General features: G+C 36.9%; 1 pseudogene; it reads left to right on the top strand.

Moving 5' to 3' along the window:
- The first annotated feature begins 7,831 nt into the window (after window positions 1-7,831).
- Window positions 7,832-111,903, top strand: LOC116904481 (annotated as a pseudogene).
- Window positions 111,904-144,179: the final 32,276 nt, after the last annotated feature.

Below are 144,179 nucleotides of genomic sequence, written 5' to 3' on the forward strand. Positions count from 1 at the left end.
TTTGGTTCTGTTGATGCTTTGTATAGTCCTTTTTGTTTCTCCTTGGTTGATTTCAGCTCTGAGTTTGATTATTTCCTGCCTTCTACTCCTCCTGGGTGTGTTTGCTTCTTTTTGTTTTAGAGCGTCCAGGTATGCTGTCAAGCTGCTGACATATGTTCTCTCCTGTTTCTTTCTGCAGGCACTCATAGCTGTAAGTTTTCTTCTTAGCACAGCTTTTATTTTGTCCCATAAGTTTGGATATGTTGTACCTTCATTTTCATTAAATTCTAAGTCTTTAATTTATTTCTTTGTTTCTTCCTTGACAATGTTATCATTGAGTAAAGCATTATTTAACTTCCATGTATATGTGGGCATTCTTTCCTTACTGTTATTGAAGACCAGCTTTAGCCTGTGGTTTGTTAGGATGCATGGGATTATTTCTATCTTTCTATATCTGTTGCAGCCTGTTTTATTACCGATTATATGGTCAATTTTGGAGAAAGTACCATGAGGTGGTGAGAAGATATATCCTTTTGTTTTAGGATAGAATGTTCTATAAATATCTCTTAAATCCATTTGGTTCATGACTTCCTTAGTCTGTCTATGTCTCTGTTCAATTTCTGTGTCCATGATCTGTCCATTGATGAGAGTGGGGTGTTGAAATCTCCTACTATTTGTGTGAGGTGCAATATGCGCTTTGAACTTTAGTAACGTTTCTATTATGTATGTAGGTGCCCTTGCATTTGGAGCATAGATATTTAGGCTTGAGAGTTCATCTTGGTGGATTTTTACTTTTATGAATATTAAATGTCCTTCCTTATCTTTTTTTGATGACTTTTGTTTGAAAATCGATTTTATTCAATATTAGAATGGCTACTGCAGCTTGCTTCCAGCCTTTTACTCTGAGGTAATGACTGTCTTTGTCTTTGAGGTTTGTTTCCTATAGGCAGCAAAATGTTGAGTCCTCATTGCTATACAGTGTCTTTTTATTGGAGAACTGAGTCCACTGATGTTGACAAATATTAAGGAATTGTGATTGTCGTTTCCTGTTATATTCGTGTTTGGATGTGAGATTATGTTTGTGCCTGTCTTCTCTTGGTTTTGTTGCAAAATGATTAGTTTCTTGTTTTTTCTACAGCGCAGCTTGCTTCCTTGTGTTGGGCTTTACCCTTTATTATCCTTTGTAGGGCTGGATTTATAGAAAAATATGGTGTAAATTTCATCTTGTCATGGAATATCTTGGTTTTTCAATCTATGTTAATTGAGAATTTTTCTGGATACAGTAACCTGGGCTGGCATTTGCGTTCTCTTAGGGTATGTATGACATCTGTACAGGATCTTCTGGCTTTCATAGTCTCTGGTGAGAAGTCTGGTGTAATTCTGATAGGTCCGCCTTTATATGTTACTTGACCTTTTTCCCTTACTGCTTTTAATATTCTTTCTTTCTTTCTTCTTCTTCTTCTTCTTTTTTTTTTTGTTTGTTTGTTTGTGCATTTGGTGTTTTGACTATTATGTGACTGGTGAATTTTCTTTTCTGGTCCAATCTATTTGGAGTTCTGTAGGTTTCTTGTATGCTTATGGGTATCTCTTTCTTTAGTTTAGAGAAGTTTTCTTCTATGATTTTGTTGAAGATATTTACTGGTTCTTTGAGTTGGGAGTCTTCACTCTCTTCTATACTTATTATCCTTAGCTTTGATCTTCTCTTTGTGTCCTGGATTTCCTGTATGATTTGGGCCAGTAGCTTTTTCCGTTTTACATTATCTTTGGCCGTTGTGTTGATGATTTCTATGGAATATTCTGCTCCTGAGATTCTCTCTATCTCTTGAATTCTGTTGGTGATGCTTGTATCTACCGCTCCTCATCTCTCCTTTGGTTTTCTATATCCAGGGTTGTCTCCCTTTTTGCTTTCTTTATTGCTTATATTTCCATTTTTAATTACTTCACTGGTTTGATTGTGTTTTCCTCTAATTCTTTCAGGGATTTTTGCATTTCCTCTCTATAGGCTTCTGATTGTTTATTTGTGTTTTCCCGCATTTCTCTAAGGGAGTTCTTTATGTCTTTCTTGAAGTCCTCAATCATCACGATCAAATGTGATTTTATATCTAGATCTTGCTTTTCAGGTGTGTTTGGCTATTCAGTGTTTGTTTTGGTGGGAGAATTGGGCTCCGATGATGCCATGTAGTCTTGGCTTCTGTTGCTTGGGTTCCTGTGCTGGCCTCTTGCCATCACATTTGTCCATGGTGTTACTTGTTCTGCTATTTCTGACGGTGGTTAGACCGTCCTATAGGCCTGTGTGTCAGAAGTGCTGTAGACCTGTTCTCCTGTTCTCTTTCAGCCAGTTATAGGAACTGAGTGTTCTTCTTTCAGGCGTGTAATTGTTCCTGCCTACAGGTCTTCAGGTGTTCCTGTGGGTGTGTGTCCTGAGTCCACCAGGCAGGTCACTTGGAACAGAGGAGTTGGTCTTACCTCTGGTCTCAGGCCTGGAGTAGCTTACCAGAGCCAGGTTTCAGCTCTCCGTGAGGGCAGCAACCAGAAGTGCCTACCCTGCCTTCACTTAGGACCCTGTGCACAGGGGGCCGAGATGGTGCTAGGCATTTTCCTGTAGAGTCAGAAATGTGGGCAGAGAGTAGTCTCCTCTGGCTTCCCAGGTGTGTCTGCCTCTCTGAAGGTCTAGCTCTCCCTCCCACAGTATTTGGGTACAGGGAGCTATTTGACCGGGTCCCTTTGGATCTGGGCTGTGTTTGGACCACAGCTTTGAGTGCTCATATCTTTCTATTCCTAGAAGATCTATACAGTTTCCTCTTGGGCCAGGGATGTGGGCAAGCCTGGGCAGTATTGGCGGTTCTCCTGCCCTGCAGTCTCAGGAGTGCCCATCTGTCTGGGTGGTGAACTCTCTCTCCCACGGGGTTTGGGAGCAGGGAGCTGTGGGCCAGGATCAGTGAGGTTCCAGCCCCAGCTAGAAACCAGAAGTGTCCATTCCCGAGGAATTTTGCCTTTGTGAATCCTGAGTCCACCAGGCAGGTCACTTGGAGCATAAAAGTTGGTCTTACTTCTGGTCTTGAGCCTGGAGTCGCTGGGTTTCAGCTCTCTGTGAGGACAGCGACTGGAAGTGTCTGCCCCACCTTCACTCGGGACCTTGTGTACAGGGGACCCAGATGGTGCTAGGCATTTTCCTGTAGAGTCAGAAATGTGTGCAGAAGAGTAGTCTCCTCTGGCTTCCCAGGCGTGTCTGCCCCTCTGAAGGTCTAGCTCTCCCTCCCATGGGATTTGGGTACAGGGAGCTGTTTGACCGGGTCCCTTCAGATCCCGGCGGTGTCTGGACCACAGCATTGAGTGCCCCTCATAATTATTATTTCTTGATGGCTCATTTTCTTTTCAGAAAATAAGAATTTTTTCATATTCATGTAAAAATGTATATAATTTTAAAGTTCTAAATTTTTTTCTGTTATTTTGCATTTTTCTTATTTCAATAGCATAGTAGAATAGGACAATATTAAGTTTTTATTTATTAATATAGTGTGACAGTATATTTTCAATTATCCACATAATCTAGAAAATAAAAGAAATATGACATAGAAGGAGGATATTCAGAGAAAAGAAAGATGGGGAAAGGGTGAAGAAAATAGAGTGAAAGAGTGCACTTATCACTGAAGACTGGTGTACACATGTGTGAACATAGCACACAACCTATTAACATAGTATAAATATCATAAATATGGAAAATGGTACATATCTCATATAAGTGAGAAAGAAATATCAATTTATAAGTCATTAAATTTTACGAGAAAATACTTGATTTTTAAAAAGTCAATAAATCTGATTTCTGTTCTGCTTCCACAAAAATATTGGTATTAGTTCTAAAGAATTTGGAAAATTAATGGGAACATCTATAAATTTTGAAAAAAAAACATAGTATTGTCAGTCTTGTATTAAAGAGAACAATAGCCCTATTAGTCATGGATAATTTTTAGCCACCTGCCATTCTGGGATCAAGTTCAGTATCATGCAAACACTTCTCTTCCAAATGATAATTGAATAAAGAAGCCAAATGTAATGAAAAGAACAGTATTCAAAGGCATGGCAAAGGAAATGAGATGTCTGAATAAAACATCACTTCTATTAGAAACTGCAAGATATTGTTTCACATATGCTTTTCATCTTTATTTCAAAACAAGAGGAATCACTTAAATTACAGTTTGCTTGATAGTACTGTCATATCTGTGTTTCACAAATCAATACTTGGTCTATGTGAAAGGAATCAGAGCTTTGTCATAATATTTAATGCATGTTGTAGTCTCATCATGGTAAAGTTTAAAAATTACATTTCTTGTCTTAATAAGACCTATTTTCTATACTTACACATAATTAGTTTTTAATAATACATGTTTTAAAGACCTCCAATTATAATGAACAGATTTTTCCCTTTTAAAAACAATGTAGTCACACTAATTATAAACTATGGGAGGTATTAAGAAGATATGATTCTATAATAAAATATAAATAGCAAGTTAGAAAAATGTTTTGTGGTTTTAAGGTAGGAAAGAATACAAAAAATTAAATATGTTTCAAAACAAGTCACATAAAATTTAAGTATCTTGCAAATGACATTTTAAAAACTGTCTCAAATAGAATCATGGCAAAAACTTATTCCTTTTAACATCGATGACCTCTAAATACTTAAGAATCTGTAGCTGACATTCAAAACATCAAATGAGAGACTAATACTTAACAATTTAATATATATTCAAATTGACATGAAAATAGGAGAGAAATGTGTGAAAGGGCACATTTAACAGTCCACTAAATGTTAGTGGATTATTTGGAAAACTTCAGTTGTCATTATAAAAGACTAATGGGGTCACCTAGGTGGGTCCAGGTTATGTTCTTGTTTTTTAAATGACTTTCCAGTGGAGCTCAGGGACTTTCAGAGGATAGCTATTTCAGCATTTTGAGGTTTTTGAACCACTGAGCTGATTTTTAAAAAACTTTCAAATCATGCCGGCAGTTTAATTTTAACATAAATATTTATATGCATCTTTATCTCACTATATCTCCATTTGGTTTTTCTCTCCAATTAATTAATAATACATGGCATTTTGTCATTTTTATTTATTATGTGTTTTGTGAGCTTCAGTGACACATATTAAAAGAAATATTTCTAGGTAGAATTAAAGTAAAGCAATATGTTTATGTCTTATAGATTATCAATCTACACATTATATGTTATTAAATACATAATACCTTTAATCCTATATTTCTAGTCCTATTGTTTTATACAATTATAAAACTTAAAAAGTAAATTATGTAAATCATTAAATTAATCTAACAGACATTTATAGACTTTGTTCTAAAAATTTTAAAATATATTTGAAGGCATTAATGAAGCTTTTTCACCGAGATATGGTCTAGGTCATAATTTAGACCAAAACAAGAAATGTTGAAAAACACATACAATTTATGTTCAAGACCATATCAGTAGTCATAAATTGAGAGATTCATTAACATTAACTTTTTTGGTTTTCCTATCTTGATCTATGGATTCAGTAAAATCCATCAGATATTTTATTAAGCCAGGTAAGCAGTTTTGCCAGCATCTAGAGACAAAAGGCAATAAACTTGGAGAAAGTTTTATCTAATTTGAAGGGTTATTATTAGGATACAGGATGTAAGTGGATAGTATTAACAAAAGTACATAAAGTACTAAAAAGTATACAAGGAACAGGCACATTAAAAATGAATGAAATGAAGGACCATATGTAGACTCATACAAAGGTTAAAAAAATTGATATTGAGCAAAGGAGTCCAGGCTTAACCTGGATTTTAAACAAATTGTAAGAAAAAGTGACACAGACATTCTTAAGAAAATAATAAGTCATATTAGGAGAAAATATTTGAATACAATTTTCTGATAAAGGGCCTGGATCCAAAACACACAAATACTTCTTGTGTCTCAATATTAGAAAAGCAATTTGGTGAAACAATGGTCAGCATACTGTAATGGACAATTCATCTAAAGTACGTGTACATCACAAATAAACACAAAGACAGCCACACAACTCACTAAATACCAGTAAACCCAAATATCCAGAAATCATAATAGAAAAAATAGAATGTGGAATAATTAAAATTCTCAAACTTCAAAGTCAACTACTCTGTAATTTTGATTGGAATACCACAGAGAATTAATAATTATCATTTCAGATTACGTTATTAGTGTCTTTCAAAATGAAATTATCTTTTATTTCTATTCAGTTTCATAACACTTTTGATCTGAGATCACTTGGACAAAGATCAAAGATTTTGTTCTTTTATTTCAAAAGCTCATAGAAATCCATTTTCACAATTGTCAGGTTTTCTACTGCTTTATCAAGAAAAATTATGTTTTCACAAACTTGAGAATCCAAATTTCAAGTCAGATATGAATTGTTTTATGTAACAGTAAACACCATAGACAACTATTTATATATACATTCTCAAGAATGGACGAGGCATTCTGTGTATATGTTGTAGCTGTAAGTTTTGTGTTTTGTGGGACTCAGGAGAGTGGGAGCACATCTGTCTTTTAGTCTTTGGCCTACTCTGGGGACTCCTTTCTTCCAAATGTTTTGCTTTGTTCTGCCTCTATATAAGGGCTTTTGCCTTTTCTTACTGTATTCTGTTTTGCCTGATGTGGTTCCTGTCTCTTGGAGGCCTACTCCTTTTTGAAGGAAAATAAAAAGGAGTGGATCAGGAAAAAGAGAGGGCATGAGGGAGGATTGGAGGAGTAGAGGGTACGGCAAAAGTTAATAGGATATATTGTATGAGAGAAAAACATGTTTTCATTAAAGAAGAATATCTCCATGTATTTAATTATGGATAAGTTCCTGTCACTTTTACTAAAGGCAGTCTTGATGTCAAAAAAATATAGTTTGCAGATTATCTTCTGTTCATTTGTATTCAATAAGAGAGTAAATAGAAATAGTATGTTGCTTTTTAAATTATTTTTTGAGGGTTGGGGATTTAGCTCAGTGGTAGAGTGCTTGCCTAGGAAGCGCAAGGCCCTGGGTTCGGTCCCCAGCTCCGAAAAAAAGAACCGGAAAAAAAATTATTTTTTGAGTTCACATTTTGAAAAGTGGCTTTTCATCATAGAAAAAGTAAAAATATAATTTCTTTCAGATGTATCTATTAAAAGGTCCTGTAGATATTTAAGATTTTCTGAGGATTTGGAAAGAATAATACATTACCATAGCAATTTAGCAATCACTCTAACAATATATTGGTAAGACCTTAATGAAAACATTAATGACCAATACATTCATAATAAAAATTTTAATGGTCTAATGTTATTCTGGGTTAAATACTTTTTCATTAATGAGAAAGTATCATCTGTTTTCCACTTATAATTTAATATAATACAAGAATACATACCATAGGCAACAATGAATCTATGAAGTAAGAGAAATACTGTTGGATATTACATTAAATACCCATTGTCTTTAAACAACACATAGTTATAAAAGAGTTGTTTCTATTTTCAAGATCTTTCTCAGAAAGTTAAATATTGTCTTTCTTGTTTCTTAAGAGTCTGCAGAACATCTCTCCAGGCTCTTCTAGCTTTCAGATTCTCCATTGAGAAACCTTATGTATGTATGTTGTGGTTATTGGCTTAGTGTTTTGCCGGAACTCCTACACTGTGAAAAGGGGTGTTTGTTTCTCTATTACCTACTCCTGGGACTTCTTTCCTCATAGTAGGTTGCTGTAAAAATGAGCTAATTTGTGTGTGTCTTTTATCTGCAGATCTGATATAGCTCCTGGACAGGTATGCACCTGTGCCAGGAACTCAAAGCAGAGTATCCAGGACAACCCCGTACTAATGGCACCCAATGTGGAAGGTGAGAGTCCACTAATAATTTAATTCTCAGATGAATTATCTACACACATTGCAGTACCATAATAGGGGGCAAGGACTGATTTCTCAGCAGAGAGCAGTGGTATCTCCAGAGTGTGAAACTGGAACAAAGAAACACAGCTGCCAACAGAAATTTACCCCAGGCTGCCTCCTTGGAGGAGACAGTGAGAAACAATCAATAAATCTGCCTGCTTACAGCTACCAGACAAATAAAGGATAGAGATTTGTAAATCTGACTTGGTTGTTTTTTAAGGATAGAAGAGAATATACAGATTTTGTCCGAGCCACATGGGAATTTCTTCCCATGATTCAAAACTGATAAAAAGAGCTTAAGATGAGAGGTAGAGAGCCAGATGGTGGATGCAGCAAACATTAAACTCCACAGAAGAGAGAAGTTAGGATGAAGGAATGAGTGAAGCTCTAAAGATATGTAAAATTCTTGCCAGGACAATTTCTCAGTATCGTTGAGCATGGTTGACATGGGATTTCTAGAATTGTCAACGTAGTATGATAAAAACTGGAGCCTGTAAATAGGCTTATAAAGAAAATAGAAGGGTATTTAATTAAAGTTAAATCAGAGATTATATAAATACTGAGGGTTTCAATTTAAAAAAATAGGTCAAAAGCAGGAGTTAGAGAACCTAGCTTATGTCAGACAGTAGAAACTTAGGCCTTAATAATTCTATATCAAGAACAGGACATACTATAATATGTATCTACAGTGATATCAATGTTAATTGTATTAAGAAACAAGCTTAGACCGATATAAAAAATAACTTAAGCCTTGAACTCATGTAGGTTGGGCCAGGAGACAGGAGAAACACAGTCTCAACAGATAACATTTACTTGCATTGTTCATTGTTTGAATGGATTTGATTACAAAAAATGAGTGTAGATATGAGTTTGGTGGTTGTGGTAAGGTTCCTCTAGAAGAGAGGTCGTTATACCCTAAATGAATTCCTGTTACTGGACCATGGACATGCTATTTTGTGAGAGAGGCTCTGTATTTGTGTTCACAGGAAAGGAATGAAAGCTATGGACCCCTTCCAGAGTGATATGGATCAGGTATGACAAAGAAAGGTCACCTGAACATCTTAAAAAATTCAAGAAAACAAAGGAGGACAGGTAACTGAATCTGCTGATCTCTATACATGGGAACAGCCCCATAACCAACTTAGACAGAAAAATGTCTCTAGCCAAAACTCGATTTAAAGTGAAGCAATAAATATTATTTATAGAATCGCTAAGATTCATTGTGCCCTCCATCATATGGCATGAATGAAGACTTTTACATTTGGTTATTGATAAAACTAACCCAGAAAAAAAGACAATTGTGTCTATCACTTGCTCACGCAATTAGCAAACTTTCATCCTTAACTGATCTGGGCACCTGACATAATCCAAACAAATATCTTAACGGTACTGAGATTTTGGTTGTGAGATTCATATATTATAGAATGTATAGTTTTGACAAGATTCATCCTCACAGACAGGAGCCTGACCAGCTGACCCACTCCCTGTTTCCTGATTCTTTACAAAGATTTGCTTCCAGAAGAGCTTCAGGAAATGCTACTGATTCGAGATGATCTTCCCTCATCCAACCTTTCAGATGGATCCAGTCATAACTTTGGTCAAAAACAGACTCAGAGCTACAGGAGAAATCTTCAAAATATAGGCGGAAAGGGAATTCAACCCATGGGTTTCACAGAAGGTAACTGAGCAACTAATCTGAGGGCAGATTTAGAGATGTTGAGGCAATAGTAAAGATAAGGTCAAGCTAGACACGGGAGACTTAGAAGGACTTAGCCATTGAGCAAGTAAAGCAGGTTAAAAATTAGATAATGTGGGTATAACTTTCACCCATGGATCTAAGATAGCTCCTGTGTGGGTGTACTCAACCTTGGTGTAAGGGGTTTGCCTTGTATTAATGTATCTTTTCAAGCCATGTTTAGTTGCCGTGCATGAAAGTCAGCTTTTGCTTTAAGGGAGTAGTAGATCTTGGGAAGAAGAAAGGTAAGAAGAAACCTTAGCATTTCTTCATGTTGCAGACAGAATATGCTGTATAAGTTGAAAATAATTAATACATAATTTAATATTACAGTTCTCTTAAGTAAATTAATTAAAAGTGATTTCATATATACAAGTAATATCCTATTTTCGAATCCTACATTAATAGATGGAGAGTCAGAAACGGAGAGTAAGAATGACAGAAAAAAGAAAGAGATGAAGAGAGAGAAAAATAAATACAATGATTGTAAATGTTATAGTATAAATAATGCATGAAATAAAAATTTTAAATCTAGTAAGCTCATTTATGTAGTCGATAAAAGCAGACTTGTATAAATAAATCCTAACAAAGAATAAATACCTTTATGTGTTCATTTTGAAGAGGCAACTGATCATGACTGACAATACAACATATGGTTAATTTGTATATTTAGGAAAACTAATTTTATCAATGATGTTTTATGACTTGCTGTTTGCCAGGGTACACAACTGTGATGGCTAATTGTGGTTGTCAACTAGCTTCATATGAGATTCACTGAGGCCAACAAACTAGCACATCTCTGAGGGATTTTTCTTTTTCCTTTAAAAAAATTATAAATACATTTTGGTCATGTTTACTCTCTTCCCAATTTCTCCCAATATCTATCTATCTATCTATCTATCTATCTATCTATCTATCTATCTATCCTTTATCTATCACCTTTCTCTCAAAATGAAACAAAAAAAATGCTCACAGAAACAAAAGCAAGTCCACAAAATCAAAAATAACAAAATCAAAATAAATGAGCAAAGGAAAAATAAGACAACAAATGCCCAAACACAGAATTATGAGACATAAATTCACAAGAATATCATCAATTTTGTTTTCTGTTGTCCACATTCTCCTAGAGATGGGGTTTGAGCTGAAGTGTGGCTACTATGTCTTGTGAGACTCCATGGTAGAAAACTGATTTTCTGTTTGTCAATAGTAAACTATTGCAGATATCTCTTTTATTGGGAGTGGGGAACTATTTCCACTTCCCATCTTATTGTTGACACCTCATATTCCATCACACTCTTACAATCTTTCCATCTCCCTCTTACAGATCTCCGACCCTTGAATGAAAACTTGGATGAAGACATGCCATTTCGGACTGAGTTCTCCCAATTCTCTTGTACTTTTGATAATGTTCTGTTGTGGGTCTTTGTGCTAATTCCTAGCCACTGAAAGAAGAAACTTCTTTGGTGATGGCTGAGTTAGATCTGTGGATAGAGCAGTATGTCATTAGGAATCAATTTATTGCTCTTTTTTAGGAGAATGTTATTATTCAGATCTGCCCCCCCCCTTTGGCCAGCTTTTTGGCCAGTTTGGAATCTATCTTATAAGCTAAGTTATAAATCCAATTAAACAAATTATGGGTTACTCCTTTAGCACTTGTACCAATATTGTAGCAAATTATCTCAAGGGCAGGTCACCATTATAAGATATAGAGTTTGTAGCTAGGGTAGTTTTATAGTTACCTTTCTCCTTTAGTAGTGTTGATGGTTCCTTCTAGTACCAGGAATGCTAGCCTCTAGTTAAGTAATATCTCAACTTCTCTGTGTTAATCTTCTTGATTTTCTCTTTTGATATAGGAGAACCCCATGGAAGAAGGAAGCTTTTTTTTCCTGGTTGACTTCATTGTTACTGGCCAGTTCATCTGCCTTGCTTTTGAGGTCTTCCTTCACTGGCATTCAAAGTTACTATCTTTTCAAGACCCACATATACTAAACACCAGCTAAGACCTATAAACTTGTGATGTGTAACAGTGAGTTAGGAGAAGATGAAGAACAAAATAATTTAAAATACAAAATTCATAAACATCTCCGCATTTTAGAGAGTTAAAATAGTAAAATATGAGAGTTCTTGGGACCACAGAAGGGAAAATATAAAAAAAAAAGTTAAAAGTTATTGTAAAGTGTTGTCAATATCTGCACATTTGTTTATCTAAAAACTTTAGCAATCTTTTAATAGAAACTTTACAAAGAGAGCTGCATAGATAAAACATAAATATATGTTTAATATATTTACTTAGGTAGGAAATGCAAGTTAAATTGCACAAGATGATGTCACTATGCTTCTACTAGTACAGTGAATTATTGAAGTTTTAGCCATCTGAAGATACCAAGTGTTGAAAAGAATGTAGCACTAATTGGAATTATCATATATCTGTGGTAGAAATGCACAGTGAGTTATCTTCTCTGTAGATGGTTTATCTGTCACATGTATTTTAAAAGTAATTTCCCTTGTGACCATCTAACTCAAATGTGCATTCTGAGGAGAAATCAAGTTATCAACTACACAAGTTTGTATTCTATTACAACATTTTTCATATCTGTTGAAAATTTGAAACAACCTAGCCAGCATCTACTATCACCCAAGTTTTTGATCTTACCCATGCTGACTGGTATGATGTAGAATCTCAGTGTTGTTTGGATTTGTATTGCCCTGATGACTAAAGATGTTGAACATTTCTTTAGGGGATTGCTGGCCATTTGAGAATCCATAGTTGAAAATTCTTTTTGTTAGTTCTGGTCACCATTTTTAATAGAATTATTTGGTTCTCTGGAGTCTCATTTCTTGAGTTCTTTGTATATACTGGATATTAGCCCTCTATCAAATGAAGAATTGGTAAAGATCATTACCCAATCTGTAGAATGCCATTTTATCCTAATGATAGTGTCCTTAACCTTACAGAAGTTTCTTAATTTTATGAGATCTTATTTGTCAATAGTTGATCTTAGAACCTGAGCCTTCGGTGTTCTGCTCAGGAAATTTTCCCCTATGCTGGCCTGTTTGAGACTCTTTCCTACTTTCTCTTCTATTAGATTTAGGGTAACTGGTTTTATGTGGAGGATCTTGATCCTCTTGGACTTGAACTTTATATGAGGAGACAAAAATGGATCAATTTGCATTTTTCTACATGCAGACCACCAGTTGAACCAACATCATATGTTGAATATGCCATATTTTCCCCCCACTGGATGGTTTTGGCTTCTTTGTCAAAGATCAGGTGACCAAAGGTGGGTGGGCTTATTTCTGTGTCTTTAATTCTATTCCATTGATATACCTTTCTGTCTCTATACCAATACCATACTGTTTTTATCACTATTGCTCTGTATTAGAGCTTGAGGTCAAGAATGATGATTGTCCCAGAAGTTCTTTTATTTTTGAGTATAGTTTTTGCTATCCTGGGTTTTTTGTTATTTCAGTTGAATTTAAGAATTGTTCTTTCTATCTCTGTGAAATTCTACCTTGAAACCAGCTATAATACTCCTGGTCATATACCCAAAATATGGGCCAACATTTAAAAAGGACACAAACTCCTCTATGTTCATAGCAGCCTTATTTATATTAGCCAGAATATGTTATTTATATATATTGTTTATAATAGTAGAATTACTCTACTATTAAAATCAATGACTTCATGAAATTTTCAGGAAAATGGATGGAACTAGAAATTATCATCCTGAGTGAAATAACCCCATCACAAAAGAACACACATGGTATGTACTCCCTGATAAGTAGATATTAGTCCAAAATCCCTTGGAATACCCATGATGCATCTCACAGAGCATATGAAGCTCAAGAAGGTGGAAGACGAAAGTATGGATGTTTTCAACCTATTTAGAAGGGAAAACAAAATAATTATGGAAGGTAGAAGGAGTCAAGGGCCTGGAAGGGAGTTTTGAGGGTGAAAAAAAAGGCATACAGGATCAGGAATGGGAGGAAACAGGGGAGAAGTATGGAGGGTCAGGAGGTTGAACAGAGGTACGTAGGAGTACAGGATGGAGACCTGGTGGTAGGCCCTAGAAAGTCCCAGATGTCAGGGAAGCAAGAAGTACCCAGTACCCATCAGAGATGACATTAGCCGAAATACCCAACAAAGGGCAGAGAGAACCTTTAGAGACCATATCCAGTAGGTAGGCATGACCCTAGGTTGAAAGATGGAGCTATCCACCTAACTCAAAAATTTAAACTAGAATTAATTCTGTCTAAAGGAAATACAGGAACAAAATGTGGAGCAGAGACTGAAGGAAAGGCTTTCCAAAGTCTGCCCCAGATAGGGATCTTTCCCATCTGCAGACACAAAACCCTTACATTATTGCTGTTTTCAAGAAGCACTTGCTGACAAGAGCCTGGTACAACTGTTCCCCGAGAGACTCTGGCAGAGCCTGACCAATACAGATGTAGATGCTCGCAGCCAACCATCAGACTGAACCCAGGGACCCCAATGGAAAAATTAGGGGAAGGACTGAAGGAGCTGAAGGGAATTACAGCCATATAGGAAGAAGAAAAATATCAACTAACTGGATAACCCAGAGATCCCAGGAACTAAACCACAAGACAAAGAATACACATTGAGGGACCCATGGCTCCAGCTGCATATGTAGCAGAGAATTGTCTCTTTTGACATCAGGAGCCCCTTGGTCCTCTTGAGGCTCCATGACCCATGGTAGGGGAATGCTAGGACGCTGAGGCAGGGGGAGGAAGAGAGGATGGGGGTTTGTGGAGGGGAAACTGGGAAGCACGATAACATTTGAAATGTCAATAAAAATAATCAATAAAGATGAAAAAAGAAAACCTTATAGATGTTGTTCCAATAGAGTGGACATTTAAATCATCATTAATTTACATTCTAAAATTTCATTACCTGGAAGGTTGTTATGATAACCCAATGAGTAAAAGCACCTGCTATGCAAGCAGGAGGAAATTAATTAAATCCCACTATACATTTATCAAGACAGTCATGAAAGCAGATATGTGGGACTGGGAAGCAGAATCAAGCAGATAAACAATAAGCTGTATATCTGTATATCTGTATGTCTCTCATTGGCCTGTATGAACTTGTCTGTTTCAGGTTCAGTGCGAGATAATGCCTAAGGTTGTGAAACATAGACCAACAGAAGAATATATCTAATGTCTTCCCTATATACCCATATGAAAATTGACAAGAATACATACCTACAGATACATATTCATGGAACACAGACATATACTGAAGACACCAACATAAGCAAACAGGTCTCACCATACAAATGCACACAAGTAAACTTATATTTCAAAAGTTTGCCTCCAAAACTTAATATTTAAAATCATAAACCATTTATATCAAGCAATAAAGATCTCCTAAACAGCAGTTTTATGATGGTTGTGGGGTTGAGTTTATACTAATTGATAGATTTGTCCAATAAGAAATATAGAGCCCAAAATAGATTTAGGAAACAGATTGCCTACAATACTAAGAAATTTTGCACAGGGCATCAAAGCAACAGCTAAAACTGTCAGTTTTTACTATGGGTGCATCACAGGAGAGAAAGTGACTACATTTTGGAGTTTTTGGTAGCCTCATCTCTCATCCCCTTTGGGGGAGAAACATTACTTTTATCTCTGGGAAGATTAGTGAATATTTCATGGAAAAAAAATGATTCTGCTGTCACGGCTGACTTTTTTATACAGAGGCCCATCTTTGCAGGCTCTCCTAGAGTATTAAAATATCTGAAAATTTGATTAATGCCCAGATATTAAGAAATGTGGCACAGAGAAACTGTCTCAAAATAACAAAAATTGGAAATTATAGGAAAATTGCTTCCCACATATTTCTAAGTTTGCCATTGATTTTTCTATCTTTCTGTAATCACATTATAGATATTAAACTTCATATTTATATTCCTGTGATGTTCTTTGTTTGGATATTACAAATGATGTTAATGATGAGGTTTATTAGAATTGGAGTGGACTAATATGCATTGTATTTTTCTGTCTTAAGAAGATCTTCCACTAAATGTGATAGTGGCCAACAGCAACAGCTGCATCTGCAGAACTGTAACAAAACAGGTCTGCTTTATAATTTTCTAAACACAGGGATCCCTTCCTATGTGAGCCACTATTGCAAAATTCTTGTGACTAAACAGAACTTTATTCAGTAATATTTGCTGTTTATGTTTGTTAAATTACTTATAAAGAAAAATAAATTTGTCTCTGAAAAAAAATCATTGAAATTCAGATATGCTTCTCTTAAACATTTGCTACTTGTTCTTTCACAACCCTACCTGTGTTTGCTACCACAGTCTTGCATGCATGAGCTAAGGAGCATGAAACAGAGCAGGTGATATATACAAATATCATTTCAGCTGTAATTTGATAAACATGCTCTTTGCTTCTGCATAGTTAATGAGAAAAAAAATGACATGACAGTGATAAATTAGCAGATCAGTAACCTAACTAATTGAAACACAATAGGGGGTAAGGATTTAGCTGTGAGTTTGTTTATGTTTCTTAATTTTGTTATTAAACTTTCTTTTCTAGTTGCTTTGAAAATAGTTTAATAGTTAAAAGTGATCAATTCTTTATGATATAAACATTTCTAGAATTCCGTGATTTTTTTCAACCTCAAACATTAACCCTGTCTGTCTTTAAATTTCTGTATTTCCTTTTTCTTCCACAATTCTGTATGAATTTGCATTTGTATTTGTTACATAGACAAAGACAATGAAGCATGTATTGAGCTAACATCTTACATATATCAACTATAGCTTTTAAAATTATAGTCTAAATAAGAACTGTAATTTCCTGACTTTCATGCTTGAAAATTACACAGTGGGTACAAATTAATCATTTGGATTATTTTATTTAAATAATTTTTATAATGAAATCAATTAATGTTTCATTTTCCAAATGTATTTATTTTTTCATTTTAGTAATATCAATGGAGTTGGTTGCTTTTAATGATGTTCAGCAAATTAATTAAATAATTTATGCTAATATGACAGAGAATATAACGTCATTACAAAAATTCCATAGGCAAAACATGGCAAAATATGAAGAGCTTTACAGAATGGAAACGCTGATTAACACACCTTTTAAAGTCAATTTAAGCCACACAAAGCTTGACATGACAGTACCCCACTCAAGAAGGCATCAATGTTATGTTTAAAAATACATGGAAGCAATGACATAAATCAGAGGATTTATATAACCAGGGGACCTCAAAACAGTCCAGCTTCTTAACATTCTGCTGTGTGTCTGATAAGCTCTGAATATGGCAAGTGTTAGGATTCCCGGCAAACAGACTAGACAGAGAAGAAAACCATTTGGTTAATGACAGAAAATATTAGAAGAACTCAAGGTAGACGCAGAGAACCAAATTGCCCTATTAAAAAATAGAGTACATGTAGGGTTATAGTCAGGTCCACCTCTAACTGCTCTTACCCCCCCAAACACACACACCATTTTCAATGGTTAAGTGTTGGTTGTATGAAAGCCACAGGACACCTCTCGGGGGGGGGGGGGCAGTCTGAGGCACAAGACAGCCAGAGCTGGCTTGGGTGTCCCAGGGACTGTGACAAGGCCAGGGACGTTTGGTTCTCGGGTTCATAGGCATCTGGGTGCTGCTGGAAGCCACAGTAGAGCTGAGAATGGGTGGGGGCCCTGTCAACTGGACCTAGCTCAGGGCTGAGGGTGGAGAGGGAGCACTGGCTGGTTCTTGGGGGGTAAGTATTTGGCTTGATGGTGGTAGGCTGCAGGCTTGAGCTTGGCTTGGTGGTGGCCGCAGCTGGGAGCACAGGGATGCCTTGTATGGGAGATTAGATGGCAACTCTGTAGGTGCAGGCTTTTTCTGTGGCCCCTCACAGAAAATCCCCTTGAAAAGAGGTAGCCCATAGCTTTAAGACATTTGTTGTCATGGCACGCAAAATAGAGGAGGAAAACAATACCCAGCTTCTCAGGGTGGGCCTGAGATTAAATATGTTTTGCAGGGAAGAGTGTCTAGGAATGAAAAGTTTATTGACCAAGCTTGCAGGCCTTTATGTACCTTATTAAAATGGAGATCTGTCTTCAGCCTACTTGTGGTCATATTCTCTACCTGTGAAGAGGTTTGGGGCATAAACCTTACATGACTGATAGCCACAAATATATGCAGGGCTGTGGCTAGTGATGGTTACATGGTTTCTGGGGAGTCAGGCAAAACACCTACTGTCCCAGGACTTCTAGCCTTAGCTCAACTGGGAACCAGGCTGTGTTTCATGGTTCAACGGGTACAGAGCTAAACAAAGAATTCTCAACTGAGGAATCTCAGTTTAGCTAAGACTCACCTAAAGAAATGTTAAACATCCTTAATCATCAGTGGTCAGGTATGCCTGCATAGCTAACCTGTTACCCCACATCGGCAAGGGCCTGCAGACTAAAAAGAAAACATGTACACGGGTCACCCATTTCCAGCAAGTGTCACTAAGGCTTTACTGAGATCTCCTTTTATATCCAAGGCAAGAGTCCCAATCTTTAAGTTTCCCTTGTAACACCAAAGCACAACCATAACTCTGGAAAGCAAAACTCAACCTCCAACAAACCATCTATTCTCCAAAATCCAGTCTCTCCAAAACACCAAGTCCATTCCCCATGTTTTAAAGTTTGACGACCAATTCTTGCAAATGAACAAAAGATGGTGCGGGCTCTAATTTCTCAACAAAGAGACATTGCCCTAAATTCTTTTATAAGTGTGGTTTCTAGGATAACAATTATATTAAAATATTATTCCAATTTAGACCTGTTTTCTTGGGTTGGCTCATGCCACATGTTGTCTAAAAATTACTCCATGCGAATTATGAGGTTTAAGCCAACTTTGTATGTTACCAATGTTACAAATTTTTAACCATACCCAATAACTTAAAAGCCAGTAAACTATAATCAAGACATATAAACCGTATTATACATTTAAAACTAATCAGAAGCAAAAATGGAGTGACTACACATATTAATATTTAGATCAAACACCATTTTTACCTTTTCTAACGGTGATTTTAAGAGAAGCACCTTGTCACCTGTTGAATCCAATTAATCAGTCAAAGATTTTTCTAAGAGAAACGGCCATCACTGTTCCATTACCATAAGAGAAAGTTCCATTACCATAGAAGCTGTGAAGCTCCTGGTGCCTTTAAGATCTGCTAGTGTAAAAGTTTAGCCAGCCCTCTGGGGAGCTTCCCAGTGGACTTAGGCTCCTAGCTACAGATGCAGAGCTCCAAAAGCCAAGTGAAACTGCTTTTTATTTATTTGCTCCTTTCTTGAAAGGAGTTAAAACTGCATCAATGGGTGGATCAACCAGCATTTAAAGTTTTAACCATTTTTCTTAAACATGAAACACAAAACATGCAAGCAATGAGAAGCAAAACCCAGACATAAATTGACATAGATGGACAGCTTGGTACACCGAGGACAGACAACAGACATAGAGGAAAAGAACTATATGGTGTCCCAACTGTGTGCTGCTCCCATGGCGGTCCCTGAAACACTTACTTTCAGTTTGCTCGATCAATTCGCTCCTTTTCTTTTGTGCACTCTGGAGCGGTCCTTCAGCTTCGCCCTTCTTTCCGATCTTGGTGGGACCTCCACTTGTCAGCTATGCCTGCATAGCTAACCTGTAACCCCGAGCTGGTGTGGGCCTGCAGATTAAAAAGAAAACATGTACATGGGTCACCCATTTCCAGTGAGTGCCACTAAGGCTTTACTGAGATCTCCTTATATATCCAAGTCAAAAGCAGTGGAAAACAACAAAGCAAGTGAAAATCCCCAACCAGGAAAACAGGAAAAGTCTGTGTGTTGGAAAGTTCAGGGCCCAATCAGGGACATAAAAAACTTCTTAACAACAATAAGCTGGAAAGCTTGGTAGGAAGGAAGGGTGCCATGCCATGGAAAATTTGAGCCCCAAATCAGGGGCTAAGAGAAGCTGCCAAGGGTGTAAACAACTTCTTGCTATAGCAGGCTAAAAGGCTCAGCGAGGGGGAAGGGAAACACCAAGGTAGGGCCAAACAATTAGGGAAATACAAATGAAAACAACCTGAGATTCTGCCTCAGACCAGTCAGAATGACTAAGATCAAAAACTCAGGTGAAAGCAAATGCTGATGAAAATATGGAGAAAGAGTAACACTCTTCCATTGCTGGTGGGATTGCAAGCTGGTACAAACACTTTGGAAATCAACCTCAAGCTTCCTCAGAAAATTGAACACAGCTATACCACTCCTGGGCATATACCCAAAAGATGCTCCAACACATAATACGGAAACATGCACCACTATGCTCATAGTAGCCCTATTTATAATAGCCAGAAGCTAGAAACAACCTAGATGCACCTCAACAGAAGAAATGATACAGAAAATGTGATACACAGTGGAGTACTACTCAGCTATTAAAAACAATTTCAGGAAATTCTTAGGCAAATGGATAGAACTAGAAAATATCATCCTGAGTGAGGTAAACCAGTCACAAAAGAAGACACATGGTATATACTCACTGATAAATGGTTATTAAGCAAAAATCTCAGAACACCCATAAACAACTCACAGACCATATGAAACTCAGGTAGAAGGAAAACCAAAGTGTGGATGCTTTGTTCCTAATTAGAAGTAGGAAAAATATAATCATGGGAGGTAGAAGGAGGGAGGGAGGAACCTGGAAGGAAGAGGAATGACTTGGAAAAATGGGGGGAAGGATTAAATGTGGGAGGAGACTAGGAAGAAGTAGAGAGGATAAGGAAATTGAATAAAGATGTGCAGCAGTGGGGTTTGGGGTACTGGGGGTAACCACTAGAAAGTTCCTGATGTCAGGAAAGTAAGAAGCTCCCAGGCCACAGCAGGGACAGCATTAGCTGAAATAACCAACAAAGGGGGAGAAAGAATTTATACAGACCTTATCCAGAGGTTAGGCAGGGCTCCTGGTCGAGGTATGGGTCCTCAAAAATCAAAAATATTAACACAGAATTGTTCCTGTGTAAAAGAAATGCAGGTACATAGAATGCAACAGAGGCAGAAGGAAAGGCCATTCAGAAACTACCCTACCATCGCTTCTCGGCCTTTTGGCTAAGATCAAGTGCAGAAACTACCCTACCTTGGGAGTCAATCCATCTAAAGATACAGCAACATGAAATGAGAAACACAGGTTCCATATCCTCTAAGCCAGGTTTTTCTGCTTTTCTCATTATATGTATTTATAGACATAAAAAATACTTCATTATCTCTGAGCTGCTGTATCCCTAAGAAAGTTGTTCTTTTAAATTAATTAATTTTGATAAACTTAGCCTTCTATTCTGCAAAATAATAAATGCAGATACTACTTACTAGTATACATGATGGAGATTTTCAAAGAAGTCAGCAGAAAAAAATGTTCTGGGATAAAAATAAACATATCTATTATCTATCACACACACACACACACAAACACACACACACACAAATGTTCCATATATATGTTCCATGTATGTTCTCTTTTTTTTTCATAAAAATCTAAGGTAGGAGGAATTACACTCAGTAAAGAACATTTACACAATTGAGTAAATGTTAAAAATAATGACTTCATGAAACTCATAGGCAAATCGATAGAACTAGGAAATATCTTGAGTGAGGTAACCCAATCACAAAAGTACACACATGGTATGCTCTCACTGATAAGTGGATATTAGCCCAAATCTTGCAATGCCCAAAATACAATTCACAGGCCATATGAAGCTCAAGAAGGAAAAATAAAAATAAAAATAAAAAGAAATAAAAAAATACTATTACCTTTTTCTACTTTAGAAATTCACACACATGGTTTTTAGATTTTTTAAATTATTTCTCTTACTTTTTTCAAATTTTAACATAGTTACAACATTCTTCCATCCCCTTTCTTTCTTCAAACCCTGCTGTATAACAATTCTTGTTCTCTTTTAAATTCAAGGTATCCATCTTATATTATGTTACATACATACATACATACATACATACGCGCGCACACACACACACACACACACACACACATATATATATATATATGGAATATATATTCCTAAATACATAAATATAAACAACTTCATTTGTATACTGCTTCTTGCATGTTTTCATGATTGACTGTCTTTCCTTTTAAGGCAATAATTTTCAACCTTCCTAATTCTGTGACCCTTGTAATACATTTTCTCATGTTGTGGACAACCCAATCATAAAATTATTACATTGCTACTTCATAACTGTAATTTTACTATTGTACATTGAAATGTAAATAATTTTGAAGTTAGAGATTTGCCAAAGGGATCGAGACCCACAGGGTAAGAATTCTTTTAATGTGGAAGCACTCTTTGCTGGAATAGTAAGCAGAGTTATTTTTGGTGGCTTGGTGGAATAGATAAATGACACACAATGTACACTGTGTGCAATGTATAGGTTTTGTTTTACACTCTGAGCTTTGAGCTTTGATTTTTTTCTTCAGTAGAAGGAGGGTTATCTGTAAGAGCATTTGTTTTAAAATCTGAGCAAATACTAGTCAAAGAACAGATACATCTCACATCTGTACAATATAAAATGCTGTAATACAATACAGTTTATCTTCACTATGGATGATTTTACAACTAAAACAGAAATTAAGAAGCTCTGTGTGATGCTTTAATTACATAACACAGAAAAACATATCCACGTGTATGTTTATATATTATATATATAAGGAAATGCAAATATTATCAGTTAATGACACATTGAAAACACCTGTGCACATATTCATATAAGAATATTCATGAAGATATTAAGGAATAATAACTAAGTTTGGATAGAAACAATGAGTAATGTCAAGTATTTATTTAAAAATTGAATTTATTGATACTAAGATTTATATATAAAATCTCAAGTCTTTAGTGTATGTCTCAATGTATATATGAATTCTCTCAGTGGAGGCAATTTTCTTATTTATTTATTTATTTATTTATTTATTTATTTACATCCAGACTGCAATTTTTCTTCCCTCTTCTTATCCTGGTCTGAAAGGACAGGCCTCCCTGTATATCAACCAGCCATGGCACATCAAGTTTCAGTAATACTAGACACCTCCTTCACTATTAAGACTAGAGAAAGCAACTCAGTGGAAAGAAAGGTTTCAAAAGGCAGGCAACATAGTATAAGACAGCTCCTGCTCCCCCTGTTAGATATAGACAAGAAGACCAAGCTGCACAATTGTAAAACATATGCAGTGGGTCCAGTTCAGATCTATGCAGCCTCCCTTGTTGGTTGTTTAGTCTCAATGAGCACTATGAGACCAGGTTTTGATTCTGTGGGTTTTCTGTGGTGTTCTTAATCCCTCTGGTTCTTACGATTCTTCATCCTCTTCTTCCAAATGATTCCCCAAGTTCTACCTAATGTTTGGCTCTGGGACTCTGCATCTGTTCCTATCAGTTGCTGAATGAAGCCTCCATCATTACATTTGGGCGCTGATCTATGTGTATAGTAGAATATCATTAGATCATTTGGAATCATTTCATTGACTATATTTTTCTTTTTCTGTTAGTAGTGTTTGCTTCTATCCTAGGTCTCTGGGCAATTCAGCCTTTAGATCATAGAATTCCAGGCAATGTCAGGGGTTGATCCCTCTCACAGCATGTTTATTTAACTGGACCAACAATTAGTTGGCCACTCCCACAATTTCTGCCCCATTCTTGCCCCAGCGCATCTTGTAGGAAGAGTAAGTTGTAGGTCAAAGTTTTGTGGCTGGACTGAGGGTCCTGATCACCCACAGGAAGTCTCCTCATGTTACAGGTAATGGCAAGTTCAAACTATATATTCCTCATTACTAAAAATCCTAGCGAGGCACACCCTCGTAGATTACTCGGAGATCTCATCGTACTAGGTTCTAGCTCAAATTATAGATGTCCCCAGTTTCACTTGTCTCTTCCAGTACTCTCTGCCTCTGTTCTCTCCCCATCTGATACTTCTTGTTTCCCTATCGCCATCTTTATCCCTCATCCAGACATTCCCCAACCTTTTGCCCTTCCTTTCCACACACATGTCCATTCTTGCCTTTCCACTCACATGTCTATTATATATTCCCTTCACAGTACAAACATCTTCTAGCACCACTCAAATCAAACAATAGACTATTAGTGTAATAGAAAATGCAAGCATGACATGGAAGCTAGCCTACCTGGAACACTGTATTTCTAAGTAAGAAACATAGTATACCATGCTCTTGATTAGTCAGAGAAGTCAGAACCCTGAATTCTGAAGTCATATGAGTAGGCAATAGAGGGCTTGCTGACATGTATGGTCTCTCCATGTCTCCTTTAATGTGTTTATTCCACATAAAGAGTCTGGTGGTAAGACTACTCACTGTCCAATATGAGGTAATGTACTAACCAATCACAAGCAACAGGCTTCTGTCATATGAGTAGTTGTTTCCATGCAATAAAGCCGAGGCTGTTCCCTGAAACTGACTCTATGGTGGTTTTTTTTCTGTGCCTTTTATTGAACCACTGATATTGCCAAGGTCAACAAGGCAAAATTAGCAGAGGTCACCAAATGGGCTTTAGTGAAGAAAGAAAAGCCAACTGAATGACACAGCTCATTGACAATATAAAAGCATCTGAGCTCAATTTAATCTTTGTAAGTTAGTGAGTCATTGGTATAGGAGAGAAAATGAAAAACTCAAATTTAACTATCAGTAAGATAACTGTGAAGTATATGCTCTATAAAATGGTGCACAATTACAGGTCTCGAGAACAATTTCATTAGTATGTGAGAGACACTATGAAGGCAGCCTAAACTACCAAACTCTAAGTGAACCTTGTATATACTTATTCATGAGAGGTTTCTCATGAACATATTCAAAATTTTCATTGAAAGGTGTACATATTTGAAGTTAGGCAGAAGACTGTATCTAAAATATCATGAATATAAGAGGAACTTCAGAATGTGGGACATAAATAATTTTAGGGAAATAAATAAAAAGGAATATTAATATAGTTAGAATTTATAAAAAGAAAAATCTTGGAGTGCTGGAGAGATGGCTCGGAGCTTAAGAGCACTGGCTGCTTTTGCAGACGTCCCGAGTTCAATTCCAAGCAACTGAATCGTGGCTCACAACCCTCTATAGTGAGTTCTGATACCCACTTCTGGCATGTAAAATATGCTTTTCTCTCTTTCTATTCTACTTTTACAATAATCCATGGTAAAGTAAACAGTAGTGTGGTTGGTGGTCCTAAGAAACTTTCTAGACCATGAAGCATACAGGAAATTTATGTGACTGAAGTATTTCCACCATCAGGACAGGAGGGTCAGAAGTGCAGATATTTTCAGAACTAGATGATAATAGGCATTAACTATAACAAATGCCCCATGGTTGAGTTTATTATGAAGATCAGCATTTGAAATTCAGAGACAGCAATAATGATGAATGGTTTTACAAAAGGAAAAATTTGTCTCCTATTGTAGGCAGACTCATTTAATTCATTTTATACAGTGATGCCCTCAGTTACCATATCTTTTAGCATTTCTAGAACTTTCTTGGGTCTTAACAATTATCTGTTTATTTAGTTTTAGCTAACAATAACTATAGAACCATTGGACATTTGCCAACTTATCATTTGTCCTAATTTCATCAACATTCTTTAAATTCTTGCAGTCAGTAGAATGATGAAGACTAAGATACTTTTCAAGTGCTCTCCTTCATAATAAAGTTGCTAATGGTATGCAAATTCAATACCCTCATTCATATTTAGGGCTTCATCAATAGTAAAAATGGAATTTTTTCAGGATTGAAAGGACATTGGCTTAATAGGAGAGAAGGGTCCACATAACTGAAAAAAATCATATTTTAAATGACATTATTAGTGTTTCCTGTCCATAATGAATTTCATCCTATTAAAACTAAAAGTAATAAAAATCACTAGTCATTCCAATAAATTAATGTTAAAGCCAGTATGCCCATGTTTTATGCAACCTTACTTTTCAGAGGTTCTTAAAAAAGATGTAATTGCCACACTAAAATTCATTTCTTTCTCCCAGAGGAAAAGATAAGAAGTAGAAATGATAAGTGGGATACTTATGGCCAATTTCAAAGCACTCCTTCAGAATAAAATATTTGGTTCTCTTTCAAATATTAAGCTCCCTGAGCATTGTTAGATGGCTCAAACAGGGATACCACTGGAATGCCATTGCTTGTAACAAAGGTTTCACAGATTGTATATCCAGTATGAGAAGGTAGTGCTTGAGAGAAGTTTACATGTTGACATTTACTTTAAGGAAAATTAAAACAAAGGTTCAAGGCCAAGGTTTGTTTGCTCAAGAACATTTCAGAGTTGTGTGTGGTAAAAGTAGAAGGGTGAGCATACTGACTTCAGCCCATTCCCCATTACAAAACTGCCAGGCTGTGAGGAGAGGCATATCTGTCAGAAAGATATCTGAACACAGTCCTGGGAGCAATTTATTTTCTCTATTTCAAATGATAAACTATGTGATAGCTATATTACTGAAACTAGTAATTCAAAGCTCATGATCAAATCAGACACTTTTTACTTTGGACACCCAAGAGTTACATTTATTTATTGTCTATTACCAGAGGTAGAAAGTCGGAAATATTTTCATTACATTTCTCTCCAGTGGCATATTTTATTGTATAATAGATAACGATGTTGTCAATTTAAACTAGACAAAGTATAGACAGAATAACCAACTCATTATAAACAAGCCATCATTTCTACATATAATTACATTTTACTTCATGTAAATCAGTCTTGTGATTAATTATGTTTTTAGTACCTATGTTTTTCAAAGCAACTCTGTTAATACATTTTCATTTTGTCAAAACTATTAATAACCAAGAATAGCTTTGCTATATTATTTAATTTACATATATTATATACACATCACATTTTATTTAAGTTTTAGAAATATGAAAATAAATTAGAATTGACCTTTTAGAAATGTCAGCTGCAGTGATATAATTTTAAATAAGCAATTTAAAAACTTCCACTAAACCTCTTATGATAACATCATACAAAATCAGAGATAGATAATTTCATCCCAGAGAATTTAAAAAATCAGAAACAATCAAATAAAAAGCTGACCTTTCTGCCTGTATGTCTGAAAAGAGAGTAAAAGCACTGTAAAAATAGACTATATATATATATATATTTATATATATATATATGACATTTTAGAATTGAATAATGAACTAAACAAATTTTGAAGAATTAACAGATAACTTAAAAACACCAAACCTTACAGTAGTGAATTTAGATATATTCAAACTCAGATATATTCACAGTACCAAATTTAGCTATATAGTGTGAGCAATGCAAAATAAAATGTCCTGTCATAATCAGGTATTCATACCAACTGCACATACCCCAAGAAAAAAGAGAAAAATCTCTAGCATCCAGAGAAATGAGCAGAGGATACAGGGGTTGGTGGCAAGTACTGTAACATATCTGTCACTTACAGCTCATACAGCTAGTTATTAAGACTGTATCACTAGCAGTACCCTTGATAGTATTTCAGGACATAGACTGGCAATGAACAAAGACTCAGACCTCTTCAAAGAAGTATAAAATGCTATGAAGGAGTAAGGGGAAAGAAGTCGAGCTTTCCTTCCCTGTAGTTGTATTGTTTGTAAAGAAAACTGAAGTTTGGAAGTGAAGCAGTTACTGCTTTAGTTCTTAACTATACTGCATATACAGTTAAAATGCACATTAAGTCTAGCAAACAGGTAGGTGGAGGTCCATTGTTAACTATAAAGGCAAAAATAAGACATGAAAAGATGTATAAAAATTAAAAATAATTCAGATAATTTAAGCCAGGAAAAAAAATATTGTGTCATTCAACAATGGAATGAGAGCAATTAAGGGAGACAGATTTTAATACAGCCATGTATATTACATTTTTCTTTATGATGTAACAGAAATAAAATATTTTATTTAATATAAATTTAAGTTGACTATTATTAATACTGGTGATTTAGTATAAATCAAATATTTTGTATAATATAAGTAAATCATGAATCGTTTGCATTAAAACATGTAGCAAAGCTAGTGTTGATTATTAATTCTTTTAACAAAATAAAAATAGCATATTCATCAAGATGCTTTCAAATTTATAAGTACTAAAATGTACATACATTTGATTTGGGCCAATTTAGAGCTACATTCTTTTATGTCTATAACCAGAAGATAAAAATGATTTACAGTCTAAAAAAAGAAAAATAAACCTAAATCCTATATAAGAAAAACAAAAAGGATGTGTAAGCACCACATATCAATAAAGAAATACATGAATGGAAAACAATAAAGAAAAAAATATAAACTTGGAAAGGGAGTAACATTTGAAAAGTAAGTAAAGAAATATATCTAATAAAAAAGGAAGAAAGATAAAAAAAGAAAGAAAAATGTACAGAAATAATTTTAAAGACTATTTAATTTATTTATTTGTTTGTTTGTTTGTATACCTTTATACTCCAGATTTTACTCCCCTCCCAGTCCACCCTCTGTCTGTTCCATATCCCATAACTCCTTACTGACCACTCTGTCTCAACCAGGATGTCCCTACTCCACCCACACCACCAGACCTTTAAACTTCCTGGGGTCCTCCAGTTTCTTGAGGGTTAGGTGCATCTTCTGTGACTGAACCAAGACCTGGGAGTTCTTTACTGTACATGTGTTTGGGGCCTTCTCAGCTGGTGTATGCTGCCTGGTTGGTGATCCAGTGTCTGAGACATCTCAGGGGTCCAGGTTGAGACTGCTAGAACTTCTAAAGGGTTGCTCTCCTCCTCACCTTCTTCTAGCTTTTCCCTAATTCAACCAGAGGGGTCAACCCCTTCTGTTTGTTGGTTGAGTGCACAAATCTGCAATTGATTCTTACAGCTGCTTGCTCAGTCTTTTGGAGGGCAGTCATTATAGGTCCCTTTTTGTGAGCACCCCATAGCCTCAGTAATAGTTTCAGTTCTTGGGGCCTCCACTTGAGCTGAATCTCACTTTGGGCCTGTCACTGAACCTTCTTTTCCTCAGGCTCTTCTCTATGTCCATTCCCGCTTTTCATTCAGATAGGAAGAATTATGGGTCAGAGCTTCGACTGTGAGAAAGCAATCCCATCCTTCACTTGATGCCCTGCCTTTTTGCTGGTGGTCAGTTCTCTCTCACCACCTTATGGCATTTCATCCCCCCACCCCGACTTGAGTCCTGAGAGTTTTTCACTTCCCAGGTTTCTGGTATATTCTGGAGGGTCCTCCCAACCTCCTTCCTCCGGAGGTCACGTGTTTCTATTCTTTCTGCTGGCCATTAGGGCGTCAGTCCTTTCCCCCAACCCAATACCTGATCATGTTCCCCTTTCCCTCCCCTGTCCTTCCTCCCTCTTCTGGTTGCGTTCTTCTTCCTCCCAAGTGGGACTAAGGTGTCTTCACTTGGGTCCTTCGACTTGTTGACCTTCGTGAGTTCTATGGGCATGCACGGTAAGTTCTCACTATTAAGTAGATATTAGCAAAAAAGAAAATACAGTCCATAGAATTTTTATTATTTTTACTATACATATGTGTGGATATCTACACATGAGTATAGGTACATGTAGAGGCCAAAGGCTTTAGATTCCCTTGAGGCTAAGGTTACAGTGGGTTGGTTTTGAGCCACCCATCATGGGTGCTGGGAACTGAAACTTGGTCTTCTGCATGAGCAGTGGACTCTTAACCACCATGGTAGCTATTTTTTGTTGTCAACTTGAGTCTGTCTGGAACTCATTACAGCTGCTAGGTACACCTGTGAAGAATATTTTTCTTAAATTTTTTGAAGTGAGAAAATCTAAATTTAGTTCAGATCTATTGAGGTAGTAGAATCACCTTTAATCTAGGTCACATTTTACTTTTGGCTGTTTAGACAAAGAATATAGATAAAGAAAGTATCCTTTTTTTACTTGCCTAGTTCTCACTGTCAAATCCATTCCTTCTTTGGCATTGGTGTTCCTTTAACCAGGATTCAGGCATACTTTGAAGACTGGCTGAGATATTTAGCCTATTGTACTGAACATCTACTGAGTTCTTGGACCTTCCATTTGTAAACAGGCACTGTGAGACTAGCTGGGTCACAATCTGTAACCTACAAATCTGTACATTCTACAATCTGTAAAACCTACATTGTTCTACATTGTACAACCTACAATCTGTAATTCTAAAAACTGTACTTAGTCTCTTTCTGCACATATATAATATGTTCCTCTACAGAGCCCAGACCAATACAACCACTGAACCATTAATCTGTCCCCAAACCTTATCCATTGTATATCTACAGTATCAATGAATAGAAATGTGAAAATGTAAATTTAAATTGTCAAGATGGTAAGTAATAGCATTAATACTGAAGGCTATGATATGGTTATAAAGTAAAGAGTTGAGTGTGACAAAGAGAGAAAGGAAAAGAGAGGATGAGGACAAAAATTTGAAAGCTAAAGAAAAATTTGTAACAACATTTCTCAGGCTCGTAAACTTATGCTGTCATAAGAGTTGATAAAACTGAGAGTTCTCCTGAGAACTCTTAGAATTGATAAAATATTTATGGCCCATGTCTGAGCAAATGAAAACGCTTAACTGTTCATATTATAATGAAAGTAAATTTTTGTGTTAATTTCCTCTTCATAAAGAGAATCTAGACTAAGATGATTATCTAATTCACAATGGAAAAGTGGTTCAAAATACATTGGGTGTGGGAGTTTAACTGGATCATAGGACATAGTTGCTATGAAGGAAGAATTGGAAAAGGATTTGGGAGAAATCTAAGTGGGGACAGTGAAGAAACCAAATTACCAAAGAAAAAAAAAGAGGAGGATATGAATAAAACTAAGGATACCTTTAAAAGTCAAATGGAGTTATCTTATGCCTACAATCAATCAATCAATCAATATATATATATATACATATAAATGTATATATACATACACACATATATAAATGCATATATATCCATTTAACCAAGAGTATGCATTGAGGTGACAATGCTTACCCTGAAAAACAGATTATTCTTAGATCCAGCTCAAGGTCCCGAGACCTTAAACCATTACTGAGGCTATGGAGCACTTACAAAAAGGGACCTATCATGACTGCCCTCCAAAAGACCCAACAGGCAGTTGAAAGAGTCAGGTACAGATATTTGCACCTAACCAATGGTCAGAAGTTGCTGAGTCCTCTGGTTAAATTAGGGAAAAGCAGGAAGAAGCTGAGGAGGAGCATGACCCTATAGGGGGATCATCAGTCTCAATTAACCTAGACTCCTGAGAACTCTTAGACACTGCATCACCAACCAGACAGCATACACCAGCTGAGATGAGGCCCCAAACACATATATAGCAGAGGACTTCCAGGTTTGGGTTCAGTCACAAAAGATGCACCTAACACTCAAAAAACTAGAGGCCCCAGGGAGCTATAGGGTCTCGGTGGGTGGGTGGGGTGGTAAACCCTGGAGGAGACAGGGGGACAGAGGAGGTTTGGGATGTGGAACAGTCAGACAGTGGACTGGGAGTGAAATAAAATCTGGAGTATAAAAAGAAGTATGTATATATTCAGTTCCAAGCACTGAGCATAAGTAATCTATTTTTAGTTTTAAATTGGTCAAGGGAGGCCAAGATATCTCAATACCAGAAAGGCTATTCATTCTGTTTTCTATAGGAGGAGGAGGACAGGGGAAGAAAGAGGAGGAGGAAGAGGAGGAGGAGGAGGAGGAGGGGGAGGAGGAGGAGGAGGAGGAGGAGGAGACTATTGTACAGTGCACACAAACTTTGGCCACGGTAATTTGGATAATCTGGATCTGACATGGAAGCTTCCTCACTACATACTAACTTTCATACCTTAAAGGAGCCATGCAAGCTTCCAATGGAGAGAAGTAATCAGTAGTCCTATCCAACAATAATTCAGTAACCACAAAAATGACCAGGACTGTAAGATAGTCCAATAGGTACAATAGTGGTAAGTATATCTGGGAGTTACCAACAGCTATATAGTCATTTGTAAGTCCAGGTCATATGCACATGAATACATGCTTGGCAGTGTAAATCTTGTCAACTAACATGGCTGGTGAGATAATGCAACCTAGAATAGAACCTACTACTGCTTCTTTCCACACGAGTATTACTTCTAAGTGCAATCTAAATACTTACATGTATATACACAGAAAAGTGCACGTCTCAAAGAAACTTCTTTTTGTACCAGAAGGAGAACACTACAAAAAGCAGTATTTCTCATATGCAGAAAAGAACTGACCATTACTGTCTTACAGTTTTACTCTCACAGCACAATTTCTGCACATTAGGCTCAGGAAGCACTGAGGATGTGGGGATAAAAAGATTCTAAGAGCCACAAGAGTAGAAAATTTGCTGTGAGATAGCATATTCTAAAAAATATAAAATAAAATATTAAAAGAACACATGAATTGGGAGATGGTTAGGGAAGAAATGTTTTGGGAGGAGTTGGGGGATGTGGAATGAGAATATGACATAAATACATTGTGAAATCTATTCTCTAAAAATTATTAAAAACACATTATTTAAAATTATTTTATATAATTTATTTGAGTAAAAGTAATATATTTACCACATAGATGTAAGTCAGGTGTTAATTGTTGCCCTGATTATTACTGCTGTTATGTGAGCATATGAATGATTCCTGAGTGCCAGGTGAAGTCATTGTCTCAGAGACTCCACAAACCAAGATAACACATTCATTAAAGGGAAAAATCTAACTGCTGTCATGAAAAAAAAATCAGTTAGATTGGGTTAAACAGTGAAGGATGAGAAAATGCCAAGGTAAAAGAATGTTAATAGATATAATTTTCTATTTTGTGTTGAAAAAATATTGATCTGGCATATGTATATATCATGTGACAGAAGATTGAACATGTCCTGAGAGTTCAGAATTGGGAAAATTAGAAACTTAAAAAGTCTTGAGATGAGGCTGTAATGGGCCTCATTTAAGTGGCTCAGGACTCGAAAATGTTTGCATCTCATATTAATTCTTTTGAGACAGTATTACTGAAGAAGGTTCTAAAATACTTAGATGGGTAATGCATACTTTAAGTAAATAATGACTTTAAGTTACATTTTGTACTTTAAGTAAATAATGGAAAAAATTAATGTCTATTAAAATGATTAACAATTTAAAAAATGAGTGAACATGATAAATTGAGAAATGAATCAGAGAAATTCTGCTTTCAAACAATCAAAACTATGATTGAGTACAAAATCTATAATACACACTCCATTATCAAATCTTGTATAACTTCTGTCTCCTTTATGTTTTTTCCCCAAACATTAAAGACAGAGATGAGTCCTTTCTGCACCTTCAGAAATAGAAGTCTTAAAACCATCTGATATCAAGTTCATTAGATATTCTCAACCCACTGGAGGAAAAACATTCATTAGAACAGACACGGACTATATATGAGGACATTTGTTCTCCCTGTTCACAGAGTACTGTGGAAGAATCACTAGTGAGTGATTTTGAAATTAATAAAGCAAATACCTGATTTAAAGATATGGGATTAAGTGCATTACATCTTGCATAAAGAATGTGCTTTAGTACCAATAGCCCCATCACCGTGCACCTTGCTTTTAAATATCAAGTCTCATGAATCACTGGCATGACTCATTAGTGATCCAGGAGCAATATGTATCTCATATTGACAGTTTTGAGATCCTATCCTTCAAAGAAGATATAGTGAAGAAATAGTAATCAGCATAATTTACTGAATCCCACTTATCTAAAAAATGATCCTAGGAGTTGAAGTGTGAAAATAAGATCAGGTCTTTTATCACCAGCCTGGTGGCACAGATTTTGTTTCTCCTATGCTAACAAATTTAGGATATTTTGGCTTAGATATCCTATTTCCTGGGTTATACTACCTTGAAAAAAGGTCATGTGTCATGACACTTTTATTCTTAAACATATAAATTAATCCTGATCAATCTAAATATGTTAATTGTGTTATGTAAATGTGTTACATAATATATATGCACCACAGGACCGACCACATGATGTTGAATAATCATATTTTAATTTCAAAATATAAACTAATAAAAATAAATGGTCAATGAAAAGTTCTACTTAGAAAATTTATCTTGCCAATGAGTAATGAATGAAAGGTAATCTAATGAACATAATAATTTAGACTTAGTACTATATGGAAAGCAGAGTAAATATGGAACTTGTATGATTCTCTCAAGTCACTTCTTCAGCTGACTTTTCTGGCTTCTGCCAATTTCAATAAATACCATCCAGTGTGTAATGGCCTGATAAAGGATAGAGCATGGAAGATAAATTAGATTTTACAACTGCTTGGAAATGAAACTTTCTCATCTAGCCAGATTGGTGGGATTGATAGATGTTGTAAGAAATGCTTGGAAATTGAGGCAGAAGGTGTCACCCACATTCTCAAAATCATCTTTAAGGAAAGGCAGTGTTTTATTCCTTGTACTATGCTAGATCATAGAAAGATTAAGAATCAAGTCATCACTGATAGATGGAATTTATTATGGACCATATATCCTCACCATGGCAAAGAACACATTCTCTTTGTACCCCTAACACTTCCTCTAGCTCATCCCTATTTCAGCTACAAATATGGTAGTCACTCAGATAGCCTCAGGAGCCTCTTCTCTCTTCCTATCTTAATGGCTTCTGTCTGTATATATCAGAAGCATGCAAGCATTGACACAAATTAACAACTAACTAACTAAATACAAGGGAATAAATGTGTTAGTAATGGCTCAAAAGTCAGAATAATTATGAAAAATATCAAAATAAATTAGACAATGCATCAACACCATACAAAACAAATTCTGTAATTTACAAAGACAGATCAAATAGAGCTGAAAATAAAAATATCCATTAGGTAATGGCATTACTTTTAAAAGTGTATTAGTATTTTGTTTCCATGTATATGTGTGGTACTTGTGCATGTGTAGTACATACCAGTAGCCTGAAGGGGTTGTAGGATTCCTGGGAATAGTTATAGATAGCTTGAGCTACCATGTTGGAGCTGGGAATCAAGTCTGTGCCCTTTTCAAGAGAAACCAGTGCTCTTTGTGAGTGAGCCAACTTTTTAGCCACTACTCAAATATTTGTCAATACTAATAATTTTCTAATATAATCAATGCTTTAAAAATGATCTTATACTCTATGATTAAGAAGTAAATCATATAAGGCTGCACATTATTTTGCAGTATACTACTATTGATAAAATTTATTGCAAAAAAATGCCACCAATGAGTTTGAGGACCCTACAAGAAACTGGCCCTCACAATCAACTAAAGAGCACTCATGGGGGTTTACAGAGACTAAACTGATAATTCATGAGCCATCATTGATCCAAGCTCTGTCTTCTGCATAGATGTTATAGTTTGTAGCTTTGAGTTATTGTGGGAGTGCTAACAGCGAGAGCAGAAGAGGGAGCAGGTCTCTTTATCTGCTCTTGGGACCCTCTTCCTTCTACTGGATTGGTTACCATGTCATATGGGGATTTGTGCCTAGTTTTGTAGGTTGTTAGGTCATGTTCATTTGATATCCATGGAAGGCCAGCCCTTTTCTGCCAAGAAACAAAGCAGTGATTATGGGGGAGAAGGGAGATGTGTTTGAGGGTTCTAGGAGGAATGAAGGGAAGGGACACTGTGGTCAAGTTGTATATGAGAAGAGTAGATGTTAGATGATACATAGATGATAAATAGATGATATATAGATATAGATGGGTAGAGACACATACATACATACATACATACATACATACAGACAGACAGACAGATAGATAAGAAAGAATATTTTGTTTTGTTTTTTCTACTGATTGAGACAATGCTAAAACTCAAAGAGAATAACAGAGTTCCTTACCATTTACTATTTACAATGGAAAATATTATTGAAGCTTTTTCATACCTAGAAAAAACAAAGGGACACTTGGTGGCGATTCAGACTATATCAGTTAATCCTTTTAAATTATTCCAAAGATATTTTTCTGAATCTCTTCAGTGTTTATGAAAGAATGATACTATTGCATTGTTTTAATTTTCCATCTAACTCCATATGTGATAATTTTCTTTTTGCTATTAACATATGATTTATTTTTGTGTTTATATGACAAAAATAATGCTTTACAGATTTTGAGTTAAAGTGAAAGCGTCACACAAAAGACAGACTAACAATAGAAAAAAATCTATTTACATGCAAATTCTGTGAGAAACCACAGAGTAGGAATAGCTCTCAAACAGCTAGTTTTGAATTTAGTTTACATGGCTCTTTTAAGAAAACATGAAAAAAAAAATTAGGAAATATCAAGATCTAAAGAAAGTCCTTTTCATTTCCGATTTTTTTTTTAAATTTGGATCTCTCTTTGTGCTCTCTAGTAAGTCTGGCTAAGGGTTTATCTATCTTTTTGATTTTCTGAAAGCACCAGCGTCTGGTTATGTTGGTTCTTTGATCCTTTATATAGTTCATTTTGTTTCTACTTGGTTGATTTCAGCCCTGAGTTTGATTTTTCTTGTCATCTACTCCTCTTGGGTGGATTTACTTATTTTTTGTTCTATAGATTTTTAGTTGTGCTGTCAAGCTGCTAGTGTATCTCTCTCCAGTTTCCTTTTGAGGCACTCAGTGCTATGAGTTTTTCTTAGCACTGCTTTCATATTGTCCTATAAGTTTGGGTATGCTGTGCTTTTCATTTTCATTAAAGTCTGAGAGGTCTTTAATTTCTTTATTTCTTCCTTGACAAATTATCTTTGAGTACAGCATTGTTCAACTTCCATGTATATGTCTGGTTTGTTGTTGTTGAAGACCAGCCTCGTTATATAGTGAACTGATAGGATGTATGGAATTATTTCAATCTTCTTGCACCTGTTAAGGCCTGTTTTGTGACAAATTATATGGAATAGGGACCAAGGGGTGCTGAGAAGAAAGTATATTCTTTTGTTTTAGGATGAAATGTTTGATAGATATCTGTTAAATTTATTTGGTTCATAATTTCTGTTAGTTTCTGTGTGTCTCTATTTAGTTTCTGCTTCCATGATCTGTCCATTTCTGAGAGTAGAATATTGAAGACTCCCACTACAATTGTGTGAGTTACAATGTGTGCTTTGAGCTTTAGTAAGGATTCTTTTATGAATGTAAGTGTCCTTGCATTTGAAGTATAAATATTCAGGACTGAGAGTTCATCTTTGTGGATTTTTTTCTTTGATAAATATGAAGTGTCCTTCCTTATAATTTTTGATAAATTTTGGTTGAAAGTCAAATTTTTATATTAGAATGAATACTCCAGCTTGTTTCTGGGACCACCTGCTTAGAAAAATTGTTTTCCAGGCTTTTTGCTCTGAGGTAGAGTATATCTTTCACAGAAATCAAAAAATTCATCAGATCGTACTATAAAAGTCTATATTTAACAAAACTGGAAAATCTGGATGAAATGGACAGTTTTCTAGACAGAAACCAGGTACCAAAGTTAAATCAGGATCAAATAAATAACCCTTAATGTAAACGAAATAGAAAAGGATATTAAAAATCTCCCAACCAAAAAGAGCCCAGGACCAAATGGGTTTAGTGCAGAATTATATTAGACCTTCATAGAAGGCCTCATACCAATTCTGTCCGAACTTTTCTATGAAACAGAAACAGAAGAAACACTACTCAGTTCCTTCTGTGAAGCCACAATTACATTTATACGTAAACCACACAAAGATCAAACATAGAAGAGAACTTAAATCAAATTTCCCTTATGAATATCGACACAAAAATATTGAAAATAATTCTTGCAAATTCAATCCAAGAACATATCAAAAGGATCATCCTTGCTGATCAAGTAGGCTTTATCCCAGGGATGCAAGAATGGCTAAATACATGGAAATCTATCAACATAATCAACTATAAAAACAAACTCAAAGAAACAAACCACATGATCATCTCCTTAGATCCTGAGAAGCATTTGACAAAATTCAACACTCCTTTATGTTAAAAGTCTTGGAAAGATCAGAAATTCCAGGCCCATACCTAAACATAGGAAAAGCAATACACAGCAAACCAGTAGCCAACATCAAACTAAATGGAGAGAAACTTTAAGCAATCCCACTAAAATCAGGAACTAGACAAGGCTGCCCTTTCTCTCATTACTTATTCAATATAGTACTGGATATCTTAGAGCAATCAGACAACAAAAGGAGGTCAAAGGGATATAAATTGGAAAGGAAGATGTCAAAATATCATGATTTGCAGATGATATGATAGTATAAGTAAGTGACCCCAAAAGTTCCACCAGAAAACTACTAAGCCTGATAAATAATTTCAGCAAATTGACTTGGTATAAAATTAATTCAAACAAATCAGTAGCCTTCCTGTACTCAAAAGATAAATAGATTGAGAAAGTAATTAGGGAAATGACACCCTTCACAATAGTCCCAAATAACCCAAAATACCTCAGTGTGACTCTGACCAAGCAAGTGAAAGATCCATATGACAAGAACTTCAAGTCTCTGAAGAAAGAAACTGAAGAAGTTCTCAGAAGATGGAAAGAACTCACATGCTCATGGATTAGCAGGATTAATATAGTAAAAATGGCCATTTTGCTAAAAGCAATCTACAGATTCAAAGCAATTGACATCAAAATTCCATCATCAATTCTTCGCAAAGAGTTAGAAAGAGCAATTTGCAAATTCTTTTGGAATAACAAAAATCCATGAGAGCAAAAACTATCCTTAACAATAAAAGAACTTGTTGGGGAATCACCATTCCTCACCTCAAGCTGTATTACAGAGCAATAGTGATAAAGAAAAAACTTTCTGGAATGATACCAGAGACAGGCAGTTAGATCAATGGAATTGAAGACCCAGAAATGAACATACACATCTATGGTCACTTGATCTTTGACAAAGGAGCTAAAGCCAACCAGTGAAAAAAAACATTGTGGAAAGCCGCAATAACATTCGCCACCACTAGATGGCGCTGGCTTCCGCTGCACCCCACGTGGAAAGCCGGGATAGCATTCGCCATTACAAGATGGCGCTGGCTTCCGCTGCGCCAGCCCAACTTCCTTTCAGGAAGCTAGCTATGTACGCATGTGCAAGAGTGTGTTCGTGCCAAGTCTTTGCCCACCCCGGGGCGTGCCAATGAGATCATGGGTAAGCGACCAATCAGGTGTGGACGCGCCGTGCTAGGGTGTATATAAGCAGTGTCTTTCTGGGCCCCGGGTCCCTCCTCTTCAAGATGCAATAAAAGCTTTGCTGCAGAAGGATCCGTGTGTCCGTGCGTGCGTTCTTGCTGGCGGGACAATAGCGCGGGATATATGGTGCCGAAACCCGGAGAAAACACCTCACCATCGCTGGTACCAAGGAGAGCCTCCGTTCGCGGAGAGGGTTCAGAACTGCAGGTAAGCTCTGAGAGGCATGTTTGGTCTTGATACAGCATGTCAGAAACAGAGCGGAATGAAAGATTAGAGAGCTCAAAGAGAAAAGGTGCACATAAGAAAAAAGACCCTTCCAAGGACTTTAGATCCAAGGAAGCGAGAGATAGGGGAAAGGACGCCCCGGGAGAGAAACAGGGAAAGGAGGAGAAAACCCCCCAAAAAAGCCTTTATCCAGTAAAGGAGTTAGAGGCTTTGGGGCTTGATAGTTCAGAAACAGACGAGCTTAGTCCCTGTGAGGAAGAGGATTTAGAAGATAAGGCAGCTCGCTATGAAGAAGAAAGATATGGGCCTAGGTGGAGAGCCACTGTGAAGAAACCGAAAGTTATGGATCCTTTGTGGGCAAGGCTGGTAATTTTGTTTATTTTTTTTTCTTTGTGTGGGAAGCCGTTACAGCCATTAGGACAGGTCAGAGGGTCCTTGCAGAGCAACAAGAAAGTATGTCGGAGGGAGAAAAGGTCTCGAAAGAAAAAAAGAAAAGAAAAGGAGATAAAAGGAACACAGTATTTTGGGAGAAAAATTTTGTGTTTGTGCTTGTAAAAGGTGTGATTAGGCTCTGGAAACTTCACAGAGTCATACTGATCAGATTTGATAGAGGTAGACTGCCTGAAAACTTATTCAGGAGAATCAAACAAAAAGATTCACTTCCATACGATTTGTGAATGTCAGTCGTGCTGTTCAGATATCCCGTAATATATCTCAGTATCTTACAGGAATTTGGTTTCAACACATTGATGGACTAGTCCAGGAATTGAGACAATCCATCGTCTATATCAACTCCACTCGAGTGGATGGTCACCGTGGAAGTGGTGGGAAAGGGGAAATCCTACCTCTCTGCTGACTCCTATTGGAATCTGGGTTCCTTTGGTGGGACACCATCTAGTTTTTCCCCTTTGTCTATTGTCTGTCCTTGGTGCACCAAGCTGTCCATGTATGTCAGTTTATGTCTGTGGTTTTTGTTTCTTGTTGCTTAAATGTTTTATGTTTCATGTTCAAAAGAGAAAATGGTAAAAACTTTATCTGCTGGTCGTTCACACCTTGATTTGGTTTTAACTCGTTTCAAAAAGGAACAAATGAATAAAAAGCAGTTTCAATCGGCCTTTAGAGCCCTGTACCTGTAGCTAGGAGCATAGGTCAGCTGGAGAAGCTGCCCGGGGGTGAGCGTCTACAGGAGCTGATTTTAAAGGCGCCAACAGCTCCTCAGCTTCTTTGGTACAGGAGCTGATGGCTGTTTCTCTTAGAAAAATCCCTGACTTATTATTAGACTTAACAGGTGACAAGGTGCTTCTCTTAAAATCATAGCTAGAAAAGTAAAAATGGTCTTGGTCTAAATATTAAAGACATGTGTAGCCACTTCAAATTTGTTTCTGATTGGTTTTAAATGTATAAATATGCTCTACATGCCTTGGTTGTGGACTATTGGCTTTTAAGTTATTAGATATGGTTAAAAAGGTGTAACATTGGTAACAGAAAGTTGACTTAAAACTGGTAATTTGGATGAAGTCATTCTAGACAACATGTGACATGGGCCAACCTAGGGAAACAGGTCTAAATTGAGATAATATTTTTATGGAATTCTTACTCTAGAAACCAGGCTTCTAAAAGAATTTAGGACAATGTCTCTTTGTTGAGGTACTGGAGACTACACCATCATGCGTTCATATGTAGGAATTGGCAGTCAAACTTTGTAGCATGAAGGATAGACTTGGTGTTTTGGAGACTGGATTTTGGAGACTAGATTTTTGGAGGTTGAGTTTTGCTTTCCAAAGTTGTGGTTTGCCCTGAAGTTACTGTATTTTGATGCTAATTCCACTGCCCCAAGAACAACTGCCTAGTCACATACTCAGAACTCAAGTGACTTTCCAAAGTTGTGGTTGTGCTCTGGTGTTACAAGGAGAACTTAAAGATTGTGATTAAGGATTGCCAGTGTTACATTGACTAACTCAAACTTATTTGTAATTAAGAAAAAATCAAACAATAGAGATTGTTACAGGATTTACAAAGGATTGATGAGGTTTTAGAACTTGTGAGAACATTACAGCCAGTTTGCTTACTCCAACTGCCATTTCAAGAAAGATTTAGAGGATTGATTTTATACAATTTGTTTATGTCATAGCTATTGTGAGTTTTCATTTCATGAGCTTGCTTATAATTTTAGAGAGCCCATGAAGTGATATCATTAAAAATTTTACAAAAGAATGGCTAATAGCCTTATATTATGTAATTTTGTCACTTCTTCAATGTAAGAAGTTAGAACTTTAAATCTTTCAGTGTACATGGAAATTTTTACTACAAACTTTTGCTCTCAAAATGAGCTTTAATATTTGGGTAGTATTGCACTACTCCAGAAAAGAATATTTGAAACTAATTTTAAGCTACTAAGGATATGTTAATTGGCTAAGTACCTCACCTTACCAGAGGACTTAGGTCTTTCTTTGTTATCCACATTGGAGATAAAGCTTCAGTTGTGTTAATACAGAATTGTAGGCTAGAGTCATGGAAGTATATTAAAAAGAAACCTGGTAAACCATATCTTATTCCAAACAACAGTTAAATTGGTTATTACAAAATACTGATATTTGGCCTATTACATATACAAATTTTTCAGGCAAAATTGATAATTTTACTCTTTGCATGCTTTTGTATTTCCTGTATATTTTTGCATGCAACCCATAGGAAATGTGCTTATTAGAGGCAAGTTTTCTACATGAAATCAGTGAGTGATGATTTCAATTGTCTGACAACTCACTGTCCTTTCAGTGCTCTGGCTCAGACAACTAAACAAAACCATAGACCCAGCTCTTTGAAAATGGTAATGGAGTTGATATGAAAAGAGGAAGACTCCATTTGCGTACTTTCAATTCCCAGCCTCACCCTGCCAGCTCAGGGATTTCTAGTAAGACTGAAATTGGACAATATTTACAAGATTTGACATTTCTAATTAATGCTTATGTTTAGGTAAATAAAGTTTGTGAGGAGCTAGAGAGATGGCTTAGTGGTTAAGAACACTAAGTACTGTTCCTTTATAGGACATTTAAGAACTCAAACTGGATTGCCTGGACCCCTTAACGAGGGAGGACAATGATACTAGACAGTTTATATCTTAATAAATAAAAAGGGGGAGTTATCCCTGTACACTATACAATTATTAAATAATACTCTTTTTATTTCAATTTTAAAATTTGGATGCCAAGGAACTCCGAGTGTTTATGGCACCCTACAACTAGACATACTACTGCCTAGGTAAAATAGAAAGATCCACATATTGGCATGATCCTGTTCAGGTATTTTATATGAGGAAGAGGGAATGTTTGTGTTTTTTCTACAGGATGCTACAAGAGTATGCCAGCTGCCAGAGGTGGTTGGTGAGACTTGCTGATCCTGGTTGCATGAAGATTTAGCTCTCGTGGTTCGGGTCCCTGGAGTCATTCCTCTGCCCTGAGAGGAAGATGGAAGATCCCCCCTCATTCCCCTGGTGACTCTTGCTGCCTTAACTGGTGTTGTTAGTTTGCAGTCTGTAGCTTCACTGGAATGCCACCTGCATTAAGCTGCTGTGTACTGGGGAACTCTGCCCTGGTTGTGCAGATCTCAGACATGGTTCCATTGCCTGCTGGTTGTTCCAGAGAAGAATGACTGATCCTGAACTGTCCTGGAAAAGACCTTGTTACTTTTGCTGCTATTGTAGCAGCCATTACTGCTGCAGCCATTGTGTCTGCAGTGTCTAGAGTTACCCTCCCCCAATCTATTGTTAGGCATGCACAGTGGGTGACCTTTCTGGAGTAGTTGCTAACAATTGGGAATTCTAAATTTTATTATAGGAGCGGCTTGACTATGGCCCTTGGTGGTAGCAGCTGAGGAGAACCAGATGAGGTGCCCACTACTTATCGGGAGTGGTTCTGTTTGGTGCAGCCCTATGTTGTGGATTAGTGTTCATGCTATGGTTGGTCTGCAAACTCAGATCTCAACAGAAATGTGACAAGGTCATTATCACTCAAGCACTTGTGGCCATTGAACAAGGGGCCTCCCCTGGAATTTGGTTATCTAATTAGACGGTATCTTGCACCCCATGGATTTGTGGATCCATTGCACTGGGATGAGAGAGACTCAATGATTCTTTGATCAGCCCTTCTACATCGCTGAGGTTTCCTCATTGCATGCGATAGGATGATCATGATTTCCCACTAACTCATTTTCTGGCTGGCCTCTTTGGTAGAGTTTGCCCTAGGTCGTTTATCAGTTACTGTCACACAGCACTGCGGTATCCAGAGACGTGCAACTTTCCTCATGCACAGACCAATCTAAGACACGGGGCCCGGTGGCGATAGGGTTACCCTACGAGGGATAAGGCTGTGACATTAGAGGAACAACCTAAGACAGGAGTCACAGCAGATGGACGTAACTGCAGAGGCCTAGACCAGCCTCATGCTAGTAAAACAAAAAGGGGGAGATGTGGAAAGCCGCAATAACATTCACCACCACTAGATGGCGCTGGCTTCCGCTGCGCCCCACGTGGAAAGCTGGGATAGCATTCGCCATTACAAGATGGTGCTGGCTTCTGCTGCGCCAGCCCGACTTCCTTTCAGGAAGCTAGCTGTGTGCGCATGTGCAAGAGTGTGTTCGCGCCAAGTATTTGCCCACCCCGGGGCGTGCCAATGAGATCATGGGTAAGCGACCAATCAGGTGTGGACGCACCGCGCTAGGGTGTATATAAGCAGCGCCTTTCTGGGCCCCGGGTCTCTCCTCTTCAAGATGCAATAAAAGCTTTGCTGCAGAAGGATCCGTGTGTCCTCGAGTGCATTCTTGCTGGCGGGACCATAGCGCGGGACAAAACATAGCATTTTGTACCAACAGTGTTTGTTCAACTGGAGGTCTGCATGTAGCCGAATGCAAATTAATCCATTCTTATCAAACTGTACAAAGCTCAAGTACAAGTGGATCAAGTACCTCCCCATAAAACCATATACACACTAACTAATAGAAGAAAAATAAGGGAAGAGCCTTGAATGCACTGAAATTGTGGAAATTTTCATGAATATATCACCAATGGCTTATGCTCTAAGATCAAGAATTGACAAATGGGACTTCATAAAATTGCAAAGCTTCTGTAGGCCAAAGGACACTGTCATTAGAAAAAAATGCAACCAACAGATTGGAAAATACCAATCCTACATCAAACAGAGGGCTATTATCCAATATATACAAAGAACTCAAAAAGTTAGACTCCAGAGAGCCAAATAACCAAGTAAAAATGGGTACAGAGATAAACAAACAATTCTCAGCTGAGGAATATCAAATGCCTGAGATGTTATCTAAAGAAATGACTGACATTCTTAGGTATCAAGGAAATACAAATCGAAACAAACCTAAGATTCCACCTCACACCAGTCAAAATGACTAAGATCAAAAACTCAGGTGACAACAGATGCTGGTGAGGATGTAGAAAAAGAGGAACACTCTTCTATTGCTGTAACAACCACACTGGAAATTAGTCTAGAGATTCCTCAGAAAATTGATCCTAGTACTACCTGAGGACCCAGCTATACCACCTCTGGCCATATACCCAAAAGATGTTCCAACATATAATAAGAACATTTGCTCTACTATGTTCATAGAAGCCTTATTTATAAAAGACAGCAGCTGGAAAGAACCCAGATATCCTTCAACAGAGAAATGGATACAGAAAATGTGATGCATCTATACAATGGAGGACTACTTAGCTATCAAAAACAATGACTTTATGAAATTCATAGGCAAATGGATGGAAGCAGAAATTATCATCCTCAGAGAGGTATTTCAATCCCCCCAAAATAACGAATGGTTTGCACCTACTGTTAAGTGGATCTTAGCCCAAAATCATGTGAAGGAGAAAGCTGGACCCTCAGAAATTCAGAAGCTCCTGACAACCCAGAGTCCACAAAACTTTCTGCCCACATTCCTGACCCAAGAGGAAATTGCCTAGTGCCATCTGTGTCCCCTCAGCACAGGGACCTAGGAACAGTCAAGGGCAGGACACCTCAGGTTTCTGCCTGTGCCAAGAGTTGAAAACCAGTCACATGGAACATCTCTACAACTGAGAGCAGAACTCTCTGTTCCCAGATCTGGCTGAAAGAAAACAGGTCTACAGGAGTGCTGTCACACAGGTCTACAAGAGGGCCAAGCCACTTTCAGAGTCAGCTAGACAAGCCAACAGCAGGAACAACCTGATGGTAGGAGGCAAGCACAGCAAGTTAAACAACAGAAACCAAGACCATCAAGCCCAGTTCTCCCACCAAAGCAAATACTGGATATTCAAACACATATGAAAAGCAAGATATGGATTTAAAATCACATTTTATGATGATGATGGAGGACTTTAAGGAGGACATAAATAACTCCCTTAAAGACATACAGGACAACACAAGTAAACAAGTAGAAGTCCTTAAAGAGGAAAAAAGTAACATATAAAGGTGGTCCTATCAGAATTACACCAGATTTCTCACCAGAGACTAAGAAAGCCACAAGATCGCGGGCCGATGTCATACAGACCCTAAGAGAACATGTATGCCAGCCAAGGCTACTATATCCAGCAAAACTCTCAACTAACATAGATGAAGAAACCAAGATATTCCATCAAAAACCCAAATTTACACAATATCTTTCTACAAATGCAGCCCTACAAAGGGTAATAGATTGAAAACTCCAACACAAGAAGGGAAACTACAGCCTAGAAAAAGCAAGAAAGTAATCTCCTTGCAATGACACCAAAAGAAAACAGACATACAAACAGAATTCCAACTATAACAACAAAAATAACTGGAAGCAAAAATTGCTATTCCTAAAATCTCTTAACATCAATGGACTCAATTCCACAATAAAAAGACATAGACTAACAGACTGGGTATATAAACAGGATCCAACATTTTGTAGCATACTGGAAACACACCTTAGTGACAAAGACAGACACTCAAAATAGAAGGCTGGAAAACAAATTTCCCAGCAAATGGTTGGAAGAATCATTCTAACCATTCTGGTAGCCATTCTAACATTGAATAAAATTGCTTTTCAACCAAAAGTTATCAAAAAAAAAAAAAGATAAGGAAGGACGGTTCACATTCCTCAAAGGAAAAATACCCCAAGATGAATTGTCTATCCTGAATATTTATGCTCCAAATACAAGGACCCTTACATTCATAAAAGAAACCTTAATCAAGCTCAAAGAACGCATTGCAATTCACACAATAATAGTAGGAGATGTCAAAATCCCACTCTCATCAATGGATAGTTCATGGAAATAGATATTAAACAAAGATATAGAGAAACTAACAGAAGTTATGAACCACGTGGACTTAATAGATATTTATAGAACTTTTCATCCTAAAACAAAATAATATACCTTCTTCTCACTTTAGTTCAGAGAACGTTCTCCAAAATTGACCATATAAACGGTCACAAAACAGGTCTCAACAGATACAGGAAGACTGAAATAATCCCATGCATCCGATCAGATCACCACAGACTAAGACTGGTCTTCAATAAAGACAATAAGAAAAGAACACCCATATATACATGGAAGTTAAACAATGCTCTACTAGATGATAAGTTGGTCAAGGAAGAAATAATGAAAGAAATTGAAGACATTTTGGAATTTAGTGAAAATGAAGGCACAGTATAACCAGAATTATAGGACACAATGAAAGCAGTGCTAAGAGGAAAACATCATAGCTCTGAGTGCCTCCACAAAGAAACAGGAGGGAACATACACTAGCAGCTTGATAGCACACCTAAAAGCTCTAGAACAAAAAGAAGCAAATACACCCAAGAGGAGTAGAAGGCAAGGAATAAACTCAGGGCTGAAATCAACCAAGTAAAAAAAAAGTACTATATAAAAAGGCAACAAAACAAGGAGCTGGTTCTTTCCAAAATTCAACAAGATAGATAAACCCTTAGCCACAATAACCAGACAGCACAGAGACAGTATACAAATTACCAAAATCAGAAATGAAAAGGGAGACATAATAATAGAATCTGAGGAGATTCAAATAATCATTAGATCCTACTACAAAATCTTATATTCAAAAAACTGGAAAATCTAGAGGAAATAGAAAAATTTCCCAACAAATTAGAGGTACAGAAGTTAAATCAGGATCAGATAAAACATCTAAACAACCCCATACCTCCTAAAGAAATTGAAGTAGTTATTAAAAGTCTCCCAAACAAAAAGAGCTCAGGACCAGATGGGTTTAGTTCAGAATTCTATGAGAACTTCACAGATTACCTAAAACCAATACTCTTCAAAATATTCCACAAAATAGAAACATTGGAGCACTACCCAATTCCTTCTATGAAGCCACGATTACTCTTATACCCAAACCACACAAAGACCCAACAAAGAAAGAGAACTTCAAACAAATTTCCCTTATGAATATCGATACAAAAATACTCAATAAAATTCTTGAAAACCGAATTCAAGAACACATCAAAACAATTATCCATCATGATCAAGTAGGCTTCATCCCAGGGATTCAAGTATGGTTTAATATACAGAAATTCATCAATGTATTCTACTATTTAAACGAACTCAAAAATAAAAACCATGTGATCATCTCATTAGATGCTGAGAAAACATTTGACAAAAGTCTTGGAAAGATCAGGAATTCAGGGCCCATATCTATACATAGTAAAAGCAATATACAGCAAACCAGTAGTTAACATCAAACTTAATGGAGAGAAACTTAAAGCAATCCCACTAAAATCAGGGACTAGTCAAGGCTGTCAACTCTCTCTCTACTTATTTAATATAGTACTTGAAGTCCTAGCCAGAGTAATTAGACAATGAAAGGAGGTCAAAGGGATATGAATTGGAAAGCAAGAAGACAAAATATTACTATTTGCAGACGATATGATAGTATACTTAATTGACACCAAAAGTTCTACCAAAGAACTACTAAGCCTGATAAACAACTTCAGCAAAGTGGGTAGGTATAAAATCATCTCAACCAAATCATTAGCCTTCCTCTACTCAAAGGATAAACAGACTGAGAAAGAAATTAGGGAAAGGACACCCTTCACAATAGTCCCAAATAACCCAAAATACCTTAATTTGACTCTAACCAAACAAGAGACAGATCTGTACAAGAACTTCTAGTCTCTGAAGAAAGAAATTGAGGAAGAACTCAGAAGATGGAAAGATCTCCCATGCTCATGGATTGGCAGGATTAATATAGTAAAAATGGCCATTTCGCCAAAAGTAACCTAAAGATTCATTGCAATTCCCTTCACAATTCCATCTCAATTCTTCATAGAGTTAGAAAGAGCAATTTGCAAATTCATTCGGAAGAACAAATACCCAGGACAGGGAAAACTATCCTCATCATGAAAAGAACTTCTGGGGGAATCACCCTCCTTGACCTTAAGCAGTATTACAGAGAAATAACGATAAAATCGCTATGGTATTGGTGCAGAGATAGGCAAGTATGTCATTGGAATAGAATTAAAGAACCAGAAATGAACCCACACACCTATGGTTACTTGATATTTGATAATGAAGAAAAAACCATCGAATGGAAAAAGATAGCATTTTCAACAAATGGTGCTGCTTCAACTGGAGGTCAGCATGTAGAAGAATGCAAATCAACCTTTTTTTAATCACTCTGTACAATGCTTAAGTCCAAGTTGATCAAGAACCTCCACATCCAACCAGATACAAACTAATAGAAAAAAAAGGGGGGGGGGAGAGTCTTGATCTTATGTTCAGGAATGTTTCTTGAACAGAACACCAATGGCTTATGCTCTAAGAGCAAGAATCGACAAATTGGACCTCATAAAACTGCAAAGCTTCAGTAAGGCAAAGGACACAGTCATTAGACAAAACAGCAACCAAGAGATTGGGAAAAGATCTTTACCAGTACTATATCTGATAGAGGGCTAATATCCAAAATATACAAAGAACTCAATAAGTTAGATACCAGACAGCCAAATAACCTTATTAAAAGTGGGGTACAGAGATGAATAAACTGCCGTGTCCAACCTCGACCAGCAAGGAAGACACGACCAGAGGAGATCTTCTTCAAGCAGTTTACTCAGGAAACTTGACACAATTTTCTGACCCCGGGGAGCCCCCGCACCACACTTAAATAGCTAGCGCTGGCCAATCCTAGCAAGCCACGTGGGTCATGCAGATAGGCTGACACTATGCGGAAGCTAGCAGGCCAGGCAGGTATAGTCAAATAATGACAAGGAGCGCTCACCGTTGGGAGGGTGGAAGGCAGAAACCAGCGCCATCTTTGAGGTGCGGCACGTTGCAGCTCCCTACAATAAAGAATTCTTAGCTTTGGATTATCAAATGGCTGTGAAGTACTTAAAGAAATGTTCAACATCCTTAGTCATCAGGGAAATGCAAATCAAAACAACCCTGAGATTCCACCTCACGCCAGTCAGAATGACTAAGATCAAAAACTCAGGCGACAACAGATGCTGGCAAGGATGTGGAGAAAGAGGAAGACTCTTCCATTGATAGTGGAATTGCAGACTGGTACAAACAATCTGTAAATCAGTCATGAGGTTCCTTATGAAATTGGACACTGCACTACCTGAGGATCCAGCTATACCTCTTCAGGGCATATATCCAAAAGATGCTCCAGGATAAAACAATGACACATGCTCCACTATGTTCACAGCAGCCTTATTCATAATAGCTAGAATCTGGAAATAACCCAGATGCTCTTCAGCAGAGCAATGGATAGAGAAAATGTGCTACATCTACACAATGGAGTACTACTCAACTATTAAAAATAATGACTTCATGAAATTCATAGACAAATGGATTGAACTAGAAAATATCATCATGAGTGAGGTAACCCAATCACAGGAAAACTCACATGGGTAGGCATTCACTGATAAGTGTATATTAGCCCAAAAGCTCAAATCCCAAAAAACAATCCACAGACCACATGAAGCTCAAGAAGAAGAATGACCAAAGAGTTGATGCTTCACTCTCTCTTAAGAGGGGGAACAAAGTATTCATAGGAGAGGATATGGAGGCAAAGTTTGGACAGAGATTGAAGGAGCGGCCATTCAGAGCCTGCCTCACATGTGGCCCACATATAAATAGCCACCAAAACTAGATAAGATCAATGAAACTAAGAAGTTCATGTTGACAGGAACTGGATATAGATGTCTCCTGAGAGACACAGCAAGAGCATGTGAAATACAGAGGTGAATGCTAGCAGCAAACCATTGAACTGAGCATGGGACCCCACTTGGAGATATTAGAAAAAGGATTGAAAGAGATGAAAAGGATTACAACCCCATAAGAACAACGATGCCAACCAACCAGAATTCCCAGGAACTAAATCACTACCCAAAGACTATACAAGGACTGACTCATGGCTCCAACTGCATATGTAGCACGGATGGCCTTATTGGACACCTATGGAAGGGGAAGCCCTTGGTCCTGCCAAGATTGGAACCCCAGTATAGGGGAATGTCCTATACTGGGGTTGACAGGGAGAGGAAGGGGGGTTGGATAGGGAGGGGGACACCCTTACAGAAGAAGGGGAAGGGACTGTGATGGGGGTCTTATGTCCAGGACATTGGGAAAGGGAATAACATTTGAAATGTAAATATAAAAGTATCCAATAAAAAGAAAAAGTAAAAGAAATACAAGTCACATGAGATTTCTTTATTCTATCTCTCTATCACTGTATTTGTCTGCCACTGTCTCAGCCTGTTAGTCTATATCTTTCTTGTGTCTTTCTCTCTCTTTCTCTCTATCTAACACACACACACACACACACACACACACACACACACACTTGCTAGAGTATCTCAGAATAAAAATATTTAAAGAGGATAAGTAAGTCACATACTGTATAAATGAATTTAGATAACTATAATCTTCATAAAAATAATAGAATATCCTCAAAAAATGTGAAACTCCACCAATTCCACAATTGCACATATATATCTGAATGAAACTGAATTTGCCTTTTGAAATTTACATACATTTTTCTTGTCATTGCAGCACCACTTATACTAGACAATATTGTCAGTACACACATCCGTGAACATATGACTAGAGAGAGAAAATTGAAATGTGTGTACAATGAAATGATATTCACGCTTAAGAAAGAGGGGCATTGTCATTAATCGACATATGATTGAAATTCTAAAGAGGATATAATTTCTACACGTTTGGAACTTACCATAACATAGAGCTAACCTAGAAGTGGCAGAATGCTAACGGTGGGTGAAGGTTACAAAGGATGGACTTAGAGGATAGGACATTGGTAGTCATTATAATGATAGATGTCTTGAGGTGATCAAACTCTCATGAGAGTATCACAAAAATGTAAGACTTTAAGAGCCATGGACGGTAAACTAAGAGGGTACATTGTGTGGCATACGAATCATGGCTCCATAAACATAGTTTTGAAAAGAAGTAGAGTAGGTGTTACTTAACAAACATCATCAAACTTAGTATGGAATAACTGACTTATCCTAATGCACATTTTACTTTCACTTAAAAACCTAGTCTGATGTGTGATGAGAAAAATAATCCCACCAGTATTTTAATTAAAGCTAACAGTCACATGCCATTTCTCATTTGTGTTTATTTGTGTCTGTGTGTGTGTTTATGTGTGTGTGTGTGTGTGTGTGTGTGTGTGTGTGTGTGTGTGTGTATAAAATTTAACAGATAAAGGTGGGTGCTGGAAAGCTCCATTTCTATTTTTACTCTTTAAACCCATTCTGCACGCTCACGAATTATGCATGGAAAGGAGAATATTTTTAGCAGCTGATTTACCTTTAAAGAACTGAGCCAAGATTTTTTCCCCTTAAAGTTCATCTTTATTCTGGTAAAGGAAATGTTATATATAAAATTCTCTCTGATTTTAATGTTGAAAATACCACAGGATTTCTAGTACTAACTGATAATATTGTTCTGTATTCCCTACAGACCAATGAACTTGGAAGCCACAAACTTTATATGCACCTTGATTATTTGTTGTTGCCATGTTATGAGAGTAAACATGTGGGCAACTTTACACATATTTATAATATAACAATTTCTGTTGGTCTTTCTCTGCTAGGTGCAGCTATAAATAACTGGCCAGCTACCTTTCTTTCAATTTCTCAGGAATGCAACTGTAAGATCTGTGCTTTCAGGTATCACCATTTTATGAGGAGGAAGTAGCATTTTGCTACTCGATTGCCTTTCATTGATGTATATTTTTACCAAATAGGGAGGGTAGCATTTGGTGAGTAAACAGAGTAACTGCATAGAGCAATGAGCTAGGAATGAAATGTCTAGTTATACATATATACATACATATATACATATATACATATATACATACATATGCATGTAGATACAATGTATGTAGATACATTGAACATGACCTTTTATTACAAAGATCTCACACAACACATCTTGCTCTTGAATTTGCACTTACTCTGTAACTGAGGAAAAAGTTGGATTCCTTCTAATCTTCTGTCATCAGTCATGAAGTTACTATGATTACCGACCTGCTACACCCCACCTAGCTAAGCAATATGCTTCAACTGACTTTGGCCTCATGTTGTCCCAGATGTCCAAGACTTTTATTTGAAATGAAGTCTTCTGAATTCCTTGATGAATTATTTATTCTTATTTGATAGTATCATGCTAGTTTAAAAAATAAAAAGGCCATTGACAAAATAAAAACAATATAATAAATTCAGTGCATATTGAATGACACTTGTGAATTATAAAATTTGTTATTCCCACATAAAGAACCATTTTAGCATATTAGACACAATTAAAATTCAAGTTCATTGCTGTCTTAATAAGGCAAACAATGGAAAGTATAGCAAAGTGCCATTGTGAGTTAGAAATAATTCTTAGTGGTGCTTTATCCATCTTGTTCTAATTATGAATCTGAATGTTCACTTTAAGTTGTTGCTATGTCAAATCTTTTATCTATGACAGTTTAGCCTGAATTTCTGCATTATGTGTTGATATATACATACACTGCTGTTTAGTGAATTAAAATCTACATGGGCTTTTCTCCTAGTTTTGTATTGTAAAAATAAAATCTAAGTCAAACGTTAACAAATTTTGATATATTTCCCTTTCCTAAACAATGAAGCATTTTATATAAAAATACTCACATTAACAGTTGGATATTATAAATGGGGAAATCCTAATATGCAGAATTTTTGAAGAAGTGCTTTGCACATGTTCCATTTCTGTCTGTCCTTTTTCCATGCTTAAATTTTTTTTTACTAGATCTGGTGTGAGTCTGTGTTCTGTATCTTCTTTCACTTGCCAACATATACAGTATAGTTTCTTTATTTACACTAGATGAGATTTATTTGAACATATACTTCTGTGTATAATATGACATTGTTTTGGCAGATAGGTAATAGAATGGTTTCTTAAAACTTTCCCAGAGTTTCTTACAGTCATTTGACCTTGTTTTTTCTTTATCCTGTATTTTTCTTTTTCCCCACATTTGTGGTCAGATTGTCTGTGCTGCTTCCCTTTTTCTTGATCCCTCACATCCTGGTATCCAGAGCAGTGGGATCGCCATTTCAGATTTCACTATGTATCACAGAGCTATATTAATAAAATCAGTGAGGTTTGGTTTACTTCTGTCTGTCTACTCATTCCATTCATCACTTTACTACCCAATGCTAGTAAATTCTCTATGACAACAAGAATTCTTTCTTTTATAGTATGCTTGAGGAAATAAGTGGATATTTCATCTGATAATTCATATGGAAAAGCCTGCATTAAAATAAGTACCCCAAATAGACACTAGCCGAGAAGCATACAAAGCTGGATAACTGTTTATAGGATTCTTTGATTTCTCTGGCCTGACCTATTTTTCCAGATTAAAAAAAAAAAAAAAAAAAAAAGAAAGCCAAACTATCCCCTCCTGGAGAAGATGAGCCAAACTAGAGTATGGGCAAATCAAACCTCCTTGAGGGTGACATTTTCAATGGTTCTGTTTCTGGCAATCAGCAAGTTTTTAAAATGATAAATGTTATAATAAAAACAAATACAGAAGAGGCCAGAAAGCCCAATAAAGGTTGGTATGTAGATTGGAAAGCTTTGTGTATAGTATTAGAAGAGAAGAAAATAATGTAAATAAAGTGTACTTGTGCATGAAATCATAAACAATTAAAATGTTAAATAGCTGAATAAACAAACATCTTATGAGTTTTAATTTGTGGAACATTCTGAGTACATTAATGGTGTCCTGTGCTGGCTTCTGCATCCTGCCAGAACATGGTTCATCCCTTGTTCAGAGTATCCCTCACATGCGCAATGTCCACCCATCATGTGCTTAGAAGGATCTTCATCATCTCAGTTGTCATGTTTTCTAAAGTCTTGAATTTAAGATAGTCCTACTCTTGAATTTAGGATAGTCTTACTCTTGTTAATAACAGTTTCTACTTTCTAATATGGAAACATGTTGTAACTTGATCAGAGAGCAAATGATTTCTGTGGAAACAAGAAGTATTGAGTTTGAAGCCTCAGTAATAATGTAAAAGATAAACACAGTCACACGATGGGTCTTTAAAACTAGAGCTAAGAGAGGGACTCAGGATATCAGGGGCTTGCACAGAAACGTGTCTGTAGGATGAGCATTAACACAGATTCAGCGATAGACAATGTTTCAAAACAAGAATTGGGAGAGTGACAGAGGAAGACAGGTACCCCTGAACTATGAATGCATTGGTGTGAGTTCAAATAACTTTCCACACACTCACCTACCTTTTGCCCCACAATCACACATCAAAGGATAAAATAGTAACCTAAAGTTTTGTTTTCTCTTTCATCACTTCAAATTTATAATAAATATTTTAAAATTACAAGGTGTAACAATAAAATCAAGTTATTTATTATTTTCATCCCTTTAAGCATTTTTTACATGGCATAGCATTCATATACATTTATGAAGCATAGTAAGAAATATAAAAACACGTAAACAACATTTGCAAGTAAAATCAAGTTCATCAGTATGTACATGGCTTTGTCCTGTCTTTGTGTTAATAGCCTTCTTGTTACTTCTTGGATATGATATGAATGATTACAAATCATCTTCATCCCATCGTGTTATAGAACCATGAATATTATTACTTCTAAGTAACTGTCCTGTGGTTCTTTCATGTATGCCCAGTCCTCTCTTCTGAGTCTAATAGCAACATGAGGAACTTAGATCATCTTTCTCCTACATCCGTGAAAGGATGGCCATATGGTCTTTGTCATTGTGTGTCTGACTTACTTCATTTAACATAGTGCCTTTTGAGTCCATCCATTTTCTACAAATGAGAGACTTTCAGTTTTGTGGATAAATAATATTCCATTCCATTAAAATGGCAGATATTTATTTAATTAGTATCAGTGGGTATATGAGAAGACTTCATACCTTAGCTATCACGGAGAGTGCATCAGAATGCAGGGTGGTGCCACTTCTCTTTTATATGCAAACATCATTCCCTTTAGATACATGCCCTGATGGATCCTAGGATAAATCCATTTATAATAGTTTTGAGGAATATGCATGTACTTTCCATAATGAGTGTAGATAATTGCAGTTCAGCTAACCATATATAAATATTCTTTTTAGAAAACAGATATTTCGGGGTTGAGGATTTAGCTCAGTGGTGAGCGCTTGCCCTATGGCAAGCTTAAAGGCCCTAAAGTTGGTCCGTCTCAAAAAAAAAAAAAAAAAAAAAAAAAAAAAAGAAAGAAAACAGATATTTCTCAGTGTTTATTGTTTTTTAGCTAACTTAAAAGTCATTCCAACTGGAAAGAGATGACATTTCACTGTGAGCTTGGTATTTGAATGGTATCTAATGATATAGATCTCTTTTTTGATAAATTCATTTCTTGTTTCATGTTCTTTCTTTTAAGAAATGTTTACTCCTGTGATTTTTGGTGTTTAATTGGGTAACCTTTAATTTGCTATTTAATCTTTCATTTCCTTACAAAATTTTGAAAACTAGATATTTGTCAGACAAATGGCATTTTTCTTTTTGTCTTCTGTTTTTTAAAATTATGTAGGTGCCCTTCATTCTGATGAAACAGGAAATAGAAAGTGCTCAGGTCAGACTAAGACCCCAGAGCAGCCTTGAAACAATGTCTCTATGATGAGGCCAGTGGAGAGTGTTTGCTTTTGTTCCTTGATATTTATCTCACCCTGGCCTGAAAACTGCATGAGCACTGAATGGAACTGACAGGAGACAGTGTGTATCTCACTGTTGCATTTGGTTAGCTTAATAATATAATCACTGCTATTTACTTTTGTGTATGTTGCCTGTGCTTTCCGGACCTTATAAAAATTATTTGACTAACCAAAGTTTACTATTTCCTTCTAGTAATTTCAAGGAGGGGTGTATGGGAGAATTGGGAGGGAGAAATACAAAGAAGAAAATAATATAACTACATTATAATCTCAAAAATGAAAGAATGTAACACTGTACTCCATAAATATATTATATTAATTTTCAATCAATATTAATTGAAAAAGCAGCAGTAAATAGGATTGAAAAATAAATTTACTATTCAACCAGAAGAGTTGGACAATTATGTGTAGTAAATATTGTAGGGAACATGAAAAGATTCTTTCACTCCCTCATTTATTTTCTGAAGTATTTAACACCAATGATGGATGAAACATTTAATTTCTTCAAAATGAACTGTGTAGTGTTGTATCCATTTTTGCTTGACTGGAAATTTGCTCAGCTACCTTGGAAAGCAATTCAGCATTATCTCACAATCAGGAAATTTTATTTGTGCTATGACTCAGAAATCTAACTGCTAGGTATGTGATGTAAGCCTCTCCACAGAAATGCTTCCTGAAATATAGGAATGCTCAAGCTACAACTGTCGTCCTGTTTACCTGATCTCTGCTACTAGTATCAATTGACAATACAGTGAATGAATCGGGGAGTTAAAGAAGCACATGCCATTCGATAGTACAGTATATCATTTATCAATGGGATTGAAAGCCCTAGAAATTCAGAGTTCGGAGACTGTAAGTTAAAATTTATTGTAAAGGTATACTCGAGATCTTAATTTGCTTTATGCTTTAACATAGTTTCCTGTAATTCAGATATCTTCTACTGGTTTTTCTTACATTGAAGTTAAGTACTCTTATTTTTTCCTATTCTGAACACACTTAAGCTTTCTCAGAGAGAGGTAAAAAGCTGAATTTTAATCAACCCTTTCCTTTTACATTTTAAATATAAATAATGTGACTCTGAAACTCTAAATTATTAATTATAGTGAAAAATGTATAAAGATTTATTAGTAATATAATTTCAATGTAAAATTTTGTCTTTTAAAAATGTCACTAGCTTTTGGAAAGATTTATCCAGTAATGTTTTTTAAAAAAAAATAACATTTACATTTTTCTCAATGTTTAAAAATAATGAAAAATATTAAAAGGATCTTGGTACAAATCTCTCTCTCTCTCTCTCTCTCTCTCTCTCTCTCTCTCTCTCTTTCTCTCTCCCCCCTCCACACACACACACACACACACACACACACACACACACAGATACATACCACTGCATCTTTCTTAATGTTAGAAGTATATTTAATATGAGTGACATAGTTTAATTAAATCTTTAAAATAAATGTAATTAATTATTAATTATTATTATTCTCTTCATATTTGTATTTATTATTTGGGAATTTTATATCATGATCCCCAACCACACTTACCTCCTAGTCCTCCCAGGTCTACCTATCACACAGGTGATCTCTATCCAATCCCCTCCACGAAAAGAGAAAAAATAAAAAGGAAACAAGATCAATTTATGTTGCTCATAAATTCACTGGAGCATGGTCAAACTCCCAGTGGCCAGCCCCTTAAAGAAAACTCATTCCTTCTCTATCCACACCCTGCCAAAAGCCATCAGTTGTGGACAGGTACATTTCAGGCAGCCATATAAAAATTTATAGGAGTGCTTTTATACCTTTCTATCTAGACTGTTATTTGTGGGGTATTGAGGTGAGGGTCAGGGTTGTCACAGCAGCTTTCTCTGTTCCTCTTTCTCAACTGTGAGTTTGCAGTCATCCATACCATTGCAAAAGTAGGTTTTTGGGTTTTTTTTTTGCCTTTTATAGCCAGTGTGAACATGGATCATAGACTTAAACATAATCTCGTGTGTCTGTACTAGCCAAGTCAAAATGGTCTTCTACTGCTGCATGGGCCACCGATACAATCATAGTCCTCATCATTAGCACAGACCAAGGATATCAAATTGCCCTCAGGTTACTAATAAAACAAAGAGAAGACAGGGTGTACAGTGTGGATTAAAATCCCCACCTAAATTCTTTCTGTTGCATTCTTTTGGCAAATTATACATACTCACTGTAGAATAGAAACGATGCTAATATTCTGAATTGAAAGAACTATTAAACTGAAATCATAACCTGGGCTTCCAATCCACTTTGGCTTCAGCATCTTCTTTTCGTCAGTGAAGCAGTATTTGCAGGCATAAAAGGAAAATAGAGTTTTAGAATATTATTTTACCATGCCACTGCTATGTGATATGAAATAAATTAACTTTAAAAATTACACAATACTTCAAAAGCCAGAACACAGCAGCATTTTTTAAAGCAATAACCAAACAAACAAATAAACCAAAAACCGAAAATATCTGTTATCTGTCAACCTTTTTGATTGGAACTCAAAGTGAAGTATAGTGACTAAAATAGATGCGTTTTATAAGAACATGAGACAAAAGCATATAAACCTTATTAAAGAGGTCAAACAAATGAGCCCTAGGAAAAATTTCCTGAAGAGAACATCAGTGGCTTATGCTCTAAAATCAAGAATTGACAAACAGGACCTCATAAAACTGCAAAACTTCTGTTAAGCACAAGACACTGTTATTAGGACAACCACAACCAACACCAACACATTGGGAAAAACTCTTAACCAAATCCACAATGAGAGAGGGCTAATATCCAATATACATAAAGAACTCATGAAGTTAGACTCCAGAAAATCAAATAACCCTATTAAAAATGGGATACAGAAATAAACAAAAAGAAAACTCAGCTGAGGAATTTCAAATGGCTGAGAAACGCCTATAGAAATGTTCAACATCCTTAGTCATCAGGGAAATGCAAATAAAACAACCCTGAGATTCCATCTCACACTAGTCAGAATAGCTAAGATCAAAAACTCAGATGACAACAGATGCTGGCAAGGATCTGGAGAAAGAGGAACACTCCTCCATTGTTGGTGGGATTGCAAGCTGGTACAACCACTCTGAAAATCAGTCTGGAGGTTCCTCAGGAAGCTGGACTTTTCGCAACCTGAGGACCCAGCTATACCTCTTCTGGGCATATACCCAAATGATGTTCCAACATATAACAAGGACACATGCTCCATTCTGTTCATAGCAGCCTTATTTATAATAGCCAGAAGCTGGAAAGAACCTAGATGTCCTTTGCCAGAGGAATGGATACAGAAGATGTGGTACATCTACACAATGGAATACTGCTCAGCTATCAAAAACAATGACTTTATGAAATTCATAGGCAAATGGATGGAACTAGAAAATATCATCCTGAATGAGGTAACCCAATCACAAAAAAAAAAAACACACATGATATGCACTCACTGATAAGTGGATATTAGCCCAAATGCTCAGATTACCCAAGATATGATCCACAAACCACATGAAGCTCAAGAAAGATGACCACAGTGCGGATGGTTCAGTCTTTCTTAGAAGGGCGAACAAAAATATTCATAGGAGGGGATATGAAAACCATGTTTGTAGCAGAAACTGAAGGAATGGCCATTCAGAGCCTGCCCCAATTAGAGATCCAGCCCATATACATATGTACATACATACATACATACATACACACACACACACAGACACACAGATACACACACACACATATATATATATATATATATATATATATATATATATATATATATATATATATATCTACCAAACTAAGACAATATGGTTGTTGCCATGAAGTGCATCCTGACAGGAGCCTGATATAGCTGCCTCCTTAGAGGCTCTGCCACAGCATGTCAAATACAGAGATTCATGTTGGCAGTCAATCATTGAACTAGGAACAGTGTACCCACTGGAGAATTTAGAGAAAGGATTGAAGGAGCTGAAGAGGTTTGCAACTCCATTAGAACAACAATATGAACCAACCAGAGCTCCCAGGGACTAAACCACCATCCAAAGAGTACACATGGACAGACTCATGACTCCAGCTGCATATATAGCAGAGGATGGCCTTGTTGGGTACCAATGGGAGGAGAAGACCTTGTTCCTGCCAAGGCTTGACTCCCCCAGTGGAGGGGGATATCAGAGCAGGTAGGCAGGAAGGGGTGGGTTGCTAGGTGGGGAAGCAACTTCATAGAAGTAGGAGGGGGAATAGGATAGGTGCTTTATGGATGGGAAACCGGGAAAGGAGATAACATTTGAAATGTAAATAAAAAATATGTAATAAAAACTCAAAGTGGTGGTGAAATGTTGTGATCTGTAGAAATGGTATATTCAGTCTCTCTATTAGAGGCTTGTTCCCCAGGGTGACCTTACTGGGAGATGTCAAAGTGTTTAGGAGGCCTGGATTACCTGAATGTTCTTAGTTCACTGAAGGACTGCACCTCATGAATATTGGGAAATCCACTCTCCTCTTTCCTTTCCTGTTTAGCAGAAGTGAGCTTTGTTCTGTTGAGCAGTACTTTCAGGAAGTGTTATCTTCATTGATGATGTGAAGTGAAGAAGGAACTTAACCTCCCACTCAACCTCTAGGACTTTGAGATAAAAATAATTCCTTTTTTTCTAGTACATCAGATGCCTCATTCATTTCATTAAACTGGAATCTTATGAAAGGAGTCAACAGAGAATGAAAAATATGCTTAAGAGTCTTTAGGGATGATGAAAATATGCAGTAGATGAGAGCTAAGTTAGAATACAATTTACTCTATGTTTGAGTTAAATAATAATTGCTACTGACAGTAGTGATATTACACCATCAATCACAGGCATTGTCTCTTGGTAAAGGAAACTATAGTTAAGAAGGTATATTGGAAGGATTAAGAGAGATTGTACATTTGTTGCTGTGAATGTATTTAAGTTTTTCTTCTTTCCATCAGCGAAGAAAGCTACTATAGGAGTAATATGATAAAGATATATTTTAAAGGCTTAATTTTGGAACCATGAAAAATATTGCCTATTCAAAGAAGTCTGTGAGTAGGGGCAGGAGTCTTTGCAAGCACTAGGGCTAAGAGAATAATAATCCACATGAGGCAAGAAGGAAATAGATTTCAACCCTACTCAGGAACTCAGTAGCTATTGTTGGTTCAAGCTTTTAAAGTAAGTCTGATATCATGCTGTTTGTTTTAGGCATATTTAAATACAGTACAAACTCCTACAGCTGATGAACAACCTCAGAAAAGTGAATGGATATATTAACTAAAACAAGTCAGTAGCCTTCTTCTACTCAAATGATAAGCAGGCTGAGAATAAGTTAGAGAAACAATAGCCACAAATAATATAAAATACCTTGGTGTGATTCTAACCAAGCAAGTGAAAGATCTATATGATAAAAAGTTCAAGTCTCTGAGGAAAGAAATTGAAGATCTCAGAAGATGGATAGGTCTCCCACGCTCATGGATTGGCATGATTAATATTGGAAAAAATGGCCATCTTTCTAAAAGCAATTTACAGATTCAGTGCAATCCCCTTCAAAATTCGAACTCAATTCTTCATAGAGGTAGAAAGAATAATTTGCCAATTCATTTGGAACAATGAAAAACCCAGGAGAGTGAAAAGTATTCTCAACAACGAAAGAACTTCTGGAGGAATCACCATCCCTGACCTCAACTTGTACTACAGAGCAATCATGATAAAAACTGTATGATACTGGTACAAAGACAGGCAGGTAGAATTGAACACCCAGAAATGAATCCACACACACTTATGATCACTTGATCTTTGACAAAGGAGCCAAAAACCCTCCACTGGAAAAAGAGATAACATTTTCAACAAATGGCGCTGGTACAACTGGAGGTCAACATGTAGAAGAATGCAAATCCATTCTTATTGCCTTATATAAAGCTAAAGTAAAAATTGGTCAAGGACCTCCATTTAAAACAAGATACACTCAAACTAATAGAAGAAGTAGGGAAGAGCTTTGAACACAGGGGCACTGGGGAAATTTTGTGAACAGAATAGGGAAGGGGATATGGGAGAAGTGGGAAAAGGGATAACATATGAAATGTAAATTCATAAAATGTCCAAGAAAAGTAAAATTTTAAAAAGTAAAAGAAAAAGAAATCAATGTAGAATAAAATGCTTCTGAAAAGAAAAAAAAATAAGTACAGTACAACCTATAGAAATACTTCTTGGTGAAATACAACTTTCATGTACAAGCAGGAATAATTGGATTGAAAACGTAATTCTTTTCTGAGATGGGCTCTATGGATAGGCTCCATGTGTCATTTTAAGGGCAGCGGGGATCTGGTATGATCTGGGATATACAGATGGCATACATATTACCTGGGCTATTAACTATCTCTAGGTCCTGTTTGTGTGAGCTGTTGCAGCCGGATATGGCCTGGCCCAAAACACAGCAAAGAGATCACCCAGGCTATCCAACATTTTCATTCCAAGGCTTTGGGGGAGCGGGGGGACAGAAAACTGATTATATATCTTCTCCTTTTAAAGACACGACCCAGAGTGTTTAGCATTCCTGGTTTTCCTAATGGTTATCTATGAATTCAAGGACCTTTGTGCTCCCAACAAGGAGAGAAATAATTTGTTATGAGGGGAATAGGGATGGTTTCAGGTGCCCTGAAACAATAGGTATTTAGAGTTGTTACAGAATTCCTTGGTTCTTTCAGGGTCGGTACTGAGCATATTGTTTAAGATCCAGTCCTATGAGTATAAAAAATATAGAAAACATGATACTATTTGAGATGATAATAGTATCCCAGTGTTTTCTTTTTCTTAAAGAATTATTAATTCATTTTAGGTATATAAGTACACTGTAGCTGTCCTCAGATATATCAGAAGAGGGCATCAGATCCCTTTATAGATGGTTGTGAGCCATGATGTGGTTGCTGGGAATTGAACTCAGGACCTCTGGAAGAGCAGTCAGTGCTCTTAATCACTGAGCCATCTCTCCAGTGCGCCCCCTCCCCCCTGTGAGTGTTTTCAGGTTTTGAATTTTATATTTCTTTTTATTTTCAAACTCATTAGTGTAAAGCTAATATCAACTTTGAAGAAAATTATTGCCTATAATTTACTCAGAATACATTACTCAAAGAAGTGACACATTTGTTAAATATACTTAGGTTCCCGTTTCATTAAACACAACATATTACTCATATTTTATAGTTTCTAATCGTTTCCTGATGAAAATCTATTATGCCTTTACAAAAACAGAAACACAACTTTGCATGAAATGACTTTATTTGTAAAGTTGTGAAAATATTTTTAAATTAGTAAATCATAAAAGCTCCAATATAAATGTAAAATGGGTTTTATCTGAAGGTTTTTATATTTTACTCACATATGGAATATTTTATAGCAGAATATTGAAGCTAATAATAAAAGGAAAATAAAAAGTTTGAACATGAGGATTTAACAGATGTTCAGTAAATATTGTATAAAATTCAACTAGACAATCATTGGATATGATTTTGTCTGCACCATTTGTTCTGAAATTGAATAAAGTGATTTTTTTTACTTCTGTTAGTGACAAAAATGCAAAATAGTTTTAGTGAAAATACTGAACTCTCAGTGGTCATTTTCTTTGTACTCCTTTGTTTTAAGAATCTTGAATATTTATAAGAACATTTGTCTTTCAACCGTCCATTTTCTGGCTTTTAAAGGTCACATTTACTTAAGTTATGTAAGAATGTCTTCATAGTGTCATTTGTATATGCAGAAATATTGATCCCCTGGGGGTTTTTGTTAGAGATCCTTGTTGTCTTGCTCCTGTATTCTCTCCCACTTGTTACTCAGCTACCCAACATGTGTTGACTTGGCTTTTTTACATTTTTTACACTGCATAATCACTATACAACCTCACTCTTCCTTTTTTTTTTATTCACAAGTGAGATGATGCCTTAAATAGTTACTGATTATCATAGGTCATTGTTATTATCTGTAGTCACACATTTATGCAGAGATAAGCTGAGACCTGTTGGAAGTTGTAAAGCTTCAAGCAGAGTAGTCCTTCATTGTGTTGAGTGTATGTTCACTGCCTGGACATATGATTTCATGGCTTAGAGTACCATGTATTTGCACAAACCTCGTACCTTTATATCCCCAGGATACGTTTCTGTGTAATTCATATTCTAGACTCATTTTAGAAACTGTTGATTCAGTCTCCTTATTTTAAGGATTCGTGAGACTTTTCACACTCAGTGTATCCTAAATTGAGCTCTCTGTATCTGCTCTTCTAACTGATGTAGTCTTAACATTTTTCACCTACTCCATTTTCATTATTGCTGACCTCTTAGTACTGTATTGGGATCTATTTGGGAGAAAATACATTTTTTCTCTATGAAAAAAATAACCATTTACACATTCACTGTTTTTTTTTTTTGGTTTAGTTTGTTTGTTTGTTTGTTTGTTTTAGGTTGGTGGAGAGAAATATACTCAAAGGAACTTTGCTTTACTCTGATAGTATGATTATATTAGAACATTTTTTCTTCGGAATAGAAGATGCTTGTAAATATTCATGGTTTTCTGTAGTCGCAAATTTGGCTGTTCCTTGGATCTTTGTATCCGTCCATTTATAGTCTGGTAAAATTGAATACTGGTGTAAAATTCCTAGCTCAGAGTCCATGCCAGAATCCCAGGAAGCTATCAATACTGAGAATCACCAAGTTGCAATAGTGTTTACAATATCTACAAAAATAATGTGGTAAAGAAGAATATTGGAAAATAGGCATGCTCTATGTTGTGTACTTGGTAACAAATTAAACATTTATTTACGTGTGATCAGAAAGCTTATGAGGAAAGATTTCATTACTTCAATTTTAAAGTGAAGATGTTGAAGCATAAAGACTAGATAATTTGATACTATAAACAGCAAAGTAACAAGGAATAAGCTAATAATCTTGGTCTTGTGTTCCTGATTCAAAGTACTGTCCTTAAGTATGTTGCTGATTGTTTGTGGTACACACAGTGTATTGAGTAATGTCTCCAAAGTGCCCCATTAGCATGATTCTAAATTCTTGTAATAACTCTGAAATATCTTTAAGAAAGACTTAGCAGCCAGGGTGAGGAAGTTAAGCAGGAGGAACTCAAATCACTATTCTTCTATGCAGTAATTTCATCCTGGGAGGAACATAAACTTGTTGCACAGAACAGGAATAATGACACAATGCACATTACAAGGCAGAAGGAAATAGACACATGTCTTGCTTAACAAAACCTCTGTTTGCAAAAGCTTTATTTACTAAACTTACTGCAGCGTTTCAAATGAACTGTCCTAGTTTGCCTCTTGTTGGTGTGATAAAATACCAACCAAATGCAATTTAGGAAGGAAAGGACTCATTTGTCTTACACTCTACAGTCTTACACTCTACATGGAAGAAAGCCAAGGCAGGAACTTGGAGGCTGAACTTCAGCAGAAAGCATATAACAGTGTTGCTTATGGACTTGTTATTCCAGATTTACTCAGATTCCTTCTTTACAAAACCTAGAACCACATCCACAGGGAACCACCAACCCAGTGTTGGAACCACCAAGAATAAAATAGACCCTCTCAGATTAGTTCACAGTTAAGAAAATGCCCCTAAAACATGCCCAGAAATAGTCTGATGGTGGCAGTCCCTATATTGATGTTCCTTTTCCCCAAATGTCACTAGATCTCACCAAGTTGACAAAATCCAGATAGCATAATTAATAAATCCTCTGTTTTCTAAGTTTTCTAGTCACTTCATAGCCCAATTTATAATCCTCTTCACACTGTATTGTCTGAAAGGGTTTCATGCAGCTGTATGGATTTCTAAATTGGGAGCAATCCAAAACAATAAGAGTTGAGTTTTGGTTTTCAAGTGCAGTAAGGAACATGTAGAGTGCCCTAGAACAGTATCCAAATGAAGGCATATAGCATTCACCTTCTTATGTTTTAGCCGTGGCAGCACACATTGGGAAAGTAACATCTGTTTTAAATTTTTTATTGATTATTTTATTTATTTATGTTTCAAATGTTATCCTCCTTCCCTGTTTCCCCTTCACGACTGCCCTAACCTTTCCCCCCTCCTACATTCTTCTATGAGGGTGCTCCCCCATCCATCAATCTTCGTTCCCACCTCACTGCAGTAGCATTCACCTACGTTGGGTCATTGAGCCTTCACTGGGCCAAAGACTTTCCCTCTGATTGATACCAGATAAGGCCATCCTCTGCCACATATGCAGCTGGAGTCCGAGGTCCCTATATGTATATCCTTTGGTTGGTGGTTTAGTTCCTGGGAGCTCTGGGGAGTCTGGATGGTTGACACTGTTGTTCTTCCTATAGGGTTGCATACCCCTTCAGCTACTTCAGTCTTCCCCCCAACTCCTCCACTGGGGTTCCCATGTTCAGTCCAGTGGTTGGCTGTAAGCATCTGCAACTGTATTGGTTATAATTCCTCTCAGAAGACAGCTATGTCATGCTCCTGTCAGGGAGCACTTCTAAGCATCAGCAATGATGTTTGGGTTTGATGTCTACATATGGGTTGGATCCCTGTGTGGGGCGGCCTCTAGATGAATTTCCCTTCAGTCTCTGCTCTACTCTTAGTCCCTGTATTTCTCTTAAACAGAAGTAATTCTGGATTAATAATTTTGAGGTTGGTGGGTGGCCCCATGCCTAACCTCTGGATATAGTCTCTACGGCATCCCTCTCCCCTTTGTTGAGTATTTCAGCTAATGTCCTCACTGGGGCCTGGGAACCTCTTGCTTTTCTGGCATCTGGCAAGCCTTGCATCTACTCCCAGTTTCCAATCCCCCATTGCTACACACCTCTATTCAATTTCCTGATCCCTTGTATAGTTCTCCCATCTTCTCCCACACCTGATCCTGACCCATTTTTCTCTTACCCCTCCTCACTTTCTATCAAGTCCCTCTGACCCTCTATCTCCCTTGATTATTGTGTTCCCATCTAAGTAGTACTGAAGCATCCATATGTTTGTGTTCATTCCTCTTGAACTTAATGTGGTCTGTGAAATGTTTCGTGGGTATTTGAAGCTTTTTTCCTAATATTCACTTATCAGTGAGTACATACCATTTTTGTTGTTTTGTGACTTGGTAACTTCAAGATAAAAAACTCAGGATATTTTCTAGTTCCAACCATTTGCCTAAGAATTTCAGAAGGTCATTGTTTTTAATAGATGAATAGTACTCCATTGTGTAAATGTAACACAATTTCTGAATCTATTCCTCTGTTAACGGGCATCTGGGTTGTTTTCAGCCTCTATGAACATAGTGGAGCATGTATCCTTGTTATAGGTTGGAGTATCTGTTGGATATATGCCCAGGAGTGGTATAGCTGTGTCCTCATGCTGTACTATTTCCAATTTATTGAGAGACTGCCGGATTGATTTGCAGAGTGGCTGTAAACTTTTCTTCTTAGATATTTTATGTACTTACATTTCAAATGTTATCCCCTTTCTTGCCTCTCCCATACGCCTTCCTGCTCCCCCTGCTTCTATGAGGGTGCTCCCATTCCCACTTCAATGTCCTGGCATTCCACTACATTGGGGAAACAAGCCTTCGGAGGACCAAGGGCTTTTCCTCCTATTGATGCTAGACAATGCAATCCTCTGATACATATGTGGCTGGAGTCATGGGTCGCTCCATCTGTCCTCATTGGTTGGTGGTTTAGTCCCTGGGAGTTCTGGTGATATCTGATTGGTTCATATTATTGTTCTTCCTAGGGTGTTACAATCCCCTTCAGATCCTTCAGTTTTTCTCTAACTTCTCCATTGGAGTCCCCTCATTCAGTACAATGGTTAGATGCAACCATCCTCATCTTTATCAATAGGGCTCTGGCAGGGCCTCTCAGGAGACAACCATATCAGGTTGCTGAACTTCTTGGTATCAACAATAGTGACTGTATTTCGTGTCTGCGTATGAGATGGATCATCACCAGGTGGGGCAAGCTCTGATGCCCCTTCATCCCCTGCTCCATTCTTTGTCCCTGTATTTCCTCCCATGATTTTTTTGTTCTTCCTTCTAAGAAGGGATGAATCATCCACAATTTTGTCTTCCTTCTTCTTGAGCTTCATATGATATGTGAATTTTCCCTTAGGTATTCCAAGTTTTTGGGCTAATATCCATTTATCTGTGAGTGTATGCCATGTGTGTTCTTTTGTGACTGGGTTACCTCACTCAGGATGGTATTTGCCTAAGAATTTCACATAGTCATTGTTCTTAATACCTGAGTAGTACTCCATTGTACCACATTTTCTGTATCCATTTCTCTGTTGAAGGACATCTGGGTTCTTTCCAGCTTCTGGCTATTATAAATAAGGCTCCAGTGAGCATAGTGGAGCATTTGTCCTTGTTATTTATTGGATCATATTTTGGGTATATGCTCAGGAGTGGTGTAGCTGGGTCCTTAGGTAGTACTATGTCCAATTTTCTGAGGAACTGCCAGACTGATTTCTAGAGTGGTTGTACCAGCTTGCTATCCTACCAACAATGGAGGACTGTTTCTATTTCTCCACATCCTTGCCAGAATCTGTTGTCACCTGAGTCTGTGATCTTAGCCTTTCTGACTAATGTGAGGTGAAATCTCAGTGTTATTTGATTGCATTTCCTTGACGACTAAGAATGTTGAACATTTCTGTAAGTGCTTCTCAGCCATTCGATATTCCTCAGTTGAGAATTCTTTGTTTAGCTATGTACCCCATTTTTAATAGGGTTATTTCATTCTCTTGTGTATAATTTCTTGAATTCTTTGTATATATTAGATATTAGCCCTCTATCAGATGTAAGACTTGTAAAAACATTTTTCCAATCGGTTGGTTACTGTTTTGTCCTATTGACAGTGTCCTTTGCCTTACAGAAGCGCAGTTTGATGGGGTTCCATTGATGATTCTTGATGTTAGAGTGTAAACAATTGGTATTCTGTTCAGGAATTTTCCCCTGTGCCTATGTGTTACAGGCTTTTCCCCACTTTCTCTTCTATTAGTTTCAGTGTATCTGGTTTTATGTGGAGGTCTTTGGTCTGCTTCCACTTGAGATTTGTACAAGATAATAAGAATATGTGAATTTGCATTCATCTACATACTGATCACACTTGAAATCCTACCAGCAGTGGAGGAATGTTTCTCTTGTCCACATCCCTGCCAGTATCTATTGTCACCTGAGTTTGAACCAGCCATTCTAATTGGTGTGATGTGGAATCTCACGGTCATTTTCTTTGCATTTTCCTCTTAAAGATGTTGAACATTTCTTTAGGCACTTTTTGGCCATTCAAGATTTCTCAGAGGAGAACACATGGTGTAGCACTGTACCACATTATATTTGGTTTTCTAGGGTCTAACTTCTCAAGTTCTTTGCATATATTGAATATTAGCCATTTATTGATTATAACTTTGGTAAATATCATTTCTGAATCTGTAAATTGCTGTTTTATCTTAACAACAGTGTCCTTTGCCTTGCAGAAACTTTTCAATGTCATGACATCCCATTTGTCTGTAGTTGATCTTAGAGCCTGGGCCATTTGTTTCCTGTTCAGTAAATTTTCTCTTGTGCTGTGTTCATGGCTCTTTCCCAATTTTTTTTATCATAAATTCAGTATTTCTGGTTTTATGTGGAGGTCTTTGATCTGTTTGGACTTGAGCTTTGAACAGGAGAAAAGAATAGGTCAATTTGTATTCTTCTACATGCTGAACTTCAGTTGAAATAGCAATATTTGGTGAAAAGCTGTCTTTTTTCTACTGGGTGATTTTTGTTTCTTTGTCAGAGGTCAAGGGATCAGTTATGTGGGTTCACTCTGGACTCTTCAATTCTATTCCATTAATCTACCTGTCTATCTCTGTACTATGCGCTGTTTTTTGTTGTTGTTGTTGTTCTTGTTGTTGCTGTTGTTCTTGTTGTCGTTGTTGTTGTTTCGTTTGTTTGGTTTTTGGTTTTTGGGTTTTCTTGTCACCATTTTTCTGTAGTACAGCTTGAGGTGAGGGATGGTGATTCCCCCAGCAGTGCTATTGCTGTTTAGAATAGATTTTGCTATCCTGTGTTTTTTGTTGTTCAATGCAAAAATATTCAATAAAATTTTTGCTAATCAAATCCAAGAATACACCAAAACAATCATTCACCATGATCAAGTAGGCTTCATTCTAGGGATTCTGGGATGATTCAAAATATGGAAATCCATTAACATAATTTACTATATAAATATTTCAAAGAAAAGAAAAAAGCACATGATCATCTCAGTAGATCCTGAGAAAGCATTTGACAAAAAAATCAATAGGCCGTCATCTTAAAAGTCTTAGAAAGATTAGGAATTCAAGACCCATACCTAAACATAAGAAAAGCAATGTACAACAAACCAGTAGCCAACATCAAACTAAATGGAGAGAAACTTGAAGCAATTCTACTAAAATCAGGGACTAGACTAGACTGTCCACTACCTCCCTGTCTACGGAATATTGTACTCAAAGTTCTAGACAGAGCAAATAGAAAACAAAAGGAGGCCAAATATCCCTTTGTATCCCAAATGGGAAGGGAAGAAGTCAAAATATCACTATTTGCAGGTAATACGATTGCATAGTTAAGTGATTCCAAAAATTGCACCAGATAAGTCTTTCAGATGATGAACAAATTCAGCAAAGTGGCTGGATATAAAAATTAACTCAAACAAATAGGTAGCCTTCATCTACTCAAAGTATAAATGGGCAGAGAAAGAAATGAGGGAAACAATACCCTTCACAATAGTCACAAATAATATAAAATATCTTGGTGTGACTCTAACAAAGCAAGTGAAAGATTTATATGAAAAGAACTTCAAGTCTCTGAAGAAAGAAATTGAGGAAGAGTTCACAAGTTGGAAACATCTTCCATGCTCATGGATCTGCACAATTAACATAGTAAAAGTGGCCATTTTACCATATGCAATTTACATATTCAATGCAATCTCCATCAAAATTTTAACTCAATTCTTCACCAATATAGAAAGAGCAATTCTCAACTTCATTTGGAACAACAAAAACCCATGATAGTGAAAACTATTCTCAACAATAATAGAACTTTGCCTATGGGATCTTCTCCTCTTGTTGCTACACATCGATGCCCAGTCAGGGATAAGCGATTGAAAAACAGGCAATAGAGTAAGAGACAACCCTTAGTCTTGTTGTTAGTGGTCTCACACAAAGACCAAGGTTCATATCTTTTACATATATGTAGAGGGCCTACTTTTATCTCATGCACACTGTATGGTTGATGTTGCTGGTCTAAGGGGTAGAAGAATGCAAATAGTTCCATGGTTATCATTTAGCACAAAATTGAAGAAAAAGTGGATCAAAGACATCAATGTAAAATCAAATATGCTAAGTCTGATAGAAGAGAAGTCATGGAATATCCCTGTATACATAGGTACAGGAGACAACTTCCTGAACGTAATATCAACAGCTCGGGCAGTAAGGTCAAAAATTAATAAATGGGAACTCATGAAACTTAAAAGCTTCTGTAAGGCAAAACACTATCAACAGGACAGAACAACAGCCTAAAAAATGGGAAAAGTTTATCACCAACCCTACACTGGACTGAGAGTTAATATCCACTTTATAAAAAGAACTCAAGAAGGTGCACACCTTCAAACCAAATAAAGAAATTTAAAAAGAGGGGTATGACACTAAACAGAATTCTAAACACAGGAATTTCTAGATGGCCAAAAAGCATTTACAGAAATCCTCATAATCCTTAGTCATCAGGAAAATGAAAATCAAACCAACCCCAAGAGTCCATCTTACATCCATCAGAATGGCTAAGGTCAAAAGCTCAAGTGACAGCACATGGTGAGAAGGATGTGGAGCAAGAATACTCCCCCATTGGTGGTGAGCCTGCAAACTTGTACAACTGCTTTGGAAATCTATTTGCTGGTTTTTTTTCCAGAAACTATGGAATAGTTTTACCTCAAGATATAGCTATATCACTTCTGGGCATACAGCCAAAAATATTTTTCTGCCTTACCAGAAGGACACTTGTTAAACTATTGCAGCTTTATTCATAATATCCAGAACCTAGAAACAACTTAGATGTCCCTCAACCAATGAATGGATAAAGAATGTGTGCTACATTTCTACAATGACATACTACTCTGTTATTCAAAATAAGAACATCATGAAATTTGCAGGCAAATGGATAAGACTGGAAAATATCCTGAGTGAAGTAACCCAGACACAGAAAGACGCACATGGTATGTACTCGCATATAAGTATTATAAGCCACAAAATATAGGACAACCGTGCTACAATCCTCAAACACAAAGATCACTTTGCTTTCAAAACTACAGTTTAGGTTTATTTTGTCTTACAGAGTTCCTATCACTATTAAGGTGGTTCATTTTTGCTATACATGGGAAAAAAAGGCTGAAGGTTAATTGAAAAAATGAAACAGAAATAAGTTAATTTGTAAAGCTCATTGTTTCTGTTTTGATAATAAGAGTGATAAATTCTGTTATAACTAGTTTTGCTTCTGTATGTAATTATAGTTCACATCAAATTTCATTTTGCATAGTGGCTCCTGCACATGTCATATTATTTTAAAACAATAAAATATGTACTTCTGTGGCCTACAGTACGGCAAAGGATTCTAAAATGGAACAATTCAGTGCTTAGTACAGTGTGTGGAAAATGCTCATAGTGTCACTGTGCTTTATTGATATATCTTTACAGTGACACATTTTTGCTGTCCTGAAAGAGTTTGTTCTACTTGGTGAGCATGTTACTTTATAGGCAGAGTCAAGGTAGTATTCACATTAAAGATAAACTTATTCTGCACATATTCAAACAGGGGTCATGGCCCCAAATATTTGATATATGTCATAGTAATATTTGGGATTTTCTCAAAGTATAGAAAATCTCTTGTGATTTTTATCTCTAGAGAAAGAAATAAATATAAATAGCTCCATGAAATACTATGCATGATTCTGAAGGAACACTGTTGTCTATGTCCTGGGAATACAAAGAATGTGACACAATGAGGAAGCTCCCCAAAACGGCATAAAATACAAAATATGTTAGAGGCATATTAACACCAAGTTACCAGCTATAACCTTTGTTACTGATGTATTTTTACAGAAAAAGAAATTTTCTTTCAAAATAAGAAGCTAATACATTCTCTGTAAGATTGCATAATGTTGGCCTCCTTGTTAGTTGTTACTTTCTTAGAAAACTGATGTTCAGGCTTATTTTAATTTCTGAGAAAGGTTTTTTTTGACAATAAACACTGATAGAGCCAGAGGCAATTTTCAACTATAAAAGTTAAGTCTATCTTTAAAACTTTGTAAGTGGTCATAGTGATTGTCATAGAATGGTATTCCTTTGAGATCGTAATTCTCTCTCTCTCTCTCTCTCTCTCTCTCTCTCTCTCTCTCTCTCTCTTTTGATTTTGAAATATTTGGTCTGTATTTATCCATTAATAATTACTTTTTATTTAAATAGATTTCATAGTTTATAATTTTAACCTATTTAAACTTATAGCAACACAAAAAACATTGATGTTCTTTAAATATTTGCACATGTATTTAATATGTGTTTGTGTTTGTATGTTTGTGTGTGGGGGGGTGTGTTTGTGTGTGTGATGCATATGTTAGAGTGTCAGTAGCAGAGCAAGAATTTTTAAGTTTATTTTTTTAACTTATTCATTTTGCATCCCTCTCACTACTCCTTCTCTGTCACCCCATCTCATAATACTTCCATCATCCCTCCTTCCCTTCTCCTCTGAGCCGGTGGAGGCCGCTTGGTATACCCCCAACCCTGGCACTTCAAGTCTCTGCAAGGCTAGGTACTTACTCTTTCCCTGAGGCCAAACAAGGCTTGCAGCTAGAAATACATATCCCACTTACAGGCAACAGCTTTTGTGGTAACTCCTGTTACAATTTTTCAAGACTCACATGAAGACCAAGCTGTGTATCTGCTTCATATTAGCAGGGAAGTCTAGGTCCAGCCCTTGGTGGTTCAGACTCTAAGAACCCAACCCCAGGCGTCCAGGTTAGTTGACTCTCTTTGTCTTTCTTGGAATTCCTCTTTTCTTTGGTGTGTGCAATCAATCCTTCTTCCCATTTTCCCAAAGAAGTCCCCAAGCATCATCCACTGTTTGGCTGTGGTGTTCTGTATCTGGCTGAGTCAGCTTCTAATGGGGCCTTTCAGAGGACAACTTGCTCTTGTCTGCAAGCATAACAGAATATCATTAATATTGTTAGGGATAGGTGCTTGTCCACATGATGGCTCCATAGTTGGGCCAGTTGTTGGTTGCCCATTCACTCAGCCTCTGTCCATACCTGTGCCTGCATTTCTTATAGATAGGAAAAATTTGGGGTTGAAGTTTTGTGGGTGAGTTGATGTCTCTATTGCTCCACTGGGGTTCCTTCCTGGCTACAAGTGGTGGCCTTTTCAGGTTCCATATCCCTAATACAGTGAGTGGCAGCTAAGGCATCTCCATTAATTTTTCTGTGCCTCCCTTATCCTAAGTCTCTGTCTTGTCCTGGAGGTCTGCTCCTACCCTATCTCCTCACCTAAATCAGTTTTAGATTTCCATTTGTTTTCATGGCCAAGTAGCCATCATTCCTGTCTTTCTACATATTTTATCTTGAGTTCACATTCTCCTATTTATCCCCTCTCCCTCCCAATTTCACCCTCCATCTACCTCTTATGACTATTTTATTCCCCCTTCCTGGTGAGATTCAAATTTCCTTGCTTGGGCCTTCCTTCTTGTTTAGTTTCTTTGTGTCTGTTCACTGGAATATGGTACTTGCATTTTATGGCTAATATCCACTTATAAGTGAAAACATAGCATGTATGTCCTTTTGGTACTGGGTTACTTCACTCAGGGTGATATGAGCGAGAAAATCTCAAAAAGAGTTGCACATGTATTGATTGTGTATATATGTATGTGGCCATGCATATACTATGGCATGTCATTAGAGTAAAGAGGAAATATTGATCTTTGCACTGTAGCATGTGGATTCAAGCCATCAGACTTAGTTGTAATTGTTTTTATCTTGTGTGTCATTCTAGTAACCTAAATTGCTTAAATATTTTTGATGGCACTGTTCTTTCTATATGTTAGAATATACATGAGCAGAGATTTGATCCCGTTTATAGTAATATTGTGTACCTGGTAAAATTACATTTGATTTAATTTTCAAGAAGATGGATGAAAATAAAATACATTATAGTTTGTGAGTTAACACAGGCTCAAATAAAATTGAACATTACCTCTCTCATACAAATTATAACTCTTAAAAATTAAATATGTGTATTCATGTTAGGCAGGTTTGAATATATTCCAGGAAATTATAACAGAAACCATGTGACTTGCTTTTATGGAGTAAGTAGATAAACAATAGAAAAAATGTAAGTGGGAAGTTGTGAGGCAAATTGAACACCAGGGCAATGAAACTAAAATGGGACTGAATGATAAAAAGAAAACCAGAGGATGGTGATATTCTATATCAAGCATACTACAGTGAAAGCATACAGCTGCACAGGTTGTTCAGGAGAAAGCCCCCCCCCCAGAGGTGGATGCTACATGCTTCGCAAAGCAAGATATGTCCACTTGTGGAACTGTGCCATAGCTTTCATAGGGTAGCTGACCACTTTCTCAATGGTTTTGAGGCCTGATACACAGTAAAGAATTCCGAACTTGGTATGATAATCAAGATCAAAAGCTTATGGCTAGAGAAGTGTATTGGTTATTTTTCTGTTTCTGTGATAAAATAACATGGCCTAGATAACATAAGGAAGATAGTGTTTATTTATTGTGGCTTATATTTCTAGAGGAATAAGAACCCATCATGGAGGGAAGATGTAGCTGGAGGTTGCATGACCATCTCAGGAAGTTGACTTCTCACATCGTCAATTAAACACAAATTAGAGAAGACAATCTGAAAGACTACTCTTCAATTCATTTTCTTCAACAATACAACATAAACTAAACTTCTATAAATAATGCTACAATTTGGGTGTCTAGTATTCAAATGTCCTGGACGATAGGAATCAGTTCTCATTCAAAGTGGCAGGTTATGGATTTTAGGGTATAACTCACTATTTTTAACTAAGTGGTCAAGCTGTCAAATTATCTTCTATATAGTTATGTTTGTACCAATAAATCTGAGATGTTCTCAATCTTTGTCAGTTATGTTTCTTACAGCGGACAGCAGTCAATGGTGATATGCATTTGGTCAAATTTCTGAAAATAAGTCTGTCACATTCTCACTAAGAGATCTCCCACTTAATGGTACATCTTAGTCACCACCCTTCTAGTCAAAGCTCAAAGACCCTTGTATAGAAGGAAGCAGGAAGAATGAGAGTGAGCAGAGGCTGTAGAAGAGTGATGTGAAACAGGATCTTATGAACATGCAATGGCCATTACACTGGTGACCTCAAAACTAAAATGGTTACTTCTATACAATGTGCACTGATTCAGAAAAGCATATCTGAAGTGCTATTTTCAGGTAATAGGTTCTGGGAGAAGTAGAATGTTTCTTATTGAGGTGTGTTCCCACTGACAGTTTTCAGCTATATTCCAACACCCATACACATTTGGGCTGCATTGGTTAGACTTAATGGTCTATTACAAAGAAAAATTGTTAATAAATGAAGACATGAAGTTGGAAGGAGGATATTTTAGAGTTGGAAGGGAGGTATTTTAGGGAAGGTACAGAGCAATTTGGAGGAGAAATACAGGAGGAAACATAACCATATTTCACTGTATACATGTATGGAATTCTACAATAAAAATTATTTCAGTTAAAAGCAAAATATAGATGAACGAATGACAGAAATGTTATAGAAAAAGTTAAGCAGCATGTTTTTTACTTTCAAAAAGCTATTATTACATTTATTTATTTTGCGTATGTGTAAAGTAGAAAGATAGTACAAGTGCATGTCATCAGGCATGCCAGTGTCTTTGTTTGGCTGTCCCACAAGCCTAGAAACCTATTTTATAACACATAACACCATTGGCGATAATACTGTTAGACATTGTGAAGTTAACAAAAAAGTATGCAGTTGATTTGCCTTGTGAATGTCCTTATGCTCCAAAGCCATGCTGAAGTTTAATTGAAGTTGAGAAAGCGCCAGCCTGTAACAAAAGCATTAGTATTGCTTAACGTAATTGTCATAGATTAACATTTTCATTTGTGGAATGAAACGTGCCAGCTACTTGAGATAAAGGGATGATTGTTAAAGTTAGTTTTCTTAGTTCCTGGTCTTGTAACCATTCAATCAGCATATTTAACGTTATTAAGTGGCTCTGTTATAAATTGGTAGCCAGTTTTTTTTTTTGACATCCTCTTTATTATAAAGCAAATGAAAGATGGTGACTAAGTTATTGAAGACAAAGCTTATCATTTTTGTTCTTCCGAAACTTTGTGGGAATTGGAATAGAATAGGTTTATAAAGTAATTTAGCTATTTGAGATATTTAGCTCAAAGTGCACATAAAATATCTGAATTATTTTTGGTACAACTGAATATTTTAATGAAGAATTTAGACCTTTTTGCAGCAGCTAAGTAATTAAAGTGAATTCTGTTTTAGAGATAAAAAAGTCAGTTCAATGATTTGTTTAATAGACTTTTTATAGTATTTACATAGGATCAAAATTTAGTTGATTCTCAAATTATTACAAAATTGTCAAGAAATTTTGCCCCAAAACATTGATAAGAGTAGCAGTAAATATGATCACAGTTATATTTTATCAAATTAAATGAGAGAAACTTAGTTGGCATTTTGTTTTTCATTGTTGAGATACTTTTAACATGCAGTTTGTCACAATATAAATCAACATCTTAAGACAATATTTCTTTAAATATTACTTTAAATATAGCATCTTTATGTATCTCCTAAATTACATAAAGGAAACTGGGCTTCAGTTTTAAGATTCTTTTTTATCATGCTTCAATTCAACTTTATTCTAAAATTGAAAATTGTTTTGTCAATGAGACTAAGAACCCGTTCCGGGCAGAAAAAAAAAACAAAAAACAAAAAAAAACAAACCAATAAATGACTGTTGTTGCCCAGAAGAGGACAATGGAGGAGAGAAGGAAATAGTTATGCTCTTTAAGCTGCAGTGGTGGACAGACACATGGTCAAAGAGATGCCTAACAGTGTGAATGAGTGAGAAAGCTCAAAGTCTCTGGAGGAAGCCTCAAGCCTTAAAGAAATACTGCTAAGAATGGAATAAAAGAGTTATACTTTTCTGGAAAAATTCTGAGGTCCATAAACTTGCTGCACAGGAAGTAAGAATTCTGGAAAAGTTACGAACAATATCTCATTAATGAGCTAATTGTCTCTATCCCCCTTCCACAGTACTCCCCAGACTCCACCTGATGTGTGAGAGACAGTTGTTTTAGGTTCCTGTCTGGAAGCAAGTCTATCATGAATAGTGTCAGAGTTTGGCTCTTTCACATGGGTTGGGTCTCAAGTTGGGGTAAATATTGGATATTGTTCCCCCAGTCTACGCTGCATATTTAACTCTACACATTTCTGGCAAGACAAATTACTGGTTGAAGTTTTTGTTGTTGATGTGTTGATTTCCCTGTCTCTCCTTGGGAAATTCTACCTGACTACAGGCGGTTAACATTTCAGTCTCTGTATGCCCCTATTAGATTAGTAGGAATCTAAGTGAAATTCACTCCACAGATGCCCTGTAACCTCTCCCATCCCAGCCTTCTCCCATCCTTTTCCATTTTTACTCCCAGCCCTCTCTAGATGCCACTTCACCCCCTGCCTGATCACTATCCTTGTTCCTCTCCTTACCTCCTCTCTTATCCAGTTTCCTCTTTATCCTCCTCTGAAGAATATTTAGTTTCCCCTTCTGAACAAGATTTACACATCCTCCCTTGGGACCTCCTTATTGCCCAGTATCTTTAGGTCTGTGGCTTGTAGCATGGTTGCCCTGCTGTTTCTGACTAATATTCACTTATAAGTGAATACATGCCAAACGTGTCTTTCTGGCTCTAGTTTATCTCACTCAGGATGCCATTCTCAAGTTCCGTCTGTCTGCCTGCCAAATTCATGATGTTTTTGTTGTTTTCTTTTTTATTGGCTACTTACTTACATTTCAAATGGTATCCTCTTTCCCGGTGTCTTTGTTTTTAATAGCTAAATATTATTCCATTGTGTTGTACATGTACCACTTTTTTTAAATCCATTCTTCAGTCCCTTAGATTACTTACAGTTTCTAGCTATTACAAATAAAGCTTTTATAAACATAGTTGAGAAAGTGTCATTGTGGCATTGTGGGGCATCTTTTGGGTATATGCTCAGGAATGGTACAACTGTGTCCTGAGGTAGAACTATTCCCGTTTTTCAGAGAAACTATCAAATTGGGGTCTGAAGTGATTGAACAAGCTTAGACTTTCAGCAGGAATGCAAGTTGGAGGAATGAAGGACACTACAAGAAGACCTACAGTGTCAAGTAACCTGGGACCATGGAAGCTCATAGAGCCTGGGCCACCAACCAGGAAGCATGCAAGAGCTGGACCTAGACCCCTGCACGTTTGTTGTGAGTGTGCAGCTTGTCTTCATGTGGGTCCCCTAACTCCTAAGTGGAGCAGGAGTGTCTCTGTCTCTGTTCTCTGCCATTGGATCCCCTTCTCCCCTACTTGGACTGACTGGTTGGGCTTGAGTGGGAGATGATATGCCTGAACCTGCTGGGTCTAGATGCCTCAGTAGGATGGTAACCAAAGGAGGCTGCCCCTTCTCTGAAGAGAATATGAGGGTGCAATGGGAGGGTGGATTTTGTACGGGTAGTACTGAGAAGAGAGGAGGAAGGGGGAACTGTGATATGGATGAAAAGTGAATTAAAAAAGAAAGAAAGAAAGGAAGGAAGGAAGGAAGGAAGGAAGGAAGGAAGGAAGGAAGGAAGGAAGGAAGAAAGAAAGAAAGAAAGAAAGAAAGGAAGGAAGGAAGGAAGAAAGAAAGAACCACTCCTCCTATCTCTTTGGTGTGATGTCAGATGGGACCACTTCTCTAGCGGTGGTTTCTTAGCCAAAGAAAACCCACCTGGAATGGGAATTCTCTACTCAATCAGGGCAAACATTCTAGTTTTTAAACCAGGTGTTATTTTTCTGCTCTAACAAAATAAGTTTCTAGAAATTAATGTCTGTGGAGAATACATGGGTTTTTAAGCACTCCTCAGTCTCTTATTCTCTGCACATCGATGTGTTGTGAGTCCTTGTGTTAAATACTATTCACTGACATAAGAATCTTCTAGGGTAAAGTTTGGGTAATGCCTTAATCATGCCCTAGACTCTAAGGTTCATGGATCTTTGAGGAAGAGGGGTTGGATGATTATAAGAGCCAGAGCTAGTAGAAAACTGCAAGGAAGCAATCCATTGTAGACACAAGAGGGCAGAGGTATAAGTGAGCTCAGAGATACTGTGGCAGATTGCCTAAGACCTATTCAAGCTCAAACCAGACAAATTTCAAACATACAAATGGGGATGTGGGTAGAGGTCCTCACCCACAGCTGAGGAACTGTGAACATTTGATAGTTGCTGGAAAAGAGACCACAGTTTTCCTTATGACCTCTGGTAGGTTGACCATGTTTTATTATAATCCATAACATCTTACTTGGGCAGTAAATATTGGAGTTTATAGATAAAATAACATCAATAAAAAGACAACAGGACATAGAATGAATAGGAAGGTATAAGTGGATCTGGAAGGAGGTGGGGAAGTAGAAGTGAATATGATTGGAATATATTGTATGAAATTCTCAAAAATAATAAAATATCCTACAGAACAAAAAAGAAAAACTGGGAAGAGGGAAAAGTAAAACTTAATAATGAATACCAATACTAATTAGTAATTCAAAACTAAATATCCATAAATAATTGCACATTTATGTAATTAAGATGTCAATTTTAAGCATAGGTGGGGTATTTATATAGCCTCAAATGAGATCTCACAAAGCATTTATTCATAAGAATGGATACATTTTTACTTGACAATTGGAGAATCCTGGTAGGTTCTGTTCTAGTCAGATGTTATTAATACCTTGAGTAATGACAAGTGAAATCGGTGACCTGATGCTCTTACAAGTACATACAACCTCTATAAAATCTTTCCTGAATATTTATATTTAATCTACACATAAGAACCAAGGTCAAGAGCTCAATGATGGACATTTTAAGCAAAACTTCCCAGTTCCTCAAGTTAAGGCAATGAAACAATGACAGTAATAACCTAAAATCGGCTTATAGAATATGAAGACAAAATGCAATGTGAGACCCTAATTTGAGTCTCAACAGAGAAAGGGATACGAATAGAAGACGTATTATAAAAATCCATATACCTTTTATACATTAACTAAATATGCTATGCAAAGCTTATATATATAAGATATATGTTATCATTATATAAAATGTTAAGATCAGAGAAAGTATCATGAGGCATTTTGAGTAAAATTTGTGTATTATATAATGTAGCTATGGTCTCACAATATTAAAAATTAAAAATGTTCTTAATGCCTGTATATTTGACTTGTTTGGCCCATCATCCAAAGTTTAATTAAATTCAAATTTTTTGAGCTGTATTTTCCTCTGATGCTTTGTCCTTTCTGAAAAACATTTTTAATACCCAGAATAAGTTGGAATGAGAATGTTTCTGTTTGCCCTGCAGTTGCAGTCTTTGTCAGGATAATGTATTGTTGTGTTTCCACTTTCTTCTCTCATTGATAATGCTGTCATGAGCAGAAATTATCCGAAGTTCAATGTGTCAACTTCCCCAAGTGCTTCATATTTGGAAGAGTAAAGACCAAAGACTATGGTTCTGGGTATTCTCATTAATCAAGAGGCGGCCTGGATGACATTTGCATTCTAGTTGACCATATCAAACACAATCTGACACTTAAAAGATATAGGCAATAAAAACATATTTGAATAATAGCCTCAGCTCCTTCCAAATATTTTAACGGCTGTAATATTTGTCTTCATATCTTTAACATGCATTTATAACAAAATCAATATTAATATTAAATTGTTCAAAATATATTTACTAACTTTTACAATAGTAAGAATGTGTACAGTATCTCAGAAATATTGATTCATTTCTCCTATCCAGCTTACTAAACTTTCTTCTTGCAAGTTATTAAAGTTTTGATTTAGCCTGGACACCATCTGCAATATGTTCCTAAGAGATGGTTGTCAAGGTTTTAATCATATATTTTCTATTTAAATACTCTGCAAATATTTATTAGGAAAAGACAGTTGTAAACACTAGTATTTTTGAATAAATATGAAATAAAACGTGTATTTGAGTATTCAGTTAATACAAACATGAGTATAGATGGCATAGTTTATTATGCATATATTACAAATAGTTCCTATACTCATAACAACTATAATTTTACAGAAATTAAAGATACATAAATATTGCAAAAAAAGCATAAACTATTACCTTATTTGTTAAATAGAATAATGTTTCATATAATATTAAGCTGATTCATAAACCTTTGCTATGGGATTGGTGTGTCCATTGTTAATGGCACATTCTTGCGGAACAAGACAGCATTTTGGTTCACATTTTTGCCTTCTGAGTACTCTTAGATTCCTCACTTTGTGCAGCCCCTTTGTGATGCTTCAGCTTTTTATGTGAACATGCGGTCTTGGCAGCCTAGGTGGGGTCCAATGCAGTTAATTTGTCCGCTGCCGCTTAATGCTTCCTTACGACTATCCTTGCTACCTGGCAGCACTGTTAGTTCTGTCAGCAAATCGGTTACATATTAACTTCTTTCTCACTTTCCCTAATCAGAAAGTATATTAGATGTCAATATTTTCAAGAAATATTTTGATATTCTATTTCCTGCAAAGAGTAATTGCAATATAGCAGGGTTTTTTGTTTTGTTTTGTTTTGTTTTGTCTTTTCTTGAATCAAAATTTGTTTCAAGGGTGATATAGTCCACATCCAAATGAGTTTAACACACTTAGTAATAGTAGTTTTTTCTTTTTTCTTTTCTTTTATTAGATATTTTATTATTTACATTTCAAATGTTATCCCCTTTCCCACTTTACCCTCTGGAAACATTCTATCCCATCCCCCATTCCCCTGCTTCTATGAGGGTGTTCCCTCATCCACCCATCTACTCCCTCCCACCTACCCTCCCTGGCATTCGTCTGCACTAGGGCATCGAATCTTCACAGGACCAAGGGCCTCACCCATTGATAACTGACAAGGCCCATCCTCTGCTACATATGCAGCTGGAGTCATGGGTCATTCCATGTGTAGTCTTTGGTTGATGGTTTAGTCCCTGAGAGCTCTGGGGTGTCTGGTTAGTTACTGAAGAATATCGAATGGTTGAGAAGCACCTAAAGAAATGTTTAACATCCTTAGTCATCAGGGAAATGCAATTCAAAAATTCAAAACAACCCTGATATTTCACCTCACACCAGTCAGAATGGCTAAGCTCAAAAACTCAGGTGACAACAGATGCTGGTGAGAATGCGGAGAAAGAGGAACACTCCTGCATTGTTGATGGGATTACAAGCAGGTACAACTACTCTGGAAATCAGTCTGATGGTTCCTCAGAAAATTGGATATAGTGCTACATCAGGACGCAGCTATACCCAAAAGATGCTCCAACATATAACAAGGATACATGCTCTACTATGTTCATAGCAGCCTTATTTAAAATAGCCAGAAGCTGGAAAGAACCCAGATGTACTTCAAGAGAGGACACAGTGGAGTACTACTCAGATATGAAAAACAATGACTTCATGAAATTCACAGTCAAATGGATGGAATTAGAAATTATCATCCTGAGTGAGGTAACCCAATTACAAAAGAGTACACATGGTATGCACTCACTGGTAAGTGGATATTAATAGGATATTAATAATTTTAAGTCAGGATAATCTTTTGAAAAAACATTTTGTAGGTATGAAGATGACTGTAGATCTTTTTCTTCCTTTGCTCTGGGCTTATTAAGTTCTGAAGCAGGTAACATCTGTAACTCAGCTGTGAAATTCCTGCTGCCTATTGATCATTTTGGAAGGATGCTTCCCATTCCTCCTCCTGCTTTTCCCCTTTCCTCTTACCTGCTTCTCCTCAGATCACAACTACTGAGTAAGACGTTTTCAATCACAGCCCACGTTGGCCTCTTTTCTCCTGAAGAGGAATCATGAAAATTCTGAGTAAACACAATTTCCTTGAATGATTATACTTTACTAAGAAATTATGTATCAATAAATGAGCATGTATCAGGGTAAAAGTACTATTAATGAAATGAAAGCTTATGATACTTTTACAAGGGAAGGTTTTTTACACATTCTCACATTGTCATCTTGATAAATATGGAAGGTTTATGAGGGAAAAACCTTATTACACTCTTTATATTAAGGGAAAAGTCAGTGGTTATTTGACCTAATTCAACTCTTTTATATAGTACATAATAAAGTGTGACCTAAAATAGAAGTCCTCACATGATAGTTATTGTTTGACTTAAAAATTACTCTTCGTTTTGTCTTTTAGAGATAAGTCTATTGTTTTTGCTTTTCTCTTTTAATCTACCTTTCTTCCTTCCTTCCTTTCTTTCTTTTTTTTCCTTTCTTTTCTTTCTCATATTTTTGTAGAGTTTGTATTGACACTGCATTTCTCATCAGAAATGCCTAAGTTTTGGACATGTTGTTTGGGAAGTAGAAGAGGAAATTTTTTGAACTATGACTTCTATCATGATTGTCAAAAGGGCAATTGACACTCAAGCAGAATGGAGTAAAAGAGCTAGAAGCATAATATCTAACTGTTCAGGGGGGCCCAATTGTTCCTAAGTCTTCAGTTGTATCACAGAACTTCTTGCTTTGAAATAACAACTATTTTTAAACCATACATAATAGGTTACTAAACTTTCAACAAATTTACATTACAGTTGATCATTTTTCCAATTGTATAAATGATTTTATTAAAAAAAACTGACTAATTTTTTAGGAGAATACTTTTTTCTTAAACTTTCCTTCCCTCTCCTCCAGGCTTCTCATCTCCTTTGAAGCAGTTCACCTTCTACATTCATTATGACTATATGTGCATATGCATTCTGCACATGAGAGATAGCATATAATACTGGCTTTTCTGAGTTCGAATTGCTGTGCCATCCATATTTTGGCAAGTGACACAATTTCATTCTTCTTAGGGGGTGAATAACATTATACTATGTGCCATGATAAACATGTATATACAAGTATCCTAATGTGTTGGCATATATATTTAAGAGTAATATAGCTAGGTCACATTAAGCATAATTTTAGTTTTTAAAGAAGTTCCTACATTAGTATTTTTTGGGGAGAAGATAACACATTTTTAACTAAAATAGAACTATATTACTTTCCCTTCCCTGTTCTCTCTTCAGTCCCTCCTATGCACTATTGAATTCTTCCTATGTGCCATCTCAAACTGATGGTCTTCTTTGCCATTACCATTATATACATATATGTGCATGTATATATACATTGCATATATATGAATGCATTTGTCTGCACAAATATATAAACACAACTTGCTGAGTCTGTTTGTGTTGCACATAAGTATATGATTTCAGGGCTGAAAGGGAGAATTAGACTTTCCTAGCATTAAGTTTCTTTACTGGTTATCGATACTTATGTTTACAATGTCTATACTTTTTCAAACTGCCTTGATGGCTTTTTTTTGTGCCAACCTTATACCTCACATATTATACCATATATATATATATATGGTTTTATGGTTTTATGCCTTCTTATGCATTCTCCCCAATATTTCACACTTCTCAGTTTTACATTCTATACTTATTTCAAAATTGGAGCAATACATAATTTTCATTATGCATGCATTATCAGTGCCATGGCTTTATGTTCTACAGATTTTAGGAGGTTTTCTTAATGTAGCTTAAAGTTCTGCCAGAGATGACTTCAGTGTCCCAATTTTCACTGCTCCTGAAAGGAATCCTTATTCACAGTATGATGTGTCAATTGACTTAAAGTAGGTGTGTGTGTGTGTGTGTGTGTGTGTGTGTGTGCTTGTGCATGTGTGTGTGTGGATGCACACGTGTGTGTGTGTGTGTGTGTGTTTCTGTCCATCTGTGTGTGCTTTAACATGTAAATGTGCCTTCCAGAGCCTACAAAAGATCTTGAGAGTTAAAGCTCTGAATTCTCATATCAATGGATTAGCATAATGATAGTGTCTGCCTCTCACCTACATTAGATATCTGAACCACATTGATTTTTCAACGGTGACAGAGAAGAAAGGCTGGTCTAGTTCTGCAGTCAGCATCCCAGAAGCTAAGCCTGCTGTCTACAGTCAATAATGGATTGCTTCCTGGCTACCCTAAATGTTCGTAACTTTCCAATATCTATGTATCTTATTTTAGTGAAAAGATTTATGGTTGCTACTTTGTCTTTTGATAGAGCCAATAAAAATGCTCACTTAGAGGATTCTAGAGAAAATTTTTCTTGACATCTGATAAGTATTACAGAAAAAGATCCAATGCAGATATTTTAACTGTTGTCTGATAATGTCAATGGCCTCACAATGAATCCACCACAGATTTCTAAATAATTCATATTATGTAGAGACCTGGCTCCTCCACAACTCTAGACTTCACTCATATACCAGCAACATGAGATCCAAGTTAGTCAGTTCGCCCAAGTAGCTACTCTGTAAAAAAAAGAAAAGAAGAAAACAAACTTCTACTTTCAAAGAGAAGAAAATTTGAAAAACACAATATACTTTTTAATCATCTTTTGTTATGCTAATGAGCATCTTTAAGTCTCTGAAATCCCCTGAAGTCTTACCAGTTTAGACTTAAGATATCTCCCTGGTTTGAAGCTTCATTTCTCATAATAATGTAAGAGGATAGGAATTTTTGGCTTTCCTCACGGCTATAGATTAAGCAAGGAGCCTAGCTTCAGGCTGAAACCTCTTACTTTTTCTTTTTAAAAAGTAGGCAAGCCAGTTATCTTGCTGATCACACTAATTGGGTGATCACAGTAATTAGCTACGGACTGCTACAGACTGAGTTTGTTTGATAGATCAAGAGGCTTAGACCTGACATTGTGAGTTTTGTTTAGAACACTTATGAATTCTGAAAAGCTGTAGTTTTCCTGAAGAATGACAGTTAACCTTGAAGGATACTGAGAATCAAAGTGATAAAGAAGAAATAAAAGGAGTGAGGCAAAAAGAAAGAGAAGAAGGGAGAAAAAGAGATAAACTTTATAATTGACTTCCTTTAGTTAGTAGTAAAAATGGGATCCTTTATTTCTAAAAAAAAATTAGTTTACTTAATGACTACTTGTTATCAGTATCATCTTTGGTGTGTGTATGTGTGTGTGTGTGTGTGTGTGTGTGTGTGTGCACGTGCTGTTTTTGATGCTGTTGTTGTTGCTCTTGCTACTGCTGCTGTGTGGTAAGATACTTCCTGCTAAAGAAAAAAGACTCAGTTTCATGTAGAGGACAAAGACCATCAGGAAAGCAGCATATTCCAGAGACTTTAGAATTGAAATAAAATTTATCATATATAAGCATCAGCAACATGTTTTGCTATCGTCTTAACTCTGTCGAGTCCATCCCAGTCACCTCTTTGTCCACTGTCTTCTTTTATCTGTTAGAAGTGTGCCCCTTTTCAGTCTATCTCCTATAAGGTGCCTCATGTACCTTGTCTAGGTTCATTTGACATAGATCACCAAGGGAAGCGCAAAGTAAGATTCTGAGGACATGGATGTGAGTTTTTCTAAAAATTGTCCTTTTGTGATGATAAGGCATTTTTAGAATAGCAAATGGAGATAATAGACAACTGATTAAACTCTACAATAGAGTTGTTGTTACAGGTATAGACAGGTTCATGACACAGTGTATTTGGAGGTCAATGCCAAAATAAAACTGAGATTCAACTATGTACCTCAGCATTTAGCTTATTTGAATATTTATATACTTTAGAATAAACAAAATTCAAGCAATGACAATATCAGTAGAGAAGCAAAGGCAGAGGAAAAACCTCTCACATGGACCCACCAAAGAACTACAGAAATTTAATGCCTGCCAAAAATGGAGTATTATTCACTCCCAGGGATGAGTCCTTGGGTGGCTGTCTAATACAAAGTTGTTAGCACTGAAACTCTGTATACAGTACTTTGAAATGTAATGTGGTATGCATTTGGGTGGTAGGATCTGGAGGGTCCATGCAAAGAAATCATGCCATGCTATAGTCCTGGTATAAGGGAGGTTTATTTAGTGGAAAGGAGGGGAGTGAGGACATTCAGAAGAGGTAGAGGCAGACAGAGGAAGCAGAGCTATAAAGGCAGTAAAAGTGAAACAGAAAAGGAAAGAAAGAGAGGCCAGCCAGGAACACATTGAAAAGGAGAGAGAGAGAGAGAGAGAGAGAGAGAGAGAGAGAGAGAGAGAGAGAGAGAGAGAGAGAGAGAGAGCTGGGGTGGCAAGCCATCAGTCATTTTAGACACCACGCCACCTGCATTTGGTGGGTAGCAAGTAAGGAAATGATGATATAAGCCATTGCTATGTCCCTGGAAGAAGCCTAGCAGAATGGCCTGTAAGCTGACAGTCCTCCTTTCCTGTTTAATTAACAATGAGAAACTAGGAAGGTGTGATGGTGGAGTGAGATTAGCCTGTTCTTTAAACTACTTTCTGCAGACTGAGTGAAATGTCATCTTTCGAGACCCTAAGAAAATTGGGAGGATGGCCAACTTTTGGGAGAATTGGCTGTTTCATTGCTTTCCGGTATCTGTGAGAATATCTGCAGGTAGGAAAGTGTAGTCCCAGTAAGAGTGTCTATGAAGGTAGACTGGAGCACCTGTGGGTAGTTTCTCTGGAGCTGTCCTGGATACAGATTTTGAGCAATTTCCTGGACTTGACAAGATGCTGAAACACAAATGAGCATTAGAGGCTAAAAGTAAAGTTAAGTGGATTAGGAAGAAAAAAATTCTTAGATGTACATGGTCTTTGTAGATGGGGGAGGGGAGTCTGAAACTACAGGATGAATCTTACCCTCTGGAATAAACTTAGATAATTGACTTACCTGTCCATTTGACCCAAGAGAGGTGGGTCTGAGTGAAGCTTATAAGAATCCTTATTAAGTCTACAAAAATATAAATTTTAGAAATATTAAATTATTTGTTTTGAAATCTATATTGTAGAAAATGTAGTAGATAACATATTTGTGTCATATTTGAGTCTTGGTAAACAGTCACAGTTTTGGGTTGAAAAGCTTTTAGTATCAAAATGATGTTTCGATACTAAACATAAACTAATCTATAAACATATTCCATAAAAAGACTGTAAATATTTGATCTTTAGGTGGTGCATTGTTACAAAAAATCTGTAGCTTCTAAAAATTCAAGGCTATATTGTAGTGTAATAACATTAGGAAAAATAAGGCTAAACATATTTTTATGGTAGTGATTTTAAAAGATTTATCAAGAGAGAACAAAAATCATGCAAAAACATTATCTCTATTTCAAAATAGATTTGGAGACTTGCTTCTTTGGTCTGCTCATGTGAGATGTTGCTGCTTTTAATCAAAGTAGTGGTAAAACTATGAGTTCCCATAACAGAGATGGCTGAGCTGACAGCCATGTGACTGCCCTTAACCAAGATAGGTCCAACTCCTCTAGTCCTTAGGAATGATGGCTTCCCATTTTCACTGTGTTTCCTGATTTCACTCACTCCAAATGAGACTTTCATTGAAGTCTCAAGTGGCTGCTGATAAACAGAACCGTGACTGCAGTAGAAGCTAAACAATATACACCATAAGGTAGCTTCTGGGTTCTTCCTTTGCAGACACTAATTTCTGATTCCTCTTGTCCTCAGGCCATCAAAACCTCTACCATCCTTGTTTTGCATTAATAATCACACACTGTATTTTCCAATAGAAGAAAAAACTCAGCAAAGCATATCTTCTCCACTTAGCATCAGGCCTCCTGATAAATACCCGGAGTTGAACCCACACTGTTTTCTTCTAGTACTAAATATGGGTGCGTCTGGCTTTCAGCTCAAACTACTCCATGATGAAGAAGAACTCCATTGTAACAGTTAAAACATTATTACATTATTCTCATTCTAGCTTACTTAATTTTTCTGCTTTCTGGGTCATCTATTCAAGTGAATGTTTCCTTGCCTTATAGAATCATTTCAATCAGTCCAATTCATCTCTATAAACTACTTTTTCTTCCTTTCCTTTAAGACAAAATATTAAAGCTTTGGGCATCTGTGTGTGTGTGCATGCATGTGTATGTGTGTTCAAGTATGTGTGTGTGTGTGTGTGTGTGCTTGCATACACACACACACACACACACACACACACACACACACACACTCATCTCTTTAGGTTATCTGTTTCTCCCTGTTCTGGAGACAGCGGCATCTTCTCATGCCATGCTAGCCACATCCTATAGACAAGAAGATGAAGGGTCAGTGTGAACAGATCTGACTGTATTGGGTGCTTGGTCAATAGGGCTGCCTTCAGCTCTGTACTTGACAAAGTGGATATTGTTGCCACCGAAGACCACTTCCTTCCTTGACCTCAATTACATAGTTCACATGTTCCAGTATGAGTCTACTCATGGCAAATTTAGTGGCACAGTGAAGGCTGCGAATGGCAAGCTTTTCATCAACAGAAAACCCACCACTATCTTACAGGAGTGAGATCCAGCTAACATCAATGGAGTGATGCTGATGCTGAGTATGTCATGGAGTAAACTGCCATCTTCACCACCACAGAGAAGGATGGGGACCACTTGAAATGTGGAGTCAGAAGGCTCATAATCTCTACACCTTTGAGTGCTGATACTCAAGATTGTCAGCAAAGCATCCTGCACAACCAAATGCTTAGTCCCCCTAAACAAGGTCATCTGTGACAACTTTGTCATTGTGGAAAGGTTCATGAGCATGATCCATGCCATCACTGTCATTCAGAAGACTGTGGGTGGTCCCTCTGGTGAGCTGTGGTGTGATGGCCATGGGGCTTCCCAGAACACTATCCCTTCATCTACTAGTGCTGCCAAGGCTGTGGGCAGGACCATCCCAGAGCTGAATGGGAAGCTTACTGGCATGACCTTTTGCATATCTGTTGTGGATCTGACATTCCACAAGGAGAAACCTGCCAAGTATGATGACAACAAGAAGGTGGTGAAGCAGGCACTGGAATACCCACTAAAGGGCATCCAGGGCTGCACTGAAGACTAGGTTGTCTCCTGTGACTTCGTAAGCAACTTACACTCTTCTACTTTTGATTTTGGGGCTGGTATTGATATCAATGACAACGTTGCAAAGTTCATTTCCTGGTATTACAATAAGTATGGCTCCAGCAACACTGTGGTGAACCTCCTGGGATATGTGGCCTCCAAGGAATAAAAAACACTGGACCACCTACCCTAGTAAGGACACTGAGAGCAAAGGAGAGGCCCTAGGTTGCTGATAAGTCCCTGTCCCAGCAAAACCCCCATCACTGAGCATCTTCCTCACATCTTCTGTCCCAGACACCCATAATAACAAGAAGGACCTAGAAAACCCTCCCTACTCGCTTGAATATCATCAATAAAGTTTGCTACCAAACAAGCAAACAAACAAACAAAAAAATCCAACAACAAAGACAAAAACATAAACAAAGAAAAACAACTTACTTTGAACATCTGCTCACAGGAAGACATCAAAATTTTAATGGTATAAAAGATTTCCATGTGCTGAATCTAAAAATGAATTTGCTTGTATTCTACATGCTATCGAAGATGTTTGAAAACTAGAATCACTCTCTTGAGACACTTCCTTTAAATTTAGCCCACATCAATATAGCCAGAATCCACTTCCTCTTTCTTGCCTTTGTTTATGACATGATCTCATTGATCCTATTGATTAGTTTTTTCATTAATTAGTCTATTTTCTTTATATCACAATTCCAACCCTCCTCCTCCCAGTATCTACCGCACAGGGCCCCTCCTCCCAGCGCTTTTCCCCTTCACCTCTGAGAAGGGGAAGGTCCCCACCTGTGTACCAATGCACTCTATTACCTCAAATCACTGCAGGATCTTGCACGTCCTCTCCCACTGAGGCCAGATCTGGCAGCCCAGTTAGAGAAACAACTCCAAAATCATGCAATAGAATCAGGGTAAGTCCCACTCCAATTGTTTGGGTAGCCACATAAAGACCAAGCTACACAACTATTTCACCAGCCATTGTATGCTCTTTGCTTGGTGGTTCAGTCTCTGGGAGCCCCCAAGGTTCCAAGTTAACTGACTCTGTCAGTCTTCTTGTGGAGTTCCTATTCTGTCTGGTTCCTTAATCCTTTCCACAACTCTTATACAAGATGCCCTGAGCTCCATCTAATGATGTTTTTTTAACTATGATAAAGGAGTTCTCCTTCATCATGGAGTAGTTTGAGCCAAAAGTAAGAAGCACACATATTTAGTACTAGAACAGTGTGAGCTCAACCTCAGATACTTACCAGGAGGCCTGATACTGAAGGGAGAAAATAAGCTTTGCTGAATTGTTCCTCTTCTCTTGGCAAATACAGTGTGTGATTATCAATGCAGAGCAAGTATTCCAGAGGTTTTATAGCCTGAGGACAAATAGAATCAGAATTCATTGTCTAAAATGAGAATGGACTGATTACCTCCATTGTGGTATGAGCTGGAAGCACACTCATTCTGATCTGTCTCACAGAACCTTCCAGAATATCCAGCAGGGACTATACACATAGGTACTCAGGGTCTTTATGGCAGGTGCCTCCATGTTGGCGGGTGTTCCTTCCACAGGAATTAGTAGCAGTTTCACAATTCAGCCCTCTGTACACAGGAGGACATTGGCACAGGAAGCCCCTTTCTCCGGGGGTATTCACACTAGTGGCAATTTCTTGGCATGGACTGGAAAAGTAAAAATATTTTACATCTTCACAGTCTTTATTTAACTTGTTGGCTATGTCTAAGCAACAATTGTTTTATGAAAAACTCTTGTAGGTTTTTCACAGAAAAACTGAAAGAAAAGTGTTGTTTCAGAAAGAATTTAGGAAACACCTGGTATTGGTTTTATTGCAGAATGAATTCTGGTCACCTCAAGTCAGTGCAGAACTAGGTACATCCTTTCCCACTAAGGTGGGTCAAGGCAGCCTAATTAGGGGAGCAGAATCCACAAGCAGACAATATTGTTAAGGTAAGCCCCTGTTGCAGTTGTGTGAATTAATTTTTCTTATCAGTTGGAAACAACCAAAATCATCTGGGAAAAGGGAATATCAACTTAGAGAACATCAATTGACCTGTTGCTTTGTCCATGTGGAATTTTCTTACTGATGATGGTGATACTACAGTGGTGCTATCTCTAGGTGTGAAGGCCACTCTTATATCAGAACATTATCTGAGTATCTGCCAATGAGCAGCAATCCTCCATGGTTTTCTCAGTTCACACCCCAACATCTCTCATTTGTGGATAATGACCTTGTTGTATAAGCCAAACAAACCCTTTCTTCCTTTATGTTGCTTTTTGTCAGAGTGTTTTGTCACAGCAACAAAAATCAATCACTCAATCAATCAATCAATGATTACCATGTTGAGTTTTAGTTTTTTTTTAATGTGTGGCTCATAGTTCATAGTTTATCTACTAAAAATCAATTAGTAATTCATATCTTCTTTTTACCGAACATCATTTCAAGTCTACTTATAGAATAACAATGTTATGTTAGAGAAGTTCAGAAAAATGAACTGTAATATGGCTTCGTCAAATTTAAAAAACATTTCATCTTAATGAAAATTGCTACTTGATATTTTGTAACTGCTCAATACAGTAAGTTTACTTGATAGGTTATTTACTACCATAGTAGTCTTAATGGGAACAGAGGCAAATTTACCCTTGAGGAGACATTGGGCAATGTATACAGACATTTTGATTGTCATCTCTGCTGTGAGCACTATCATTCAGTATATTGAGGTCAGGGTTGTTGCTGAACATCTTGTAAAGCATTACGTGACCTTCTCCAACAAAATTTCTGACCCTAAATGTGAGGCATGCCAAGGTTGCAAAGTCCTTCATAGGATAGTCATCTAAAAATGGAAAAGTTAAAAAATAATATTCTAATCATCCACATATAAATATATGCTACTTGGCAATTTAAGGACAACATACTGAAGTCAAAATGATCTATTTTCAGTGCTATAGTATTATAGTTAATAAACAATAACACAAAGAAGTTCAGTCAAGCCATACTGTTTTTAGGGGGAATCTTAGTTGGAACTGTCTTATTGACTATTTTTTTAGTTTGGCAATTTATACATGAATATAAGGTATTTCAATCAAGTCTACCCCAATCCTCCCTTTCTGTTCCTTTCTTAACCTTGTTCCTTTCCCTAATTTCACCTGCTCTGTGTCTTTGTCCCTGTCTGTCTTTGTCTCTGTCTCACTCTTGTGTGTTTCTGAGTCTCTGTCTCTGTCTCTATTTACATCTATTAAGTATGCCTTGTATTATCTGTGTATAAATATGTAGCCTCTTGGGAGTCTACAAGAAAACCCTGAATGAAACCCACTAATGCTTTCCAAGTAGCCATTAACTATCAATAGCTCCTTGGACACGGTGGGAGACTTCATGAGCTTCTCCATGATCCAGGCTGGGAATCTGGATGCCTTGGTTAATGCAAGCCTTAAGAATGCAGTCACAACCACAGCCATTCAGTGTATGCAATGTCCCTGTCATCTCCTAAAAATATTGCTTTACAGAAAATATCAAGGACTACTGGATCCTGCAATAGTTTCATCCTCTCTTCCATGATAATGTCTGAAACTTGATGAGAGGGATGCAGTTTAGATGTTACATTTAAGACTGGGAACTCCCAGGGACTAGACCATCAGCCAAAGGGTGAAGCAACCCATAGCTCCAGTCACATATGTAGAAGAGGATGGCTTTGTCAGGCATCAGTGGGAAGAGAGGACCTTGGTACTTTAAATGCTCTATGCCCCAATGTAGGGGAATACCAAGGCAAAGAGGTGGGAGTGGCTGGGTCAGTGGGTGAGAGAACACCCTCTCAGAAGCAGGGGGAGGTGAGATGGTATAGGGGGTTTCCAGAGGGGAAACCAGGAAAGGGGATGACATTTGAAATGTAAGTAAATAAAATATCCAATTAAAAACACAAAACAAAACTGGAACTTCACCATCTCTTGTTTTCTGTATAATGGCTTTGTATTGATGACTATCCTCTCCAAAATGTTTCTCTGATAATGTTGATGGGGGCCTTATTTTTAGATCCACAGATCTAAATAAAGCTATATTTAGATCTGTGGATCTAAAAATAAAAATCTTTGAGGATAATTTACTACTATCCCTGTAAAACAGAAAATAATATTAGATTTTTCTTTAGGGCTTATGACTTAGGCTGCCCTAGTTAACAGAATCAGACATTAGTTTCAACTTTGAGGATTACAGAGTCTTTGAACACAGATCTGGGAAGTAACTAGAAAAACATAGGCATACTTTGTTGTGTTTGGGGTAGGAGTCTGAATAACACTGGCCATTAACTTGAAAAGAAATTATTGGGCTTTTTAATTTCATATCCTATAGTGTCTCAGAAAGGATAAACTCATTTAAACTCATTACATATATATGTATATACATATGTATATGTATGTATTTTAGGAAGCTATTAAAGTAATATTTTTATACACTGTACGATTGGTTTTGTGTGTCAACTTGACACAAGACGAAGTTACCACAGAGGCTCAGCTGAGGAAATGCCTCCACAAGACCCAGCTGTAAGGCATTTTCTCAACTACTGATCAAGGGGGGAGAACCCAGCCCCTTGTGCATTGTGCTGTCCCTGGACTGGTACTCTTGGGTGCTATAAGAGAGCAAGCTGAGCAAGCCAATAAAGTAATATCCCTCCATGGCCTCTGCATCAGCTCCTACTACCTGACCTGCTTGAGTTCCAGTCCTTACTTCCTTTGGTGATGAACAGCAACTTGGAAGTGTAAGCTGAATAAACCCTTTCCTCCCCAACTTACTTCTTGGTCATGATGTTTGTTCAGGAATAGAAACCCTAAGAAAAATTGATACCAGGAATGGGGTATTTCTGTGACAATCTGATCATGTTTTGGGGCAGGATTGTGGAAGGACATTGGAACTTTGAGCTAGAAGAGCCATTGGGATGTTAAGAGCTCTGTGGGATGTTCTGTAGGAGTTTGGAAGATAATGTGGAGAACAGAGCAGGAGATGGAGGCCTGGCTTGTGAAAGTCCAGAGGGAAGATTAAAGATTCTTTTCAGAGCATGTTGTTTTGATTGTGAATATTCTGTCGTTTTGGTTAGTTGAGGCTAAGAATCAGCTGTGATTAACAAGATACAGAACTACTAAACTAACCCTTTGAGTTACTGGGTATGTTGATGCTGATCAACTGGAGCTACGAAATTAGTAGTGATAAAGAAGATACCAGTATCACTGAGGTGAAATGTGCTGGGAAGTTTTTTCTTTTCTTTTCTTTTTTTTTTCACTTCAGCCTCAAATTTATTTTTTCTCAATCTTTATTAAATTGGATATTTCTTATTTCTTATTTACATTTCAAATGTTACTATTTTTCCCAATTTCCAGACAAAAATCCCCCAAAACTCCTCCCCCTCCCCTTCTATACGGGTATTCCCTTTCACATCCTTCTCTCATTCCCAACCTCCCCCCAACAATCCCATTCACTGGAGTTCAGTCTTTGCAGGACCAAGGGCTTCCCTTTCAACTGGTGTCCTTACTAGGCTATTCATTGCTTCCTATACGGTTGGAGTCCAGGGTCACTCCATGTATAGCCTTTGGGTAGAGGCTTAGTCCCTGGAAGCTCTGGTTGGTTGGCATTGTTGCTCATATGGGGTCTTGAGCCCCTTCAAACTCTTTCAGTCCTTACTTTGATTCTTTAAAGGGGGATCCCGTTCTCAGTTCAGTGGTTTGCTGCAGGCATTCGCCAATGTATTTGCCAAATTCTGGCTGTGTCTCTCAGTAGAGATCTATATCTGGTTCCTGTCAGCCTGCACTTCTTTGCTTCACTCATCTTATCTAGTTTGGTGGCTGTATATGTATGGGCCACATGTGGGATAGGCTCTGAATGGGTGTTCCTTCTGCCTCTGTTCTAAACTTTGCCTCCCTAGTCCCTCCCAAGGGTATTCTTCTTCCCCTTTTAAAGAAGGAGTGAAGCATTCACATTTCGGTCATCTCTCTTGAGTTTCATGTGTTCTGTGCATCTAGGGTAATTCGAGCATTTGGGCTAATATCACCTTATCAGTGAGTGCATACCATGGGTGTTTTTCTGTGATTGGGTTACCTCACTCAGGATGATATTTTCCAGTTCCATCCATTTGCCTATGAATTTCATAAAGTCATTGTTTTTGATAGTGGAGTAGTATTCCATTGTGTAGATGTACCACATTTTCTGTATCCATTTCTCTGTTGAAGGGCATCTGGGTTCTTTCTAACTTCTGGCTATAATAAATAAGGTTTCTATGAACACAGTGGAGCATGTGTCTTTGTTATATGTTGGAGCATCTTTTGGGTATATGTCTAAGAGTGGTATAGCCTGGTCCTCAGGTAGTTCAATGTCCAATTTTCTGAGGAACCTCCAGACTGATTTCCAGAATGGTTGTACCAGTCTGCAATCCCACCAACAATGGAGGAGTGTTCCTCTTTCTCCACATCCTCGCCAACATCTGCTGTCGCCTGAGTGTTTGATCATACCCATTCTGACTGGTGTTAGGTGGAATCACAGGGTTGTTTTGATTTGGATTTCTCTTATGACTAAAGATGCTGAACATTTCTTTAGGTGCTTCTCAGCCATTCTGCATTCCTCAGATGTGACTTCTTTGTTTAGCTCTGAACCCCTTTTTTTGATAAGGTTATTTGTCTCCCTGCAGTCTATCTTCTTGAGTTCTTTGTGTATTTTGGATATAAGCCCTCTCTGTTGTAGGATTGGTAAAGATATTTTCCCAAACTGTTGGTTGCCGTTTTGTCCTAACCACAGTGTCTTTTGCCTTACAAAAGATTTGTAGTTTTATGTGATCTCATTTGTTGATTCTTGATCTTGGAGCATAAGCCATTGGTGTTTTGTTCAGGAAATTTTCTCCAGTGCCCATGTGTTCAAAAATCTTCCCCACTTTTTCTGCTGTTAGTTTGAGTGTATCTGGTTTGATGTGGAGGTCCTTGATCCATTTGGACTTAACCTTTGTACAGGGTGATAAAAATGGATTGATCTGGATTCTTTTACATGCTGACTTCCAGTTGAACCAGCACCATTTGCAGAAAATGCTATCCTTTTTCCATTGGATGGTTTTGGCTCCTTTGTCAAAAATCAAGGCACCAGAGGCGTGTCGGTTCATTTCTCGGTCTTCAATTCTATTCCACTTGTCTATCTGCTTGTCCCTGTACCAAAAACCATACAGTTTTTATCTCTATTGCTCTGTAATACTGCTTCAGTTCAGGGATAGTGATTCCCCCAGAAGTCCTTTTATTGTTGAGGATAGTTTTAGCTATCCTGGGTTTTTTGTTACTCCAGATGAATTTGCAAATTGTTCTGTCTAACTCTCTGAAGAATTGGATTGGTGTTTTGATGGGGATTGCATTGAATCTGTAGATTGCTTTGGGTAAAATGTCCATTTTTACTATATTAATCCTGCCAATCCATGAGCATGGGAGATCTTTCCATCTTTTGAGATCTTCTTCAATTTCTTTCTTAAGAGGCTTGAAGTTCTTATCATACAGATATTTCACTTGCTTGGTTAAAGTCACACCAAGGTATTTTACATTATTTGGGTCTATTATGAAGGGCGTCGTTTCCCTAATTTCTTTCTTGGCTTGTTCCTCTTTTGTGTAGAGGAAGGCTACTGATTTATTTGAGTTAATTTTATACCCAGCCACTTTGCTGAAGGTGTTTTTCAGGTGTAGTAGTTCTCTGGTGAAACTTTTGGGATCACTTAAATATACTATCATATCATCTGCAAATAGTGATATTTTGACTTCTTCCTTTCCAAATTGTATCCCTTTGATCTCCTTTTGTTGTTTGATTGCTCTGGCTAGAATTTTGAGACCTATATTGAATAAGTAGGGAGAGAGTGGGCAACTTTGTCTGGTCCCTGACTTTAGTGTGATTGTTTCAAGTTTCTCTCCATTTAGTTTAATATTAGCTACTTGTTTGATATATATATATATATATATATATATATATATGTGTGTGTGTGTGTGTGTGTGTGTGTGTGTGTGTGTGTGTGTGTGTGTGTCTTTTACTATGTTTAGTTATGTGCCTTGAATTCCTATTCTTTCTAGGACTTTTATCATGAATGAGTGTTGAATTTTGTCAAATGTTTTCTCAGCATCTAATGAAATGATCATGTGGTTTTTTTCTTTCAGTTTGTTTATATAGTGGATTACATTGATGGTTTTCTGTATATTAAACCATCCCTGCACGCCTGGGATGAAGCCTACTTGATCATGAGGCATGATTATATTGGTGTGTTTTTGGATTCGTTTTGCCAGAATTTTATTGAGTATTTTTGCGTCGATATTCATAAGCGAAATTAGTCTGAAGTTCTCTTGCTTTGTTGGGTCTTTGTGTGGTTTAGGGATAGGAGTAATTCATAGAAGGAATTTGATAGTGCTCCATCTGTTTCAATTTTGTAGAATACTTTGGAGAGTATTGGTAAGTTGTCTTCAATGAAGATCTGAGAGAATTCTGCACTGAACCCATCTGGACTTGGGCTCTTTTTGGTTGGGAAACTTATAATGACTGCTTCTATTTCTTTATGAGTTATGGGGTTCTTTATATGGTTTATCTGTTCTTGATTTAATGTTGGTACCTGGTATTGTCTAGGAAATTGTACATTTCCTGCAGATGTTCAAGTTTTGTTGAATATACGCTTTTGTAGTAGGATCTGATGATTTTTTGAATTTCCTCTGATTCTGTAGTTATGTCTCCCTTTTCCTTTCTGATTTTGTTAATTTGGACACACTCTCTGTGTCCTCTGGTTAGTCTGGCTAACGGTTTATCTATCCTGATGATTTTCTCAAAGAACCAGCTTTTGGTTCTGTTGATACTTTGTATAGTCCTTTTTGTTCCTACTTGGTTGATTTCAGCTCTGAGTTTGATTATTTCCTGCCTTCTACTCCTCCTGGGTGTATATGCTTCTTTTTGTTCTAGAGCTTTTAGGTGTGCTGTCAAGTTGCTGATATGTGCTCTCTCCTGTTTCTTTTTGCAGGCACTCACCGCTATGAGTTTTTCCTCTTAGCACAGCTTTCATTTGTGTCACATAAGTTTGGGTATGTTTTACCTTCGTTTTCATTAAATTCTAAGAAGTCTTCAATTTCTTTATTTCTTCCTTGACCAGGTTATCATTGAGTAGAGCGTTGTTCATCTTCCATGTATATGTGGGCATTCTTTCCTTATTGTTATTGAAGACCAGCTTTAGCCTGTGGTGGACTGATACGATGTTTTGGATTATTTCTATCTTTCTGTATCTGTTGAGGCCTGTTTTATGACCAATTATGTGGTCAATTTTGGAGAAAGTACCATGAGGTGATAAGAAGAAGGTTTACCCCTTTGTTTTAGGATAGAATGTTCTATAAATATCTGTTAAGTCCATTTGGTTCATGACTTATCTTTGTCTGTTTATGTCTCTCTTTAAATTCTGTTTCTATGATCTGTCCATGGATGAGAGTGGGGTGTTGAAATCTTCTACTATTATTGTGTGAGGTACAATGTGTGTTTTGAGATTTAGTAAGGTTTCTTTTATGTATGTAGGTGCCCTTGTATTTGGAGCATAGACATTTAGGATTGAGAGTTCATCTTGGTGGATTTTTCCTTTGATGAATATGAAGTGTCCTTCCTTGTCTTTTTTGATGACTTTTAGTTGAAAATTGATTTTATTTGATATTAGAATGGCTACTCCAGCTTGCTTCTTCAGACAATTTGCTTAGAAAATTGTTTTCTAGCCTTTTACTCTGAGATAGTGTCTGTCTTTGTCTCTGATGTGTGTTTCCTGTAGGCAGCAGAATGCTGGGTCCTCATTGCGTATACAGTTTGTTAATCAGTGTCTTTTTATTGGGGAATTGAGTCCATTGATATTGAGAAATATTAAGGAATAGTGATTGTTGCTTCCTGTTATATTCATATTTGGATATGAAATTATGTTTGTGTGCTTGTCTTCTCTTTGTTTTGTTGCAAGTTAATTAGTTTCTTGCTTTTTTTCTAGAGTGTAGCTTGCCTCCTTAAGTTGGGCTTTGCCATTTATTATCCTTTGTAGCGCTGGATTTGTAGAAAGATATTGTGTAAATTTGGTTTTCTCATGGAATATCTTGGCTTCTCTGTCTATGTTAATTGAGAGTTTTGCTGGATACAGTAGCCTGGGCTGGCATTTGTGTTCTCTTAGGGTCTGTATGACATCTGTCCAGGATCTTCTGGCTTTCATAGTCTGTGGTGAGAAGTCTGGTGTGATTCTGATAGGTCTGTCTTTATATGTTACTTGACCTTTTTTCCTTACTGCTTTTAGTACTCTTTCTTTATTTTATGTATTTGGTGTTTTGACTATTACGTGACAGGAGGAGTTTCTTTTCTGGTCCAATGTATTTGGAGTTCTGCAGGCTTCTTGTATGTTTATGGGCATCTCTTTCTTCTATGATTTTGTTGAAGATATTTACTGGTCCTTTGAGTTGGGAGTCTTCACTCTCTTCTATACCAATTATCCTTAGGTTTGATCGTCTCACTGTGTCCTGGATTTCCTGTATGTTTTGGGCCAGTAGTTTTTTTTTCCTTTTATGTTATCTTTGACAGTTGTGTGGATGATTTCTATGCAATCTTCTGCTCCTAGAATTCTGTCTTCTATCTCTTGTATTCTGTTGGTGGTGCTTGTATCTATGGCTCCTCGTCTCTCCCTTTGGTTTTCTATATCCAGGGTTGTCACCTCTTGTGCTTTGTTCACTGCTTCTATTTCCATTTTTAATTCCTTTACCTGCTTGATTGTGTTCTCCTGTAAGTCTTTCAGTGATTTTTGTGATTCTCTCTATAGGCTTCTACTTGTTTATTTATGTTTTACTGCATTTTCTAAGTGAGTTCTTTATGTCTTTTGTGAAGTCTTCCATCATCATGATCAAATGTGATTTAAAATCTAGATCTTGCTTTTCTGGTGTGTTTGGATATTCAGTGTTTGCTTCGGTGGGAGAATTGGGCTCTGATGATGCCATGAAGTCTTGGTTTCTGTTGCTTGGGTTCCTGTGCTTGCCTCTCACCATCAGACTGTCTCTGGTGTTACCTTGTTCTGCTATTTCTGACAGTGGCTAGACTGTCCTATAGGCCTGTGTGTCAGGAGTCTGTAGACCTGTTTTCCTGTTTTCTTTCAGCCAGTTATGGGAACAGAGTGTTCTGCTTTGAGGCGTGTAGTCTTTCCTGTCTACTGGTCTTCAGCTGTTCCTGTGGGCATGTGTCCCTAGTCAACCAGGCACGTCAGTTGTAGCAGAAAAGTTGGTCTTACCTCTGGTCTCAGGCCTGAAGTTGCTCCTCGGGTGTTCTGTTTCAGCTCTCTGTGAGAGCAGCAACCAGAAGTGCCTGCCCAGCCTTTCTTCGAGTCCCAGTGCACAGTGGGTCCAGGTCACACTAGCTGTTTTCCTCTAGAGTCAGAAATGTGGGCAGAGAGTAGTCTACTCTGCCTTCCCAGGGTCTAGCTCTCCCTTTCATGGGTGCAGGGAGCTGTTTGACAGTGTCCCTTCAGATTTGGGCAGATTTGGACCTCAGAGGGCCTGCAGCTTGAGTGCCCCTATCTTCCTGTTCCCAGAGGCCCTATACAGTTTCATTTTGGGCCAGGGATGTGGTCAAGGGTGGGCAGTACTGGAGGACTCTCCTGCCCTGCAGTCTTAGGAGTGCCCACCTGTCTGGGAGATGAGCTCTCTCTCCCACGGGGTTTGGGAGCAGGGAGCTGTGGGCCAGAATCAGGGAGGTTCAGGCTCCAGCTAGAAACTGGAAGTGTGGGAAGTGTTTTCTAAAAGCATAAAGAGGCTGTGTTCCAGAGATTGCCAAAGTTGTACCTCATGCTGTGGTTGGACTTGTTCATTTGAAGGAGTCACCCAGGTGATACTGGTTTTGAAAGCATGAACGAGTCATGAAGAACAGTTGAGGCTGGGCACTGTGATAGGTTATGGATGGCCATTGGAGAAGGTGCAGCCTCAGTTGCAATTGATGGCCCAGGACTGAAGTGATCATGCAAAGGAGTTGAGGCTTGTCATCATGAAAAGAACTGATAAGAGGCTATTGGTGAAACCTAACTGCAGTGGAAAACAGCAGTGTTTTGGAGATGAAAGTATCATGAGAAGACCACCAAGAACAGCAGAGCAGCGGAGTACAGCCAGCTCGAGCCTAGAAGTCAAGGTGTGTGCTACAGAGGACAGAGTTGGAGAAGTGACCCAAGTCCATGGAGGAGCCTAGAAGATTGTGGGTGGATTCTGGACATTGGATAGTTAAGAGTTTGATTTCACTTTTGATTGTCACTGAGCCCTGATATATTTCCCTCTTGAAGAAAGAAAGTATTTTAGTGGAGCCCCCAGTTAAGGACTTTGAATTTTTTTAAAAAAACTGAATTTTAAAAGATACTGGATATTTCAAAGGGATTGAAATTTTAATATGTAAAGACTGTGAGACTCAAGGTTATTTAGATCTTTTTGATATAGAATATATCCTATACAAATGTTTCTATTCTTTTCTCCCAGAGATGATAAACTAGCATGAAAATAAAAGCAAATTGTATAAGTTCACAGAATTTCAAATAACTCTCCTAATATATCATTATATACTCATAAGCATACAAGTTGCACATTTTTCTCTTTACCCTAACCAATTAACTTGTATATTTGTAAATCCCATACTGTTCAGGGCAGAGCACTTGGAATTCAGTTAGTCTTTACACCTTCATGGGTTGTGATTTTTATGTTAAAAGCCATCGTCTACACAAAGAAGCTTCTTTAATGAGGTTTGAGAGATGCACTAAACTATGGGTTTAATGATAAGTCATGAAAAAGCCCATAAAGGTAGGTTTCTCCTCAAAGTAATAGCTGTAGGTTTTTCCATAGGGACTATTGTTTAGCAGAAGGCTGTTGGTCCTGATAATGGTGACAGGTACAGCTTCCACATTGTAGAGGTGACCATACATTCTATAGAAAGCAGTTGTTTCTGCCTATGACATTCACAAGTCTACTGTACCAATAAACATATCTTGCCATTGTCACTATTGTAGTTTCCAGGGATTACAGCTAAATATGGCTGATGATAATTCCTCCCATCCAGGAGCAGTCACAACATCTTCTAGCACTATGAAAGCACATAGATCAATGCAGAGGAGGGTTCAGAAAGATTGTAAGATCCAGGTGCAGTAGAGGACTACAAAAAAAAAATCAATGTTTGCAGGACATAATAGGGAGGTTGCACATATGAATGCAAAATGGCGATGACAACATGCACAAAACCTTTGCAAACTTAAGCAACACAGAATCCCAGGACATAAAGGCATAGTCCCTTAAGTCCTACATTTGGCTGAGGAGGAATTCGTGTTTTGATATCTGTATGCAGGTTAGGGCAGGCACAAGATAAGGGAGGGCCTGTGATTGTGCAGTGAAAAACAAAAGTGGGCTGAGAATTTTGGAGACGGGACAGAGAGTATGGAAAGAGAGGAAGGAAAATGGAGGAAGAGAAGGACGAACCAGATCTGTATAGATTTAAATAGCCACAGGTAGCTATGAATATCTTATAAGGGATACATTATTACAGGATGATTTGTCTTATCTAGGTGAGCAGTTTATATGAATATTAATTGGCTCTGAGTTTATTGGGTGGACATTTTGTGAGGTGAGAATTTATTGATATAAATATGGTTGATAAATTACAAGTTTTGATGTTACTGGGTTACAGAAATTTTGTGACAGCTAACTACAAGACATACCATTGCTGCATGGGGCTGGCATGGCAGACACCCACCATGGGAATATAACTAGTCAGGTGGGACATTTTGAGAGCTCTGGGCCAGATAGTCTGCTAAGATGGGGGTGCTCTGCTGGTGTCCTATGGCCTGCTGTTGCTGGCGCTAGCATGAGATGGTATTCATTTTTCATTTTTAACTCTATAGATATTAGAAATGATGGGGGCCAGGAAAGGAAAATGAGTTTTCTCTAAGGGTGTGTCACACTGCAGGTAGAACATACTGCAGCAGCCCTAATTGGACTATATTGTTTTGGAAAAAAAAAAACCACAAGTTGAAGACACAAGTTGATAGATATAATATTGAGGATAAATTTTGGAGGAATTGTTATAGGCGGATGAATATGTTCAAGATATATATGAAATTCTCAAAGACTTAATAAAATCTGTATTAAAAACTGGTACAAGCATTATACCTTCTCGCCAATTTACAATTCATTATTCAGAACTACATAACTTCCTTTATCCTGTTGAATTTAAGCTATCTAAAAACAGTTAAACTAAAACCTTTCATTTTAGTACTTAATGAAGTTCTTTCTTTCCATTTGCAGGGAAATATTTTATTGCTCTGATTTTCCCACATTTCACAAGGTAAACGTTGTAATCACCATACCTTCGAATTTATAAACTGGCAAAACTAAGTCATTTTCGTGCTATTCTTGCTTGCTTTTTAATAACTACTTATGTCAGGTTAAAAGGAAATCAATTCTGCTTAATAGTCCATTTTGTTTAGTTGTTTAAAAAAATGATTGATAAGAGAAAACCAATGTCACTTAATTTTCATTAATCTATTATAATTATTTTACTCTACTTATATAATTTTCAAGTAGTTTAGTCGAATTATTTGAAAAATCTCAACAACTAAACAATTTCTTTTAAAAATTTATTTAAATCTTCAGTCTTCATAACATTTCCACAGTAGGTATTTTTATTGTCTGCATTTGAAAATATGTAACTGGGTATTAATATTTCTTAAATATAAGTCATAATTCACCAGTTTCAAAATTGAATCTTCTACTTCAATTTTTCAAAAATAAATGAATGAATAAACAAACGTCTTTTAAGAGTAACTCCCACAGTGCTGTGGTATTTCGCCCTGTATATTTATCCTTGCTTAATCTTCTGCTTTTATTAACTCACTAAGATTTAAACAGTGTAAACAGTGTCCTAAATTGCTTCACATTCAATATTTGAACTGCATTTTCTGTACAATGGGAAATACAGATATAAGCCAGTGATTTTTGCATTTGTTATGACAGCAACAAAAATATCTTATCCCCTGTACTCTAAACTGGAATACTAAACAGTATGCTTTCCAAATAACATGGATTTATTTGGCAAGACAATATTTTCACATGCCAAGAACAATCTGTTTTGTACAAGTGTATTGAAATATAAAGTCCAGATTTATTAACATTTATAAATTGTTCTTTTTCTGTTATTAAAGTATTAAATACAAACTCACTGAGACTTCTTAATAGTAGATTATAATTACTTCTAATGAATGATTCTATTTAAAGTCATTTTTTCTCTTTTCTCAGCATCAATCTAATATCCCTTATGAATTTTGCAAGTGTAAATGAAATTAAAATAAAATTTATGTGAAACAAATTTAAGATTATAATAACCCCAATCCTCAATTAAATATTTATTGTTTAATGGACTTGTAAAGATATATTTGTATTATATATACACAGTGGAAAAAATATAGAATAGACTTCTTTATTGAGAGCTAGGTTTGACTTGTTTGAGATGAATGAAAGATTATAGTGAAATATCTAGGATTAAACATATTTAGGAAAAAAAATTAAATCCCATTACTCAAGGAATAGAGACAACATTTGAACTTCATGAGGCAGAAAAGGATAGATAGTATTCAGGGTGAATGTGTAGCAAGCTCCTGGCAAACTGTTCATGAAAACCAGACATCCCATGTCTCTTTGTCAAACCAGAAACTAGGTATGAGAAATTAAGGCATAAACAGCAAGTTACAGAATGCTTGGGCTGACCATTTGGCACCGGACAATCAATTGGTGTGCTCTTCCTACCCAGTTGCTTGTAGTTCTTTCTATGGTGTTGTGGGCTCATGGGCTTTTCTTCATAGACTTTGGAATTTTTATTGATTCTGAAAGAATAAAAAAATGCAGCCAAGAAGTCAGAAGTTTAGAAATGCTATCTCACCCCTAAGAAGACCTAAATATCTCAAATTCCGGACCCTGCTCTCGTCCTGTGAGTAGGTAAAAGGTCACATTTCTTGAGCTTGTTCCCCCAGGAACTAGATAAAAGGACTTAAAATAAGGCCCTAAGTACGTGATCCAGACCTAGTAAAGATAACAGAAAGCTTCTCCCAGGAACTAGCTGACCATAAAGTTAGATTACAATTTTAAAAGCAATCTTGAGAGACAGGAAGCTTCTCCTTGTGATTTTTCACTGGTATTATCCACATTTTCCAATGACGCCATCCCTACCCCCCTTAGTTGTGACTTCTTCCTTTAAATATCCCTTCTCTCAGCTACTCAGGGTTGAACTCCTCTGCCCATGTGTGGTATACGAGTCTTGACCCCGGTGCACTGGTTCCTATCTTTAAACCTCATGTGATTACAGCAAGGATGGTCTTATGTGAGTTCTTGGAGGGCTGTGTCATCCCAAGACTTGAGTGAGGGCCTCCCTGCTCTGGGGTTCTTTCAGTTCCATCCTCGTTCAGCTCATGTTGGTAAATAGTAATGTACGACTCAAGAAGCCCCCAAACCCTATGTCTGGGGCTTCCCACTCACAGAGACAGAGAGATGGAGATTGATGCAATAAGCAAGAGGTTTATTGATCCAGTGAACCAGGGTCATTCCTCAATTGGGGCAGAGGCGACTCCAAAAAACAAAGGCATACACTTTTTATACTTTTTTAGGGAATAGGCTTTAGGTTACAGGATGAGTTGGTTATTTCTTATTGGTGGGGCTTATTACCTTTTGAGGCCCTTGGTGGGGAGACATCTCCGGTGTGCAGAATGGGGAAGGGGGTTGGAGGGTCCCACCCTTACTGTGGTTGGGACACTTCCTGAATAGGGTGCTTACTCAGTAAATTCTTGTGAAACTTCCTGGCCTCAACTTATGGGGAACTCCCAATCACCTTATGTTTTCTGAGATAGTTTCAAACAAATAGACAACACGATTATTACAGAGGAAATGACTTAGAATTTTTAGAGAGAAAGACGTTAGACCAGAAGAAATACTGGAAAAGAAGCCCTGAGAGGAATAAGACTGTCTACAGAATGTTTTCTAGCCCTTTGAAATTTTACAACAGGTTCTCTCCCACTGTGACCAGTGACTCAATACCAGCAGGACATACACTTAGATTAATTTTTAAAACACTTACTCAACCCTTGTCATATTTTTCTATAGAATTTAAGAGTGTCTGTCATCTTCCCATGATAAAAGTGTTTCTGAAAAAGAATGAAAACTCAGTATAATGGTGACTGAGTCATAGCTTTGTTAGTTGAATGCTTAATTGACAAAGTCACAAGCAGACTCAGGATTTTATTTTTTTCATGTAAAAAATAGGATACAAATTGAATTATTTCTAAACCTTAAAAATTAAGAATAGTATGATATATGCATTATCATTATGGCATCTGAAAGTATTAACAAAAGATTGTGAATTCACGTTTTAGTATTGCTGATCACAGAGAAATAGTCTTTCAAAGGCTGACACAGTAAATACAAAGAAGACACATGGTCAAAAGTTGGTGTGAGCTTACTCTAAATTGATCTACTAGTGATGATATAAGTGGACTCTATAGCACTAGAACATGGAATATCCCAAATGAGATTGATGCTAGCCACTTGCTCTCTTTTGTAGACATCACTTTACTACATGCTTGAGGAAGTTTTTTTTTTTTTATTGTCTGTTGACCTGATTAGCTTAATTCAGTATTTAAATTTTATTTATTTATTCATTACTTTCTTCTGTCAATTTCCCAAAAGGATCACAAGTAGGCTTAACTAGAATGTCCCTAACAAAACATAGGTCTTGTTCCTGTTTCTGATTCACAATTTACTGACACTTTTTTATAAGACTTTATCCTCTTCTGAAAATTTGCATTTCATAAGTGGTATTTGTATTATTTATTCCACAACATTCTCTGTTTAAATCTACTTGCAGTTTTTGATATTGCGCTTGGACGTTTCAATTTACATCTCTTGCATACCAAAGGTGTATTTGCTTGAATGACTTTTTATCTCCACTTCCAATATTTTTTAAAAAATAAAATATGCCCTAAAATGACACACTCTTAAGATATATAATATCTTTTATAAAAGAAGCTTATTTAGTTTATACAGTAACATATTTTAGAGAATAATTTCAGTGCACTGGAAAAAATTACTGTTCTGAGTAAGGAAGCATATAAAGCCATTAACCATGAGTATCTGTCTATGAATTCAAATAAGTTGAAGCTACTAAAAACATGTTTCCATATTTTAGTGTAGCAGTTTTCAAATGTATTATACATTCTTCTGAAGCATTTATTTAAATATGTATTACTAAACTCAAAAGTTGTTTGGCTAGGTCCACTCTGAGAATTTGTTTCCTTACGAGGTTTGCAGAGTGGCATGGCTTCATCATAAAGCTTTGAGAAACTCTGAAGTAACCGATTGCATGAATGTTTATAACTCTCTAACCCTAATATCTTTCAAATAAACAAGGTCATGAAGACTTAATTCAACTTAAAATTGCCATAACACCTTACCTTGTTATAGTAGAACTCTGGTTTTTCTTGACATTTGAAGAAATAAAATAATTTATGACAAGAGAATCATTGTTTGGCAGTATGTGTATTGGTGCTGAGGACATGGCTCAGTGAGTAAAATTATATGCTGTGAGAATTCACATTCAGGTTTCCAACCTTACACATTGATTTATGCAATTATAATACCAGCTATGTAAGACAGAGACTAGAGACTTAATGAGGTTGTTGACTGACAAGCTAGCTTCTGGTCCAATGAGAGACCTTGTCTCAAGATATAAATAGAGAAAGATAGAGCAGGGCAAACAACATCCTCAATACATATATCATACAGTCACATGTATACCACAGACACACACACACACACACACACATGCACATGTGACATACATACATGTCTGTGTGTCCACATGTCACACATACATGTTTGTGTGACAAATGGATGATGGGACAGTCACTGTTGGACTGAAGTTAGAACAAGGGCTTACAATCTATCTGTGGAGGTAAAGGGATCTAAGTGGCAGACCTTAGAGCGGGTGAGCCAAGTTAAGAGTAAGGTTTTTCAACAGGGAACTTCCGGCGACCCTGACCAGATTCCCTACATCCTGGTTTGGGAAGATCTGGTTCTCTCTCCCCCTCCATGGATTCGGCCCTTTGTTTAACTGTCAGGAAGCCACAAGACTGAGGTCTTGGCCCTTTGTGGAACGTCTGGAGTTGAAAGGGGCAACAAGATAGACAAGACTGATAAAAAGGAGATCTACCCAGACCTCCAGACTGACCTGCTTCTCTTGGGTCCCCAACCTCCTTACCCTCCCACACTTGCTCCCCATCCAGCTGTGATGCCCCAGGCAGCCCCTGCTAATGTCCTGCCTGTACCCTCAGCCCCAATTGAGAACGTTATGGAAGGGGAAGTAGAAGGGGGTTGGCCTTGGGTACAACAAGGAGCCGTAGGGCAGGGACCCCAGACACCACTTTCATGCTACCCCTCATTTAGCTGTGTGACTGAATGCTATTTGTCCTCTTCAGAGGACCTCTATTTTATAGACTCTCTTCTTTTTTTCTTACCAGCCCACTTGAGATGCTTGTTAGTAGCTGTTACAGGTCCTCTTTACTACTGAGGAAATAGAGAATCCTACTAGAAGCCAGAAACAATGTACTCCACAGAAACAATGGAAGGCCCTCACTCTTGCCTGTTGACTTCAATATGCCTGAAGGTAGGGAGCTCCAGGTCTATCATCAGGCTCCAATGTTGGGTCTCCGAGGGGCTAGAAAATGCCCCACCAATTTGGCTAAGGTAAGGGAAATGGTCCAGGGGCAGACAGAATCCCCCTCAGCATTCTTGGAATGTTTGATGGAGGTTTTCCATCAGTTCATGCCCTACGATCCTACAGCAGGAGAACAGAAGGCCACTGTTATTGTGGCCTTCATAGACCAGTCAGCTAAAGATATAAAGAGAAAGTTAAACTTGAGGGGTTATCCTAAGTTTCTGAGCGAGTACAAGTTGCAGAGAAAGTAAGGTTGATGTGTGGTTCAGTATCTGTGCACATAAGTGAACAGCATCTAGTAGCTGTAGAGGAAGATGCTGAAGATATCATAACAGAGAGACTGAGGAAGAGAAAGAGGAAAGAAGACAGAAAGAAGAGGAAGTTAGAGTGATAAAAGACAGGAGAGGGACTTACACTGGCCACAGTAGTTAGAGAGACTAGAAAGACAGTACCTAGCAACAGAAGAGAATTCCTGGCTAAAGATAAGTGTGCCTATTGCAAGGAAAAAGGGCACTAGGTCAGGGACTGCCTCAGGATAGAGGGGAAGCTCACCCAGTGTTTTGTGGATATGGGGGCCCAACACTCTGTGTTCCTACGCCCAAGTGGGCCAGTGTCCATCAAAAGACTTTGGGTACAGGGGGCTACCAGCAACAAACAATACTCATGGACTACCCAAAGAACAGTGGGCCTTGGTGTGGGCTGGGTAACCCACTAGTTTATGGTCATTCCTGACTACCCCTATCCCTTGCCCATGAGAAATTTGCTCTCCAAAATGACTTGTGTGAGCTGAAGTGGCTGGGTGAGGCCATGTGTATGCATATGTGCAGACTGTGTATGTGAAGCTTAAGACCCAGTCTGACCCTGTCTCAGTGCACCAGTACCTGATGCTGGGAAATGTGTGGCTTAGTGCCATTCTACCTGGAACACACCACTCCTGCCAGCTGAGCACTAACAATTATCACCCAGTCCAGGACTTAAACTGTGGTAGAATGACTGACTTCTGCACTACTGTGCCTAACCCCTACACTCTTGAGTTCTTTGCCACCTTCCAGAATTTGGTACACCATTTTAGACTTGAAAGTTGCATTCTTCTGCCTGAGCTGGGTACCCCAAAGTCAAGAATGATTTGCCTTTGAGTGGAATGTCCCAGAGGATGGGACCACTGGTCAGCTGACATGGACTAGATTGTCCACCAGTTGGGGGCAATCCGGTCACCTTATTGCCCAATCCTGACCTGGAGCCACCATAGCACGAGTGTCAAGTACTGGCAGAAGCCCATGGACTCCTACTGAAAGCTGAGGCTACCTTGTCTACAAACGAGAACAGTTCTCTTCATAAAGGTCAGAGATGAGTGGGTGCTGCCATGGTGGACAACACAAATGTCACCTGGGTTAGACAAATCTCTACCCGCCAGTACATCAACACCGCAGATGCCTTTGCCATCTCTTGGATGCCCTGATAAAGGCAACAACTGCCAGTATTATTCATTGCCCAGGACATCATGTGGGAAGGATTCAGTGGCATGGGGCAATAGCAAAGCAGATCAAGTGGCTCGAGAAATGGCTATGCAGGAGCTTATCCTTTTTGCTGGCCTGCAAGAGTCAGCCACTGGGAATGGGGGTCGGACTAAGGGATGTCCTCACTTAGAATGTACAACACAAGAAAAGGCCAAAATTGCTTTGAAGAGGAAGGACAATGGCCCACTTGAGGGGAAAGCTATACTCCCCAAAGAACAAACAAAACACTCACTTTGCCAAATACACAAATGGACTCATTTAGGGGTAAGAAGCTTACCCAAGTAGTTAAGATAAATGTAATAGGCTTTAGGATTTTTAGCCAGAGAGGCAGTAAAAAGGTGTAAAGTATGTCAGCAAGTGAATGCTTAGCAAGGAAACAGGGCAAAGAGACCTAGGGTGTTTATTGGGAAGTCTAAATTACAGAAGTTAAGCCAGGAAAATATAGTTAAAAATACCTTCTAGTATTTGTAGATACTTTCTCTGTATGGGCTAAGGCTTTTCCTACCAAGCAGGAAACAGCTAATATGGCAGCGAAGAAGATATTAGAAGAAATCTTCCTGAGGTCTGGGGACCCCAAGGTAATTAGATCATACAGTAGCCCTGCTTTTGTTGCCTAGGTAAGTCCAGGTGTGGCCAGGTATTTAGAGACCGATTGGAAATTACATTGCATCTACAGACCTTAAAGTTCAGGACAGGTAGAGAGAATGATTAGAAAACGATCAAAAAAAAATTGGGGCTGTAACAAAATTAAATCTTTAAATGTATTATATCATTTATTTCTTTAACATGGAAATAATAAAATGAAACATTTTCTTCTACATGTAAGAGGGTCCATGTAAATATATAGAGATATAGATGTATAGATATATCTTCTCTATCTATGTACCTATATCTATGCCTATCTCTGTATATATAAATGTATGTGTACATATTTATAAATAAATATTATTCCTAAATATATTCTCCTCCATTTGTATAATGTTACTCATGCATATTTTACAATACACAGAAATCTGATCATTCTTAAAAATGTCAAATTGTACTTACACTACTTTGTAGCAGTGGGTTTTTGTTCATACAACTTTAAAGACGACCACCAAAGATCTGCTTGTCCCCAAAGACCACTGAAACCAGATTTGATGCAATCAACAAGAGGACTTTTATTTCAAGCGCGCTGGGGTCCACAGTCATACACCATGTGGGGGTAAAGGACGTGGGACCCCAAGTGCAGAATCAGGACAGCTTTTTTAGGATTTACAACAAAGCCCGCACTTCACAAACCAATCATTTCATTGCATCAAGAGCCTGCGTGGTGAGAGCCAATCAATTTGTACCTCTCCATAGTTTCTAGACCAATCAGTTTAAATTATCTGAGCCCGTGGACCAATCAATTTCCTATAGTCTCGGAGGTCTGCATTTGTGGGCTCCTGGGGTGGGGGGTGGGGGGTGGGGTGGGGGGGGGGGGTGAGGTGACAGATTGCAGTTAAGACAGGTCACAAGGGAATCAATTAACTGGAGATTTGGTTGACACCTAAAAGAATTGCAACCCAAGGTACTATCCAGTAATTAGTTTCAGGAACATTTGGCTAGGGTTTTCTCTTAAAGTATATCCTTTATCTTAAAAAAAAGATGTCTGGAAAATGATTCTCCACATACAAAAAGGTTTTTTTCTACAGAGATTCTCTGTAAGACATAATCAACAGCAATATTAATCTATAAATAAAATAGAGAAGTCAGGCTGGAACTGGTTTGGTAAGCTAACTTTTAGTGCTTGAAGGCACTGTACAGGCTACTGGGGAAGAAAGAGCATCTATAATCTTACTTACCTGTCATTTCTGCCAACTATAATATCAACTGTCAATGGAAGATGTCTTTGCTGCTACATTAGTGGCAAAACTGTTGTTGGGCAAACAACTGCACTCTAATTGGATTGGAGTCCACTTCATAAAAGAAAATTCATCTCTGGAATTATTATGTCAATAGAAGCACACTTGGTTGAAAAGGTCATATGCCTTGGACAGAGGTGCAAGGAATTTATTATTGTTTAGCTAAGGTGACAGATTGACTAACTTCTTTCTAAATGTTTATGTTTTTATCAATATAGTAATAATCCTCTGCCTTAATCAGAGAAGTTTTTCTTCCCAATGAATGTTGAAATCCACAGACTCTGGACTAATAAAGGTACTAAGAATGAGGGATGACTGAGTGTTCAACTCTGTAAATGGGGTTTATTCTTCCATTCTGAGGCTTAAGAAACATTGCAGAAAGGAGAGTAGAATAAAATGTAAGGATAAAGTCATAAGGAGCTTGACTATGAAATGCTGTTTTCTGATAATTTCACACCCATTTCAGACATGAATTACAACAACTACCAGTGCCTGCACTGGGTTTTCAGAACACTGAACCTCTCAGTAGTGATCAATCCAGAAGGAGCTCATTGGAATCCACCCTTCCCTGCTGAACTATTAGCTACTCATTGATTCAAAGGAGGTAAGGGAGTAATTATCTTCAGTTGTGACCCACTGCAGAGCCCACCAGGCTCTAATGGCTAGCTCCAAAACCATGGTCACACAGATGGTCCTGCTTAAGCACCATGGGTCACAAAACAAAACAAAATAAAACAAAATGACATGAATATAGGCAAACACCATGGGGTGAGGAGGAATATTTGACAGCAATGGGAGAAAGAGGAGGTGGTATGAGGGGAACATTGTCAGAATTCATTAAATACATGTATAAAATTGTCAAAGAATGTAATGATAAAAAACCACAGGTTCTGATTGTCAGCATTGCTAACACACTTCAAGAGAATCTTATTTGTTTTACTATTTTTGACATAATACTTTACCTGTTTGTGAAATATTTTATTATCAACAGTATTATTGAATAAGCTGCCAAAAAGAATGATTGCTATGTGCGAATATGAAGGCTTCTGATATTTTTGATTGCTTCTTAGTCCACTCCCTAGAACTTTAGTTTGAACTAGCCTCTCATATTGTAAATACAAGGACACTATCTCCAACTGACAAAATATTCAACTTGCTTAACAAAAGTTTAAATAAGTGCTCATCATAAAGAATAGAAACTTCATTATTAAGAATTTCCTTAAATAAATTGTTCTTAGTGTTATTTATCCTACCGTATTGACTAATATACAGTATGTATATTTCTGTACATTTAGTTTACTAATTTATTAATTCTAATGTTTAATTTTTATGAGTGAATATGTATGAGATTATTTTATACTCAAAAAGATATTGTTTTAATTCTTTCTCTTCCATTCAGATGACTTTCAAAATTATTGTCTTGTTGCCCCACCCACTTAAATAGAAATAACAAATGAAGCTCATTCTTATCCATTCCCTAACTTTAAGTAGAAAGCATTTTTATTTTTTTATTGGATATTTTTTATTTACATTTTAAATGTTGTCCCCTTTTCTGAGTTCCCATCCAGAAACCCACTCTCTCCCTCTGCTTCTATGATGGTGCACCCACAACCACCCACCAACCCCTCTGAACTTCTTGCCCTGACATTCTCCTACACTGGGGCCTCAACCCTTGACAGGACCAAGGGCCTCTACTCCCAGTGATACCCAACAAGTCCATCCTCTGCCACATATGCAGCTGGAGTCATGGGTCTGACTATGTGTACTCTTTGGATGGTGGTTTAGATCCTGGAAGCTCTGGTTGATTGGTATTGTTCTTATGCAGTTGCAAACCCATTTACTTTTTTAATCCTCTCTCTAACTCTTCCACTGAGGCCCCCTTTTTCAGTACAATGGTTGGCTGCTAGCATTTGCCTCTATATTTGACATGCTCTGGCAGAACCTCTCAGGAGACTATCTCAAGCTCCTGTCAGCATTTCATCTACATGTTAAACATTTAAGGATTCTACTATATTGTTGGAGTTCTTAGCTTCTTTGTGTCTGAATTGCTGTATCTGAACAACAGAGCTTACAAGTCATTCCTTGTAGTTGTTCTCATAACAATCAAGAAGCAAACAGATTATCCAATATAGTCCCAACAGATAATACTTTTCTAATGTATTTGGTAAAATAAATAATAAAATGAATGTATTTGCTACAAAGACAAATACCATGTGTGTGCATGCACACACACACACATTCACACATTCACACACACACACACACACACACACACACACACACACACACACACACACACACACCTATATCAGTGAGGACATCACCAGTAAAGGAAAATACATTACCAAGTAGGAGAATGATTACCATTCATATAACCCAATAATATAATGAGATATTTCTAATTCTAAATAAGTGTCAAGCAATCACATTAAACATGTATTTTATAATACAGACACACAAACACACACACACACACACACACTATGTTCTATATTCTAAGATACTGCAAGAACTATTATTTTTCTGACAGAATGAATGATGAGAGTTTTATCACACTGCTTTTAAAAAAGCATCAGGAGATGATTTTTTTTTTAAAGAAAAAATGTTTTATCTTTTTTTCACATTTCAAAAATGAATTTTTGCTGTTTGATTTATTTGTTCTCTTTGATAAATGTGACTCATTTTTGATAAATGAATTATGAAAGGCTTTGTGTCCTCTTTCTTCATTTTTAATATTTCAGAATATCAAACACAGTAACAGAAAGCTGGAAACACAAACAAAGGTTAAGCTGATGAGTGTTCGACTATGTGGGTTTTGCCCAGTATTTCAAAATAAATCTGGAACACATTTTCAGATGGTAGAATTGAAGGGATCTTCTCCAGTTTCCTCTATTAGAGAAAAAAATGATTTCTGTATTTACAAGGTATTTTGTCGTAAGGGACTGCTAATTATAGAAAGTGATGAAAGTGGAGCTTCCTTTGAATATCATGTACTAATTAGAAGCAGACCATCTGCCATGAAATCTGACAACAATGACAACAGGGCATCCATTCCTGTGTCACTGCAATGTGATAAATTCAGGCTTATCTGTTTGCCCCTTAAAACAGTTTGCTAAATACCTTTAAGGAAAACATATCTATTCTGCTAGTTCACCATGATATATTTATAAAAAGCACATACAATACATACTGATTATAAACTGTACACTATAAGAAATGAATAATGTTGAATAACTAAGTGTGATATGTGTAGAACTTTAGAAACTAATATTTGAGCCGTCAAGAACTATTTTACAGATGTCTGAAATGGGAGATTTAGTTTTAAAGACAAAACGTGTTCTGATATAATTAATTCAAGCTTCTTTCAATTAATTTTTCATCATGGCAAAAGAGTTGTTGTATTCTTAATTGAAAATGTTTATAATATTGGAATTAAAGACTATTCCTTAAAGTACAACAGTTAAAAGGGTATTTCATGACCTAAAATAATATTATGGTGATTAGAGTGTTAAAATGGAAACAACAAATAGAAAAATAATACCTGTAAGTGTAGAACAGTATTTGGCTGGGAGCTTAATGGTTGTTTCTTCTTAGAAATGTATATCTACAATTTTCATAATTTCATTAAAAATCCAAACCATATTATATCAGACTCTAACACTTTTGCTAGAAAAATCCTCTTTCACTTCCTTAAAAGTGCTATACTGATACAAGGCAAATGTAGAATATTGGTTGGTTGTTTATGTCATGCTAATTAAAGTGAAACTCTGTACATTATCTTAATAGGAAGCCAATAATTTATTTAAAGTAAGGAAATTTATTTTATTTTACTTTCAAACCTAGTTGAGCTGATGTGCTCAAATTTATAAATATTAAATAATAGAAGACAAAAAATTATGCTATAAACATGACAGACCAAAACACAATCCTAAGGCAGAATGAGATTCCAGTCAAATCACTCTTAGCCTTATGGGTTAGTCTGTTACTCAAGTCTTTTCAAATTAGTTAAATTGCACTAGTCAGTAGCAAATGTGTAATTTAAAGTCTTTAAAAAGTAAAAATACATTTTATATGTTATTTTCTTTTTATCTGGTTTGATTTTTCAATATTCTATATCTTGGTAGTAAGCATGAGTGGAGATTTAATTATATTTCACATTTGAAAGTTCTTGGTATCTTTACCCACTTACAGAAAACTATGGATCAACTTTTCAGTTTCATATTGAGGCCAGAAATTTCAATTTATTCTTATTCAAATGATTCATCTTATCATAGATGAACTCAAATTATCTGAACACTCTTCATAAGCTTGGACTTAATGAAGTATATATTCCTTTGCTTTGTTTTTGTTTTGTTTTCTTTAGAATTTGAGAAATTGCATCAATATTATATAGATTCATATTGAAAATTTAAGTAAAAGAATAAAAGTGTACCCAATCACTTCCTATGAAAAAGAGTGTGAATGAATATTTGGCACCTGCATACTAACAAGGGCTCTGATCTGGGCAGAACTGAATAAATTTGGAAAGCACAAAATCTAGGAAAAAGAAAAATAAATGGAGTAAGTTTAGCAATAAAGAATGATATCTTTCGACATTTAAAAAAGAGAGGCTGGAGAGATGGCTAAGAAACTCTTTCATGGGCCTGAATTCAATCTCAACTCCCAAGTGTGGTAGTTCATAAATGCTTACAACTTGTGTTCCATCTCTCATCCCCTACCTTGCACACACACACAGACACAGACACACACACACACACACACACACAGAGACACAGACACAGACACACACACACACACACACACACACCACAATAAGAACAGAACTTTCTCAGATTAAAAAAGAAAACAGAGATGAGTAAAATATAGAAAAAATAACGTACAAAGTTAAAACGTAAAAGTCAAATTAGTCTGCCATATGCTTCCCAAGTGAGGATGATAGAGATGGTGTCATATAGAGACGGCTTCAATGATTGATTTGTATCGCCTTCTGCACAGTCTGGGAGAATAGCTGTCAGTTCAGTTCATATTCAACATTCTTCATCTCTAAGGCAAGAATAGGCATATGTAAAAGTTTTATTTTCTGTGTGAGGATGTGGGTATGTTTACCAGAGCATGTGCCTATATATACACATCATCATCGGGTCACATGGAGCTAGAGTTGAAGGCCTTTCAACTGTTCTGTGAGTTTTGAAATCCAAATTTGTGTCCAATTTCTGAATTCGTGGTTGCATAGCAAGCACCCTTAATAGCACAACAATTTCTTGAGCTGCTTGCTTCTTTTCCTGGCCACAACACCCAATCCAGAAAGGGAGTTTAATCAACATTGCCTTAGGGAGCAAGCCTTTAACTTCCTCACCATGGCTCTGTCAGTTTCAAATGTGATGCCTGCCACATAACAAATGATAGTTCTTTTCAGTTCAATCTGGGAAAGAAGAGCGGAGTGAGAAAGCAAGGAAAACAGACAAAACACTTTTTAATTCCATGTCATGTAACTCATTTTCTCATCAGGCATACTTTAGAAATTCTGAACATTTGTAATTTCTTCTTGTTATCTTGATATGACAGTTAATGAATGTGAATAAACCTACATTTTTAATTTTGCCTCTGTAGACATTTTCATTAGGGATATATATTTTATGTTCTTTTTTCCATTTTATTATAGAGAATTTATCAAGAGATAGCATATTTTTAATGAAAACATTGTTAAAACATTTACTATACATTATATTACATTCTTTATTTACTTATGTTAAAATGAGACTTTTATTTTTATCAATATAGCATTAATATATAAGTAATAGATGAGCATGAATTTCTACAAAACAACAATGACCCGTTCTTAATCTAAAATGTCATATCAATCTGTAGTCATTTTTGCCTTAGCATAAATTCTATTATAATATTAAGTGATTTCTGTTTCAACATTAAATGATAGCTCACTATTGTATAGAGATAAAGTTTAACAAAATGTCAGAATCCATTTAAAGCATTCTTACATGGGATTTCAAACTGGTGTCTACTGATTCTGTAGAACTCAATTTCCTAATTCTACAAATGAGAAACTACTAATAATTTTATGATAGTTTCAACTCATGACTAAAAAAGACTGTTGTTTTGGCTTGTGTGTTAATCAACACTGTGTCAAAACAGTACCATTATGTAACCCACATCACATGATCATGCTTGCTTAGCAGTCTCGCTGATAGACCTATTATTCTGGATTTTTCATTTGTATTTTCACTTTCTTTCTAGAAATATTTGAAGAAGAACATACATCATTTCATTTTTTAATTCAGTGGTTTTGATATAGTCTCAGAGTTGTACATTCATCACTACTGTGTGATTTTGCATGCTTTCTTAGATAGAACACCCATCATCATACCTACTAACAACATTCCTAATTCGTTCTTTCCACCAGTACACAACATCATTTTCTGTATTACACTTTCTACTTCTACTTATTTGACTATTGTGATAAATGCCATTCTTATTTTTTTTCGTTTTAGGATAAGATCACTAATAGCAGGAGTTGATGATTTGTTTAAATGAGTATTCACTCAGGGATGAATAACATCTGGGTATCTGCATATAACACATTTTACATGCCCTCATGATCAGTGAATGGATACTTGGTTTGTTTACATTTGGAAGACAATGCTGATTTATGCATGTATATACAATGTTTGCAATGACCTGTGTAGTCATCTCATTGAATAAATACCTAGGGCTGAAACTTGTATTTTGTTTTGGAGGCTCGAACTTGGTCAAACAAGCAAAGATTGCAAACCATGGAAAATTGAATATTTCATGAACACTCTTTTAATCTTTTTGTTCACATATTTGCTTGAGTTTTTTACATTGATTTGTATGATATTAAAATGCCATATATTTTATTTGAGTATTCTACTTTGTTATTATTCCAGTGTTTCAATAGTAAGAAGGAAAATTTAAATGAGTTTGTGTGTGTGTGTGTGTGTGTGTGTGTGTGTGTGTGTGTGTGTGTGTGAAAGGTTTCAGTCAAATACAAAATGGATGTTTTGCTAGGACGTGCTACAATGTCTCCTTGGTAGAATGGTACATTTTGCTAAATATAATAATTCAGGTGTACATTTTCAAGCATCAAAAATTATAGTGACTTAGGATCGTGAAGAATGAAAATAACATTAACCAGATAAGAAATTTATGATGCACAGTGCTGCTCTTTTCATTTATTTTAAGAACTGTTAATTTTCTCAAAGGAATGGAGTTTTTAAGCTCTAGTTCATAGGTTCTATGCTCCATAGCTTTTACAGTAATTAATATGTCTCTGGAGCACAGAATATGTAATAATATTATAATTTTGATAAAAATAGCATGAATAAACTAAAAAGATGTACCCCCAATTTATTTTATAAAAAATTGGATGTAAAAACAGGAATATAGATTTGTGTTCACCTTGGATAGCATGTGATCTTGAAAATCAAATTATCTAATAACTTATTGTGATTTGGTTAATGTAAACACACAAGGTATGGGGTGAAAAGGCAATCCTTGTGCACTGAGGTAGTCTTCATTTTACTGCTCTTGAGAACTATACCATTCTACAGTGTGAAGAGAGAAACTGTGGGTCAGCAGTCAAGCATACATTTGAAATTTCACATGCTTGTTTGAGACTATTTTTGCTTCAGCCTTTTTGCCTACTAGGTAAGGAGAAACTGGCCTACGAAACAAACTTTCCAGCAAAATCGAAGAATTAGAGAGAAAAATTTATTTTTAGTTTATTCAGTAAGTATTAAAGTGTTTAGACTCAAAACAGCATAATTGTTATATTTTTGAAATAGATATTGTCTAAATACTTTCATGTTTGAAGCATGAGAAGGGTTGAGAATAATAGAAACTATGTACACAGCACTTCTTATCTTTTAAATAACTCTATATGTACACACATACATGAACATAGACACAAACATATACACATATACACATGTACACACATAGGCACACACCCAAAAATGCACATATATGCATATTCATTTACACAGGTAACTCATTGGATCCATTAGGAGTATTGTTGCTATCTGATTGTGTTTTTTGGTTCACTGTCACTTGCAGCAATAACACAGAAGCAAAATAGAGCTAATTAAAATGATAAGAAAGCTGACCAGCAAAATGGGCTGTAATACATTTACCATAACTCATGTAAGAGGCATTTATTTTTGCCTAAGCATTCTGGTTGAATTACATTTTTATATTATATAGTTTTTAATGGTGCTATTATTATCCAAATCTAACAGTGAAGATTGTCATAGAAGAGGTGAAGAACACTGTAGGAATATTCAAAACACAGTTCTCCTTCAATAAAAATTGGAGTTAATCCTTCTTTGCAACAAACAATTTTTAGAGGGCAAACTACAGTTTCTGAAACAAGAGTTACTTTATAGAGTTATCTTTTAAAGTGCTTGCCCAAATCATCTTCATAATCATCCTATCAATCAAAGATGGCTAGCACTTGTCATTTCGACCAACAGTCCATCTAAAATAAATGAAACGAGAAATGACTAGATAGGCCACAACATTTCAGTCTGACAACCAGAATTTAACCAGAAATGACATTCCATGGGGGAAAAATCAAAACATTAAGTTTAAGACATTAGAAAATGAATTTATAGGAAATAAAGTAGAGTATGCTTCAAAAATATCAGTATGTTTAGAGGTCCATGATGCAACTGGCAACCTGAATCTTACATTTCTCTGGATTTCAATCATGTTGATGAGAGAAATCTCCCAGCTGCATAGTAGTATCCTAAATAATACACAATGAATCTTTGAAATTTGCTAGTACTCCAGTTCTTGAAAACAGCTGCAGAAATCATGCTATCTATAATAATGCCAGTTGTGATCTCACTTTCTAATTTCAGTTTCCTTAAAGTAGTGGAGACTGCATGAAAGTTGTAGAGAGTGGAGCTAAAGTCATATTGAGCTGTAATTGTAATGATTCTTCTATAATCATAGATTTAATCCTGAATCAATCTAATGTTGAAAAAGTGGCCAGGGTTATATCAGTGGTTGTACTAGTTGACCTATCAAGCATAAAATCCTGAATTTGAAATAAAAATACTGCATACACTTCTATACATATTAATAGAGTACACAAATGTTATTTTTAATCCATTTTCATTATTCTTTAAGTAAATAATTAAAAAAATCCATAATAATTTAAAAATGTTTAGAAGGCTATTTGTTAAACATAAAGCAATTGTGCAGAATATACGGGGAATAGGTAATGAGTTTGATGGACATAACAGTAACACCTAGATTGCCCATGCAAATATGTAGAAATTATATTTATGTTAAATATAAATATTACTGAATTTTCTTTAAGGAACAAGAAAACTTTAGTACTTTGGTATTGAATGTATGCAGGAATAATCCTTATGATAAATCACTATGAATACTAAGGGCTGATTATTATTCAATGTTTACTACATTTAGGCATAAAGGAAATCATAGCAAATTAATGAGTAATAACATTCTGTCCTTCATTGCCCTTTTCTTCTTTCTTTATTCTATTTCCCTTCATTTCATTATTCTTCATTTATATTTCATATTTTTCTTGTTTCCTAAAAAGCTTATGAGGACTAGTCCAGTGAAAGTTATATTCTTTGTACCCATAACTACCATAGAATGCTCTAAATAAGTAATCATAGAAAGTAAATTAGATTTACAAATCCTTCAGAAAACACTCTGTTTGAAACTGTTCACAGTGTTATTTGACCTATTTTCTAATCTCAGCATTTATCATTAGAAAATAATTTTTAAAGGGGCAAGAATAAAGAAGCATTATCAAGATCAAAGAGCTAAGGACAAATATAACAAAAGAAAAGAAAGAAAACAAAGAAAGTCAATGATCCTAAAACAAGGGCAAGTTTTTGAGATGGGTCTTTAGTTCTAGAAGTTGCTGTGGTTTTTTGAACAAACTAATAGTCTAATGACTTGTAGATAAATCACTCTCTCCACTCCCTTAATTTGGTCGATGAATATTTTCCAACAGAATTAGCTCAAATGTAACAGAAAACCCTACCACCTGACAACAGAAAGCTAGGTCCAGACTCTTACTGGGAGCAACCTGTTAAAAAAGGTTTATGAGTGCTGAGGCTTCCAGACCTTGGTGAGCAGCTGTCTACTCACAAGATTTTCCATAGTGGACCAGAAGCATTTCACACATCAGTAAGAACTGGCTCTGTACACAAGACAATGGGAATGATAGACAAGAAGATTCGTTTGGCATTGATGACTCAATGGACTCAGAAAAATAGGGATTAAATCACAGGCTCACATAAGCAACAAGATTATAGGTTTGGCTATACAGGAACATGTTGTAGGTTACCTTCTCAGCTTGAGACATTTAGGGAGGGGAGATTCATTTGAAGAATTGCTTCCATTTCGTTGTTCTGTGTGCATATCTATGGGACAGTTTCTTGACCAATAATTGATTGAGAGGACCTAACATACTATGATCAGTGACATCCCTGAGGTGGTAGTCCTGAGCTATACAAGGAAGTTAACTGAGTAAACCAGAGGAAGAAAGCCAATATAAATCATTCAAGATCTTTGATTCAGTTTCTTCTCTAGCTTTCTGCCTTGGGTTCCTGTCTAGGCTTCTGTTGATGGCTGAACATGAAGTATAAGATGAAATAAAGCATTTTGTCCTCAAATTGCTTTTGGTTATGATGCCTATCATAGGAACAGAAAACCAAACAAGTACAAACAAGATTTCAAATACTATTATTCAGACAGCATTGCAAATATTATATTTAGCAATATTATGAATGTTTATTTGAAGGTCAGGTTACTAACAGTTTAGGGAAGATTTTCAATTAAGCTAGTAAATCACTTATAAAAAGTTTATAATTTAAATGAAGGAAAATGTAAGTAATTTTTATTTATAACAAAACTCACTAAGGAAGTCAAACTATGGTCAGTTAGTCAACTATGGAGTCAAATTGTGCTTTTTTAAAGAAAACAAAAACAATAGATGAATGAATAAATGTTGTTAATAATATTTCACAAGCATTCACAAAGTGGCACAAAGTGGAATGTAACAAATCACTGAAATATTTTTTGATTTAAGTTATGTCATACATCAAAAATTAATAAAATATTGTACTAGAATTCTATATGACAGGTTATAAAATTATCATTTGGTACAAAAAGATCATGAAGATTTTTTGAGTTTCTTTCAGATGGGTCTTATACAACTAAGAACTTGTGACATTTACTCAAGTTGTAAAATTACAGTTTGATATTTAGAAAGAACTACGATAAATATGGGTTGTATCCTATTATAATTTGAGTGAACTATCCCCCCAGGCTCATTTGTTTGAAGACTTTCTTATCAGATGATGAAACTATTTTGGGAGGTTAAAAAACTACGCAAAGGTGAAATGTAACTGGAAGAAGTGGGTCACCTAGGGAGAGGAAAGTTGGTTGTACTCTATTTTCTAACTCACTCCTGGCCAAGCTCTCTTCTTCCTGTTCCATGTAACAATCACTGACTATCATACTGAGACTACCACAGGTTTCTGCTTTGAAGTAAGACAAATAAATCCTCCTTCACTTAATCTGTATTAATCTGTAATCAGGAATTCTGTCAGAACATTGAGGAACATAATTAATACAAAACCATCACACTGAAAAATGGCTTTGTGGGGATAAACTCACATAAGAGATTCATGGACCAATGGAACTGGTTTCTGGAATACAGAAGAGTTTTATCTGTAGAATTTAGAGCTAGAATGTGATAATCCATGCTTATGGGAATGCAAAAATATCTTAAAGATCTGGACAGAATGGGTGGTTACTATGAGAATACCCAGAAAATAAGGTCTTTATTGGGAGTGGAATAGAGGCCACTACTTACATGTTAACAAAGCATCAACTGGTTACCCTCAGTCCATGTCCTGAAAACTTACGAAAGTCTAAAATCAAGTACAATGAGCTATTATGCTTCTAGGCAGCATATACACTATGGCATGGACAGTGCTTACTTCTTTTAATCAGATTTACAGTCAGACATTACATAAAATGGAGACGAAAGTTGTGAAAAATGTGAAAAATGTGTTGAAAGAAGGACTGAAACTTAATTAAAATCGCAGTCAAGACAGGTTAAGACAAGGCACATGTAAATGTTAACATGAAAATTTGAAAGTATAATTGTTCAATTTAATGAAAACCTTCCTCTTAGCACTTAATATGGAAATGGTGCATTGATGCCAAGATATTAGATATATGGTTCCATCCTGTGAAGTTGAAAACAATATAAAATTTATTTCCTTCAAAGGAGTAAACAACTAATATGCCAATACAAAATGTGTCTGGAGATGTCCCTTGATTGAAAAGCACTTCCTATGTAAATGCTTGGCCTTTTAAGTTGTTCAGGCACATAGACATTATAGTATTCAGTGGATGGCAGAATTGTTTTTTGTCTTCCTCCATATATCACTGGTGTTGCAGACATTTCAAAATTTGAGGGCAGTTGGACAGTGGAAGCTTGCGCCAAGTTTGAGAAAGTGTTTAAGGTCAAGCAATACATATGAAAAGTTAAATTTATGCATTATACTCCTGAGTGGGATGTACAAGAAACTATGGAGGTGGAGTTTGAGTTGAGAAGGATACTCCAAGATGCTGGTGATGTTAAAACAGGGGGATTCTGCATGATACAATTTATAAGCATTGTGTGAAACCAGCAAAGAAGATGCACATGCTGGCTGTAGGTGGCACGGTGTATATGAGCTGGAGTCCAGTTGATGCTGACGTGAGTGTCGCATGATGAATGAAGGTGCAGGTTGTAATGTTTGTACTGCTGGCTTTTATGGGTGCTGGTAACCTGAACTCAAGGTCTCATATCTGTATAATACACACTTTTCTCTTTCATATTATTTCCTCTTACATATCCCAGCCCTTAAAATTTCTTAGCAAAAGAAACTGAATTCTAATTGAGAAATTCATTCAACTAAATAAAGTATAAAAATAATTTTATCTTTGTCTACTCGATATAAAAATCTATGTATTTGATTAAATAATTGGAGGAATGTAGGCCACAAAAATTTTAAAACGTGTTGCTATAAATACACAGAATATACAACTTTTTCCTCTCTTTCACTTACTTTTAAGTTTTTGTGCTAGTAATATCCTTAAAAACCTCTGAAAACATGTAATAGCATTGATTTTTTTATAAATCAAATTTCTGTAAGTGTGAAATAACTTGGTTCATCATATTTAGCCCCTGATCAGCTTAAAATAGCATTTCAGAAACTACAATATATTTTCCTTGGTCCCCTCTCAGTTAATGTCTCTTATGTGTGATCAGTCAGTTGAAATTATTGCTATCTGAACTCAGCTAGAAAGCTAGAATTTCAGGAGAAATTTGGCATAGGGTGGGAGAAAGCCTGCTAAGTAACACTGTGAAACCCTAGGGAAAAGTCTGAGATGGAACCCATAAGAAAACAGCTTGGCATGCAAAAACCATAGACAGAGAAAACATCCAAGAATTGAATATTGACATAAACCATCTAGAAGAGGAAAGTCTATGAATATACAGTACTCTTCTGGATTAAATCATCACGGACATTAATTAATCGATAAAGTTTTATGGTTCATGTGCTAATTTAGTCATGGAAAATAAGAAACTTTTTAAGTACAACAAACCAACACCTTGATATTTTATAATTTATATTGGATTTTTATACTCCTATCTGTCTCTAATCCACTGTTTGACCGATTCACAACTGCTTGAGAAATCTACTATTTATTCCATATTTATTTCATAGAGCTTTGCATATCTTCTACGAACATTTTAGCATAATGTTTCTCAGGTACCTTTTCTTGGTAGTGGGAAAGTAACAATGATAAACACATGTTGTCATATATGTCGATATAATTTATTCTCTGTTGCTCTTCTTTTTCCAAATTTATAAACTATCTGAGCATGGATAGTTATACAGGGTAATGTGCCGAGTAATAATATCATCAGCAAAGAGACAGTTTTCCAGGAATTAAACAGAAAACATCAAAAGCCACTGGTTCAGATGAAAAAATACTTTACGTCCCTGTTTTTACATGTGTTTTCTTATATTAATTGTGTTCTGCCTTACTTGGAAACATTATACCTGATAATGCAGTGGTCCTTCATACCTGTGAGCACAACATTATATATATATATATATATATATATATATATATATATATTTGCATCAAAAATATTTGAAAAATCATTTTACTTATCCTGAACGAATATAGGTTGAATTTCTTCTCATTATTCCCTTGATAATAGCTGGACTTATTGGTATAGCATTCACACTATAATAATGGCTACAAGTAATCTAGAGATGAGTTGAAATGTAATCATTCCATAAAATATTTCATTCATCATGCACTGAATATATATAAGTGGTTTCGAGGTAATTTAAAGAAACAGAAACATCTCCAAAGTATACCAGCTGCAAAGCTGTGATAATTTGAAGAAAAATGCACTATTGACACAGTTTTTTATCGATTCATCTATATGCAAACTAATGGCTTTCTTTTATTTATTTTTTTTCTATGAGTAGCAACAGCTTAGTAAATGTTATCACCTCTAAACATTCAGTGGAGAAGAAATGGAGAAGCAAAACCGTGCCTTTGCTGATCAGCTACTTTGCATAGGTGTGACCCTAAATATATCAACAAGAAGAGAATATTTTAGCTCACAATTTCTTAGATTTGGGTTCATAGCCCTGGCTCCACATATTCTGAGCCTGTTTTCTTTTCTATTTGCTGTGATAAAATATCCTATCAAAAAAAAACAACTTGCTAGAGAGAGGGCTGGATTATATCACAGTTCTAGACTAGGCAGAAAGGTCCCAGTGGTAGGAGCTTAAGGTGGCTACTAATAATAACTCCATCGACAGAGAAAGAGAACAATGAATTCTTGCCTCCAAGTTCTCATCCCAACTTCTACATTCTTACATAAGCTATGACGCCACACTGAGGTAATAGTGGCACACATAATAGATAGTCTTCCCATATCGATACAATTAAACCATCAACATAATAATGAAAATGCCCCCAGGCATGTCCACTGGCCAATCTTTCATGTGATTCTCAGCCTAGTTCAGTTTACAATCACAATCAGGCTCAACATCATGGAAGGAGAAGTATGTAGCGGAAAAGGCTGTTTACCCCGTGATGAAATGGAAGCAGAGAGAAAGGGACAGAGAGGAGGGAGAGGAGAAAAGAAAAGAGACTATAGTGCTAACCAATATATTCTTCACAGGCACAGTCTGGTGATGTCCATTCTCCAGCCATTTCCTACCTCCTAATTTCTACAAGGTCCTCAGATAGAACAGAATCTGGAAACAAAGCATTGGAGCCAAATGCAGGACAAACACTGCATAGTCAAACCACAAAAACAAAGCAAAAACAAAACAAAACAAAAAACCCCATTTGTACAAGCTCAGTATTGCATGTAAATTATTAAATAGAAATATTTTAAAATAAGGAAATATAATAGAAATATAAAAAATTATAGAGAAAAATGTGCTTCAGCAATTTAATATACTTGTTTTGGGGTTGTAGTATTATTAACTGAAATATGTTTAAATGATTATTGAGCTCATGTTAAGGGAAATTAGAACTAACGCATTATTGAAGAAACACTTACCATTTAGTCTACATTTTGTAGCCTAAGTAGACAGTGTTCTTGATGCCTACATTATTCTGGGTAATATCCTTGTCCTTCATTCATTCACTTATCTATCACTGCACCAGCCAGAACAACTTCTTAACTCAAAAGATCAGTTCATTGAAACCCCTCCATGCTGGTGTATGCTTTTCATCTGTGCTACAGTACACTCACTGTGGCTCCTCTACAGTTCATGTTTCTATTACTCATTGAGCTCTAATGATCTTTTTTGTACAGTAATAAAGTAGAAAGATTTGTGACCTATCAGCCAGGAAAAGGCTATGCAAACTAGGTATATGGTAAACTAGAACATTTACATTTTTGGAGAGACACTGGGTATTTGGAAATAATTATAAAGTAGTCCGCTGGCAATTTCTCTATAATATATCTTTCTACTGATGACACTGTTGTGACATGTCACTGCATAGCTACTTAAAGGTGTACAAGTAATTTAAATGCAAATACTGTGTGAGTAGGTAAGTTTGCAAATCAGTTCTCTCAGGATGCCTACGAGTCTCCCCTCCCCCTCTGTGAATGTGTGGACTGATTGTGTATGTTTATAGTATCCACTACTCCTTCTGTCCATAAGAAGTCAGAGTGTGATAACAAAAGTTGTTTTATTCTTTTTACAGATCCTTTTTACTATGGCTACTTATAGTTAAACATTATTAAGTTCCTGGGCTCTGAAGTACTCTTCTATAGAAGAAACTTCTTTTTAGTCTTTGTTCACTTATGAAAGGCTTGAGTATGGTTCAAGTAATTTTCTATAGTGTTGTTGTTGTTGTTGTTGTTATTATTGCTGTTGTTTTCTTTTTTATGTGAGAATGTATTCTGTCAAGTGGCACACTTCAAATAGTCTGAATGCAATTCTCAGATTGCTCGGTGTTATATGTTTCTGCAGAAGGTGCTGTCTAGCTTCAATTATTTTAAGAACACAATGATCATGTGGGCTTTATAACAGTTGTAAATATGTGAGAAGCATAAATAGTACCTGGCGGTTAATTTATGAATAAGTTTATTATTATTCCTAAACAACTATGTATGAATTTAATAATTGCTGCTAAATATTGCTTGTTTTATTTCTGTTTTTTTTATTTCTGTATAAATATATCCTTGTGTGAGCACAGACTTGTGCAGATACATGCACAACATAGAATGCACATGGAAGTCAGACATCAAAATTCAGGACATAATTCCCTTTTGTAACTTCTTGGTTCTGAAGTATTCCTGCAGGTCATTAGTATTCCATGCAAATATTAATAATTTCTCACCCAACTTTGGGACTGAATTTATCAATATTTCTATTATATTTGTAGTATTAAATACCAATTAAATCTTGCACTGGGTTTGCTACCCACCGCAGTGGCTTATACTCCTGAATGAAAAACACACACACAGTCATTGTATTTAATATACCTTAAACAGCATAAAAACTGGGACACTGCCTATCCTCCAGTGATGCTAGAATCAACCTCCTATGGATAATTCCAAGTTACTGCTTGCTAATTCTATGTTCTATCTTGGCTGTTCTAGACTTGGTTGGGCAGTCCTCTAGGCAGCCTTCTGAGCTGTGCTCTCCCCGCTCCTTCACATGGCATCAATGCTCCTCTGTCCTGCAAGATTCTCAGGCATGTCCTCTCTTCTTTCCCCCACACTTTCTTGGCATGGCAGATCTCCTTCCTCTCCTCTAAGTCCCAAGTCCAGAAAATCCTAAAATCCCACCTCTGTCTGTCTCTTCAGCTATGTATTGGCTGTTGGCATCTTTATTTACCAATTAAAACCAACTGGGGGCAGGTTCCCAGGAGCTACAAGCAGACGCTCTCTTACAAGCAGGTTTTTGTTGTTGTTGTTGTTTCCTTATTGTTGTTGTTTGGTTTGTTTTTTGTTTTGTTTTGTATTTTTGTGGAACATATTTAACATTCATAATACAAGCAGCTGCAATACCCTGTTCAGTATATTTTCTAATTGGTTCAGTTACTTGTTTACTTAACCCAGCTTCCTCTTTCTCTTGTCCTCCCAGTTCTACCCTCTCATCCTCTCCACCACTTGCCTCTCCTCCACTTCTACTAAGAAAAACAGAGGCCACCCAAAGATATAAATCAGCCCTGGCATATCAAATTGCAGTAAAACTAGGCTCAACTTCGCCTACTGAGGCTGTCCTAGGCAAACCCCAATAGGAAAGAGATCCAAAGGCTGACAGTGCAGTCAAAGATAGCTTCTGCTCCCACTGTAGGAGTTCCACATGAAGACCCAGTTTTACAACTGTAACATATATGCAGAGGGCCTAACCTGTTTGGCAGTTAAGTCTACATGAGCCCCAGTGGAGACATGTTTATTGATTCTGTAGAGTTTCTTGTGGTGTCCTTGACTCCTGTCATTCTTTCAATCCTTTTTTTCCTCTTCTGAAAGAACCCCCTCGATTGCTAAGTCCACAGACCTCCATTGTCCTACCACTTCTCCATCTAACTTCATCAGAACTGCTAATCTGGAAGCACACAGGTGAAATTCTACTCCTGCACCTATTCCCTCTGTTCTCTGGAGCCTCATTGTACTGTCATCCCTCTGCCTGCCTTCCCCTCTATCCATTACTGTACATACTGTGTTCCCAGGGGCAAAGACAGGCACCAGGAGACTTGTACCACCCATGAGTTTGATTATCCAGTCCAAGAACACCCAAAAGAAGCCTTGCTCACCAAGGTAATCTAAATTTGGCCCCTTCCCAATACCTGCTACAACAAGAACAGCCAGGAACATACAGATGGCTAAAGGACAGTTTGAGAAATTTGCAAATTTTCTTTACAAATGGAAAGAACCTGAGATTATCATCCAGAATGAGGTAACCTAGTCCCACAAGGACACACATGGTATATTCTCACTTACAAGTCAACATTAGCCATAAAATTCAGATAATATATTATACTTCATTAACCCAAAGAAGCTAAACAAGAAGGTTGGCCCAAGCAAGGAGCTTGAATCTCACTTATAAAGGGGAATAAAATAGTCATATAAAGGAGATGGAGGAAGGAAAGTGGGAAGAATGGGAGCTGGAGGGAATGAGAAGTTCAGGATCAGGTAAATGGAAGGAGAGGCGGGATGGCTGATGGCCACGAAAATGAATGGAAATCTACAAGTGATGGGGGTGAAGAGGTAGGATGCAGCACTAGGACAAGATAGAGACCTTAGATAAGGGAGACACCCAAGAATAAATGGGAGTAACCTTAGCTTTGACTCGAAAACATTAGGGATAGTGAACCTGAGTAAGCTACCTCCTGTACCCAGACAGGAAGGAACCCTGGTCAAATGATAGAGACACTAACCCACCAACAAAACTTTTAACTCAAAATTTATACTGTCTGCAAGAAATGCAGGCAGAGGGCATGGAGCAGACACTGACAGAATGGTCAATCAATAACTGATCCAACTTGAGACCCATCCCATGAGCAAGCACCAATCCCTAGCACTAGTAATATTTCTCTATTATGCTTGGAGACAGGAACAAGTTGTCTGCTGAGAGGCTCTACCACCAGCTGACCCAGACAGATATACATATCCACAGCCAAACAGTGGATGGAGCTTTGGAAACATAGGAGGGAGGATTGCAGGCCCTGAGCACAACTGAAACTCCACAGGAAGACCAACAGAGAAAACTAACCTGGACCTTTGGGACTCTCAGAATTCAAACCATCAACTAAAGAATATACACTGTATGGACCTAGGCCTTACCAAATGAAGCAAATATACAGCCTGGTTGTCATATGGATGCCAAACAACTTGAATGAGGGCTATTCCAAAAGCTGTTGCCTGTCCATGAGATATGCCCCTCCAGCTGGACTGCCTGTCTGGCCTCAATGGGAGAGAAAGCATCTAGCTTTACAGAGACTTGAAGTGTCAGGGTGGAATGATACTGGGGGAGCTGTGTTATGAGGGGTTCAACATGTTCAGTGGAGAAAGGAGGGAGGTGTTGGGAAGGATTCTGGGAGGTAATGACCAGAAAAGGGCAGAGAACAGAATGTAAAATGAATAAGTCAAAAAATAAATTAAAAACCAACCAACCACACAAATAAAAACAATTCTAAATTCTCAAGGCTGTAATTAGGAGTGGAATACACACGTATACTTACTCCTAGGAAGCTGGAAAAAAGACCTTCAATTCTCCAATTAACTGTAAAATAAACAAGCAAAAAAGAAAAAAAAAGGAAAGAAAAGGAATGGAAAAAAGAACATAGTCAAGCAAAAGTGAGGGCAATATGATATGTTCAGAGCAAAGCTACCCCTCTACAGCAAGTCCTGGGTATCCTAACACAAACAAATCACAAGAAAATGACCTTAAGTCCAATCTTATAAACATGGTAGAGGTCTTTAAAGAGGAAATGAATAAACCCTTTACAGAAATAGAGGAAAATAAAATCAAACATGTAGAGGTCTTCAAAAATACATAATTAATACCTTAAAGAATACAGATAATTAAACAGGTAAAATAAATAAATAAAACTGTTCAAGACCTGCAAATAAAAATAGAAGCAATAAAAAACAAAAATGGAGGCCTACATTTCTAACTCTAGAGGAAAATGCCTAGTGCCATCTGGGACCCCTGTGCACAGGGACCCAAGAGAAGGCAGGGCAGGCCCTTCTAGCTTCTGACCTCACAGAGAGCTGAAAGCCAGCACCAAGGAGTGACTTCAGTGCCGAGACCAGAGGTAATACCAAAATTTCTGCTCCAAGAGACCTCCCTGGTGGACTCAGACATACAAAGGCAAAATTCCTCTGGGACCAGACACTTCCGGTTTCTACCTGGAGCCCAAACCTTGCTAATCGCAGCCCACTACTCCCTGCTACCAAACACGGTGGGAGAGAGAAGAGCACATCACCCAGACAGGTGGGCACTCCTGATACTGCAGGGCAGGAGAGAATGACAGTACCGTCCATGGTTGCTTACATCCCTGGCCTAAGAGGAAACTATATAGAACCTCTGGGAACAGGAAGAGAGGGACACTCAAGCTGCAGAAGCCCTGCAGTCCAGACTGCACCTGGATCTGAAGGGACCTGGTCAAACAGCACCCTGTACCTGTGGTAGGGAGAGCTAGACCTTCGGAGGGGCAGACACACCTGGGAAGTGAGAGGAGACTATTCTCTGCCCACATTTATGACTCTAGAGGAAAACACCTAGCAGCATCTGGGCCCCCTGTACACAGGGACCCAAGAGAAGGCAAAGCAGGCCCTTCTGGCTGCTGCCCTCATGGAGAGCTGAAAGCCAGCCACAAGGAGCAACTTCAGGCCCAAGACCAGAGGTAAGACCAACTTTTCTGCTCCAAGTGACCTGCCTGGTGGACTAGGACACACACAGGAACAACTGAAGAACAGTAGACAGGAACAGCTACACGCCTGAAAGCAGAACACCCTGTTCCCGTAACTGGCTGAAAGAAAACAGGTCTACAGCACTCCTGACACACAGGCCTGTAGGACGGTCTAGCCACTGTGAGAAATAGCAGAACAAAGTAACACCAGAGACAACCTGATGGCGAGAGGCAAGCTCAGGAACCCAAGCAACAGAAACCAAGACTACATGGCATCATCAGAGCTCAATTCTCCCACCAAAGCAAACACTGAATATCCAAACACACCAGAAAAGCAAGATCTAGATTTAAAATCACAATCGATCATGATGATGGAGGACTTCAAAAAAGACATAAAGAACTCCCATAGAGAAATGCAGGAAAACACAAATAAACAAGGAGAAGCCTATAGAGAGGAAAGACAAAAATCCCTTGAAGAATTCCAGGAAAACACAATCAAACAGGTGAAGCAATTAAAAATGGAAATAGAAGCAATAAAGAAAGCACAAAGGGAGACAACCCTGAATATAGAAAACCAAAGGAAGAGACAAGGAGCTGTAGATACAAGCATTACCAACAAAATACAAGAGATAAAAGATAGAATCTCAGGAGGAGAAGATTCCATAGAAATCATCTACACAACTGTCAAAGATAATGTAAAACCGAAAAAGCTACTGGCCCAAAACATACAGGAAATCAAAGGCACAATGAGAAGATCAAACCTAAGGATAATAGGTATAGAAGAGAGTGAAGACTCCCAACTCAGAAGACCAGTAAATACCTACAACAAAATCATAGAAGAAAACTTCCCTAACCTAAAGAAAGAGATGCCCATAAACATACAAGAAGCCTACAGAACTTCAAATAGATTGGACCGGAAAAGAAACTCCTCCCATCACACAATAGTCAAAACACCAAATGCACAAAACAAAGAAAAAAATTAAAAGCAGTAAGGGAAAAAGGTCAAGTAATATATAAAGACCGACCTATCAGAATTACACAAGACTTCTCACCAGAGACTATGAAAGCAAGAATATCCTGGACAGATGTCATACAAACCCTAAGAGAACAAAAATGCCAGCCCAGGTTACTGTATCCAGCAAACCTCTCAATTAACATAGATGGAGAAGTCAAGATATTCCGTGACAAAATCAAATTTACACAATATTGTTCTACAAATCCAGCCCTACAAAAGATAATAAATGAATGAAAAATCCAGGATAGCTAAAACTATCCTCAACAATAAAAGGATTTCCAGGGGAATCACTATCCCTGAACTCAAGCAGTATTACAGAGCAATAGTGATAAGAACTGCATGATATTGGTACAGGGACAGGCAGATAGACCAGTGGAATAGAATTGAAGACCCAGAAATGAACCCACACACCTATGGTCACTTGATTTTTGACAAAGGAGCCAAAGCCATCCAATGGAAAAAAAAGCATTTTCAGCAAATGGTGCTGGTTCAACTGTAAGTCAGCATGTAGAAGAATGCAGATCGATCCATTCTTATCACCCTGTACAAAGCTTAAGTCCAAGTGGATCAAGGACATCCACATCAAACCAGTTACACTCAAACTAATAGAAGAAAAATTGGAGAAGAGTCTCAAAAGTAGATACATATAGTTTGACAATTAAGTTGTATGTTGGTTCTTTGGATAAAGAGAAAGCACAATTATAGGTTATCCAAAGAGATTACTAGCTGATTTTCATATTGTCTATTCATTTCAAACAAAATATCTTTTTATTATTTTATGTACATTCCAATTGTTGCTCTTATTCAGTTTTCCCTCCTGGTGTTTTTTACCCACACTCCCTCTCTTTTACCTCTGAGAGGATGCTCACTCACTGACATTCTCACACCTCTTTATTCCACCCCAGCATACCCCTTCCTTGGGGCATCAAGTCTCTGCACGGTTAGGCACTTCCTCTCCCACTGAGGCAAGACAAAGTAGTTATCTGCTACATATGTGCCAGAATCCAAAGACCACCTTATATATGTTCTTTGGTTGGTGGCTTAGTCTCTGGGATCTCTGAGTGTCCAGGTTGGTTGATACTGTTGTTCTTCCTATAGGGTTTCTATACTATTCAACTGCTTCAACCCTTCCCCTATCTCTTCCATAGAGTCCCCATCTCAGTGCAATGGTTGGCTGTAAATATCAGTATCTGTCTCAGTCAACTACTGGTAGGTAGAGTCTCTCAGAAGACAGAGATGCTAGGCTCTTGTTGACAAATACAGCATGGCATCAGTAATAGTGTCAGGGTTTGGTGCCTGCATATGTAATGAATCCCAAGTTGGGATGATCACTGGAAATTCTTTCCTTCAGTTTATGTTCCATTTTTGTTCCTGCATTTCCTTTAGATAAGAACAATTCTGGGCCAAAAATTTTGAAGATGGTGAGGTAGACCCATCCCTGTGCTGGGGATCCTGTCTGTCTACTGGAGGTTCCATCTTCAGGTTCCATCACCCCACTGTTGGACAGTTTCTCTAAGGTCATCTCCACTGAGTTCTGGGAGCCTTCTCACATCCCAGGTCTCTGGAACTTTCTATAGCTCCCTGCAGCTGCAAATTTCCATTTGTTCTATTCTGTCTCCCCCATACCTGATCCTGATCCCCTTTTCCCTTGCCCTTCCCTCTCCAACCCAGGTTCCTCCACGCCTCTACCTCCTATGATTATTTTGTTGCCCCTTCTAAATGGGATTGAAACATCCTCACTTGGGACTTTTTTCCTGTTAAACTTCAGACAATCTTTGAGTTGTATCAAAGATATCCTGTATTTTATGGCTAAAATTCATTTATCAGTGAGTACATACCATGCATGTCATCTGGGGTCTTAGTTACCTTGCTCAGGATGATATTTTATAGTACCATCCATTTTCTTGCAATATTCTGATGTCCTCATTTTTAGTAGCTGAATAGTATTCCACTCTGCAAATGAAGCACATTTTCTGTATTCATTTTTCAGCTGAGGGACATCTGGCTTGTTTCTAGCTTCTGACTATCAAGAAAAAGGCTGCTATGAACACAGTGAATCATGTGTCCTTTTAGTGTGATGTGATATCTTTTGGGTATAAACCCAGGAATGCTACAACTGGTTCTTCAGGAAGAACTATTTCCGTTTGCCAAGGAAACAGGTTGATTTCCTGTTGGTTGTACTAGTCTGTAACCCCCCAGCAATGGAGGAGGATTCATGTCTCACATGATTATTTTGTCCCCTCTCTGTACATCATCAACAGGATGTGTAATCACTTGAATATGTGATCTTCACCTTTCTGAGTGGTGTAAGGTGGAATCTCAGGGTCTTTATGATTTTCATTTTCCTGATGACTAAGGACTTTGAACATTTCTTTAAGTACTTCTCACCCATTCAAAATCCCTGTTAAGAATTCTCTCTTTAGCTGTGAATATCAGTTTGTATTTCGGTTATTTGGCTTTCTGGGGTCTGACTTCATGAGTTCATTCTGTATTTTAGACATTAGCCCTCTATTGGATGTCAGTGAAGGTCTTGTCCCAATGTGTAGGTTGGCATTTTGTTTAATTGAGAGTATCCTTTGCCTTACAGAAGCTTTTCAGTTTCATGATGTCCCATTTATCAATTATTGATCTTAGAGTATAAGTATTGGTGTTCTGTTCAGAAAATTTTCTCCAATGTCCATGTGGTCAAGGCTATTTCCCAATTTTGCTTCTATTAGATTTAGCATATCTGGATTTATGTTGAGGTCCTTGATCCACTTGGACTTGAGCTTCATATAACGTAATATGTATGGATTATTTTGCATTCATTTACAAGCAGACCATTAGTTAGACTAGCACCATTTTTTTTAAGATACTATCTTTTTTCCATGGTATAGTTTTGGCATCTTTGTCAAAGTTCAGGTGTTCCTATGTGTGTGGGTTTAATTCTGGATCTTCAGTTCTATTCGACTGATCAACCTGTCTGTCTCTGTAACAATACCATGAGGTGTTCATCATTATTGCTCTGTAGTACAGCATAAGGTCAGGGCAGTGATCCCTGCCCCCAAAAAAGATTTATTGTTGAGAATTGTTTTGGCCATCCTGGGTATTTTTCTTTTTCCTATGAAATTGAGAATTGCTCTTCCAATATCTGTTACAAAATGTGTGGGAACTTTAAGGGGAATTTTATTGAATCTGTAGATTGCTTTCTGAGAAATGGCCATTTTTACTATATTAATCCTGCCAATCCATGAACACGGGAGATTTTTCCATCTTCTGGGGTCTTCTTTGATTTCTTTCTTCAGAGACTTGAAGTTCTTGTCATACAGATCTTTCACTTGCTTGGTTTGAATCTCACTATGTGTCTATTATGATGGGTGTTGTTTCCCTAATTCCATTCTCAGTATGATTTTCATTTGTAGAAATTAGGTTAGTGCATTTTTTTAGTTAATTTTTAGTTCCAACCACTTTGCTGAAGTTGTTTCTTAGCTCTAGGTGTTCTCTGGTAGAATTTTTGGGTTTGCTTATATATACTATCATATCATTTCCAATAGTGATACATTGACTTTTTCCTTTCCAATTTGTAACCCCTTGATCTCCTTTTGTTATCTAATGGATCTCACTAGAACTTTGAGTACTATACTGAATAGAGTAGGCAACTTTATCTTGTCCTTGATTTTTTGGGGGTGGGGTTGCTTCAAGTTTCCTCTATTTAGTTTGATGTTGGCCATTGGCTTACTCTATATTGCTTTTTCTATGTTTAAGTATATGCCATGAATTTCTGAACTCTCCAAGCTTAAGGGTGCAATATTTTGTCAAATGCTTTTTCAGCTTCTAATGAGGTGTTCCTGTGATTTTTTATCCTTTGAGTTTATTTATAAAGTGGATAATGTTGATGGATTTTTGTATATTGAGTCCCTGGGATGAAGCCTACTTGATCCTGGTGAATTGTGGAAGACATAGAGATGCAGCACCTAGGCAGGATCAAGTAAGACTGGTTATAGGTGCAAGTAGGGGCTGGAATGCCACCCTTGAGAAGGAAATGCTTTCCTCACTTGGCCTTAAACTATGTTCTGCTGTGTCCTGTTTCTGTGGAAGCAGTTCTCATGATCTCTTGGTAATGGTGAGTGTATTTTGATAATAATAAGAGGGATGATCTGTATGTGAATATTTTGAGAAGAAACCTTTGTTTAGTCATATTTCTTTGTTTAGTCTTGCCTCAGTTGTTTCTGGTATCATGGGGATGATGATGTTATAGTATCTTGCCAAAACAGAAATTGAGATAATGCATATTCATATCTATATAAGGATTAATAAAGCTTGCAACTGTGTGCAGTTGCTTCTGCCTTTGCTCTGCACCCGTGTCCTTGTGGTTTGCTACCGTACCCAGGGCCCCCAACACACTAGATGTTGACAGGGACTGATGGTTTTTTAATGTGTTCTTGAATTCAGTTTCCAAGAATTGATTGAGTTTTTGCATTGATATTCATAAGTGAATGCTCTGAAGTTCTCTTTCTTTCCTGCTCTTTGTGCGGTTTAAGTATTTGAGTTACTGTGACTTCATAGAATGAATTATGTAATGTTCCTTCTGTTTCTATTTTGTGGAATAGTTTGAGGAGTATTGGTATTAGCTACTTTTGAAAGTCTGGTAGAATTGTGCACTAAAATTATCTGGTTCTGGGCTTTTCTTTACTTTTTCTTTTTTCTTTTTATGTTGGTTGCTACATTTTTAATGAATGCTTCTATTTCTTTAGGAGTTGTTGGACTGTTTACTTTGCCTGATCCTGATATAATTTTGATATGTGGTAATCATCCATTTCATCTAAATTTTCTAGTTCTGTTTACTGTAGACCTTTGTAGTAAGATCTGGTGATTTTTTTTTCAAATTTCCTCTGTTTCTGTTGTTATGTCTCCCTTTTCACTTCTGATTTTATTAATTTGTTTACTATCTTTGTGGCATTTAGTTAGTTTAGCTAAGGGTTTATCTACCTTGTTGATTTTGTTAAACAGTTCTTGGTTTTGTTGATTCTTTGTCTCCTTCTCTTTGTTTATAATTGGTTTAATTCTGTCCTAAATTTAACTATTTTCTGTCTTCTACTCCTCTTGGGTATTTATGTTGTTCTAGAGCTTTCATATGTGTTGTTAAGTTGCTAGTATAGAATTTCTCCAATTTCTTCATTGAAGGCACTCAGTGCTATGAGTTTTCTTCTTAGGACTGCTTTCATTGAGTCCCATAACTTTGGGTGTACTGTGTCTGCATTTTCATTGATTTCTGTAAAGTCTTTATTTCTTCATATATTCCACCCTGAACAAGTTATCATTGAGTAGAGAGTTCTTTAGCTTCCATGAGTTGGTGACCTTCTATAGTTTTTGGTATAGAAGTTTATCCTTAGTGAATTGCGATCTGATAGAATACATGGGATTATTACATTCTTCTTGTATTTGCTGAGGCTTATTTTGTGTCCAATTGAATGGTCATTTTTGAAGAAGGTTCCACGAAGTTCTGAGAAGATATATTCTCTTGTTTGGGGGTGAAATGTTCTGTACATATCTTTTAAATCCATTTGATTCTTAACATTTGTAGATTTCATTGTGTTTCTGTTTAGTTTCTTTTTCATTGACCTGTACATTGTTGAGAGTTGTGTATGGAAATCTCTCACTATCATTTTGTGAGGTGCAATATGTGTTTCAAGCTTTAGTAAAGTTTCTTTTGTGAGTATGGCTGTGATTGCATTTAAACCAAAGATATTCATAATTGAAACTCCATCTTCTGGGATTTTTCCTTTGATGAGTATGAAGTGTCCTTTCCCATGCCTTTTGACAAGTTTTGTTGAAAGTCTCTTTTATAGGATATTAAAATAGCTACTCTACATGGCTATTCTAGTTTGTTTCTTGGGACTGTTTACTTGGAAAAAAATTATAGAGCCTATAACTCTGAGGTAGTGTATGTCTTTGTTGCTGAATTGTGTTTCCTGTATGCAGCAAAATGATGGATACTGTTTGTGTATCCGATTAGCCTGTGTCTTTTATTGGATAATTGAGTCCTTTGAGTCAGACGTAGTAAGGTGTGTGTGTGTGTGTGTGTGTGTGTGTGTGTGTGTGTGTGTGTGTGTATCTCTTCTCTTGGGTTTGTTGTGAGATGATTAATTTCTTTTTTTTTTCCTTTGGTGTAGTTACCCTCCTTGTGTTAGAGTTTTTCTTCTATTATTTTCTGTGAGGCTGGATTAGTTGACTTATATTTTTTAAATTTGGGTTTTTCATGGAATGTATTGGTTTCTTCATCTACTGTGATTGAGGATTTTGCTGGGTAGAGTACCCTGGCCTTGTTTCTGTGGTCTCTTGAGATCTGTATGACATCTGTCTAAGACCTTCTGACTTTTAGTACTTCTCTTGAGAAGTCTGATGTAATTCTTATGGGTTTGCCTTTATATGTTACCTGGCCTTTTTCCCTTATGGCATTTAATATTCTTTCTTCTGTACTATAATGTTTTATTGTTATATGTTGGGAAGAGTTTCTTTTCTAGTTAATCTATTTGGAGTTCTGTAGGCTTCGTGTATATTTATGGCAATCTCTTTTTTTAGGTTAGGTTAGTTATATATATCTTCCTTAAAGGCCTCCATCATCTTCATGTCATAGGATTTTAGGTCAGAATCTTGATCTTCATGTATGATAGAGTATACAGGGCTTGCTGTACAATTGTGTTGAAGATGTTTTCTGGCCCTTTGGAATGGGAATCTTCATCTCCTTCTATTCTTATTATTCTTAGGTTTGGTCTTTTCAGTGTGTCCCAAATTTCCTGGATGATTTGGGCTAGCAACATTTTAGCCTTTGTATTTTCTTTCACTAATATAGAGATATTATTTATGGTATCTTTTATCTCTGAGATTCTCTCTTCCATTTGTTATAATTTGCTGGTGATGCTTGCACCTATAGTTCCTGATGTCTTTCTTAGATTTTCCATTCCCAATGTTGCCTCCATTGTGATTTCTTTACTGTTTCTATTTTCATTTATAGGATTTGAACTATTTTGTTCAATTCTGCCACTTGTTTGATTTTATTTTCCTATATTTCTTTAAGGGATTTATTTCTTTCCTCTTTAAGGGCCTGTGTTTTCAGTATATCTTTAAGAGAGTTATTTATATCCTCATTAAAGGCCTTAGCATTTTTATGACATGGTATTTTAGGTCAGAATCTTCCTCTTTGGGTGCATTAGGATATTCAGGGCTTGCTATGCTGGGAGAACTGGGTTCTGATAGTGCAAAATTATATTTTCTTCTGTTGCTTATGTTCTTGTGTTTGCTTTCACCATCTGAAGTTAATTGGCCTGGGTATCTCAGACTGGAACAGACCTCCTTGAATGCAGATAGAGCTGAGAGATCTGGCTTAAAGCAGGTCTCCTGGAAGGCAGGTTATACTGCTTCTGGTTAGGGCAGGATTCCTGTATTCCTGTGTCCTTGTGTTCCTGGCTTTAGCAGATCTCTTGGGAGATAGGGAGGCTATGGTCCTGGTTATGTCAGACTTCCTGGGAAAAAGGGAGGGTGTCGAATGGAAGACCCTCTCACTGTTGCAGATTCAGGTAGAGGTAGATACC

Source organism: Rattus rattus, chromosome 6, assembly GCF_011064425.1.
Source record: "Rattus rattus isolate New Zealand chromosome 6, Rrattus_CSIRO_v1, whole genome shotgun sequence".
Classification (NCBI taxonomy): domain Eukaryota; kingdom Metazoa; phylum Chordata; class Mammalia; order Rodentia; family Muridae; genus Rattus; species Rattus rattus.